We start from the raw sequence: 144179 nt of genomic DNA, 5'->3' as shown, positions 1-144179 counted from the left end.
ATTGTAAACCAATGTAGCGCACATTAGCAAACGTGAATGATTATAAAACACGAACTTTCTCAACGTATGGGATTTCGTTACAAACAACATATTCCTTAAATGACAGACCCACTTATTTTACTTCAAGTTGTTTTGGTTTCTGGTCATGCCTGTATGACAATATTCAATTTAGTGATCTACTGATACGAATGAGATATTTGTGGGAATCAGTAGAAAATACAAAACACAATGCAGTAGATTAAACCAGTCTGGTAGCAGTAACGTGGCAGTCTCCAAAGAAACATAACATTCCATTATTTATTAATAATTTTCTGCAAAGTTCTTATGAATTTTCTTTTTAAAGCGTGATCTTGGACAAATTCAAATAAATGGAAGAAAATTATCAGTGAATCATGAATATTTGAATTTGTATCACTTTTCATTTAAGGTTTGAAAGCACGTTAGAATAATTTCACAATCCCAAAATTCACCCATTACTAAAACACATTGAAAATTTTCACCTAACACGTGTTACAAAGAAAAGTACATGAAGAGCTAACACAACTGAGACAAGTAAGTTCATCAAATAAAACCACCAATGGGTAACCACCACATACAGACGTTCGCTAAAGCGGAAAAACTCTTGAACTCTTTAGATAAAATACAAATGACTGTGGGTGACTGCATAAAAGACTGTACAAATAAAATTTAAACACAACGTCCCACAAGCCTTCCACTAAAACAACAATCAGTTACATTACTCGCGAGTACCAGATTAAATAACATAAATGCTGCCTAAATATAGAAAAATTATAAACCAGGCACAAACCCACTAAACAAGAATAACTGTGAAGCTATAGCAATGTAGGTTAGCCACCAGTAAATAATCATTTTAACTCAAACGCAAAATAATCCCTGAAATATAGTGGATTGCTCCAAACAATCACAGTGTCTACACACAACGGAGCTCACCAAGCAAGTGCAACTGGCACGAATGGCTAGCATTCAATAATTTCACTTTGCCCGTGCATTTCGTAGCCATAAAAAGCAGATTACATTCCAGGGTCGTTTTCCACCACATCTGAGTGACCTGCTTCTCAGGTGCGTTAATCGCTCGAAATAATACGCAATTATAGAAATTTTTCATAGCGCCACAATCCACATGACAGTATGAAGTTACCCTTGGATGGCCGTCCTCCAGCTACTGGTGGCAAACGACATAGCGCAAGCTGATCCAGGCCGCCGTTTAGCCACCAGGGCAGAGCGCGGATGGCCCCGTGCGAGACGCGAAGCAGGCCGTTGCTAAGCAAGAGGCAAAGACGTTATACAGCGGTTTTGATTACATATCAAAACTGATCAATATGTGCGAAAAGTCATGTGAAATAATAAGTCTAAAACTGCATAAAATTGAATACACCATTCTTATCAAAGACACAAATATTTACTATAAAATGTAATGCGTTTGTAAGATACAGTTCACTTTTACAAAGGAGAAGGAAATGGTAAAAACATTTGGCAACGGACCTTCTCACAGAGTAATTCTTAAAACACTATATAGTTTAACTGTTCTCGACTGATTATGTTTGTAACATTCTCTTAATACACTGTTCAGTCATGACATTACGGCCACCTGCTTAACAGTACATTGGTCCAGCTTTAGATGGCAACATAGCAGTGATTCTGTCTGGCACAGGTTCACAAGTCCTTGGTATCTCTCCGAAAATACACTAAAGCGCCGAAGAAACTGGTATAGGCATCCGTATTCAGATACAGAGATCCACAGGTCATGTAGTTCCTGTAAATTACGATACAGTTGTGTTTCGGTGCGAAGCTGGTGGCCAATAGTTTCTCATATGTGTTCCACCTGTTTCATATCAAGTGAATTTGTTAGTCAAGACATAAAAGAGTGTTCACTATCAAGATTCTTAAAGTTCTGTATAAGCGTTGTAGCCTTGTGATACGGATAGTTATAAACCATGAAGGAATGAAGGTGGTCCATAATAATGTCACCGCCGGCCACGGTGGCCAAGCAGTTCTAGGCGCTTCAGTCCGGAACCGCGCGACCGCTACAGTCGCAGGTTCGAATCCTGCCTCGGGCATGGATGTGTGTGATGTCCTTAGGTTGGTTAGTTTTAAGTGGTTCTAAGTTCTAGGGGACTGACCGCAGATGTTACGTCCCATTGCGCTCAGAGCCATTTGAACCATTTTGAATTATGTCACCTGACCCGCAGCTGTCAGATACTGCCTTGCATTACTGCTATAGGACCCAAAGTCAAAATGAGCTCCCACGAAGAATAATACAGGCTAATTTAAAAGTAATCATCCGACTTAAAAATACCATAACTAGTATCTTATTTGAGATATGTGCGTGAACAACGTACTGTTGGAAAAAGCAAACTCTCAAGTTTACACGGTTCCCGCTAGGTAGCAGCAGTATGCGACCACTTCAGTTCTAGTAAAAATGGTGTCGGGACTATAGAAAGAGTTTTATGTTCTACTTTCTGCGCAGTGCGGTTCAGTAATAACTGTTCAGCGCGACTTTCGTACTAGGTATGGTGTGGATTCTCCAACAGCACAGAGCATTAGACGATGGCATGAAGAATTCCGGGAACGAGGTTGTTAATGTAAAGGCAAATAGCCGGGCCGTCGCCGAGTGTCTGACACAGACATCGAACGCATCCGCCATAATTTCACAATGAGTACTCCAAAATCTGTTTACCGTGCAGCCTGACATCTCAGCATGGACCCAATACCCGTCTGGCGTGCGTTGGGTAGATGTTTACACATGAAATACAAAATTCAGCTACTGCAAGCTCTTGGTGAAGCTGATAAACGACAACGTCTGGAGTTCCGTGGTTTCGTTCTTGGCAAGGTGGAGAACGACAGTTTTCTTCCACGCTTAGTGAACCGTGTTTTATTTTCAAAGAATATTCTTAATAATTTATTTTATTTACTAGCGATTCATCAAGAACACTAACACATTTAATCACAATATGTAAGAATGGAAGTAGTCGCCATGGAGTAACTGATGAAATCATAACCAAATTCCTTTCAACAAATGGGAATTTTATTCACTTTAATAGTGCCTAAAGCATTTTTTAAAAGAAGCAGATTTAAAATTATAATCAGAAAGCACCCTCTAAATATCAAAGTTACAGTTTATTCAGAGGCAGAAAGAAACAAGTTTTGACTTTATGAGCTTTCGGGCAGAGAACCTTGCCGCTCCCTTTTGACACGGCCATGGTTACGACCGCTCACAACAGCCTCTGAAAGACTACACTAGTGCAAATCTGCAACATACCAGATACCTTTGAACTAAGAGTTTTAACAATTTACACAAGCATACAAACTATGCACCCCTTGTAAGAGGGATGGAAATGGTACAAAATACTAACAGTTAAAATATTAACCTTGCCACCGAAGGTGCAACTTGATTTTAACTTCTAAGAAAGGTCTTACGTTGAAAGGGTGGCAACTTTATGTACTAAAATGATCATTTAAATAAAAGCAAATGAAATTCAATCTTATATAAAATTCTACAAGGTTGGCCAAACCATAGTTAACATGCTCTACAGTACACAGATACCGCCTGTCAAGATCATAGGCAATAATATCAAAGTTTCCAAAGATCAAAATATATTTCAGGTATTAGGCAGCTACACTCCAAGCCAATAACTTCGTTAACACACCAAAGCCGACGAACATGACAGAGGCAGCTACTAATGTACGGTAGATTGATAGGGAGATTACCGAACAACCCGAACCGCATGTTACTCTAACCTGCCCCTACTCCACAAGGAAAAAACGAACCACCCTATTTATAAACAACCATCTTCCCGCGGGTGGGCAAACGGAGAAGAATGGTGGGACGCCCCGAAAGCAAAACGGCTAGTGACCTCACCAAGAAAACAAGTAGAATTTAACAAGAGTAAATCAAACAACATATCACCAATTACTTAACTTCTAATAAACTGCGATTTCTCGAGAAGACATGGTGGAGCCCCCCAAATCGCTCTCCCGAACCGTCCGCTGCCAGCCGCTTCAACGGACCCAGGAAGGCGCTCCGATCTTCCATCTCACGACGTCGCAGCTCGCACCTGCCAGACCGATGTCGTGGGTTGACTCCTGTTGCTCTCGTAGCTATCGCGAAGTCACTCCTCTTCGCTATACGCCGCGGCCCACTGGACTCACGTGGCGACCTCACATGCGCCGACGCTCAAGACGGACAAGTCATCTTGTGTCTCAGTGCGCGACCGAACAACCGATCGATCCAACGGCCAATGACCATTGCCTGAGCAAACTCGAGCAGACTGGCGGCCTAACGCGGAGACTCAGATGCAGGAACTAAGCCCCGACCGGGCGACCACTCGCTGAGTTCTGTCACTGGAGGAGTGGAAAGACTCTCATTTTGCCGGTTTTAAAGGTTGATCCGAACGACAGACATACTAGCACTCCGAACGACAGACAGACACTAACTAGTGACCCAGACTGACTGATTGGCGAGCTCATAGCACCCCTTAAATGCACGTGAACAGGCAACCTTTCCCCTTTCCCAACAGAGGGAGACACCAAAGCTGCGATTGCCACAGCGGCTCCACCGCCAGAAGCGGAGGGCGACTGCTTCACGCTACGCGCTGCGGTGCGCTCTTCAAAACAGCAGTTTTTACCACGGTCCACTTAGTGTATGGTGACGAGGCAACATTCCATTCAAATGGAAGGATGAACCCTCATAATGTGAGAATATATGAAGCTGCACAAAAAGAATCTCTAAAATGTAGTTTGTTTTGAGCAGTTTCGTGGGAAAAGGAGTATGGTCCGTTTTTATTTGTGGAGAGACTGTTGCAGGAAGCACATATCTCGATATGCTTGAGATCTTTCTGTTTCAATTGGAGACTGCTTCGATCGACTTCGTTTAACAACAGGATGGGGCACCGCCACGCTGGCATCTGGAAGTACGGGAATTTTTAAATCAAAGGATTACTGAACGATGGATCGGTCGCACTCGATCGAATGATTCAGCCTTACTGGCCTCCAAAGTCATGTATCCATTCATCAACAGCCCAATGTCGGTGTTGACGGGCCCAGGAGGACGTAAAGCTTTGTGTCGTGCAGTCACTAACGCTACACGAGTGGGCCTTCGACTCTGAAAGCCCATATCGATGATGTTTCGTTGAATTGTTCGCACTGTGACACTTGTCGATGGCCTAGCATTGAAATCTGCAGCAATTTGCGGAAGGGTTGCACTTCTGTCAGGATAAACGATTCTCTTCAGTCGTCGTTGGTCCCGTTCTTGGAGGATCTTTTCCCGGCCGCAGCGATGTCGGATATTTAATGTTTTACCAGTTTCCTGACATTCACGGCGCACTCGTGAAATGGGCGTATGAGAGAAACGCCACTTCGTCGCCACCTCGGACATGCTGTGTCCCAACGCTCGTGCGCCGACTATAACACCACACTCAAACTCACTTAAATCTTGATAATCTGCCACTGCAGCAGCAGTAATCGATTTAACAACTGCGCCAGACTTGTTATCTTATATAGGCGTTGCCGACTGTAGCGCTGTACTCTGCCTGTGACAGGTCTCTGTTGGATTCCTTTCATGTTAATTTCTTAAATCTGTTGCCATTTACGGCATAAATTCCTCTTCTAAATTTACTGTGGTGTTTCTGACTATCTGCGAGGAGACTGAGCAGTGGAACGTGTTACTTTTACACATAAACAAGAACGAACTGTCACACTACTACACTTTAAAACTCAGTTTATATGTAATTCATGTCACACAGTCTCATACGGAACCTACATCCGCTTTCTTTTATATACTGTATATGATAAGATACTGTCATCCCCCTTCCCTTCTGTGTGGGAGGATGAATGAGCAAATGTATTTCTAGTTTCATGCTTGAGGGTAGCAGACAAGCCTGTCTGCTAGAGAACAGTAGGACCAACGTCGGAACAGGTAGCTACGCTTTCTAGAAGCAGAGAGGTTTTCCATTCTTAGTATGTTCCTGTCCGTCCCTTGTCATGTTGGTATAGGGAGCTGCCTCTCTGGTCACTTCCGTTTGTAATTGGGAAGCACGCTCGCAAGGAGCGCAGGTCAGTCTGTCCGTGGCGAGCGTCTGAAGTGGTAACATCTCCGACTAAGCGGGTGTCTGCTAAATCCGTAGGACAATGGATTTCTTAAGTTCAGCCTAACTGAAAATTTAATCACCTTTATTTCAGGTTTAGCTCTAAAATATCTAATGTTATCTTAAATTGCAACGCAGTGTAATTCGAGTGTGATGTTCAAAATGTATTCCGGTAGTTGCTTTGTCACTACTTTGTGAGTAAAGTGGAACCACGTGTTGATCAGTAACTCTAACTAAGATCATCAATCTTAAATGCGAATGTGCGTGAGATTATAACGTCTCGTCTTGACAATATTTTTCAATATAGCAACTTTTCTTTATGTTCAACCCTCGTGGGGTGTACTTTGTGAGACCAGTACCACGTGCCTATACAGTTGTTTGACCCATCAGGTTAATAGTAAGACGATAGTAACCAGTTCAAGGTTTTTCTTTTGTAAATTGCTTTTCGATCTAATTTATTTTAATTATCAAAATTATTGTGGAGTTACACTCTTTTTGCAAGCCAAGTTGACCACGTGAAGCATGTGGTGTAATAATCAAAGTAGCCCTCAGCTATTCTTTTCGGGAAGATTTCACAGATAGTTAGTATGAATTTAGCATACCAGTATGTGGTAATTACATGACGGACAGGATTGCGCTAAGAACGTAACTTCTTTGGGTGAAAATTGAATCAGTTGGTTGTGGTTAATTTCCTCTTGCATATGTTTCAACGTTCTTCGTGTGTTATTTTATGAATGCAGTGTTGTATGCAGTCTCCCAATGTTGGCTCCATATTTGATGTGTTCCGTAAGATTACAAACTCACATTTTCACAATCCTAAATAAGGCACCAGCTTAGTTATGACTCAAGTTTAATATGCTGAAAATTCAATGATCAATGTTAAAATAAATTTCCAAATATAAACATTTATTTCTTTTTATTTAAATTCTCTTTTTTATATATATATATATCACCGGGTTTCATATGACTATTAAAAGATTATAATTAATGTTAGTCTGGTTGGGAATTTGGTAAGCTAGACTGGATACCTGGTGAAACAGTTGCGCAGTAATCCAAGGTTAACTTCCCCAGACAGCTCACAGCTTTTAACCCACTTTTATGGTCTTGAATAGCAGCACCGCTTTCAGGCTAAATTAATGCAACAACATTACACCTGTTTACAAATCTCTGTATTTGAACACGCATGCCTACACCAGTTTTTTTGGCGCTTCATTGTAGTGAACTGCAATAGTCACTAGTCCACTGCTCCAATGAAAGCATAGACAAGAGAAGATGCCCTCTGAATGAGAGCTTATACCAGCAAGAGATAGACCGATACAGTTGATGTGAAGACATAACAATATATGAATAAATACCAGATATAGCAGTTAAGAAAGCTGATGCGGTTGTAATAGTTGGAGGAGCTACATATCACTTGGATAGTCACTTGGTAATCGATCTTCCTGAATGGAGGATACTGGCAAACCAACAGGAGAGGCGAGGCGTACGATAGAAGAAAGCTTACAAGTAGTTTATCCCAGAAGAAGTCGGTCTAATAGGAAAAGAAACGAGTCACGCTACAGCACTCTGCGCAGTTATTTCCTTTTTGGTCCAATGGTCAATGGTTGACGGGATGTCGATTCTGTGACTGCTTCCAGCGATAAATACACTCGATAAAGTACTGTAGTTACAGTGCCAATAGCCTATTAGTTGGTAATCATGCCTCATCGGATATTTAATCGGTACCTGTGGGTTCCCGATAGCTGCCAATTAGCCACCGACGTCGCCGACCAAGGACGCAGCAATGTCGAACGGACGGCTCCAGGCTAGCGTCCTCAAGAAGAAGGCAACAAGTTGTATCCGCGACAAAGCAATCTCCATCTTCTGTTTATATTTTCGTGATGTGATTTTCTTGCTAGTTTTGAGAGAATAAAATCGACAAGTATTATTTAGAATCACGTTGTTTTACGTAAAGTTCAGAAAAATCTTCCATAATCATCCAGCGCTACAATGGTAATACAGGTGCACCCAAAAGCAGATTATAAGTGACCAGGGATGAAAAGCTGTTCGTCGCTCAGCTGCTGTCGTATAGGCGTAATTGTAAAGCGTTTTTGTTACTGCAATTCTCACCAATCGTTGGAATTGGGTGGTATTTTGTGAGGCAGATCTGAAATCCGTATGCCAAAATAGCGACGCTGTACAAGTAAACTCCTTTAACTGAAGCAAAAAATGAAACTTTTACGATTCTCTGATCTCTTCTGCGTTAAAGTCCACATCGGCTTTATAACATCTAACTCTGATGATTGCGTAAAAAAACCTTTTATATCCAAAATCGCGTAAATATTTCTTTATTTACAACAAGCGGTTTCGACGTGTTCATTTTGAGTTGGAACATCCGTCAAGTTGTCATGTTGGTGGATAAAATATAGCATATTACACAAAAATTTGTCGAAACCGGTATTGTGAATAAAGAAATATTCATGCGATAATGGATTTAGAAAGTTTCTACCAAGTAAAACAGACCGCTCCTTCTGATTTCTCAACATGAGAAACTTCAATCTGATGACTGCGTGCGACAGGACATAATGTCTTATTTCGTCCTTGGACATTTTCAATCCTGTAACTAAGTTCTTTTAATATTGCTATTGTCGTCTTCTGATAAGCAATTCATACTGAGCACGACGCTTGACACACAAAAATGCCATGATCTCCAAACGGCTTCATACCGCTTACCAATTTCCTTTTGGTGTAACTATAGGAAAGAAACTTCACAAACACTTCCCGATAACTGCCAATTATCCACCGTCTAATTAAAGTAGCTTCTCAAAAGCTCCCATTTCGAAGATCTTTTGGACTGTTCGCAATTATTGCCGTTCTGCTTCCGCAAACGTATACAGTGACAGTGAACATTATACACAGGGATTCCTCCTACAGTATTATTTTTTCACTATCTGTTAGTCCAAGTTTTGTGTTCCTTGCACCAACAATTTGCAAAGCAGCTCTGCAAGAATTTGTTGTTTGCAATCCCTGTGATGACATGTTTGTTGACTCTGTGTTGCCTTTACGAAACTACGCTCTACATTCACTTTTTCCGAAGTGACCTATTTAATTAGAGACACCAATGTTTCTTTAACGCTTTCTTTTTGCTATCCGGAAGAAGAGAATAACTTCCATTACAAATGACAGACGAAGTTTTCCTATGAACTCTGCGTGTTGTCATGATACTATACACCGTGTTTCTACGAGGTGCATCCAACAACTAATAGAACACGTTAATTTTCTTGGCCAATTTCAGTTGAAAATGATTGGTACTTGTTGTAGGACATCACGAAATATTCCCGCTTCATCTCTGTAATTTCATTAACTTGCGGTAGGTGACGCCGCTCTACATAAGTTTTAGCCTTCGAAACGATGTTTGTAACGGAGGTCCGTTACAAGCGGAGCTGTCTCTGAGTTTCTTTTGCAGGGAAACCAGAGCGTCGCAGATATTCGTAGGAACTTGCCAGATGTCTATGGAGACCTGGCAGTGAACAAAAGCTAGGTGAGTCGCTGGGCGAGGCCTCTTTCATCATCTCAACAAGGTCGCGCCAACCTGTCATATCTTCCTCATCCAATCTACAGCCGGGATCTTGCACCTTCCGACTTCCATCTGTTTGGCCAAACTAAGGATGCCCTCCGCGGAAGCAGTACGTGGGTGATGTTGAGGGTATCGCTGCAGCAACACGTTGGCTCCGACGTCGAGCAGTAGCATGGTACCATGCGGGTACACAGGCCTTCCGAGTACGATTGAGCGGACATGATGTTGAAACATATGGTTTTCTAGCCCAAAGAGTGGAGAATAATGTGATGTATTGGAATCCTGAATAAAACCAAACTGCTTTCAGGAGAAAGTGTATTACTTATTGAAATCCCCTTGTACATAGAAGCCGTAGTTCTACATACGCCATGAGTTACGCTGCTTTTGGAGCAGTTGTGTGAACAAGACTATTTTGCCTCGTTCGAAGACTGCTAGGGTCCATCATGACGATATTTCACTATACTATTGCAAAAATGAACTAGTAGCTTAAAATTATTCCGTAGATATTATAATGGAAGAAATAGTATCAAAGCCTCCAGTCTGTAGCGATAGTCCTTGAATATATGGTTAGCCCTTGTTCGAACCTAAGAAGCAGTTATTAATGTTTAACTTACGTTAGTGGCCGTATGTCCTTCCTACCGTTGTTTGTGTCTGTATCCGCATCTTTTGAGCTTTCTATATTGATGTAGCAATAAATTCGCATTAGTGCAACAACGAAACCATCGACAGAGAGAGACTTTTCATGAGCCTCGTTTCCAAGGCACGGCATACACGATGCTGGTCATCAAAATTGCAAAACTACTCCAAGCCAAGTGACTTCGAACAAATGTGAAATCTGTAAGCGCTCATAACTATCATATGAATATGGAACCGGCAGCCCCATGAAACTCCCGCACCCGAAAGGGAGGCATATGCCGTCATTCCAAAAAGTTTGGAGACTAGATTATAAAATAGAAAGCCGACCGGAGTGGCCGTGCGGTTCTCGGCGCTACAGTCTGGAACCGCGTGACCGCTACGGTCGGAGGTTCTAATCCTGCCTCGGGCATGGATGTGTGTGATGTCCTTAGGTTAGTTAGGTTTAAGTAGATCTAAGTTCTAGGGGCCTGATGACCGCAGCAGTTAAGTCCCATAGTGCTCAGAGCCATTATAAAATAGAAAGGGAAGTTAAGATGGAGATTTTAACGCTTCAGGTGTTCTAAGTAGTCTCCCTCATTTGAGTACAACACATAGAACGTTCATACAAGCATGTGAAACAGTCAGAAAATCCTTCTTTGGGATGTTGTTCAACTGGTGTGTCCCTTAGCTTGAATGGTGGTTACATCGTCAAAGCGTTGACCCATCAAAACAGTTTCTTCATTTTGTGTTTCTGCAGTAGGTTCATATCGATAACACCAAGTCTCTTCACCTGTGATGATATTTTTCTAGAAAATAATTTTCCGCGTTTTGAGAATGTCTTGGACATTTCATTTAGAGATGTCGCTCCACTATGATTTGACCAGTGATTAATTCAGGGGATGTCCTGGGGAGCGGGGTGGGGTGGGAGGACTTTCCCATTCCGGCAAATAATATCTATTCATACATAATATTAAAAGTCAAAATAAAAGTACGAATTTAAATTATCGTCTTTGTCAGTGTAGTACAATAATAACATGGCATTGCTTTGATAGACTTCAAGTGTGCTGGAAACCGCTGTTTACGAAGTTTTGAATCAACCACGAACCTTGAAAACTCTGCACATACGGACACTTAAAAAAGGAGCCTTTCTAAATGTAAAGGCTGTCCCCTGCTATACACTACGACAATAACAATCCTCCATTATTGTAACAAATTTCAAATTCTTTTATGCAGCTAATTTAACGGTTAGTTAATCTATAGTTTACTATGGAAGAGTGATATGATTGTGCAAAGTGCTTGCGTTCTTTGTCAGTTAGTCGTATAAAAAGACGTGTCAGTGCTGAAATACAATTTAGAAAGAACAAACTTTATTTGCTTTATTTTCTAATAAAAGGTAGAGTATTGCGGAAGTCACATACGTGAGTCTATTGAATGAAATGCTAGCTCATGTGAAGGTGAATTGGTTATCGAATCTTCAGTTACTCATAATCAGTTTTCAAACAACAAATGTGCCCACACTTAAGTCGTCATCCTAAAATGTGTTGGCCCGAGATAAAGTAACAGCAAAAATGGGAGTGTAGGTACATGTGATTGCTCTTTGACCGCGGTCTGGATGGTGCTTTTGCAAACCGTGTGAAATTCATTTAAAAATAGTATCGAATCTCTACAAAAACTAGGGGTAGTGTTAATTTTTGTGCCTTTCTCTCAATTTAGAAAAACTACTGGAGGCACAAGGAAAGTGAAAAAGTAAAAAAAAATCATGCAACAACCGCTGCACTTAAAAACTGTGAGTTAAAGGGATTAAACGCTCCAATTCATGAGTACATAATAAAACAAAATAAATCGACAAGCAGTGTTTTCTTTATCTCGAAATGTGTATTTCCTTGGTTAAGAAGAAATCCTCCAAACAATGAAATATGAACTTCTAATTGGTAAGATAGTACTAAAAAGCATGAGCAGTCTTGAAAAGTTGGTTAAATTTCAGAGTGAAAGGTCCAGAAAGTAAATGTTAGAAAATAGACTTGTTCAGAAGTATTAAATTGCATTGGTGAGATTCTAGATTATCAAGATGAAACAGTTCTCCACGATAAATACTTTTACTTAATGGAAAATGAATCTGCAAGTGTTTCTAAACGAAGTGACCTGTCTTTGCTACCTCGTTATATTGTGCCGTCAGTCTGTTTCGAACTAAAGGAAAGGTTTTCATGTCTGGTTGAACTGAAGAGTACTACATATGAATCTATATTTACAGATACTGCTAATGAACTAAAGAACGGAAAGTTTCCTACGGGAAATTAGTGAAACGTTTTCCGATGATAGGATGATGGTGGCTGATGTTTTCGGGCTCTAAAGAACGTGGTGATCAGCTCCCTTGCTCTTGCGATGGTGTTGCTAATTTTAGTGGTTACGCTACTGGGGTCGTACGCCGTTACCAGAGAAAAGGGGCATAAATTGTCAGCAGAGCACATGTTTTGTCAACTGCTGCCACCAATTGTAAGAATAAAAATCTATAATAAAACATACATTACATACTGTTAAAGACATTTATAAACTTTTTCATGGTTCTCATGAACGAGAAAATATATTGCATGAATTTCAATGTTCTTTAGAACATACTGCTGGACTCGCATTCGGGAGGACGACGGTTCAATCCCATGTCCGGCCATCCTTATTTAGGTTTTCCGTGATTTCCCTAAATCGCTTCAGGCACATGCTGGGATGGTTCCTTTGACAGGGCACGGCCGACTTCCTTCCGCATCCTTCCCTAATCCGATGATCTACCACACAGCTCGTGCTATATTTCTATCCAACAAGTCCATTATGATAGCATGTGAACATATACACGTGGACGGTGTGGATTTAGCAAGTTTGGCAGTAATAATCTTGTTACAAATGGTGAGTTACATTTTCATTGTAGGTATTGTGATTTTGGACAATACACTGTATGCGATCTCAAACTTAAGCAAAGTTTTACAAAAGCAATAACTCAAATTTTCACTACTCTCTGGGCATATTTCTGGATCTCTGGCACATCTAAGACGCGTAGATTGTCTTTGCGATTGCGATAAACATATGAGGAAATGAAACACCAAATAAAGTTAAAAATACTGTAAGTGGATGCAACAGAAAAGTTCACTCTTTACGGAGGAAAAGACAGAAACTAAGAAAAGCTTAAGGAAATTTCGGAAAAGTGTGATTAATGAAATTGATCAACGGTTCAATGACAAAGCTGTGCAAATGGTAGAACTAAGCGCATATTTTGAAAGTTTTCAAAAATTTCAAGAAAATAGTAATAATGATACTGTGTTTGACGTTAGGGCTTATAAATGTTGACGCTGTTACTGCTGACTGCGTTCTCCTAAGTATGTTGCTCTTAATAACTCAGAAGATTCGTCTTCTGGTGTTGCTTCTTTTATCTTAAGGTCAGCATCGACTAGGAATCTCTAAGGACACTCGCTAAAAGTGCGCTGTGGGTTTCCGTTTCCACTTACAGTGTAGAAAGCTCATGAAGCACTATGTATTGGGGATGACAAAATTAAGAAATAGGGTGGGTCAGAATACGCTTCACGCTTGTGCGAAGGTGTCAACAGAAGGGGACGAGGACCCCACAGAAACTTCCATTGATGATGTCATCAGGAAATGTATTATGAAGAAAGCTTCGATGCATTAGTTTGCTGTAAAATTTTGCCATATTTCATTCATAGCCATGCGGGCTCAGTATCTGGCGTGATGGTATGGAGTGCCATTGGGGTACGTGACACAATCACTTTTGGTTCGTACATTGCGTAATTTAGACAGCAGCTGTTATATGTCTGAGTGTTAATGCTGGTAGCTGTGTGCTACCTTCGAGGTGACCATGACATCTTCCAACAAGAAAAAGCAAGATCGCATGTTTCTCCTACAATTGAGACCTATTTTGGTAGGTGCTCGATTGTTCCCTGACTGGCATGTTATCCAGAACTCGCACCAAATAAAAATAAATGGTCAATCCCCAGCCACTACCATACATGAACTCTGGCATCGAGATGAAGCAGCGTGGAATGACGTAATCGTACACGTAACTCACGCTCAGTTCATATCTATACTCAGCTTGACTCGAGCCACTGTTGCTGTCAAAGGCGGTAACTCTTTGTACGAAATTTGCGCACCACGTACATATCCAAGTCACGTATAAATTTGTCAATCTTCAAGTTTTGGCGGCGCAAACACTGTTCCATTAATCAAAATATCCACGGGTGTACTGCCGGTCTATAGTGTCCAACGGGCACAATATTTCGGCGATCAAACATGTCGCCATCATCAGGTGAACTGACGGACTGAGCTCCTGTGAACGTGCCGGCACGGAGATCCGTACGCTCCGGTCGCAGAAACTGTTAGTGCTGTTGAACAGGTTGCAGCTCGACTTCCGTCAGAATCAGCCGAGGAAATACGTCGTGAAACTTGTCGTGCGTTGACGAAATCCAAGCCGATGAAGTCAAATATCAGCAGCAAAGAGAGGGCGGCCATTCGTGATCTGAGGGAACGCTCTGAAATTGTTGTCTTACCGGCTGACAAAGGCAATGCTACAGTTGTTGTCTCCCATAAGGACTACACTGATAAGATGCAGAGCCTGCTAAACGACGATTCCTACCGGAAGATCAGCGTTGACCCTACAAAGAAGGTGGAGAACAAGACGAGGGTTCTTCTCAAGGACGCAGATTTACCGGAGGGTGACGCTAAGAAATTGTTACCCCAAGGTCCGGTACCGCCTAGACTATATGGACTCCCGAAGGTTCACAAAGAGGGGGTACCATTACGCCCCATTGTCAGCAACATCAGGGCACCTACATATTTGTTGGCCAAATACCTGACGGGAATATTAAGTCCTTATGTTGGTAAATGCCCTCATCACATCCGTAATTCCGTGGATTTTGTTAAACGCCTTGATAGCTTCAGGTTGGATGAGTCAGATATCATGGTGAGTTTTGACGTCGTTTCCTTGTTTACGAGGGTACCCCTGCGAGAGTCGCTAGAGTTGATTGGTCAGAGGTTTGACGAGAATACCACTGAACTTTTTAGGCATGTCTTGACTTCCACGTATTTTCCTTTTAATGGAGAATACTACGAACAAACGGAGGGAGTCGCCATGGGTAGCCCACTCTCACCGGTGGTAGCGAATTTGTACATGGAGAACTTCGAGGAGGAAGCCCTGTCGTCATCCGAATGGAAACCTACTTGCTTTTTCCGTTACGTGGACGACACGTTCGTCATTTGGCCACATGGTATGGATAAACTCCTTGACTTCCTTACACATCTAAACTCCATACACCCCAACATCAAATTCACTATGGAGACTGAAACGGAGGGTAAATTACCTTTCCTTGACGTCTTGGTCAGGAGAAGGGCTGACGGCACCCTAGGTCATGGGGTGTATCGAAAGACAACACACACTGATCTGTATTTGCACGCAGACAGCTGCCACCACCCTTCACAGAAGAATGGGGTACTTAAAACTCTAGTACATAGGGCGCGCACTATCTCTGACACAGAGAGTCTACCCCAGGAATTGGAACATCTGAGAACTGTGTTTCGGAAAAAACGGGTACTCAGAGTGGCAGATCCAACGTCCTCTCCCCCCAACCACAGCAGCACAACCTGTTGAGATGGATGAAGTCACGAGGGAGGAGGTAGGCACTGCATTTATTCCATACACAGGCGCACTCTTGGGGAAAATCGCTCGCATTCTGAAGAAACACCGGGTCGGAACTGTATTTTGTCCTCCGAATAAAGCTCGTGCACTGGTGGGGAGCGCCAAAGACGACCTCGGTTTGAGGAAGGCCGGCGTGTACCAGATTCCGTGTCAATGTGGCAAGTCGTATATTGGTCAGACGATGCGTACCGTCGAGGATCGATGCCGTGAACACCAGAGGCACTCTCGACTGATGTATCCGAGCAAGTCGCCGGTCGCTGAACATTGTTTGTCGGAAAATCATGCTATGGAGTATGACCGCACGAGGATTCTGGTACAGACGTCGAGATACTGGGACAGCGTTGTTAGAGAGGCCATCGAAATTCGCACCAAAGACGACCTCATAAACCGTGACTGTGGCTATAATCTTAGCAAGGCTTGGGAACCAGCGATTGGGTTAATCAAGAGTAAATCGAGCAGACGCATAGTTGTGACGACCACGGCGGATAGAGCCATCACACCGACGTCATCTCAGACGCCGTCGCAATGTGCTCCATCGCGCTACCGTGGCGCGGGGCGTGGACGGCGGAGGGAGCGCGCCGCGGGAGGAGGGTATTTAAATCCGCCGCCGCCGCGACCGAACCCAGTTCCCCCTGAGCAGCCATAGCGTACGGATCTCCGTGCCGGCACGTTCACAGGAGCTCAGTCCGTCTGTTCACCTGATGATGGCGACATGTTTGATCGCCTAAATATTGTGCCCGTTGGACACTATAGACCGGTAGTACTCCCGTGGATATTTTGATTATCAAATACGCCGGGAGAAACTCAAGAATCACACTGTTCCATTAAGTTTCGGGAGTGCAGCAGCAAGAATTCTCCTTCTACCTCTATAACGTTCAGCCATCTTCATAGTGAGCCGCAAGACTGCTGTTCGTCCCTTTATACTCGTGGACTGCACAATTGCGCCTGTGGCCACAGATGTAAATGCGCCAGAGACGTTGGTCGGCGGCAGAGATGTGCACAATGCGCGAGTTACATCTACGACTCCGCAGTCGATCTGTGTTGGCATGTCGATACATCATTGTGAGCTGCACTGTGACGGCATCTTTGTGAATTTATTACAGCAAGCGCCGGATTCCATGATTTTAACTCGCGCATTGTGCACATCTCTGCCGCCGGCCAACGTCTCTGGCGCATTTGCATCTGTGGCTGCATGCGCAGTTGCGCTGTAAACGAGTATAATGGGACGAAGCGAGCACTAGAGCGGCAGTCTTGCGGCTCACTCTGAAGATGGCTGAACGTTATACGGCTGAAATATTAGAAGAAGGAGAATTCTTGCAGCTGCACACCCGAAACTTAATGGAACACATATAAATTTAATCATCTGTTCTTCTATTGTACTGCGCACAGAAAGAGACATGTAAAAAGAAAGTCCCATGGGACGACAACCTCAGTGTGGATTATTTAAATGTAATTGGAAATAATAAGTGTCAAAACTATTAAATTTTGCTAGTACTTGTTGGAAATATAGGAAGGTACTAGAAGAGTGACAAAGCATTGTTGTTACTTAAGAAAGTGGGCGTGGAATGTGTGAAAATTATCGAGGCATTAGTGTTCTGAACTATGGATACAATGTACGAGCACGTCACAAACTTAACTACCAGATGTTTTCTGCACGGTCATATTGCACCATTTATAAGAGAACATTCCCAAGTGTCTACACTCGATCTTGATGAAACTTCGTGGGTGTATAGAGGGGATAAAATAATGCAGTCCATATCGTATTTTTGGTTCCTGATTACACTTTTAAGCGATAAAACGCACCCCGAAAGGTAATTTGAAATATTAGGTTTGGAGAGAATATCTCTAATATAGTTTATTTTCCAAAAATGGTATTCCAGAAACAGGCTTTATTACACATGGATGTATGTACCTAGAAAGCTTCTTTCATTAACGTTGAAACAAAAGATTTCGTTTTTTCAAAGATAATTATTGGTGATGGGAAATTTTGTAAAACGTCAAATTATTAAAAAAGTCGATTGTACTGTTCTTAAGAAGGTCATTACATATTAACTTTTGCATGAAAGACATATATATATATATATATATATATATATATATATATATATATATATATATATATATATATATAATATCGTCGAGGATATTCCCTCCAAACCTAATAGGCCAAATTAATTCCTGTGTGTTTTACCCTTTAAAAGTGAAACGAAGCACAAAAAAAAAACATACTGCATCGTTTTTCCCCCTCTAAACATTCGCCAAATATAATCAAGATTGTTGATTGACACTTAGTAATGTTCTTTGTAATTGGACTATTCCTGTAAGTATAGATAAACCGTTTCGCTCCACATTCTACTCTCCAAGTCCCGACCCGCTGCCCAGGGAGAAGAAGCATTAATGGATTGCTCTTTCCACATATACTTGGAGGTACTAACCATTACAAAAAAACATACGACCCATAATGGCCGATGTAATGTTGTTCAGTTGTAAGTAGGTTGTTTAGGTTTATATGTTGGTAACGCCACGTAGCCCTGTGTATGAAAATCATTGACTGCACTGTGTGCAGTCTGTGGCTCGTTGGACTCATTGTTGAAATATTCACTAGCGTAGTGTTGGGCAGTTGGATGTGAGCCGTTAGCAGTGGTGGATGTGGGGAGAGAGATGCCAGAGTTTTGAGCGGACGATCTGGACGTGTGTCCGTCAGAGAAAGGAAATTTGTTTAATTCGATGTCATATATATATATATATATATATATATATATATATATATATATATATATATATATATATACTTTTGAACGCTATTAAGGTAAATACATTGTTTGTTCTCTATCAAAATCTTTCCTTTTTCTGAATATGCTTATCAGTAGTTAGTGCCTTCAGTAGTTAGAATCTTTTATTTAGCTGGCAGTATTTGCGCTCGCTGTATTGCAGTAGTTCGAGTAACGAAGATGTCTGTGAGGTAAGTGATTCATTAAAGGTAGGTTACTGTTAGTCAGGGTCACTCTTTTGTAGCGATTATTGAAACTCAGATTGCGACGCGCTACAAAAATATTGTGTGTCAGTTTAGTGATGATCAGAATACGTAAAGAGAGAACTGTCTGAGTACGTTCAATGTTACTCAGCTTTCTTTGTATCAAACAACGTAGAAGTTTACTAGCACAGTCATTCAAGATTTTTCTAAGGGGACGTTTCACAGTAACTGTCCTCCGTCACGAAGAGAAATATCTGCACTTACTCCCGCTACACACTGTATATTCGAAATTAATGACAAAGAGACTAAAGACACTCTCATAAACGTTTTGAACAGAAGAACAGCATCAGTTTTGGATGGAGAAACCTGGCTTACACATTGTCTTTCCAGAGTGCCAAATTATTGCAAAACAGAGAATAAAGTCATCCCGCACACGTAGCCTTTGTCAAAAGCTTTCTCATAGTCGATGAAGTTAACAGAGTTAAGTTATAGAAAATTTTAGAAAAGAATGACATACTTCAACATCTAATAAGTGTAATTCAAAGTTTGTACCCAGACAAAAAAATAAAAGTATCGAGAAACACCTTTCTAAGACTGAGACAAGGATATCAGTTATCATCCACATAATTCGCTATATATGTAGACAGCGTCATAAAGACATGGGTTAACAATAAAGTTGTAAATTCGTTCCTGTTTTCAACTTATCAAATAAACTTGGCGGTCTCGAAACATAAACTACAGAGAGCGACATGGTCCTTGCACAAAGTAGCAAATGATTATACTATGCCTATATCTAAAGACAAAACTAAGATAATGGCATTCTATGTCAGAGAGCATTTAAGAGCAAAATCGATGATAAACCGCTTGACAAATAAATACTCTTAATTACATGGAATATTAATACAAAGATCAAGAATGCAAATCGAAAAAATTTCAATTGTTGGTAGGTATTATAAATCACACTGTCGTCAAGAAACTTAGGAAAGAGACAGTGCTAAAATTTTGTAATGTCATACCAGCAGCAATTCTGATATATGGGTCAGAGGCTTGGACTCTAACCGCCTTTAACGGAGGAGGATTGAAGCAGGAGAGATGAGACTGTAAGACGACTAACTGGTTACAAACCCATTAATTTTATAAATAATAGTGAAATTGGAAACGAACTGGGAATCAGAAGCACATTTCAGAAAATAGAGGAGTACAAAAAGAAATAGCCTTTGGCACCATAGCGTGAACACATTCAGAAGATGGTAGCTGAAGAAATGGCTAAATTAATATGCAAATACACTGACGGAGAAAGATCGAAAAACTAAAAACTAAATAATTAATGTACAGTAATGAAATTTCGGGAATACATTTCTCTAGTTTTAGTTTAGTTTTAGTTATGTCATGTTCCGTAGATCATGTTCCCGATTATTTAATCGATGTGATGTGGAACAGGTCAGATTACAACATGTATATACACATATGAATAGTGCTAATATTAATATTACCGAAATTTTTAGTTCTACAGATGCAACTACATTTAGAGGTACTACCTTTTTTGCAATTTTGTCATATGATGACATGATGGAGACCGTGGCTGTTGTTTGAAGACAAATGTTGATGGTGTTAGCACAGCAACCAGCCGCAAATTTACTTTGAGTTCCTTTATTCAAAGGAAACCGTTACCGGTATCGAATCGTTGTGATTCATCCTCAGGCTGTTTACATGCTTTCTTTATGACATTTGGTGTGTTTTTATAGATTAATTGTCCTAAAATATAAATAAAACATAACTATAAACACCTTCACACACATATGGTTGCGTTACAGATTTTCGTTGCATGTGACTTACGTGAAACGTCGGTTTCGAGTGTTTGTTTTCATAACATTCGTCCAACCGATGTAAATGCATTCCCACTGTATCCTCGTTGTTGCACAATATATATTTTACCATTTCTGCAACAGAAACTCGTCCATGGAGTAGAAGGAGTTGTCCAAAAGAAATGATTTTAAGCTAGATTTAAAATTTGATCTGCTATCTGCCAGACATTTTATGTTGTTGAGCAAATAATCAAAGGTTTTTGTTGCTGAATATCGTACTCCTTTTTGAACAACTTACAGCTTCAATAGGAAAGGTCATTTTTCCATTTAGTATTGTACGTATGAACATCACTGTTCTTCGCGAATTGAGATGGATTATTTGTAACGAATTTCATTAGCGAATATATGTACTCTGATGGTGCAGTTAAAATACCTAACTCCTTGAAAAGGTGCCTACATGACGTCTTTGGGTGAACACCACCATTCTCACTGCTCTCTTTTGTGCAATCAGTACTTTATGTCTAAGTGGTGGGTTACTCCGAAAAAATATTCCATAAGACATTATTGAGTGGAAATATGTAAAGTACGTTAGGAGACAGATCTGTTCATTACCAAGAGTAGCGATTATACGATGTGCTGAAGCTGAACTTCATTGTTTGAAAAGCTCAGTAATATGCTTCTTCCAGTTCAAATCTACCATGTTAACTGAGCCCTGTTCATATGCTATATAAATTATCGGTACGACTCTGTTTGGTGTACAGAACTGGATATAGTGAGTTTTTTAGAAATTAAGAGAGAGTCCATTTTCTAGGAACCACTTAATAATTCTTTGAAAGACATCCTTAACAATATCTTCAGCTGCTTTTTCTGGAAAGGAATTTATTACAACACTCGTGTCATCTGCAAAAGCACTAGTTCTACTTGCTGAACATTAAGTGGGAGGTCATTTACATGAATAAGGAACAGCAGGGGATCTAAAATTTATCCCTGTGGGACTGCCTTTGTGATGACTCCCCATTCACTAGAATTTACCACCCTCCCAACATTATTTGTGCTGTTTAGCACAACTTTTTGCTTTCTGTTGGTTAAGTATGACTCAAACCATCTGTGTGTATAGCCTTCAATTCTAGGTAACATTTAAGTGATTAATACTGCAAGATCACTGTTTAACATGAATGCGAGATAGGCCATTACAAAATGTGTAAGGTTGGTACGTTAATAACCGGTTTAACCATCAGAATGTCGAATACAAGCATGCACACGTGCTTGCATGGTGTTATATGATTTCTGGCTGTCAGCTTGTGTGACGAAGTTACATGCCTGTTGCACTTGGTCGGTCAGTACAGTGACGATTAATGCTGTTCGAGCACGGTCATATTGTCATCCGACGATGCCTCATATGAGCTCGACTAGAGACAGATATGGTGATCGAGCAGGCCAAGGCAACGTGTCGACACTGTGTAGAGCTTGTTGTGTTACAACAGCGGTGTGTGAGTGAGAGGTATCTTATCAGAAAATACTCCTGGGGTGCTGTTCATGAATGGCAGCTAAACAGATCGAAACAGCAGACCGACGTACAAATTTATAGGCAGGTTGCGTGGGATAACCATGAGAGTGCTCCTGCTGTCACACGAAATCGCACACCAGACCATTATTCCGGGTGTAGGCCCAGTGGGTGTGTCTAGCTCACAGACAGGTTTTCTGAAGTACGTTCTCATGCATTACATACGATCATCAAGGGCACCGAGGCAGAACCAGCTGTCATCATGAAACAAAACAGACCTCCAGCCCTCCCTCCAGTAAGCTCTCGCTTGACATCGATGACGCCGCAAGTGGCGGTGATTTTGGGGTCTGTAGAATGCGAGCTACAGGGGTTCAGGATCGGAAGTTTCCTTGAAGTAACAAATTTGTAACAGTTTGTTGTATCCTTGTGGTGCCAACTGCTGTTCAGATTGCTGCTGTAGATGCAATACGATGCGTTAGAGCCATAACGACGAACGTGATGGGCTTCCTTCTCGGCAATCCCACGTGGCCTTTCGGAGCCCGGACTTCTTGCGACCATACATTCTTGTGACCACCGTTGTCAGCAGTCATGTATTGTGGCTATAATCCTGCCAAGTCTTTCTACAGTATCACAGAATGAACATCCAGATTCTTGTAGTCCAGTTACACGAAGTCGTTCAAAAATCAGTTAAGTGTTGATAATGTTGTCTTTGTTACCTTAATGGCATTTTTGACTAATATCAACTCACCACGTCCAATGTCAAAGGTAACTAACGCTCACGACACGCTGTATTTAATGCAAATCTGACTTGCATTCTCATAGTGCCGCCACTAGCGTCACCATTGTGCGACTAGCGAGAAATTTGATTCGACATAGATGTAGAAACACGCCTACCAACTTTCGTTTACGTCGCACAGCTCCTCGGTGTTGCGATTTTTTCCCCCGTCAGTGTATACGTTACCTCCAAAGTATCACATGAATGTATTGTATAGAATGCCTAGTCAATATGTAGAATGACTAGAACTTTTTGGCAAGGTGTTTTATTAAATTTTACTTTAATATTTTCATAGGTAATGTATAAAAACCTAGGTAATTTATGAAATGCCAAATGGAAACATGCAAAGTATAAAATTACAATTGTCTCTGTTGGCAGGATTTACAGATTTTAATGAAAAGGTCTATATCAAGAACAGTTGTAGCAATACATATAGCAGACAACTCGTTATCATAGACAACAGAAAAATGGGTCTCATAAAGTGTGTCAAACAGCAAACCATGTCGTATGTGAAATTTGATTCAGCGGTTGTGTCAGTTTCTGTGTTTGCTGGACATTCTTTACGCCGTATTTCTTTTCCACAGTCTTAGGCGAATTCACATCCCTTGATTCAGTATTTCCGTTCAGTGATCTTCTATTAGAGAAACACTGTCGAAGAGTTACACCTCATTATATGAAACTCTCTATAAAATCTTTGTTTCATTACATTTACCAGATCACAAACCACAACATTTTCGGTCATTACGCGCAGCCTCCATTTTAACGAAAGTGATACTTTGCTACAACTGAACTCTAACCGAATTGAAATTATTACAGCACTGACGCCTGCTGATCTTGTAACCATCAAAGCATTTAACATATCTTTCTTTCATGCTTTGTTGTAAATGTAAACTGGCAATCAACTGAATATCTAGACATAGCAGTAAATAAGACGTATTTCATAGTGTACCTAATAATTTTTGATATTGTATATAGGATTGTTAGAAATAGTCTGAAAAGCTTGAAAGGTGTTGCAATGTAGGTGGCGCTGGCAAACAATTGATAAGAAAATGATTCGATACATTGCGCTGTTTTTCCGTATTAACTAGCGTTGTAGTTAATCGATCGGACCTTTGTGCGTGCAAATGCAAGCGTCCCGGTAGGTGAAATTACTGTCAGTTTCCTCGTACCGTAGGTGGCAGCGCAAGAGACTGCTCAGTCCTTGGCTTGGCTCGGGTTCGATACTTACTACCGCCTCAAGTCCAGTTTTTGTATCGCTGTCTCGATCTATTATAGGTAATCAAACGAAGCACAATTGGTAACGCCGTCTGAACTAGCAAGCGCAACGGCCTAATTGCCTTAGTTCAGTGATAATTAAATCTGGAACGGAGCAACGTATTGAATTTATTTCTTAACAATTATGTCTTAGTACAACCTATCATGCAATACCCCTACAAGGTTTTCCACTGTTTCTGACAAACCTGTATGTTGTCTGCACGTTGCAGGAAATGCCGGGTTTCACAGCTCACCGGTCACATATTCATCTCAAGAGAATGGGAGTACCAAGAAGAAACGGAAAAATCACTTGCCGTCTGCTTGAAGCTCGAACAGGCAATGATGCCTAAACCGAAACTGGGCACGATGACCACGACATTTTAAAAAAATATTGTCTGCTGTTCTTCCTGTTGTACAAGGCTTAAATGCGGTCAGTACGCGTCCCAACGGCGTTCAAGCACCGCCCATGGATTTTTCTTTTCATTTTTTTGGTTTTTAGCTTTATGGAACAAGTCGGCACCGAAGATTTACAAAAGTACACGTGTAGCTATGATTTCCGCTGCACCAACACCAGTGAAGGACGCTAAAGCATTTACTAAACCTAGAACACCGTGTGTCATGTCACATCACGTTTGCATTTCGTAATTCTTCAGGAAGTCGGAATTGTACATGATCCCAATTGGCCAGAAATACCTTCATCGTCATTCATCTGAAAATGGTTTCTTAATACTGGACACTCGTTCACCGATCGAATACTTTGCAACTGTTTAAACGTTGCGGCTGGTAGCATTTGAAAACATGATTCTATAGTTACAAAGGTACCGAACATATATAGAGAGTAATGTGCACTGCAACGAGCACAGACTTTAGCAGTTGTGTGTATTAAATCTTGTGGATTTACTGTTTTGATTACTGGTGTAAGTAATAGTGTTTTAAAAACCTCTAATTGAGTATCATGAAAATGATAGTTGCTAGTGATTGTTTAGCGGAGATGCAGAGTCGCAGACAGACACAACAAAAAGACTGTCAGTGAGTCAGCTTTCAGCCAACTAGGCCTTCTTCGAAATTAGGCAGCATGCACACACTCGCGCAAACACAACTCACACACGAATGACCACAACCACTGACAGCTAAAGCCGTTTGCGACTCAGCATCTTCGCTATATGTAGAGTACCAACTCTCCTTTTCGTAATATTGTTACATTACATTTTGGATTTTCCACTGTTATACAAGGTGTATCAGAAATAATCATCCGATTTGGAATTTCAGTATTTTTGAAACTAATATGAAACGTCCCCTTTGTAAAATTGTACAAGACTGTGCTTAAACTGACACACAATATTTTTAGTGCAACGCAATCTGACTTTCAAAAATCCTTACAAAAGAGTGGCCCTGACTAACATTATCCTATACGTTTCACAAATCACTTGCCTCACAAAAATCTTCGTTACTCGAACTACTGCAATACAGAGTACCACTACTGCCAGCTAAATAAAAGATTCAAACTACGGAAGGCACTAACTACTGATAGGTATAGTTAGCAAATGAAAGATTTTAATAGAGAACAAACAATGTATTTACCTTAATAGTCATAATATATATAGCAGTTCATGACATCCATTCTTACAAATTTCAAAACACCGCCATCTCTCTCCCCACATCCACCACCGCTGGAGGCTCACCTCCAACTGCGCAACGCTGTTAGCATCCAGCTGCCGCTGCCCAACACTACAATGGCAGACAACAATGCAAACCAGCCACAGACTGCACACGGCACAGCCAGTGATTTTCATACAGAGTGATACGTGGCGGCGGCGTTACCAATTAAAAAAACCCAAACAGTGTACTTACAAGCATCTTCGCTATATGGAGAGTACCAACTTTCCTTTTCGTAATATTGTTACATTACATTTTGGATTTTCCATTGTTATACAGGGTGTATCAGAAATAATCGTCCGATTTGGAATTTCAGTATTTTTGAAACTAATAAACGTATACAATGAATTTTGTTTTTGATGAACGGGAAACAAAGTTTTTTTTCATGTCTTTTCATAGACGTTCAATATTGCCACCTTGAGATGCACAGCATATGTCAGTGCGATAATCAGATGTTTCCCACACTACAACGAGAATGTCTTGAGTTGCAGTTGCTGTTACGCGATGTCTCCGTTCATTCACTGTTGTCGGTAACGGAGTCACACAAACAGTCTTCTATAAACCCGCGGAAGGAGTAAGCACATACAGTCAGAACCGATGACATTGGAGACCATTAAGGCTGAATCATTTGGACCAATGCGATCAATAGATCGTTCGGTAATCCTTTAATTTAAAAATTCCCGCATTTTCAGGCGCCAGTGTGACGGTGACCCAACCTGTTAGTAAATAAAGTCGTTCGAATCAGTCTCCAATTGCGGGAAAAGAAAGTTTTGAAGCATATCGAGATGTTGTGCTCCATGTAACATTGTTATCGGCAAAGAAAAATGGACCATACACCTTTTCCCCTGAAACTGCATTACATTATGACGGTTCACCTTTCTTTTTAAATGGAATGTTGTCATCCTCCGTCTTGCCAAGAACGAAATTACAGAACTCGACATGTTGTTGTTTGTCACTTTCACGAAGAGCTTTCAGTAGCTGAATTTTGTATGGCTTCATGTGTAAACTTCGACGCAACGGACGCCAGAAGAACATCGGGGGCACGTTGAACTGCACGGAGAACCGATTTTTGCGGACTCCTTGAGAAACGATGGCGATGTCTTCGGCGTCTTTGTCAGACACTCGGGGACGACCCAGCTATTTGCTTTACCCAAACAATCTGTTTCTCAGAATTGTTCAAATGGGTCTGAGCACTATGAGACTTAACATCTGAGGTGATCATTCCCCTACAACTTAGAACTACTTAAACCTAACTAACTTAAGGACATCACACACATCCATGTATGAGGCACGATTCGAATCTGCGACCGTAGCGGTCGCGCGGTTCCAGACTAAAGCGCCTAGAACCGCTCGGCCACATCGGCCGGCTCATGTCATCGTCTAATCATCCATGCTGTAGGAGGATGCACACCCTACCTAGTACGAAAGTCACACTGAACAGTTGTTACTGACCCGCACTGCGGGAAACGTAGAACACAAAGCACTTCGTGTAGTCATGACACTATTTTTACTAGAGCTGAAGTGGGCTCACACTGCTGCTACCTAGCGGGTTCCATGTAAAACTCGACAGTTTGCTCTTTGCAACTGTACGTTGTTCATGCACCGCACCTCAAATAATGTAATACATACAGAATGAGATTTTCACTCTGCAGCCGAGTGTGCGCTGACATGAAACTTCCTGACAGATTAAAACTGTGTGCCGGACCGAGACTCGAACTCGGGACCTTTGCCTTTCGCGGACAAGTGCTCCACCATCTGAGGTCCCGAGTTCGAGTCTCGGTCCGGCACACAGTTTTAATCTGCCAGGAAGTTTCATATCAGTGCACACTCCGCTACAGAGTGAAAATCTCATTCTGTAAACATCCCCCAGGCTGTGGTTAAGCAATGTCTCCGCAATATCCTTTCTTTCATGAGTGCTAGTTCTCAAGGTTCGCAGGACAGCTTCTGTAAAGTTTGGACGGTAGGAGGCGAGGTACTGGCGGAAATAAATCTGTGAGGACGGGTCGTGAGTCGTGCTTGGGTAGCTCAGGTGGTGCCAGCACGGTAGCTCAGCGTGTTTGGTCAGAGGGTGATGGGCCCTCTGTAATAAAAAAAAAACTGAGTTAATAGATCATCAACGAACTTAAAAGGATGTCTTACGACGTCCGCCCAGAGCAGACGAAACAAACAAGAGCGAACAAAATGAGATTAAAAAAAAAAAAAAGTGGTAGAGCACTTGCCCTCGAAAGGCAAAGGTCCCGAGTTCGAGTCTCGGTCCGGCACACAGTTTTAATTTGCCAGGAAGTTTCAACGTAATATATACTTTTCCTTAACATCGGATTATTCTTTTGATACACCCTGTATTCAAAACTGTATTTCGTGAAGAAGTCTATTCTCACTGTAAGTTTTGTCACAAGTTCTCAAAATATCTAAACTTTTGATTTTGTACGGCTCCGAGGAGGCGGGGGGGGGGGGGGGGGAGGGGGAAAAGAGTTTTATAGTTGAACTTTTTCGAGCCGGAACCTGCTGCTGTCGCAAATTTAATGGCCAGCAGTGTCTGCAGTGTGGTGTAACGTCCACAGGATCCTCCAGGAGTACACATTAGAGCCACTTTCGTCGTTTTGCAGGTTCCCTTAACTTTCTGCACTGCAGTAAGTCTAGTCCAGCCCTTGTACACAGGACAGCGTGCCTCTCCACTAGAACTGTTTGCCCCGAGCCGATTGGTCGCGGCCGCGCTGCAGTGGTCGCTCCCGCAGCAAGACGTGGGCGGGGCGTCGCTGGCCGCGTCGCCGGGGGCGGCGTAATTACAAAGCGGGATCGGGGCACAGTAGCGGCGCAGGTACCCTCCACCAGCGGTCCGGCGTCGGCAGCGCGCCGGGCTCCGGCCACGGGCGTGTAATGAGCTAATGGGCGTGTAAGAGCGCCGCCGCCCGGCTGCCCTGTAAACTGTGTAATTTGGCGGCGCGCCTTTTTGTGCTCGCTTCCTTTTGCTCCAGTCGCGGAGGCCCCCGTTTAAAACACGGCGCCTCCCCTCCCATCACGTCCCGTCCGCCTTCAAACACAGGCCATTCGTGTAGCTTTTCTCACTTCTGCCCGTAATTGCAGGATATTAGTTTTTACTGTATTCGCCGGGAGGAAATAGTTACGGTGTGAATGCTTTATTGATAATTACCCCCACGCCGGCGCCGCTGGAGAACGTTTTCTTGTGCCGGACTCGTAATTGTGGAGGGAGGAGATATATCTAAAATGCGAAACTATTAACGCTTCAGTTGAGCGCCATTCACTCTTCTTTCTTCTATTTTATTTGCGAGCGACGGAACAGCGCCTGGCCGGTGTTTCTTTCTTGTACAGAATTTTCTCTGCCGAAAGCGTTACGGTGGCTCATAAAAACGGTTTCCGGTAGTCGATCAGAAACGATTAATGCAGATTCATGAAGATATCGTTATGGCGTATCTCCTTATAACGCCACCGTGTACGTTCCGCTGGCCAGATAACTCGATTCCGGCAGCTGTTGCCCTACACATTTAGGTTTCGCTAGTAAATAGTCGTGTATAAACACAGCACCTGTTTCGTCTCGCAACACTGATGTTTATTTTCTTAGACGCTCTTCGACTCATACGTGAAAGGCATCTTTAGTCGGTTTTTTGTATTACTACTTACTTTTGTCTTTACGTATTTATCACGGACTTAAAATAGTCCACATTCAAAGTTTTCCCACAAATAAAGAGGTAGCTACAATTATATTTTGAAGGATTTGACGATTTCTTTGTTTTCTGATACCTAGATACAGGTTAATAAACCCACTTTTGATCATTAGTCTGAGACCAGGTTCCAGATCGATAATTTTGCTGAAACTGAAGAGTGAAGCTGTGATCGAAGAACTAATCGCACAGAAATGAAATAAAAATACACAAAATAAAACAATAACTGTGGCTATATGACCTCTATTCCCAAAATAATTAACTCCATAAGCATACTTACAGGCCGATCTCGTCTGTTGACTAACAGAGACTGCCGACAGTTGAAGAGAGTCATAATGTGTAATAGGCAGACATCTATCCGGACCATCACACAGGAATTCCAAACTGCATCAGTATCCACTGCAAGTACTGTGGCAGTTAGAAGAGAAGTGGGAAAATTTGGATTTCACGATCGATGAGCTGCTCATAAGCCACACATCACGCCGGCAAACGCCAAACGACGCCTCTCTTGGTGTAAGGAGCGTAAACATTGGACGGCTGAAAAGTGGGAAAACGTTGTGTGGAGGGACGAATCACAGTACACAATGTGGCGATGCGATGGCAGATTGTGGGTATGGCGAATGCCCAGTGAACGTCATCTGCCAGCGTGTGTAGTACCAACAGTAAAATTCGGAGGCTGTGGTGTTATTCGTGGAAGGGACTTGCACCCCTTGATGTTTTGCATATTCCGAGGTAGCGATGAAATGGGGATTTTCTCGTACCACCATTTCACGAGCGTACCGTGTATATTAGGTTACCGGTAGAACATCAAATCTCCGACATCGCTGCTGCCGGGCGAAGATTTCGCAAGAACGAGACCAATGAGGACTGAAGAGAATCATTCAACGTGATAGAAGAGCAACCCTTCCGCAAATAGCTGCAGATTTTAATGCTGGGCCATCAAGAAGAGTCCACGAAATATCATCGCTATGGGCTTTATGAGACGAAGGCCCACCTTTGTTCCCTTGATGACTGCCCAGCACAAAGCTTTACGCTTCACTTGGGCCCGTCAACACCGAGATTGGACTATTGATGACCAGAAACATGTTACCCGGTGGAACGAGTCTCGTTTCAAATAGTATCGAGCGGATGGACGTGTACGGGTATGGAAACGACCTCATGAATCCATGGACCCGGAAAGTCAGCAGGGAACTGTTCAAGCTGGTGGAGGCTCTGTAGCGGTGTGGTGTGTGTGTAGCTGGAGTGATATGGGATCCCTGACACCTCTAGATACGACTCTGACAGGTGACACGCACATAAGCATCCTGTCTGATCACCTGCGTCCATACATTTCCATTGTAAAATCCGACGGACTTGGACAGTTCCAGCAGGACAACGCGATAACCGACACGTCCAGAACTGCTACAGAGTGGCTCCAGGAACACTCTTCTGAGTTTAAACACTTCCGTTGACCACCAAACTCCCCAGATATGAACACTATTGAGCATGTCTGCGATGTCTTGCAACGTGCTGTTCGGAAGAGATCTCCACCCCTCTTACAGATTTATGGACAGCCCTGCAGTATTTATTGTGTCAATTCCCTCCAGCACTACTTCAGACATTAGTCGAATGCATGCCACGTCATTTTGCTCTTAAAATTGCTTATATCTGTAACTTGTACCACTGAAGGCAAGAAAATATAAACACAGTGTTTCATCCATGTTGTTGCCGTGATATTCAGTACGGAAGCAGATTTGAAGGAGCTCTCCATGCTACTCTTTCCTGTGCGAGCCTCATTGTCTCCGAATAATAATTGCAACCTACAGCCTTCTGAATCTGCCTGCTTATTCATATGTGTCTTCCTCTACGATTTTTACCCCCACACTTTACTCCAGAACAAAACCTGTGTTCCCCTGATGTCTCAGAATGTGCCACAAATTTCTAGTCCCCACGTCCACTCGGTACCACCTCATTAGTTACGTGATCTACGAATCTAGTCTCCAACATTTTTCTGTAGCGCAAAATTTCGAAATCTATTCTCTTTTGTCTAAACTGTTTATCATCCTTGTTTCACTTCCATGCACTCCAGACAAGTACTTTCAGAAAGGACTTACTGACACTTAAATCTATACTCGATGTTAACAAATTTCTCTTCCTAAGCAACGCTTTTCTTGCCATTGTCAGACTGCATTTTATATCCTCTTTACTTCGGCCATCATTAGTTATTCTACTGCGCAAATAGCAAAACTCATCTACTACTGTAAGTGTCTCTTTTCCTAATCTCATTCGCTTATTACCACCTAATATAATTCGACTACATTCCGTTATCCTTGTTTTGCTTTTGTTGATGTTCATCTTATATCCTCCTTTCCGTTCAACTGGCCTTCCAGCTCCTTAATTCCTTTGCTGTCTCTCACAGAATCACAACATCATCCGCAAACCTCAAAGTTTTCATTTCTTTCCCTTAAACTTCAATTTCTTCTCAAAAATTTTCTTTGGTTTTCTTTACTGGTTGTTAAATGCACAGATTGAATAACTTCGAGATAGGGTGCAACCCTGTCTCACGCCCTTCTCAAGCATTTTTTCTCTTTCATGCCCCTTGACTCTTACAACTCCCGTCTGGTTTCTGTAGAAGTTATAAATAGGCTGTTACTCCCTGTATTTTACCCCTATTTTCCCCTTGCTACCTAGAAAATTTCAAAGAGAGTATTCCAAACGACAATGTCAAAAGCTTCGCCTAAGCTATAAATGTCATAAATATAACTTTGCCTTTCTTTAAACTATCTTCTATGATATGTAGCAGGGTCAGCATTACCTCGTGCCTTCCTGCACTTCTCCGGAATCCAGATTGATCTTCCCCGAGGTCGGCTTCTAGCAGTTTTTCCATTCTTCTGTTAAGAATACGTGTTAGGATTTTGCATTAATCTGATCGTTCGGTAATTTTCAAACCTGTCAGCAACTGTTTTCTATGGAATTGCTATTATGACATTCTTCTTGAAGTCTGGTGGTATATCGCCTGTCTCACACATCTTGCACATCGTATGGAACAGGTATATTATCGATGGCTCCCACAAGACTATCAGTAATACTGACAAAATATCATCCCTTGGCCTTGTTTTGACTTAGATCTTCCAGGGCTCTGCCAAATTCTTTTCGCTGTATCATATCTGCCATCCCATCTTCAATTACATCCACTTCCCATTTTATAATATTGCCTTCAAGTTCACCTCCCTTGTATACTCCTTCCATCATTCAGCTTCTCCTTCTTTGCTTAGGACTGGTTTCCCAACTGAAATCTTGATAATGATACAGCTGTTTCTCTTTTCCCCAAATTTACTTATAGGAGGTATCTATCTTTCCTTTAATTAAGTATGCTTCTAAATCCTTACATTTGTTCTCTAGGCATTCCAGCTTAGCTATTTTGCACTTCCTATCGATCTCAATTTTTAAACGTTTGTATTCCCTTTCGCCTGCTTCATTTGCTGTATTTTTATATTTTCTCCTCTCATCAGTTAAATTCAATATCTCTTGTGGTACCCAAGGGTTTCTATTAGGCCTAGTCTTTTTACCTATTTCATTCTCTGCTGCCGTCCTCTACTGTATTCCTTTCTTTTGTTCTAGTGAACTGTTACCTATTGTTCCCTCTGAAACTCTCAGCATCCTCTGGTTCTTTTAACATTTTCAGGTCCCATTTCTTTAATTATCTATCTTTCCCAATTTCTTCATTTTTAAACCACACTTCATTACTAAGAAACTGTTATCAGAGTCCATATCTGGCCCTTGGAACATTTTACAATTTAAAATCTGATTTCTAAATCCCTGCCTTCCCATTGTATAATCAATCTGAAACATTCCGACTTCTCCAGGTCTCTCCCACGTGTACGTGTATGATTCTTAAACCAACTGTTAGCGATGGTTAATTATGCTCTGTGCAAAACTGTAATAAGTGGTTCCCTCTTTCATTCCTTTCCCCCACTCCATAATCAGCTGCTATTTTCCCTTCTCTTTCTTTTCCTACTATCGAATTCCAGTACCCCATCACTATTAAATTTTCGTCTCCCTTAGCTAACCGAATAATTTCGTTAATCTCGGCATCCTTAAGGACCCCTATGTCTGCTGTTGACTATTCTTATTATTATCACTTTCTTTGTCACACAGCAATTTTGAATGACGTTCAAAGATTTGTTGCGTCTCACTCAACTTTTCAACTTATAAAAATTTGTTTAATGTATTTTTGTGCTTGTGGCTCTTTTGTGGCAACAACTTCGGCATTGCTTTCTTCTGAGTCAGAAAACTGTTTTGTTATCGTCATTTTATTATTACGCCTGTGTACTAGCTTTCTCATCAGCTATGATTATGGTAGCATCTATGGTACGGTGATTAGTGTAGCTACTACATCCCATACTTGATCCCTATTTTACTCTTTCATAAAGTAACTCGTTTCGAAATATAATGACTAGAACTCCACATTGTTGTGTAGATATATGGCGTCTTTTTGCAATTCGTTATGACTTCTGCTATTCAGTACTTCTTGTTCTTAAAAAGAAACGTTACACTTAGATAAATTTATGTAGGTTAGCAAACCGTAATTAAATAATTCTGTAATGTGCTGTTTCATACATAATTTGGTTCTTAACAGACCTGTACAATGACATATTTCGTTTTTTCCTTTTCTTATTGGTAGAATTTCTTTCGCTTCGTACGCTCGCTTTTGTGTAAAACAAGTTACAAATCAGCATAAACGACACTGTTCTCATTCATCAGATTTCGTAGCTTATCGTCCCTTTGCAGCGCTGCTGTCGCAGTATATAACAAACACCATAAACAAAATGAGCCAACAGAAAATCTACGATGAAATAACGATAGTATTGTGAAAAGGATACACTGCTGCTCACAATATAGAGAAGTTGCTGAAAGGGATACATTAACGACAAAACTACTTCTGCAAATTTAAGCTTCCGATCAAAAGGCCTTCTTCTAAAGTAGAAAACATTCACATACTCTAGCAAGCACAACTAACACGCACATGTGCCTGTCTGCCACTCATCGTCTCTTCTAAATGGCAAGTTGCAAACCATCCTTTTCATGTTGTTGTGGTCTTCAGTCCAGAGACAGGTTTGATGCAGCTCTCCATGCTACTCTATCCTGTGCAAGTTTCTTCATCTCCCAGTACCTGCTGCAACCTACATCCTTCTGAATCTGTTTAATGTATTCCTCTCTTGGTCTCCCTCTACGATTTTTACCCTCCACGCTGCCCTCCAATACTAAATTGGTGATCTCTTGATGCCTCAGAATATGCCCTACCAACCGATCCCTTCTTCTAGTCAAGTTGTGCCACAAATTTCTCTTCTCTCCAATCCGATTCAATAGTTCCTCATTAGTTATGTGATCTACCCATCTAATCTTCTGCATTCTTCTGTAGCACCACATTTCGAAAGCTTCTATTCTCTTCTTGTCCAGACAATTTATCGTCCATGTTTCACCTACATACATGGCTCACCCCATACAAATACTTTCAGAAATGACTTCCTGACACTTAAATCTATACTCGATGTTAACAAATTTCTCTTTCCTTATCACTGCCAGTCTACATTTTATATCCTCTCTACTTCGGCCATCATCAGTTATTTTGCTCCCCAAATAGCAAAACTCCTTTACTACTTTAAGTGTCTCATTTCCTAATCTAATTCCCTCAGCACGCCTGATTTAATTCGAGTACATTCTATTATCCTCGTTTTCCTTTTATTGATGTTCATGTTATATCCTCCTTTCAAGTCACTATCCATTCCGTTCAAATGCTCTTCCAAGTCCTTTACTGTCTCTGACAGAATTACTATGTCATCGGCGAACATCAAAGTTTTTATTTCTTTTCCATGGATTTTAATACCTACTCCGAACTTATCTTTTGTTTCCTTTACTCCTTGCTCAATACACAGATTGAATAACATCGGGGATAGGCTACAACCCTGTCTCACTCCCTTCCCAACCACTGCTTCCCTTTAATGCACCTCGACTCTTATAACTGACATCTGGTTTCTATACAAATTGTAAATAGTCTATCGCTCGCTGCCTGTATTTTACCCCTGCCACCTTCAGAATTTGAAAGAGAGTATTCTAGTTAACGTTGTCAAAAGCTTTTTTTGTGACTACAAGTGCTAGAAATGTAGGTTTGCTTTTCCTTAATCTATTTTATGAGATAAGTCGTAGGGTCAGTATTGCACTGCGTGTTCCAGAATTTCTACGGAATCCAAACTGATCGTCCCCGAGGTCGGCTTCTACCAGTTTTTCCATTCATCTGTGAAGAATTTGTGTTTGTATTTTACAGCCGTGGCTTATTAATCTGATAGTTCGTTAATTTTCACATCTGTCAACACTTGCTTTCTTTGGGATTGGAATCATTATGTTCTTCTTGAAGTCGGGGGTATTTTGCCTGTCTCATACATCTTGCTCAATAAATGGTAGAGTTTTGTTAGGCCTAGCTCTCCCAAGACTGTAATTAGTTCTAATGGGATGTTGTCTACTCCCGGAGCCTTGTTTCGACTGAAAAGTGCTCTGTCAAACTCTTCACGCAGTATCATATCTCCTATTTCATCTCCATCTGCATTCTTTCCATTTTTATAATACTGTCCTCAAGAACATCGCCCTAGTATAGACCCTCTATATACTCCTTCCAACTTTCTGCTTTCCATTCTTTGCTTATTACTGGATTTCCATCTGAGCTCTTGATATTCATGCAGATCGTTCTCTTTTCTCCAAAGATCTCTTTAATTTTCCTGTCGGCAGTAACTATCTTACCCCTAGTGATATGCGCCTCTCCATCCTTACATTTGTCCTCCAGCCATCCCTGATTAGCACTTCCTGTCGATCTCATTATGAGACGTTTGCATTCTTTTTTGCCTGCTTCATTCACTGCATTTTTGTATCTTCTTCTTTCATAAATTAAATTCAATATTTCCTCTGTTACCCAAGGTTCTCTATTAGCCATCGTCTTTTTACCTACTTGATCTGCTGCTTTCACTTCACTTCATCTCTCAAAGCTACCCACTCTTCTTCTACTGTATTTCTTTCCCCCATTCTTGTCAATCGTTCCCTAATACTCTCCCTGAAGCTTTCTACAACCTCTGCTTCTTTCAGATTATCCAGGCCCCATCTCCTGAAATTCATACCTTTTTGCAGTTTCTTCTGTTTTAATCTACAGTTCATAACCAATAGATTGTGATCAGAGGCCACATCTGCCCCTTCAAATGTCTTACAATTTAAAACCTGGTTCCTGAATCTCTGTCTTACCATTATATATTCTGAGACCTTCCAGTATCCCTAGGCTTCTCCCATGTATACAACCCTCTTTCATGATTCTTGAACCAAAGTTTAGCTGTGATTAAGTTATGCTCTGTGCTAAATTCTACCAGGCGGCTTCCTCTTTCATTCCTTACTCCCATTCCATATCCACTTACTACGTTTCCTTCTTTTCCGTTTCCTACTGTCGAGTTACAGTCACCCATGACTATTAAATTTTCGTCTCCCTTCACTATCTGAATAATTTCTTTTATCTCATTATACATTTCATCATCTGCGGAGCTAGTTGGCATATAAAGTTGTACTACTGTGGTAGGCGTGGGCTTCGTATCTATCCTGGCCACAACATTGCGTTCACTATGCTGCATGTACCAGCTTACCCGCATTCCTATTTTTTTTTCATTATTAAACCTACTCGTGCATTACCCCTATTTGATTTTGTATTTATAACCCTGTATTCACCTGACCAAAAGTCTTGTTGCTCGTGCCACCGAACTTCACTAATTCCCACTATATCTAACATTAACTTATCCATTTCCCTTTTTAAAATTTCTAATCTACCTTCCCGATTAAGAGATCTGATATTCCTCGCTCCGACCCATTGAACGCCAGTTTTCTTTCTCCTGGTAACGACATCCTCTTGAGTAGTCCCCGCCCGGAGATCCGAATGGGGGACTATTTTACCTCCGGAATATTTTACCCAAGAGGACGCGATCATCATTTATCCATACAGTAAAGCTGCATGCCCTCGGGAAAAATTACGGCTGCAGTATCCCCTTGCTTTCAGCCGTTCGCAGTACCAGCACAGCAAGGCCGTTTTGGTTAGTGTTACAAGGTCTGATCAGTCAATCATCCAGACTGTTGCCCTTGCAACCACACGTTTGTCTGGCCTCTCAACAGATACCCCTCCGTTGCGGTTGCACCTACGGTACGGCTATCTGTATCGCTGAGGCACGAAAGCCTCCCCACCAACGGCATAATACCGTCAAAAATAAGAATTAGAGTCGCAACTGTGTATGAATTAGATTGTGGAAATACACTGTCTATTTTAACAAGACGCTTGCTGTTAAAAGTATCATAAAATGATCTGGTGGAGCGTCAGTTAAAAAACCGCAAGGACAGCTGAAAAATTCAAACATTAATTATGATTTTGTACTACAATGGCTCGTGGGACCTACGAAACCTACCCATACCATTGAACTGAGATGAACGAAAATTGAGATTTTGAAGTCAAGGACAAATAATCATACCACTACAAAAGAAGGTACTGATGAGTAATGAAGTTACTAAAAAACAAAGGTCATTATTATATCATTTCCAGGTGACTAGTTGGATAAACCTTAAGAATATTTTTAACATATCAGAATATAACTGAGAGGAAAGTCTTAGTGAATCATCATCATTATAAAATGGCGAGAGTTGATGTGAAGAACAATAACTAATGGTTGGTGATGTAACTATGCTTGCGATATAACTTTTAACCAATCATAGTTAACGTGGGCTGAACTGGAGTCGAGAATGAACTGAAGTTAACGACTGAAGGAAACTTCGTGCGTGACATCTACTCGCGTATCATAGAAATATTTTTCTGAATTTTCGTTTTTTAACTATTTTTGTGTTGTGTTTCTGACGTGTAGATGGAGAACAAGGCCAGTATTTACATGATAAGTGTTGGAATCTGTCCATTAATCACACTTAGCATGGCCTTGTGCATCAGGCCAACGGTCACCATAGGATCACTCGTATTCTGTGCCCAGTTGGCTTACACTCCTGTCCTCGTATACATGAGCTCCACGCACTACACTCGTCGGATAAACTATTTTTTTTAAAATGGAAAGTTTTACGCTACGCAGCCTTTTGTACAGCACTAATTCTAAAGGCCCATTATTTACCTTATTTTTTTAAATTTCTAACTGACACGAGATTCGATGGTGCTCTATATATTGTTTCTGTGGTGGGGAAGGAAGGAAGTCGATTCAAATGGCTCTGAGCACTATGGGACTTAACATCTGAGGTCATCAGTCCCCTATAACTTAGAACTACATAAACCTAACTAACCTAAGAACATCACACACATCCATGCCCGAGGCAGGATTCGAACCTGCGACCGTAGCAGTCGCGCGGTTCCGGACTGAAGAGCCTAGAACCGCTCGGCCACCATGGCCGGCGGAGGAAGTAGGTGCGGTGGGAGGGAGTTGGTACGAAGGTTGGGACATTCTGTTATTGATAGCGGAGATGAGATCCAGTAGCAATCCTTTTACTTTCAGCACCAAGTCGGCGAACCTATTCATACTCGAAGCGTATTCTGTGTTTTACCAAACTCAGGTATACAGCCCGTAATTGTACTATTCGAAATATTAATTTCAAAATGGTGATTTAAGAAAGTCGTATAGCATAGTATGTATACAATGCACATCACCATGCGGTGTGCGATGGAGGGCTGTTCGTGTATCGCTGTCACTTCTTGCCTTTTCTGTTTCAGTCGCGAATAATGCGTGGTAACTTCTCTTGTTCGACCCATACTTTAATATGGAGCCTGACGGTGGGATCCTTACCATGTAGGACCGACAGCGCTCGAATTTCTCTGCTTTTATCTTAATGATCTTATAGGGAGATATAAGTACATAGAAGAAAGGAATACATTATTTGACTCGTCCAGGAAAGTTCGTTCTTGGAATTTGACAGAAGACCATGCCATGATGCACGTCGCTTCTCTTATAGTGTATGCACTGGAGCTGGATGAGTTTCTTCCTTACAATTAGGTCCTTAGTAAACAAAGCCGTGACGAAACGTTGCATTTTATGCGATCTTCCTTGTATCCTATTACAACGCTACCTGGTAAAGATCCCAGAGTGAGGCTCCATAATCAAGTATCGGTCGAACAAGGACTGTGTCAGTTCCCTCCTTTGGCGGTGGACTACTAATCATACTGCGGCATCTGCCTTCCTTACACGCTTGGAGTACAGCCGAAGTTACAGTATTGTTACTTCTGGTTGCTAAGAACCCTTCAGTCACGTAACTAGGCTGATATTTCGTACCCTCATCTTTTTTCCCTTTTTTCTTCACACGTAGAAACGGAAGTATATCGAAAGGTTTTCGGAAATCAAGGACAGAGTCATAAATGTAGAAGCCGACATCTACTGTTTTATAGAATCATTGTTTGTGTAATCCACGCTGATACCTAAACAAAATAAATACGTAAAACAGGTACGAGCAAAATTAGTCAAATACGCAAAATTGAACAGCTAAACAACACAAAGCAAACTCCACAAGTCAACACACACGGTATAGCGTTTATGTTTACCGATATGAACAGTCACTTGTCACTTGTCTAATTCAGCAAAGATACCGTGCTTGCAGCTAACGAGCGGCGCCGTCAGAGGTGACACTGGAAGTCGTTACAACCGTTTACACGGCGTGTCAACTTTGCAGCGATAAAAAACACACTTAGAATTAACTTAGAAGGGTTAAACTTGATTTGTTTTAGTCAGAAAACTCCAAATAATTTTATAAAGAAAAAAACAAAAAACATTAATTTTATAATTTTCATCGTTCCGGCTCCCCGTAAGTTTTCCTGAGTATAGCCACCTCGTGGAGAGCTGGTTGGTGCCTCTCGGGACCGCAATGTACGACTTCAATGAGAGCGCCTTGGTAACCTGCTAGTTGTGTTGCTGGAGGCGTCAATACATATCGGCCCTGCTTGAGCTTCACCTGCTTGCCTAGGTGACGTTCTTTTCGAGGAACACTAATGAGAAAATTTAGAGAACCGGCATATAAAACTCACTGCAGGATGATCCTATTGCCGCCAACATACATTTCACATATACAAGAAATTAGGGCTCCTGCGGAAGCTTGTAGGTTCGTTTATATCTATCACGGGAGCATCTTTGGAAATTTCTTCGGGTGTAACACTTGTACTAAGTAATGAAACATATCGAAAAAGCAGCCGCGTGTTAACCATCATCTAATTTGATGGTAATTTATTTATGTTCGATGAAGATGTGGAAACGTGCCTACCTTTGCCATTTGTACTGCTGCACGATGTTCACTTCATGTTCATAATTACTGGTAGCACCAAAAACAACTGCACCCTCGGAGATGTTACGTATCGAATCTCTAGAGAGAAATATAGCTATGTACATAATACTGACGAATTATGTCAAAGGTGTACACCTAGAAACGGTTAAGCATATAGCCTGTGATGCAACTGATTGTATTATGATAAGGATAATATGTTGAGTTCAGAAGTTATCTGAGATCCGCATTTTAAGAATCTGACTAGATTATCTTAAACATAACTTCCACATATCATATTCAATATCTACAAGATGCGAATAAAAAACATGAAACCAGCACAAACACTACACATTACCATGCCTAATACAGTGTAAAAATCAATTGGCATTCAAAACGACTTCCAGTTCTCTCGGAATGGATAAATTTAGGTCCTGTATGGTTTTCAAGAGAACCTTAAACTACACATCCTGCAAAGTGCTGTCAGATTCAGGTAACAATGACGGAGGTGGACAATAAAAACGCACCCTTCTCTCCAAAGTAGAGTAAAAAATCTCAGTTGAGGTCTGGTGACTGTGATTGCCAGGGAAGATGCGACAATTCATCCTCGAGCTCACTAAGTCAGTCCTGGACGATGGACAGAGCGAGGGGGCGCAGTGATAAGCACATTGGACTTGCATTCGGGAGGACGACGTTTCAATCCCGCGTCCGACCATACTGATTTAGGTATTCCTTGAGTTCTCTAAATCGCTCCAGGCAAATGCTGGGATGGTTCCTTTAAAAGGGCACGGACGACTTCCTTCCCCGCCCTTCCCTAATCCAATGAGACCGATGACCTCGCCGTCTCTTCCCCCAAACTACCACCTCCATGGACGATGCGGGCTGTGTCAACAGGGACACTGTCGTCTCGGTACACAGCCTCATCTTAGGAGAACAAACACTAGACCATGGGATTGAAATGATCAGCCTAAATGGCCACATAATCGTTGGACCATGGCTCCTTGCAGCGTAAACATGGGGCCCAGGCTGCTCAGACCATCTCCGAACCCCCGCCATGTTTCCCTCTTGGGAAGTAAACACGGCCAGAATCTGGATAGAGTGTGCAACAAGACTCACCTGACCAAATGATTCTCTTTCGTAGTGTAGGTTTTATGGTTTCGGCACTACGGTTTCCTGCTATAGGTATTTTGGAATTCCCGCACGATCAGCAATCCCCCGCTTATGGAGCACCTTTCGTGTTGTTTTGGTGCAGACAGGATTCCTGAGTGCGTCATTTAGACTACTCCAGTGACTTATGAACCAGTCGTCACAATCCTGTTCAATAACCGTCTGTCACGATCACTCAAAACATACTTTAGAGAGCGTTGTGACTAACTGTGTGGTATTCATCGGCATTCCAAGTATGTGAAATAAATCTCCGATATGTCGCCTCTTGAAACCACAAACACTTCGGCACCTTGCTTTCGGAAGCACCCATACAAGCAGCAACAATTTACTTCTTCGAATTACTATATCGGACGTAACGCACTCACAGCGGCACAGAAAACGTTCTGACCTCGAATGACTGCTGCAATGTACAGAGAACATTGCATAGGTGCCGTTCGTGCCCAAGTACAACAGCGACACCTCTTGGCTTGGCTAGCATATGCCCCCATGTTTATGTCCAACCCCTGTACAGTGACACTTTTCTACTTCCAGCGTGCAGTAAGAGATTTTGTGCCTAACACACTTATCCCCAACAAAACAAACTTATGTATAACATCTCTGAAGGCAAAGCATTTTCTTCTGAACCACATAAACGGAAAGTTAGATTCCTGCTGCTTGTAAACTACACCTACGGAAAAATATCGCAACACTAGAAAATAAATAGCATTGAGAAATGAAATTTCGGGGATACATTTGTCTAGGTGACATATTTACGTGATTAAAACTGAAATATGAGAGGCTAATCTAAGGGCGAGGTGAGCCGTTGCAAATGTGAAATACTGGTAGATTAATAACCGATGCAACTGGCAGAATTTGAACGCAAGTATGTAAACGAGAATTCACTGTGTTGTACAGGTGCCGTCTGTCACTTTCTGGGATGGAGTTGCATGTATGGTGCACTTGATTGCTCAATAGAGGGAATGTTAATACTGATCGTGCATGACGTTGGAGTTGTACTCGGATGATGTCCAATATGTGCTCGACTGGAGACGGATCTGGGGATAGAGCAGGCCAAGGCAACATGTAGACACTCTGTAGAGTATGTTGTGGTACAACAGCAGTGTGTGGGGAAGCGTTATCTTGTTGGAAAAAACCACTGGAATGCTGGTCACGATTGTTAGCACATAAAACCGAATCGCCAAATTGACGTACGAATATGGGTCAGTGTGCGTAGGATAACCAAGACAGCGCTTCTGCTGTTATACGAATTCGCACCCCAGATAATAGCGCCAGTTGTAAGTCAGTGTGTCTAGCAACAGACAAGTTGTTTGCAGACCCTCAACTGGCCTCCTTCTAACCAACATACGCTCATCACTGGTAAGGAGCCAATACCAGCTTTCAGAAATCACAACAGACCTTCACCTTGCCTCCAGTGGGCTCTCGCTACACACCACTTAAGTTGCAAATGGCAGCGGTTTGGTGTTAGTGGAATGGACGCTATATGGCACCTGGCGGCCTTAAGTAAGCAGTGCACCGTAGGTCTGTAGAAGAGCGTAGCGTTCCAAAGGATTGGAAAAGGGCACAGGTCATCCCCGTTTTCAAGAAGGGACGTCGAACAGATGTGCAGAACCATAGACCTATATCTCTAACGTCGATCAGTTCAGGAATTTTGGCATACGTGTTATGTTCGAGTATGATGACTTTTCTGGAGACTAGAAATATACTCTGTAGGAACCGGCATGGGATTCGAAAAAGACGATCGTGTGAAACCCAGTCCGCGCTACTCGTCCACGAGACTCAGAGGGCCATAGACACGGGTTCCCCATTAGATGCCGTGTTTCTTGACTTCCGCAAGGCGTTCGATACAGTTCCCCACTGTCGTTTAACGAACAAAGTAAGAGCATATGGACTATCAGACCAGTTGTGTGATTGGATTGAAGAGTTCCTAGATAATAGAACGCAGCATGTCATTCTCAATGGAGAGAAATCTTCCGAAGTTAGAGTGATTACAGGTGTGCCGCAGGGGAGTGTCGTAGGACCGTTGCTATTCGCAATATACAGAAATGACCTTGTGGATGACATCGCAAGTTCACTGAGGCTTTCTGCGGATGATTTTTGTGCTATATCGAGAGATTGTAACAATGGAAAATGGTGCTGAAATGCCGGAGATCTGCAGCGAATTGACGCATGGTGCAGGGAATGGCAATTGAATCTCAATGTAGACAAGTGTAATGTGCTGCGAATACATAGAAAGAAAGATCCCTTACCATATAGCTACGATAAAGCAGGTCAGCAACTGGAAGCAGTTAATTCCATAAATTATCTGGGAGTATGCATTAGGAGTGATTTAAAATGGTATGATCATATACGGTTGATCGTCGGTAAAGCAGATGCCAGACTGAGATTCATTGGAAGAATCCTAAGGAAATGCAATCCGAAAACAAAGGAAGTAGGTTACAGTACGCTTGTTCGCCCACTGCTTGAATGCTGCTCAGCAGTGTGGGATCCGTGCCAGATAGGGTTGATAGAAGAGATAGAGAAGATCCAACGGAGAGCAGCGCGTTTCGTTACAGGATCATTTAGTAATCTTGAAAGCGTTACAGAGATGATAGATAAACTCCAGTGGAGAGACGCTCATTAGCTCGGTACGGGATTTGGTTGAAGTTTCGAGAACATACCTTCACCGAGGAGTCAAGCACTGTATTGCTCCCTCCTGCGTATATCTCGCGAAGAGACCATGAGGATAAAATCAGAGAGATTAGAGCCCACACAGAGGCATACCGACAATCCTTCTTTCCACGGACAATACGAGACTGGAATAGAAGGGAGAACTGATAGAGGTACTCAAGGTACCCTCCACCACACACCGTCAGGTGGCCTGCGGAGTATGGATGTAGATGTAGGTGTAAGTGATTTGCAACAGTTCATTGTGTCACTGTAGTGCCAACTGTTGTTGAGATTAGTGATGCAGATGCAGTACGATGTTCCAGAGCCATACGACGAACACGATGATCCTCCACTCGGCCGTCTGGAGGCCCGTTTGTCGCGGCCGTACATTCTCGTGACCATCGCTGTCATCAGTCATCATCAGTCATGTACAGTGGCTTCATTTCTGCCAAATCTTTCAGCAATATCGCAGCTCTATTACATAACTTAGTTCAAATTCAGTGAGATCTTTATAATAGCATCATTGTCGACTTAAAGGCATTCTCGACTAACTTCAACTTGGAACGTCCCTTTAGAAAAATTATGAATTACTTTGCTGGTTAACCTCTTACGTTATTTGTTTTTCAAACAGCTGAGCAAAACTCAACGTGATCAAACAGTTCTCTCTTTACTTATTCTGATCATCACTAAACTGAGACACAATATTTTAGCGCAACGCAATCTGACTTTCAATAATCCCTACAAAAGAATGGCCCTCACTAACAATAACCTTCACCTTTCATGAATCACTTACCTCACAAAAATCTTTGTTACTCGAACTAAGTTAGCAAATTAATGATTTTGATAGAGAACAAACAATGTATTTACCTTAATAGTCTTCAGAAGTCATTATATATATATATATATATATATATATATATATATATATATATATATATATATAAGTTCATAACATCCAGTCTTACAAATTTCCTTTTTTCTGACGGACACAAGTCAAGATTGTCCTCTCTCAAAACTCTGGCCTCTCTCTCGCCACATCCACCACTGCTGGCGGCTCACCTCCATCTGGCTCTGAGCACTATGGGACTCAACTGCTGTGGTCATTACTTCCTTAGAACTTAGAACTACTTAAACCTAACTAACCCTAGGACATCACACACATCCATGCCCGAGGCAGGATTCGAACCTGCGACCGTAGCAGTCGGACGGTTCTGGACTGCGCGCCTAGAACCGCGGGACCACCGCGGCCGGCTCACCTCCATCTGCTCAGCGCTACGCGCTGTTCACATCCAACATCGCAACAGTAAAATACCGAATATTCCAACAACGGCAACCAGCTTCAGACTGCACACAGCAAAGTCAGTGATTTTCATACAGAGCGCTATGTGGCGTTACGAACATAAAAACCTAAGCAGCCTACTTACAAACTCACCACGTCCATTACACAATCGTTACAGCGTGTATTTGAAGCAAAACTGATTTGCATCCTCATAGTTGTGATTCTATCACCATTTTTACGTGACCGGCGCAAAATTTGTGCAGACACCATCTTTCAGATGTAGTAACACGCCTATCAACTTTCGTCTAGTCTGACGACTGCCCCTGGGTGTTGCGATTTTGTTTTACTGTCTGTGTATGTCGTATGGTAGCATTACTACTTTTATTTTCACAGTCGAAAATTTTAAAGACAGATTGGCCAATGATACTACTAATTTCCGTACTTTTAATTCCACCTTTCATGTTTTCCCGTTGTCTGCTGAATTAGCTCTTGAGAGATACATATGAGGGATCTCATGCTTTTTTACGAGTTTACGGTGGGGAACGTACTGATATGGCAGTTAGAAGACTGAACTCGGTTTTCTTCAGTACCAAACCCGTATCCACTGATTCCAGTTACCTCCAGTTACCTAAAACAAAATGTTCACGCGAATCCGGAATGATACGATGTCCAAAAAAAGGAGACGCTACCTCTCTGAAGACCCTTCTGTCAACGGGATGTTATTGTTGTCAAAGGATAAGTGTCTTAAAGCTTACCTACAACTTCTCAGAAAGTATTTGGGCAGTAAACGTTGGCAGCAACAGTGTTTACCGCCATCTAATCCAGTGGATCACTAGTTATGGTTTTGTTCGAGAGAGATCTCATTCTGATCGTAATCAGCCTCCGGAATGATTACCCCGCCGGCTACGGGCGCTGATGAAGTGCCCACAATAACAGCAGAAATTACGGCCCAAATGAGTTTCTCGGCCGATGGTGTGGGCTCGGGTCGCGGCGTGAATAGCTGCTGGCCACAGCCTCTGGCCGTCCACAGACTGCCCCCTCTGCTCCGTCCTGCAGCTGCAGATTAGCTGATGATCCAGGGCACGAACGTGAGCACCACTGTGTTCATGATTCAGAAACCAGCCTGAACTGAATCGGCCAGCTGAACGTCCTGAGTACAGACTAAGGATCTAGCGGAAAAGGAGAGACGTGCCATTGTAAGCCCATCAGCATCCCAGATGTGACAACTCGTTTAGTGGGCCTACACTCTTGGAGATAAAGTTGTGTTCGATACTAATCAAAAGGAGTGGACGGGAAGCCCGCTGTTTTGGCTGCGAGGAGAGTGGCTGGGTGGCTGGCGGCCTCGGTGACGAGACGCCAGGAAACATTGAACACAAAGAACATGTTGCGTTCTCGGAAATGATTGTCGTGAGCTTTCGACCCCTGGAGTCGCTGTGGAACCATGACGGCTCTGGGAACTCCGAGGCTGTTTTTGGAAACCCGGAATGGAGTTGTGTTGTCGGTTGCCGTGAGTTGCTTTCAGGTGCACATAGCTGTGATTCCCAAGCCACCTTTTACCGGCAAATTCGTCTGGAAGGAGCAAAAGGGGCACTGGGGATAGCAGAGAAAGGAGTGACCAACGACAGTTCGTGGCTGATGTGGTTTATAGCCAATCACAAGAGGGCACAGACCCAAAGTGGTGTAGAGGAGTGAAAAGAATAGTGAGTCTTCGTCCGGAGTCGGAAATGGGGCGTGAGGAGTAGGAAGCAGCTCAGAGGAAAGAATAGTTCAGCAAGGTCTGGTGGAGAACCTAGACACACAGCGCTCACCGTCAAAGAAAAAGCGCCTTAGTAAATTTCTATGGTTTCAAACTTTCTGGCAGATTAAAATTGTGTACCTGACTGAGGTTTGAACTCAAGCCCTTTGCCTTCGCGGGAAAGTGCTCTACCATCTAAGGTACCCAAGCACGACTCACGGCGCGTGCTCATAGCTTCAGTTCTGCCAGTACCTCGTCTCCTACGTTCCAAACTTCATTGAAACTCTTCTTCGTACAAGAGCTTCTGCGAAGTTTGGAAGGTAGGAGAGGAGGTACTTGCAGAATTGAAGCTGTGAGGACGGGCCGTGAGTCGTGCTTGGGTAGCTTAGATGATAGAACACTTGCCCGCGATAAGTTAAGATCCCGAGTTCGAGTCTCGGTACGGCACAGAGTATTAATCTGCCAAAAAGTTTAATATCAGCGCACACTCCGCTGCAGAGCGAAAATCTCATTCTGGTTCTATGGTTTCATTTATGGATGCGAGAAAATAATTGAGATCTGTCGGATACTGGAGGACTGGTAGTTTGTGGATTTTACTAACTGTCAGCAAGGACGGAAAGTATCCAAAAGTGTAAGTGAGTCTGGTTTAAACCTCGTCATAACGTAAAGGAGGAGCGCTTATTAGATCATACAGTTACAGAGACTAGAAGAGACCTTACTTGCCTAAGTGCAAAAAGCTGGAAGTTGATCTTACAGGATTTCAATAGAAACCCTTTTCACTTTTAATTTATATTGCCCTTTAACAATTAGTGTCTCCAACTGTAAGTGTCAAATGACCTATGTGCAGTCATTCCTTTTTTCAATGTCCGCCGTAACCATGGTGAGATGATAGACTAGGCTTGTGTAGGTTCAGCTACGGTTCGACGATCCTTCTGAACGGAAGCTGGATCTTCACGACTGTCAGATGGGCTACTGATTTCTGTTCGGAATAATTCCCCTTGTCTCATAGGGTGAAATTTTTATAGAGAGGCGGTGACACAAAATAGTTTGAGGTATCAGCGATCGGAGAGTTGGTATTGAAAGCTTCAGAGAGCAGCTGAGCAACTAATTTGATTAAGTAATACACACAAGGGGCGACTATTTCAACACTCTCTCTCTCTCTCTCTCTCTCTCTCTCTCTCCCACCCCCCTCCCTACCTCCCTTCCCCCATCTCTCTCTATCTCTCTCTCTATCTCTCTCTCTCTCTCTCTCTCTCTCTCTCTCTCTCTCTCTCCCACCCCCCTCCCTCCCTCCCTCCCCCCCTCTCTCTCTATATCTCTCTCTCTCTCTCTCTCTCTTTTTAGCGTAAGCTATACAATGCGGTAATGTAGTTCGTGTTAGCTGGAAATATAAGAAGGAATAAAGATAAAGATTTAACATCCTGACTGTCGACGGTCAGTGGAGATGGGACACATCCTCAGTTTGGGAAAGCATAGGATAAGAACTCAGTTGCTTTCTCTCTGATGCAATGTTCTAAATAAATGTCCTACAGTGACAGTCTCATATAAAAAAATTTCACAGTTCGAAAAATCACAGTAGAAATACGTAGAAACGAAATTTTATGAATCGCAGTGTTGTGATACATTCAAGTATGGATACACAAGTCATAACTCTTAAAGTACGATTCTTGGTTTCCAACATCCTTTTTCACAAACCAGAGTTCCTAACTTCTATTAATTATTCATATACATATAAACACGTAATCACATTCCTCATATACGGTACCATCAGCTTACTGATCATAAACATACCTCAACAGCATAATACACATCGTCGTCGTATTGATAACATCATAACACCTCAGTCAAATCTCAAAAACGTCGTAGCTTTCTGCAATAATTTCAAAACCTAAAAAAAAATTCTCTGCTCATTTCAATAGTGTCATCTACCTCAAACGTACTTGAAAAATCATGATCCCATACCAAATACATCATTCAAAGCTCTTATAATATCACAATGGTTCCGAAAAGAATATGAACAGTTCACAAAGTACAGACAAAATACAATTACATAAGTGTGAAGTTCTCCAACTGTGTAATTACGTAAACATCTGTCATAGATGTAGTAAAATAAATGTTTGTCTGTGTCAGTTAAATGATCAGATAGCTGTGTAATTCTGTGTTAGAGAAATATGGTACCGATGTGTAAAATTGTATAAGCAAATACCATATTAGCTAGGGCTCCTTGTGCTTGCCAAACACATGGTACACAAAGTAAGCGTGTACCCCCCTGAGGATTAATGTAATTATACCCTCAGGTATTACAGATTACAGCAATGGAATGAAATGTGTCACGGAAAACCTTTGTATCTTTGTAATTCAAAAATCTTTAAAAACAAATGTTTTAAGTACAAAATTAATCTCTCAAATACGTGTACTGTAGGGCTAAACTGTGCGTCTTGTTGTAAGATATACTCTGCCATTACTTAAGCGAAAAAAATGTGCCAAGTGTCGTAATTATCGTCGTCCGTAAGCAAAATTCTGTAGAAGTCAAAGTACTTACCTCGTAATAAACAAAAGTGAAATGCTATGCATATAGATATCGTAGTTATTACGTACGTTACTGTGATCAAGAAAGTACTATACTGTCATGTATTGTTGGGTTACGAAAAAGGCTGTCTCATTGTAGCTATACCACAAAAGTTACTACAAGAACATGTTTTACTTTCCAGAAGAATTAATAAAAACTGTGTAGATATAAAACAGATACAGCACAAAAGCAACAATGTAAATTGTGTCACACATTAGTAGCGTCGTGATATAATCGTGTGGCTGTCAATAAAAATCAAGTACTAAGTCATCTTTAATCTCACAGAAAGCACTTCAAATAAAAAATGTCTTTTCAAGTAAACGAAAATGTTGCATTAAAATCTTATTAGCAGTATATGTTCTAAGTATGCAAGCCTTATAGTCGTTAAGTAATCGTGCAACTAACAAGCAAGAAGGTACACACACAGTAACACTGAGTCCTCTGTTCACTATAACAATGCATTTGTAGTTACTTGTCTAAATAAGTTCCCTGGGTTCTTGGCTGGAAAGTTAACTTTAAAACATTGTTCCATGTTAACAGTTTAGCTCTTTATTCGCACGAAGTAATGGCCGCTATCGACAGGGGATCTCAAGTTGATTCCGTATTTCTAGATTTCCGGAAAGCTTTTGACACCGTTCCTCACAAGCGACTTCTAATCAAGCTGCGGAGCTATGGGGTATCGTCTCAGTTGTGCGACTGGATTCGTGATTTCCTGTCAGGAAGGTCGCAGTTCGTAGTAATAGACGGCAAATCATCGAGTAAAACTGAAGTGATATCAGGTGTTCCCCAGGGAAGCGTCCTGGGACCTCTACTGTTCCTGATCTATATAAATGACCTGGGTGACAATCTGAGCAGTTCTCTTAGGTTGTTCGCAGATGATGCTGTAATTTACCGTCTAGTAAGGTCATCCGAAGACCAGTATCAGCTGCAAAGCGATTTAGAAAAGATTGCTGTATGGTGTGTCAGGTGGCAGTTGACGCTAAATAACGAAAAGTGTGAGATGATCCACATGAGTTCCAAAAGAAATCCGTTGGAATTCGATTACTCGATAAATAGTACAATTCTCAAGGCTGTCAATTCAACTAAGTACCTGGGTGTTAAAATTACAAACAACTTCAGTTGGAAGGACCACATAGATAATATTGTCGGGAAGGCGAGCCAAAGGTTGCGTTTCATTGGCAGGACACTTAGAAGATGCAACAAGTCCACTAAAGAGACAGCTTACACTACACTCGTTCGTCCTCTGTTAGAATATTGCTGCGCGGTGTGGGATCCTTACCAGGTGGGATTGACGGAGGACATCGAGAGGGTGCAAAGAAGGGCAGCTCGTTTTGTATTATCGCGTTATAGGGGAGAGAGTGTGGCAGATATGATACACGAGTTGGGATGGAAGTCATTACAGCATAGACGTTTTTCGTCGCGGCGAGACCTTTTTACGAAATTTCAGTCACCAACTTTCTCTTCCGAATGCGAAAATATTTTGTTGAGCCCAACCTACATAGGTAGGAATGATCATCAAAATAAAATAAGAGAAATCAGAGCTCGAACAGAAAGGTTTAGGTGTTCGTTTTTCCCGCTCGCTGTTCGGGAGTGGAATAGTAGAGAGATAGTATGATTGTGGTTCGATGAACCCTCTGCCAAGCACTTAAATGTGAATTGCAGAGTAGTCATGTAGATGTAGATGTAGATGTAGATGTAAGTGTGACAAAGAGTACTAGTAACGTTAAATCAAAAATTTTATAGCAAAGACTAAGTTAAAAAAGCAGATTATCTCTCAAGAAACGGTTTTACATGTGAAATGCGATGCAATCCTTTACCCTTTCTAGTGCGCAGAGTTTCAACTTCAAAGTAATTGTCATGTTGTTTACGCGGTAAGGAACGCTAAAATTTTTCTCAAGGTCAGCGTCTATGTTATTTTTCTCTGAGCCAGCAGGCGCACATGGCTGCCTGCGGTGCGAGTCATTGTCTGTCTCTTTGTTGGCATGCGTCGTTACTGGTATTTGGAGATCTAACTACTACAAATTCACCTTGACGAGAAGGCCCTGCCCTGTTTGAATCTCGCCAGTTCTGATGAAATACAGGTCTGTCGTTATGATTATATCGTCTGTCGTCATATCGGTAATGTCTGTAATTAATTTCTTGTCGGTCACGTGGAGGAGAACTTTTCCCTGAGTCGTAACTGCGCCGTGGACCGTTGTGTCTGAAGTTATTCTGTCTCGCTTAATAATAATTGTTTGGGTTCCCATATTGTCTGTTTCTATGGGTGTGTCTGTTTTGGTCACTATTTGTGTTCTAAGAATAGCCTTGCCGTGGCCAGTTATTATTTCTGTCATCGCGTTATTGTGACGGATGTGACCTGTAATTATTATGTTCCTGTTTTTGCATTCCGCGATTGTCAGTGCCATTTTCCAGTTCTTGTAACAGTCCCTGAAAAGCTTCAATGTCGTCTTTGCAACGTCCTGCCAAAATAATATGTCGTAAATATTCAGGCAATTTGATTAAGCAAATGCGGATGAGTTCTGAAGGGCTGTATGGGTTTGATTCTTATGTAACATGTCTTCGAAATATTTGGCAAGACTGGAAAATTCAGAGTGTTCGAAATGTTTCATCATTATGATGCCATGTTTTACTCGGTTTTGTGCAGCTTGAGAACAATAAGCTGAGAGGGACGTATGATAAAATTCTCCTTCACTGTGACAATCGTGAATCACCGATCGCATTCTTACAGCTGGTTCATTCTCTAAGTAGCGGCATATAAATTCAAACCTGTACTCCAATGACCAGTTGGGAGGAAAACAATGAGAGAATGCGTGGAGCCATGCTTGTGGATGAATGTCGTTGCCAGAATTCCTAAGTGTTTTGAATTTACGTGTAGTAATGAAGAGCTTATAGTCAAAATCATCATGTCAGCGAGTCGCATATCGGTCATTGTTACTTCTTTTCGGCGATTCCATCTCAAAATTCGGTGTATCTTGCCAATTTCTTTCATAATTTCCGAAGTGCCCTGTGTTATTATTTTGTGGCTGTTCCGTATTTCTATGTCCCTCTTCCCGTACTGGAGTGTGAGTGTCCTCTGAAATATGTAATTCTTGTATTACTTGTGCCAACTGATCTGTACTTCCCAGATTTCTCTTTTGTACTGTGTATTGATTTGATTTTGATTTTGTTTGAATTTTCTAATTTGTTCATACTGTTCTGTGTCAGTGAAGGCTACGGGTCTTGTGTCATTCAGATCATCATCTACCTTTGTAGATAAGTTAGTGAACTGATCTGAAGGTTCGGCTACTCTCTCCGATAGTGAACTGTTTTCCTCAGTGTGTTTTTCTGAACCAAGTTTAAGAGTGTCCATTTGTGTTGAAATCGTATCTACTGTGTCGTTTAAGTTTTGAGTTTTTGCAAGTTGTGTAACCGAATCGGTAGATGCAACTGAGTCAATTGTAGCTTGCAAGGTGACGTAATTTTCATGAACAATAGTTTGCAATTCTTTTATGGCTGCTTCGTGATTCTGTAATACATTTTTATGCCGCGAAAAAATAGGTTGAAAATGGTCACAAATTTGTGTTCTTACGTCATTACAGACTTTTTGACTTTTCGATTCCATTTTAAGTAACTCTCCAGTTAAACCTTCACGTGTTTGTTCAAGCGTTTGTTCCATTGAGTCTAACTTTTGAAGCTGTTGCTGTGTTTGCCTTTGATTCTGCTCCATCGTGTCTAACGTTTGCTGTGTTTGTCTCTGATTTTTGTTCATTGTGTCTAACTTTTGAAGATTTTGTTCCATTGTGTCTAACTTTTGATGCATTTGTCCCATTTATTGCATTAATTGTAATAACAATGCACTGGTGTCTGAAACATTTTCCTCAGTGATATTCGGCCGTGCATTTGAAACGGTAAAATGAAAGATTCAGATAGAGAACAAACAATGTATTTCACTTTTAATTTATATTGCCCTTTAGCAATTAGTGTCTCCATCTGTAAGTGTTAAATGACTTATGTGCAGTCATTCCTTTTTTCAATGTCCGCCGTAGGTGAGATGATAGACTAAGCTTGTGTAGGTTCAGCTACGGTTCGACGATCCTTCTGAACGGAAGCTGGATCTTCACGACTGTCAGATGGGCTACTGATTTCTGTTCAGAATAATTCCCCTTGTGTCATAGGGTGAACTTTTTATATAGAGGCGGTGACACAAAATAGTCAGAGGTATCAGCGATGCGAGATTTGATTAAGTAATACACCTAAGGGACCACTACTTCCTCTCTCTCTCTCTCTCTCTCTTCCTCCCTCCCACCCTCTCTCTCTCTCTCTCTTTCTTTTAGCGTAGGCTATACAATGCGGTAATGTAGTTCGTGTTTACTGGAAATATAAGAAGGAATAAAGATAAAGATTTAACATCCTGACTGTCGACGGTTAGTGGAGACGGGACACATCCTCAGTTTGGGAAAGCATAGGATAAGAACTCAGTTGCTTTCTCTCTGATGCAATGTTCTGACTAAATGTCCTAAAGTAGTATGAAAGTTATTTCCTACAACGATTCAATAAAAGATTGTAGTACGCACGCTTGACACTTTGACACCGCGACGCAAATGTAGTAACACACTAAGAAATAAACAATAACATTTATTAAGAGTTATAAATCAAAACTTTACTTCACACTGTGAAACGTCCTCTTAGAAAAATCAGTGAATTACTGTGCTGATAAAACCCTTAAGTTATTTGATTTTCAAACAGCTGAGCAAAACTGAACGTACTCAGACATTTCTCTCTTTACTTATTCTGATCATCACTAAACTAACACACAAAGTTTTTAGTGCAACGCAATGTTACTTTCAATAATCCCTACAAAAGAATGGCCCTGTCTAACAATAACCTATAACTTTCATGAATCACTTGCCCCGCCACTGCCTAAATTTTGATAAATAATCAGCATTGGCGGCCGAACACTTCCGGCATAAGAAGTCAGCTGCATTCTGCCAACGGCCTTGTCAAAGAGGGCGGGGGAGCGGATAGAGGTTCAGGGCACTCTCTTGTCCTAGGGGTGGGAAATTGCCCCTAAAGGCGGAAGAATCAGCAATGATCAACGACATGAGGATGCAGAAGGCAATGGAAACCACTGCATTAAAGACACGTAACGAGTATCCACAGGACATGTGGCCTGTAGTTGAAGAAGTGTCATGATGATCTGTCTATTGGCAAGAGATTCCGGAATAGTCACCCATTCGGATCTCAGGGAAGGGCTGCCAAGAGGGAGGTTACCATGAGAAAAAGATTGAATAATCAACGAAAGGATAATGTTCTACGAGTCGGAGCGTGGAATGTCAGAAGCTTGAACGTGGTACGGAAATTAGAAAATCTGAAAAGGGAAATGCAAAACCTCAATCTAGATATAGTAGGGGTCAGTGAAGTGAAGTGGAAGGAAGACAAGGATTTCTGGTCAGATGAGTATCGGGTAACATCAACAGCAGCAGAAAATGGTATAACAGGTGTAGGATTCGTTATGAATAGGAAGGTAGGGCAGAGGGTGTGTTACTGTGAACAGTTCAGTGACCGGGTTGTTCTAATCAGAATCGACAGCAGACCAACACCGACAACGATAGTTCAGGTATACATGCCGACGTCGCAAGGTGAAAATGAACAGATAGAGAAAGTGTATGAGGATATTGAAAGGGTAGTGGAGTATGCAAAGGGGGACGAAAATCTAATAGTCATGGGCGACTGGAATGCAGTTGTAGGGGAAGGAGTAGAAGAAAAAGTTACAGAAGAATATGGGCTTGGGACAAAGAATGAAAGAGGAGAAAGACTAATTGAGTTCTGTAACAAGTTTCAGCTAGTAATAGCGAATACCTTGTTCAAGAATCGCAAGAGGAGAAGGTATACTTGGAAAAGGCCGGGAGATACGGGAAGATTTCAATTAGATTACATCATGGTCAGACAGAGATTCCGAAATCAGATACTGGATTGTAGGGCGTACCCAGGAGCAGATATAGACTCAGATCACAATATAGTAGTGATGAAGAGTAGGCTGTAGTTCAAGACATTAGTCAGGAAGAATCAATACACTAAGAAGTGGGATACGGAAGTTCTAAAGAATGACGAGATACGTTTGAAGTTCTCTAACGCTATATATACAACAATAAGGAATAGCGCAGTAGGCAACACAGTTGAAGAGGAATGGACGTCTCTAAAAAGGGCCATCAGAGAAGTTGGAAAGGAAAACATAGGTACAAAGAAGGTAGCTGCGAAGAAACCATGGGTAACAGAAGAAATACTTCAGTTGATTGATGAAAGGTGGAAGTACAAACATGTTCCGGGAAAATCAGGAATACAGAAATACAAGTCGCTGAGGAATGAAATAAATAGGAAGTGCAGGGAAGCTAAGTCGAAATGGCTGCAGGAAAAATGTGAAGACATCGAAAAAGATATGATTGTCTGAAGGACAGACGCAGCATACAGGAGAGTCAGAACAACATTTGGTGACATTAAAAGCAACGGTGCATTAAGAGTGCAACGGTAATTCCACTGTTAAATGCAGAGGAGAGAGTAGATAGGCGGAAAGAATACATTGAAAGCCTCTATGAGGGTGAAGATTTGTCTGATGTGATAGAAGAAGAAACAGGAGTCGATTTAGAAGAGACAGGGGATCCAGTATTAAAATCGGAATTTAAAAGAGCGTTGGAGGACTTACGGTCAAATAAGGCAGAAGGGATAGATAACATTCCATCAGAATTTCTAAAATCATTAGGGGAAGTGGCAACAAAACGACTATTCACGTTGGTGTGTAGAATATATGAGATTGGCCACATACCATCTGACTTTCGGAAAAGCATCATCCACACAATTCCGAAGACGGCAAGAGCTGACAAGTGCGAGAATTATCACACAATCAGCTTAACAGCTCATGCATCGAAGCTGCTTACAAGAATAATATACAGAAGAATGGAAAAGAAAATTGAGAATGCGCTAGGTGACGACCAGTTTGGCTTTAGGAAAAGTAAAGGCACGAGAGAGGCAATTCTGACGTTGCGGCTAATAATGGAAGCAAGGCTGAAGAAAAATCAAGACACCTTCATAGGATTTGTTGGCCTGGAAAAAGCGTTCGACAATATAAAATGGTGCAAGCTGTTCGAGATACTGAAAAAAGTAGGGGTAAGCTATAGGGAGAGACGGGTCATATACAACATGTACAACAACCAAGAGGGAGTAATAAGAGTGGACGATCAAGAACGAAGTGCTCGTATTAAGAAGGGTGTAAGACAAGGCTGTAGCCTTTCGCCCCAACTCTTCAATCTGTACATCGAGGAAGCAATGATGGAAATAAAAGAAAGGTTCAGGAGTGGAATTAAAATACCAGGTGAAAAGATATCAATGATACGATTCGCTGATGACATTGCTATCCTGAGTGAAAGTGAGGAAGAATTAAATGATCTGCTGAACGGAATGAACAGTCTAATGAGTACAATGTATGGTTTGAAAGTAAATCGGAGAAAGACGAAGGTAATGAGAAGTAGTAGAAATGAGAACAGCGAGAAACTTAACATCAGCATTGATGGTCACGAAGTCAATGAAGTTAATGAATTTTGCTACCTAGGCAGTAAAATAACCAATGACAGACAGAGCAAGGAGGACATCAAAAGCAGACTCGCTATGGCAAAAAAGGCATTTCTGGCCAAGAGAAGTCTACTAATATCAAATACCGGCCTTAATTTGAGGAAGAAATATCTGAGGGTGTACGTCTATAGTACAGCATTGTATGGTAGTGAAACATGGACTATGGGAATACCGGAACAGAAGAGAATGGAAGCATTTGAGATGTGGTACTACAGACGAATGTTGAAAATTAGGTGGACTGATAAGGTAAGGAATGAGGAGGTCCTACGCAGAATCGGAGAGGAAAGGAATATGTGGAAAACACTGATAAGGAGAAGGGACAGGATGATAGGACATCTGCTAAGACATGAGGGAATGACTTCCATAGTACTAGAGGGAGCTGTAGAGGACAAAAACTGTAGAGGAAGTCAGAGATTGGAATACGTCAAGCAAATAATTGAGGACATAGGTTGCATGTGCTACTCTGAGATGAAGAGGTTAGCACAGGAAAGGAATTCGTGGCCGCTCTCAAAACTCCGCCATCTCTCTCCCCACATCCACCACTGCTGGCGGCTCACCTCCAACTGCGCAACGCTACGCGCTGTTAACAGCCAACTGCCCAACACCATAATAGCAAATTCCAACAATGCCGGCCAGCGTCAGACTGCAAACAGCACAGTCAGAGATTTTCATACAGAGCGCTACGTGGCGTTACCAACATAAAAAACTAAACAGCCTACTTACATAGCCCACATGCTCCCCACAAAAATTTTACAAATTGTTGTGGGCAGTGGCCAATACAGAGATGAAAAAATTTTTCATAACCACAATAACAAACAAATCAAATGCACACACTTATTGATACAATGTTGGTCAAAAGCTAAAATTTTCTCAGAGTCCATAGAGATAGTCCTGATCATTCATCACAGTAAGATTGCAATTTTTTTCTCAAAGTCTGAGCAGTAAAAGAAAATGCATATGGAAGCAGTGGATTTCCGTGCAGTCTTGAAGAAGCAGTGTTGTCCTTCCAACGGACAGAGAGTGCTGACTCTTAACACACAGATAGGTAATGGGCCACAACAGAGCAAACCCCTCAACAGAGTCAGTCGAAATTTTGAAGAATATTGGTAGGTAGGTCATCACAGAGTAGACCCATTGTAGTCCTGGTAGAGATGATGGTTTTGATGGGCCACCAGAGGTGCAGATCCACTGCAGACCTTGTAGAAATAATGGTATTCATAGGCCATCAAAGATGCAGACCCACTGTAGTCCTTGTAGAGTTGGCCAGCAGTCATCTGTTGCGACTGTGCAGGTGCAAATTCACCATCGAAGAGTCTTGCAGACAATATAGCAAGTCCATGAACCACCACTTGCGCAATCAGAAAACATTTTGGAATGTCCTTCGAACCAGCAATGCTGTTAACCACTCCCTTGCTGAATTATCAACACACGGGCAAACACTAACAGTCCATATTTTTCACATATTGTGCATATACTATGACCAACAGAAATGTGTGCAGTGAAATAAATGATTACAAGTTATTTAATTTGATGAACTGGTGTTAATTACAATATTATAACATAAGAATACAATCACAAAGGTACAGAAAAGAAGCATAATAATACAGATAACATTTGTAGTAATACAGGCTTTACAAAAGAATAGAAATAAACATGTACATCAGTGTTACAGGAATTATGACATAAGTAAATAAAATAATGAGAATAGCTTTCGAAACATTAACTTCACATGTGAGCATTAAAATAAAACAGAATAAATAATATCTACAAAGCTTTACAAAGTAAATAACGTATTATAAATGCAAATTATATTTGAGGATAACAGTATTAATCATCATAGTGAATGTAGCTGAGTATTAGAAAAATTTTACGACTTAAATCTTATTAGCTAAACACATAAGGACAGGAAAAACACAAATACACAAGGGTACACTAACACATAGCGGAATAACACAAGAGGAAAGGACAGGGTTTGTTTTACTGCAGTATTTTGCAAACAAAACTTTCTTTACTTCTTGGAGATTTCCCTTCATTCATAAATATTCTCAAAAAGTCCTATCTATACCTCTTGTCCCTAAACGCTAATGTTTTGATCATATCCTCTTTAAAAATAATTATTATTCATTGTACACTACTCATTTTGGTCCAAAACATACAACTTGTAAGTAGGCTGTTTAGGTTTTTTTTTATTGGTAACGCCACGTAGCGCTCTGATAAAAATCACTGGCTGTGCTGTGTGCAGTCAGTGGCTGGTTGGCATTGTTGTAATACTCGCCATTGTAGTGTTGGGCAGCTGGATGTTAACAGCCCGTAGCGTTGCGCAGTTGGAGGTGAGCCGCCAGCAGTGGTGGATGTGGGGAGAGAGATGGCGGAGTTTTTAAATTTGTTGGAATGGATGTCATGAACTGATATATATATTGTGACTATTAAGTGTAAATACATTGTTTGTTCTCTATTAAAATCTTTCATTTGCTAACAATACCTATCAGTAGTTAGTGCCTTCCGTAGTTTGAATCTTTTATTTAGCTGGCAGTAGTGGTGATCGCTGTATTGCAGTAGTTGGAGTAACCAAGATTTTTGTGAGGTAAGTGATTTGTGAAACGTATAGGTTAATGTTAGTCAGGGCCACTCTTTTGTAGGGATTTTTGAAACTCAGATTGCGTTGCGCTAAAAATATTGTGTGTCAGTTTAAGCACAGCACTGTACAATTTTTCTAAGGGGACGTTTCAAACTTCTCAATGCATTTCTTCCAATTCATCACAACTCATTCTCTTATATAGTCTACCCCTCTTAACTTAACTTAAATCTACTGAGGTCAGGTGCATAAACTAAGGCACGAGGCAATGCAGCAGTACAAAACAATTAACACAAACAGCAATGACAAAAAAGTGCAAATTGGCAAAGTAAGCAGCAGTATATCTAAATTAGCAAAGCAATTGCAATATTACAACTAATAGAAGACAATGTGCAGCAAACAAGAAAAAAAAACAGTAGTAAAACTGGCTTAACAGAGGAATATAAAGTGAAATTCAGTAGCACCATGCCTGGCAAACAGCAGCAGCAAATGCTGTAACTTATATCTAAACATGACAAAGCTCAAGCAGAAAAAATAGTACACTAAAGACAACAATGAAGATAAGGGAAATGTCTATTCACATCTTAATGTCTATCTAATTAAAGTGGTGCACCACTACTTATTCTACAAAAGAAATTACCAAGTACTTGAAAAGAAAATTAAGTATGCAACTACTGTTATTAGTCCCTTCTTATTGTTCTTTCCTTTCCAAGTGCTCCTTTTTCGAAGAATGTGGATTATAAAACTATTTTTTAACAGATCTGTTGACAGAAAGTTTTCACATTAGGAAATGCATTTAATTTAATTTTATAAAACCAATGCTGCAACACAGCTGGATACCAGATATCAAATGAAATAACCAACTATGTAAAGCAAAGTAAAAACATATCATTGAATAGTCATGTGCCATTTCATAAGTTAATAGAAATTCTCTCAACTCTCGTCGAAAGACACTTGTCATAATAAGGTGGAAGAATATTTCCCATCAGTTCATAAACATTTCAGTAAGTAGCACAAAGTACGCGCTCCACAATATAATCATATGTTTCCAAGTAATGAGCGTGTCGTGTTTGCGATGCTTTCTGTAAAGGAATGTCAATAGTGAAGTTAATGGCATCTTTTTATTTCCACCTAATGGCTTTTTCTCCAGACGACTGGCACAGCTGTGTGCCACAACGCATTACGTCAAGGTCACTTAACTTTCTTACCGAAATATTTACGACAGAAGTTTGCGCTACAGCGACAGTCTCACATAAAAAAATTTCACAGATCAAAAAATTACAGTAGAAATGCGTAGAAACGAAATCTTATGAATACCAGTGTTGTGATACATTAACGCATGGACACACAAGTCATAACTCTTAAAGTACGATTCTTGGTTTCCAAAATCCTTTTTCACAAACCAGAGTTCCTAACTTCTATTCATTATTCATATACATATAAACACGCAATCAAATTCCTCATATGCGGTAGCACCAGCTTATTGGTCATAAACATACCTCAACAGCATAATCCACATCGTCGTCGTAATAATAACATCATAACACCTCAGTCAAATCTCAAAAACGTCGTCGCTTTCTGCAATAATTTCAAAACCTAAGAAAAATTCTCTGCTCATTTCAATAGTGTCATCTACCTCAAACATACTTAAAAAATCGTGATCCCATACCAAATGCATCATTCAAAGCTCTCATAGTATCACAAAGGTTCAGAAAAAACATGAACAGTTTACAAAGTACAGACAAAATGCAATTACATAAGTGTGAATTTATCCACCTGTGTAATTACGTAAACATCTGTCATTGATGTAGTAAAAAAATGTTTTTCTCTGTCAGTTAAATGAAATGAAACTTTTGAAGCTTTTGTCCCATTCGTTGCATTAATTGTAATAACAATGCACTGGTGTCTGAAACATTTTCCTCAGTGCTATTCGGCAGTGCATTTGAACCGGCAATATTCGCATTTTGAAAAGCAGAAAATGTGTCTTGACTTATTCGATAAAACGGTGAGGACGCAAAACCTGAATCTACAGTATTTGCAAGATTGTGTCCTGTCATTTGTGGTTCCTGAGGCGAGCTGTTGCCGACCGATCGATCGATAATGCTTCCCTGTTCACTAATTGTTTCACTGCCTACACCATTATTTGCCGACCGCTCCATTTCCCTATGCACAATTACCAAACTACAATGTTCAACATTAGTTAATTCATTACACGATGGCGCTGACACACTGCTTTCGTCTTCACTGTCATTTCTCAGTTTACTTTGGAGCCTAGTGTTACGCTTTTCACACGCCATTATTGTCACAATATTTCACACAATAACAGAGAAAAGCACAATTTGAAGAACAAAACACATTAAATAGCACTGAAAATAATATCTGGTTAATTGCAAGCGCAGTTTCGAAATACTTGGCGCTAATCTACATGCATACCACAACTGTTTTACTGTACAACAATGAAAAACTACAACTCCAAAGGAAATTGTCTCTATAATTAAGCGCTAGCAATAAACAATAGCTACACTAATTACACAAACTACAAAAAAAATCGGAAGATTCCAGTCAGGTATCCTCGGCTAAGGGTCGACATATGAAACGTCCACTTAGAAAAATTATAAATGACTGTGCTTAAGCTGACACACAATATTTTTACCAACATAAAAACCTAAACAGTCTACTGACAACTGGAAACAGTTTGTTGCATGAGACTTCATGTCCAATTGTAATACAGTGAAATCTGAATAACTTGAGAGAGGACAACTTACCCTACCTTTTTTCGTATATGGAAAATTATTAAATGCTTTGTTACAACGTAATGCACCTTGAACGAAACTCTAGTAGTCTAACGGTCTGTGCAGATGTTCGCGGAGCCTGGTAGTGCGGTAAACTAGGGTAACCTTTCAAACTTTGCTATCTATTGGCGGTCTATGACACTGTCACTGTGAAAGATAGTAATAGCGACTTCTAAATCGAAACTGTAGTCTTCAGAAAGGAACTCACGGAACTACGCTCCACTGCATAATTGCCGAAAATGATGGCACTGTAGGAATTAGGCGATGTCAGGAGGTACTTGAATATGTGCGACCCGTCTACTTTTTGGCCTGTTCGCGCATGGATCTCCATCCATACCAGTGCTAGATGGAAGGGAAGCAGTCCACTGTTGACAGAACTGTCTCTGGCGGCTGGCAGTACAATCTGCAGAGGAACACGACGCGCTGATGGACGTGGCGGCGGAAGCAGAGTGTAGGAGTGTAGTGGCTATTAAGGAGCGCCGTCTGGAGACAACTATTTGGAACTGAGGAAGCGACTGGCGATGGCTGTGTGCGTTTTGGTGGCCTCTCGTGATACTGATGCCTACCTCTTGATGCACGTGCACAGCACTCTTCAAAGAAAACTGGCTGGCACTTTTCTTAAGTGATCTAGGAAAATCGGTGGGAACCTTGTCTTTACAGCTGCATCACCTCGCTCAGTTCGGTAGACGTGCGAAGAGCGAAGGTGTTCCTGCTGTGAGAGCATGTGGAAACTTGGAGTTATTGCAGATGGACAAGGATTACAAGACGCACATGGACGAAGGAAGTCTCATTTTCGGATAAGAAGATTTCCATGCAACATTTTTGTAGGGTGAGGGTCTTGTATCTGTGGATAATGACATTGGATTTAGTTCCCATGTTCGACCAGTGAGCACTGTAGGCTACTGTGGACTTTCTTTTTGATGGCTTGTGCGAGGGCGTCCTGGAAGGCAATGCATTCGATTTTTTAATGCGATTACTCTTAAAGACTTTTAAATAAAACAAAAGCTGTTATCTTTCTAAATCTTTATTCTTCATCTCCACGTACATGCTGCTCTCTGCCGTTAGAGCGTTCCGAATTACAGAGTGTGACATGGCGGTGTGTAAAGTAACTATGTCGGTGAGTGAGAAATAGCGCGCTTTAATTGAGTTTTGAATTCGAAGAGTTTGCTCACACTGGAGCACCCTCTCTGTCACCATGACAATGTTGGGCCACACGCCGTCGCTGCGACATCTGCCACAATCCGACGCCTTGGGTTCACTGTCATCGGCCATCCTCCATCCACTTTACATTTGTTTCCAGAACTTACAGAACGCCTTCGAGGACTTCGCTTTGATTGCGATAAAGCGGCGCCAGCAGAGATGAGGTTGACGTTCCATCAGAAATGTCAAACATTTTACAGTGAAGGTAACTTTGAAAATCAAATATGGAAGAAAACCTTTTAAGGAAAAATCCACCGCTATGCAATTGTGAACGAAGACTGCACTCACGGCAGATACTGTGGGCAGTCACTTTAAAGATAACTTAAATTATTCAGAGTATTTGGAAACACCAAAGGCTGGCAGAGGATCAAAATTTAGATGCAAGACAAGACACATAAACTACATAGCGACAAACAACATTAATTCCATCATACAGTCAGATAGACTCAAAGTTTGGTATACGAGATGGATCGCAAAATGATTCTAATAACTGGACTTCAAAAAATGAGAAATACTGATTGGAAACCAATATAATCACAAGGATATAAAATTTACAAGGAAATACCAGGAAAAAGAGTTGTGAAGCAATGTCCACAATTTGGAACAGGATTTGTGGCGAGTCCGAAAATAATTGAATCCATACTAGAATTTAAATCAGTATTTTCAGATTATCGCCACTAGCTGTAAAAGCTGCAAATAAAAATACACAGTAAGAAATGCCCATGCTACAACTACTGATAAAAATAATAAGAAAGAACACAGAGAATACGTGGATCAATTTTGGGAGCTCTTAAATCAGATGACAACAAACGTAAATAAAAAATCATACCAAAATTTTACTGGTATATTTCAGTGCCCAGTTCTGAAGGGAAAAAGCGATATACAGACGTCACTACAAAAAAGAAGAGATAAGAATGGCATGAGACGGGTGGAATTCTGCCGCAACCATGACATGATGTCTAAAATGTGAAAGTTATGGAAGGAACAGATACTGGATCAGATCAGTGTGGATTTGATAAACGATTATGATTCTATCCACAGATCTTCCATGATTAAGATACTAAGAAATTTTGGTCTCCATACTAAATTGAAAAAGTGATACACATAACACTAACAAACACCAAATCTAAAATAAATTTCACAGGAGAAATATCAGACCAATTTACTATTAAGATAGGTTTAAGACAGGGAGATGGTATGTCGGCATTACGATTCAGCGTTGCTCTGGAGTATGTGCTGAGGGAATGGTTCAAGGAACGTATTAAAAACGTAACAATAAAGATCAAGTAAACTTAAATTCCTTGGTATTCGCAGATGACTTTGCATTACTACCTAATAATACTAAAGAACCCAGAAATAAAATAACAAGCCTACAAAATACAGTACAAATAGTACAGCTCCTTATATCATTCGAAAAGACTGAGATAATGGTAACAGACCCATTAATAATCAACTACATCACAGCAAGCAACAGGAAAGTAAAAAGGGTGAAACTATTTAAAAACCTGGGAGAAGCTATAACATACAACTTAGACGGAAAACCTGATAGGTAAAAAAGAATTAACTGATAAAAGCTAAAAAATTAACATGGTCTACATGCTATGAAAAATATCGATCAGTCAAAACTAAAATAAAACATTGCACGATTGTGGTTCAAACAGAGGTGACGCACAGAAGTGAAAATCTTTTCAAAGTCATCCAGAAAAACAGAAACGACAAAACCCTAAAAGTGAAGAACATGTATAAATAAGAAATACGAAAAAGATGAACAATGCCGGATAGTCCCAAAGGAAGTGGTATACAGTTAATTAATCCCATTACAGATACCATACTGAAAAATGGTCTATTTTTTGTCACATTATGATAACAGAAACCAGATTACCAAGAAAAATTTTAGGGAAACTTAGAGACATGAAGTAATAAGTAGAATGGATAAAGGAAATCAGGGAGGATATGAAAGAGATAGGTTTAACTCTGGACGATTTTCAAAAACAAAGCAGAAAATTTATAGAAACTAAAAAGCATAAAAATTAGATTTAAACCAAAAATAGATAACGTCAAGAAATAAAAAGAGTATTTACAGACGAGGAAAGACAAAAAAGATCAGAACGAACGAAAAGATACTGAGCAATTCGGAAAGAAAATCTGCTGAAGAAACTGCCCAGAAAATGAATGATTCAATGGTCTAATGAGACAGTAAAAGCCGAAAAAGGAGAAGATACAAAAGAAATAGTCCCTCGTTGGGAAAAAAGTGTTCATCTCTAGGGTGATTATGTTGAGAAATAAATATCTAGAGATGAGAAATAAAGACATAGAATGTTTTAATAACATTCGTTTCATTGAAAAAGCTGTAAGAGTTTTCACACAAAAAATCCGAAAGCCTTATTTTTCAGCACGCCCTCGTAAATGATGATTCCAAGTTATTTTTTCATCATATGTTAGTCCTAGGTATTTTAGTGAATCGAAATACAGACGATTTGTACAACAGTACATAAAAAAATTAAAAAATAGATTAAAATAAAAGTAAGGAAACTGTGGAACGATGGCGGATACAGAGGTGCTACAATGCTGTCTCTTATGGAACTCCACAGATATTGTTAGTGTTTCAATTGGATGTTTAACTTTCGTACAATCAGTATTTCATTTATGAATCTTGTCAATCTGCTGGCTATAACTGCCTGTTATACGGTATTGCTTCTTCAGTAAGTTACATTTGTTAATCTACGAACATCGATTGCACACAAGTACAGGGTGTTACAGTGAAATGCCATTGATGGGAGGCAGAATAAACACATTTCAGAATTTAAAATTATTTTCATTCAGTTTCTCCAGTTAAGGCTAGGGTACCACCTTTGTACTGTGACAGTACTATGTGGTTTACGTAGTTGTATTTGAACTTGTAAAACTGAAAGTCGAATCACACTTCTGCCACCCTGCTTCACGTTTCCATAAATAATTTGAATGGGTTGTACACACAACACGATACACAATATTAGTATCGTTCTCTACAGCGGTCGATCTCTATCGAATTGGGTACGACTTCCGTCTCGAAAGAAATAGCTGTTGCCATCACTTTAGCACTTAAGTTGCTCGAATGATGTCGCGAGTTGTTAACCAATCAACTGAAGTAGTAATAATTTTCTCTCTAGTGTTGTACAACGTTTGATATTACCGTTGTCGACATCGCTGTCTCCCCGGGGAAAGCCACTAAAGCCCGCCGTTGAAACGAGCAGCTGTCCGTCACATTATGCAGCGCCATTAACACCTGGAAACGGAGATAATTCGACATCGTATCGAGTATCGATCTGCTCACGGACGTGCCAGCGCCGCTGCTCGAAGTGGTTAGCCGTTGCGACTGGAGTGGGCGAAACGGCGCCAGTCAGATGTCCGGATTGTGGCGGAGAAGCGTGAGGGGCATGCATAAAACTCAGTTGCTCGCAGGCTCTCCAATTACTTCATAACACAACTGAAAATAAATCCCTGGAACTCGGCAGTCGCAAGGCTTTTAGGCCCATTAAACTGACGTAATGTGGAGATAATTAGAGACGATTAAATAACACTTCCTGAGTAATTCAGTACTTTGCATAACAATCTTAGGGGCAGTAATATAAAGGACTTCCTGCTCAAAGAGAACACCGCCCTCTTCCGTCTATGTATTCGACAAGCAGGAGCAAGTTAACAGACTAATGGCGCGGAACAACAAAGGTCTTTGCTAGTATTACAGCAAGATGTGATTCACGAATCTGTCTGCATGAATTACTTTATGTATATGACGAACACCCATCGGCTAGGTTATTGGGACATACCGCACGCTTATTAAGGAAGTCTACCGAGCATGCCTTTTCCACTGTTTTTAGGCTGCAAATAACAACAGTCCACTATTTGTTAAAACAGTTCTATTATTCACGCGTTTTGGGCTTAACTGATTAACAGAATATCTCCAAAAATATCAGTTGCCTTGAATGCACAAGACAGCATATGGGTACGATATTTGCGATAAACTTACTTAAGTTCAATGAGAAAAGGAGCTATTATTTTTGGAATGGCAGTAAGCGATCAGCTAAGCACCAGTGTTGTAATACATATCACTAGACACCTCAATGTGTATTAAGTTTTTTATATAGTATGTATACTGCTTATGAATTTCAATATGTTTGCTCTCAATTCACTGAAGAGCCAAAGAAACTGGTACACCTTCCTAATATCGTGTAGGGCCTCCACAAGCTCGCAGAAGTGGCGGAACACGAAGTGGCATGGACATGAATACCGTGCTGGAGGGAGTGCTGGAGGGAGCTGCCTCCATGGATACTGCAGCGCTGTCCATAAATCCTTTAGAGTGCGAGGGGGTGTAGTTCTCTTCCGAACAACATATTGCAAGGCATCTTAGATATGCTCAAAAATGTTCATGTCTGGGGAATTTGATGGCCAGCGGAAGTGTTTAAACTCACAAGAGTGTTCCTGGAGCCACTCTGTAGCAATTCTGGACATGTGGGGTGTTGCAGTGTCCAGCGGGAAGTGTCCAAGTGCATCGGAACGCACAATGGACATGAATGGACGCAGATGATCAGACAGGACGTTTACGCACGTGTCAGCCTCCACCAGCTTGAACAGTTCTCTGATGACGTGCAGAGTCCATGGATTCATGAGATTGTTTCCATACTCGTACACGTCCATCCTCTCGATACAATTTGAAACGAGACTCGAACCGACCAGGCAACATGCTTCCAGTCATCAACAGTCCAATGTAGGTGTTGACGACCCAAGACGAGGCATAAATCTTTGTATTTTGCAATGACCAAGGGTACACAAGTGGACCTTCGGTCCGAAAGCCCATATCGATGATGCTTCATGGAATGGTTCGCACGCTAACATTTGGTGATGGCCCAGCATTAAAAGCTGCGTCTATTTGGGGAAGGGTTGCACTTCTATCACACTGAACGTTTCTCTTTTGTCGTCCTTGGTCCCTTTCTTGCAGAATCTTTTTCCGGCCGCACCGAAGTCGGAGATTTGATGTTTTACCGGATTCCAGATATTCACGATACACTCGCGAATACACTCGGAGATGCTTTTTCCTATCGTTCAAATTCACTTAAATCTTGATAACCTGCCATTGTAGCAGCAGTAAGCGATCTAATAACTGCGACAGACACATCTTTTTTACATAGGCGTTGCCGACCGCAGCGCCATATTCTGCCTGTTTACATATCTCTGTATTTGAAAACGCATGCCTGGACCAGTTTCTTTGGAGCTTCAATGTATGTTTTCTGTAAGTTGTAATTGTACCCACACCACAACTATGGTGTTTTTAGCATACATTCCGATGATGACCTTTGCCCAAATCGCGTACATAATTGCAAAGTTTTATTAAGTGGACTGTTGTTGTCACCATCCTACAAGCGATGATGAAGAGGAACTATATCCTCATACAGATGGAAGGCGGTTAATATGAGCCGGCGCACAGTGGGCCAACGTGCTTCGAATCCTGGACGGAACAGAAAAAAAAGAGGTAGGCGTTGCGGCTTTAGTCCTTTGAAATCTTGTGTACATCGGATTGGAGCATAAGTGCATAATTCTGAGGTGTCATTCCAGTCTCAGGTGGATATGATATGTTTCATGGCAGATCTCGGTGAACAATGAATACGAGAACGACACGTTTTTCTGATATTGTTTTTGTGGCCTGTATAATATATGACAACGATCCTGCTTAGCTGTCAGGATAAAATAAGAGGGTTAGCACTCCAGACTGCATGTTTATGAATTGTTTAATCGGTGTAATGACCTATTTCGTTTTAAAACCGAACAACTATAAAAATGGCTCTAAGCACTAGGGGACTTAACATCTGAGGTCATCAGTCCCATAGACTTAAAACTACTTAAACCTAACCTAAGGACATCACACACATGCCCAAGGCAGGATTCGAACCTGCGACCGTAGGAGCCGCATGGTTCCGGACTGAAGCGCCTAGAACCGCTCGACCACCGCGGCCGGCTGAAGTACAATATTTCTTCTCTGAAATCCCTCCGGGTTGCTCCACTTTTGTTAGTGGATCTCCTACTACGTTAATAGTATAGTTAAGTCAACGAGTTCAGAGGTATTTATTTGCGTGCACATATTTGCAAGATTTTAAGTGAACTGTCATTTTTCTACCCTGCGGCAGTGCCACGCGGTACAAATGACTCCCTCGGTATTGAAATCATGTCATACATTATTATAATTTCTTTTTTTTTACAAACTGGCATTTTTTTATTTTACAAGCTTAAAATTTCGCTTAGTAACATCATTATTTTCTCGAAATGATGAAAACATCTTCAAATTTTTGTGTAAATGACTCTAGAACAGAAGCATCTCTATCAAGAATTCTGTAAAAAAGTATATATGTAACGACTGGCACAGACTTCACTGGACTCACAATATTCTGCAGCAGTGCCGGATGCCTACATGAGTCCAAATAGTTTTGACACACGAGTATGTCATATTCGAAGATGCTCGGCTATCGATTGGTCGGCTATCTGAAGATGCGTAGGATCTCGGGATAACGATACAGGACATTGCTGAGAAAATTTTATAGTCAAATATTGCGAGGTTACGATGCACGTCGAATTCCATCGGCTTCTGTCATCTTCGAGCCCATCTATCTCTAGAGTCCAGAAAATTACGATGTAAGAAGGTAAGGTAATGCCGCCGGAGGTAAAAGATGTGTATTCCGAATCAACTCCCAGTGGAAAACCCGACAACGACCCTTCTGAGAGTAATAATGACACAAGCGATGAATATGACCACGATTTTCGACTGAAACTGTGAAATGTCGAATAAATCATTTCAATACTGCATGGCTGACTTCTAACTGGTTATCAGCGACCTCACAACAAGTTATATCCGAAATCTGGCTCGAATCCGCTAAATTTAAAATTTTTTATCCTACAAATTGGATCCGCCATTTTTAAGTTGGCAATTACATTATTGGGTTCGTAATCATCGACCGAAAAGTCTAAAAATTGTATTTGTTTTTCTATTATGCCCAGGTTTTGAAGTCAATTAGCTCACTGTGCAGCTGGAAGTATAGGCGACTTGGAATTTGTCGTGTCTGTCGTGTGACAGACAACGCATGCAGTTCAAATAAAACACTACGCCGCCATTTTCCATAACTTTGGTTATGTAGCTGTTAATATTGCGTCACAAATAAATTTTATTTGTTTTGGAGTATCGAGGCTGGTCAACTATGTTGTATCCAGTTTCAGTTTATGCTGTTGGGGATAGGATGTAAAATCATGATACTAGTATTAATATGTAATTATTCTGATACAGGCGCTTTGGTCCATAACCGCGCGACTGCTACGGTCGCAGGTTCGAATCCTGCCTCGGGCATGGATTTGTGTGATGTCCTTAGGTTAGTTAGGTTTAAGTAGTTCTAAGTTCTAGGGGACTGATGACCTCAGATGTTAAGTCCCATAGTGCTCAGAGCCATTTGAACCATTTTCTGATATAGATGCTATTGTAATAATGAAATCTCGCACAGTCAAGCCAATTTTTGATGCCGCCATGTTTTAACGTGCAATGTGCTGTGAACCACACCAAAGTAGGGTGGTCTGGGCCATGTAAGAATTTTTTGTTTTGTTTTTAAGGCACATGACCAAGGTTCAAGGGGAAGCCTGCCAGTGAGAGTCGATGGAAGTGGTGTGAGACACCAATGAGGTAGGCGCTTTGAAGGGTGTTTTAATATTCCTAGAACTACACCAAAGACTAGATTAAAACCAATTGCACGGAATCAACAGACAGGTATGACACCAACATAGCTTGTGGGGAATTTTTTGGAGAAAACTGGATCCACTGTGGTAGATTTGAAGGCTGTGCACATGAAATATCTGCACACATTGGGGGATTCATTGTATTGCAACAGAAATTTTTTTTTTCTTTCAAATTTGCAACTTAGACAACTATTGTTTAGGGAACTTGAATCGTGTGGAAGAATCAAAATTTATGTATCTATTTCATTTCAAGAGCTGCACGCGTTCGCTGTCTCAAAGCAAATTCGAGAAACACCAAATCGCCTAAGCTTTCCGCCGTACAGTAGGCCAACTAGAAAACTGGAGGTAATAGAAAAAGTATAGTACACCAAACAATAAGCTCTCGAGATTGTATCTAGTCGAACTAGTATACGTGGCATTCTTATAATGAAGCATCTTTTAGTGTGTGTGGTATAAAAGAAAATAATGTTTCATCGTAACAGGCTGCCCATGCTTCAGCTTTGGTAACCGTTTTGTGATTGCTCCCGATTTCATCTTAAGTTAGCCCAAAGATCGTTTGCCTTAAGAAACATGGAATTCCTCATTGTTATCCTAATTTAGCACCCTCCGATTTATACAGTGATTGTATCTAACCTGTGGTACGTTTCCTAATACTGAAATTATTGACAGAGATTCGGAGAACTTCAGTCAATCTGCTGAGCGTCAATAGAAAATAGGAACTAGTATTAATTTTCTTAGTTTTAGCCACTAATTAGGTGCACCTACACGTAAGAACTTCGTTGGGTAAAATGTTACAATCAAATAAGCTCTAAGATACGCTACGATTTCAACTGGTTCGTTCTGTTTTGTTGTTGTTGTTTTCAGTCAGAAGATGGTTTGCTGCAGTTCTTGCTACTTACTGTAAGTCTCCTCACCTTTACTTAACACGTGCAGTCTACATTCCCCTCATTACTGAAATCAAACCTTGGCCTTGCTTAACATTATTCCCCCTCCCCCTCTCCCCCTTCCCTCGGCACCTTCTCGCCATCTTCCCATCCACGTGTGTCACATCGTTACTAAATTACCTATTCTTTGATGCCTTTTAGTCAAGTTCATTTTTCCCTACTTATATTCCATACATTTTAAAATTGTTGTTCTCTCTTCTATCTAATTTTATGTACTCTTCTGTAACATCACATTTCCAAAGCTTCTTGTCCTTATTGTTTATCGTGACGTCACACTTAGATAAAAGATTAGATTCACGTTTAATACTTACAGAAATGAATTCCTAACACTTAAATTTATATTAGATGTTAGCGCACTGCTTTTTCTCCGGAAAGTTTTTCTTGCATTTTCTGTTCGCACTTATAACCACTTCATTTCTGACGTAGTCAAGGGTTGTACTGCCCGAAAAGCAGTTTTCGTCTACTACCTTTTGCGTCTCATTTCCCAGTCTAATTCTTTCAGTACCACCTGGGTCATTTCGGCTACACACCAGTACCCTTGGTTTACTTTCATTGATGTTCATCCTATAAACCCTTTTCAAGACACTATCCATTCTATTCAACTGATCCTCCAATTATTTTGCTGTCTCTGTCAGAATTTCAGTTTAGTTGGCATTTATAGCCTTACGAAGTCTATACTGTAATTCACATAGTAGGTTATTGTTTCCAAGGTGTGGCACTGTTATGTAATGTACATTACGTTCTCAAAAAGTCTAGATAATTTCAGCAGAGTTTAAACTCCATATTTACCGAACTCTCTCCTATAACTTTTTTTGTAAATGGGTTAATAACTGCATACTGTAATCTGACTGAAAGATTTCTTTTTACATTTCTAGGATTTTTCGTTGTACGTTTGTTTAGAGCACAGTAGCGCTATTCACTGATGTGGCATCTAATCTATAGTACGTTTACTTCCGTCCGTTGCAGTATGACTTTCACTAAATTCCCAATAAGTTGTTCGCAAATTTGTTTCTGTAACACAGTTTCAGTTTTATGATTAGATAGAAATGTTTATTATTCCATTCATTTCTAGTATTCCGAGTGACAAAATTGATCGATTTTCTATACTAGAGAGCCCCCACATGAACACAGCTCCACAACTATTGTAATTATTTGTTAATTACTGCTATTGATTTTGTGAGGCTGACGCCTTTCCCTGCTCCTGCTGTGCTGTGTCTGAAGGAGGCGAAGGAAAGGCAGCACTCTGTGTGGAGCCGTTGTCACCGCTGACCTGCTGCAATCGTCATGGCGACCGACGCGTGGGTTTTACGAGGTTCTTAAATACTGCCGTTTGCTGCCCGCTAATGAGTGCAGACGTTTAAGAGGCGTCCACCATGGACGTGGGCGGAGAGCGCCCAGTTTCTGTTCATTTCGGAGCGGTTTATTGCCCACGTTGTGTCGCCGTATGTCACTTTCCGCGTCGCCAAATAATGCCGCCCCTCTTTCAAGGTAATCTCCGGCTGAGTCCTCACTTCAGTCCCGTTTCCACTGTTTACGTCGTGGCCGAGAAGGCCCAGCCTCACTGCACCAAGGACACCCAAACTAATTTATACTGGGAAAAGGAGTAGACGTTCTCAATGAGTCTGGCAACGGAGTAGGAACGCCCACATTACGCCTTTGGTAAGTACGCTCGCGTTGCTTCTTGATACTTTTCCCTGACAATCTCTCACAACAGTGAAGGCTTACGCGCTTTAGTCTGTGTGTTTTATGTCAGTTCGCGTAAGTTAAGTTGCCGTTATATTAGTTTTATTGTGATTTGTGATTTGTGTCCCACACAGCCAGCGAACGAAGCCCGTACCTTGCGGTTTACCGCAGAAAAATATAGACGGGTTTACATTCTTACCAAGATTGCGATAAGCCCTCACCCTACAGCTGCGACGGTGCTGAAACCTTCTGTAGGTGGCATGCTGGGTTTATCAAATGTTGACGAAGATTTTAGGACTGTCGCAGAGGAATCATAAGAACCTAAAAACAACCTTGGGCAACGTGGAGATCAAGTTTTAAGGACAATTATGCAAGAACAAGAATAGCCTGAATCACAGCTGACAGCACATTTTCTTATAGGTGAAAGTTTGTACGAAAAACGTTGCCAACAGGTACTACGTTATGATAAAGGAGAAATTTGTCGGAGGAGGTCCAGCGACGCAGAAAGAAACTGACAACTTTGCTAGGTTGCACTAAAGAACTTGTACGGAGATTCTCTACCAAGACGTTGAGAAATAGCACGCTTCATGTATTACATCTCAGTTCACGTTTGAATAAACTGTGTATTTTATTAGTCAAGACCGGGCATATTCAATCAAGTTAGTGACAAAGATGTGAAAGGAGCTATCATTAAGTACTAAAAAAATGGTTCAAATGGCTCTGAGCACTATGGGACTTAACATCTGAAGTCATCAGTCCCCTAGAACTTAGTACTACTTAAACCTAACTAACCTAAGGACATCACACACATCCATTCTCGAGGCAGGATTCGAACCTCCGACCGTAACGGTCGCGGGGTTCCAGACTGTAAGTACTAAAACAGCTGTGTGAACACAGTAAACGTATAGTGAAATTTATCATGTGTCGATTACAGTGCCAAATAAAGCGAATGTGGTCAACCTGCGCAAAACATTCATTTATGTTGTATACGCTGAAGAGCCAAAGAAACTATTATAGGCATGTGTATTCAAATACAGCTATACAGATATATGTAAACAGGCCGAATACGGCGCTGCGGTCGGCAGCCCACATAAGACAACGAGTGTCTGGCGGTTACTGCGGTTACAATGACAGGTTATCAAGATTTAATTGAGTTCGAGCGTGGTGTAAACAATCGGCGCACAAGAAATGGGACACAGCATCTGCGAGGTAACGGTGAAGTGGGGATTTCCCGTACAACCATTTCACCAGTGTACCGTGAATATCAGGTATCCGGTAACAGATCAAATCTCCGACATCGCTGCGGCCGGGGAAAGATCATGCAAGAACGGGACCAAAGACGACGGAAGAAGATCGTTCAACGATCAGTCTTTCGCATATTGCTACAGATTTCAATTTTGGGTCATCAACGAGGGTCAGTGTGGAAACCGTTCAATGAAAAATCATCGAGATAGACTTTCGGATCCGAAGGTCCTCTCCTGCACCCTTGATGACTGCATGACACAGAGCTTTACGCCTCGCCTGGGCCCATTAACACCGACATTGGACTGCTGATGACTGGAGACATGTTGCCTGGTCGAACGAGTCTCGTTTCAAATTTTATCGAGCGGATGGACGTCTTAGGGTATGGAGATAACCTCATGAATCCACAGAACCTGCATATCAGCAGGGGACTATTCAAGCTGGTAGAGGCTCTGGAATGGGGTGGGACGTGTGCAGTTGGAATGATTTGGAACCCCTGACAAGTCTAGATTAGACTCTGGAAGGTGACATGCACGTAAGCATCCTGTCTTATCACCTGTATTCCATTCATGTCCATTGTGCATTCCGACGGACTTGCGCAATTCCAGCAGCACAATACGACACTCCAGACGTCCAGAATTGCTACAGCGTAGCTCCAGGAACACTTCTGAGTTTAAACATTTCCACTGGCCGCCAAACTCCTCAGACATGAACATTATTGAGCCCATCTGGGATACCTTCGATCGTGCTGTTCAGAAGAAAGTCCACTCTCTCGTACTCTTACACATTTATGGACAACCCTGTAGGGTTCATGGTGTCAGTTCTCTCCAGCACTAGTTCACATATTAGTCGAGTTTGTGCCATGTCGTGATGCGGCAATTCCGCGAGTTCGTGGGGACCCTGCACGATATTAGGCAGCTGTACGTGTTTCTTTGGCTTTCCAGTGTAACCTTCTTAATATACATGTCGTTAACATCTGCGTGATCCGAATCAGCCTTTAGATTGTACGCCTACAATCCTGCAAAGGTACTTTCTTGCTAAAAAAAATCTAATACTTCAGGGAGCATCCACAATACTAGACTTCCGTTCCGAAACTCACGCTCTTGTTGAGTGCTAATGTTAATTAATTGTGCACTGTAGCGATTGTTTGTTATTTCATTGAAGGAAGCTAGGTATACACCAACAGTGGGAGAAGCTTGAGAGAAGGTGACCTTCTTAGCCAAGATCTCTTGTAAACAAGTTTTATTGTCCATTACGTGCTTCGGTGAGCATACTTACCTTCTTTAGATCTGCCAATGCGTTCATACAATGTGAAATTATACAAAGATAAAATTAAGTATACAACAGCAGGTGCATTTTAATAGCAAAATAGTGTTACAACATATATCGATAAAAGTTATTGCATCTCTCTTGTGGCAGCTGTACAAGCACTCATTCAGAAACATTGTATGTGAGGGACGAGGTGAACGCTGCATCGGCAAGTCAAGGTTAAAACCTCAATACAGAGAGTAATTTGGCAGATGCTAGTGTCAGTCACCAAATCCACAGTTACTCGCCAAATTCTTGTGTCTCTTACGACACACTACGACGTGATTCACTGCAGCCAGGGCACCGCTAAACTGGTCGGTGGTGAACGGGGTGAACGAAAAATTGACAATTGTCACCCACAGGTGACGCTCCCGTATTCAACCACTCCTAGATAAGAAACGTTTACGTATTTTAATTACAGCATGAGTGCAGTTACATACCGATATAAGATTCCTAAACACTTAAAAAAAACTGTTGTCAAGTAGTTACTGATACACGAACTAAAAAGATATTCTTACTACGTTCACTTGCACGAGTGCGCCTTTGTAGAAGCTGCTTTACAACTTGGTGCTATTTCCAAAAACTGATGTACATGAATTGCTGTATGACAATATTTTGCAATTTACAAATTCTTCAAACATAATTGGAAATTTTTTAAATTATAAAAACTTTTAAAATCTTCAGAAGTAAACTTGCAATGTGGGCTCCCGCTGTGCCATGTGGACAGCAATCTACGCTGCGGAAGAGAACCAAAGTAATTATCACGTACGCGAATAATAATTACAGTGATGGCGAATAACACACTTTATTCACGAAGTAACAACAGTTACGCGATGTGACCACCCATATTAGAGTCGCGGTCTGTGGCGATATTGTGTTCCACGTATCTACTGCTTAAAAGATATAGACTGGTCACGATGATATTAATGGATAGGCTGAAGTCGATGAGTTAACACTACTTTAAACGAATATTAATCACAAAAAACTGTAGGTAGTGAAAAAATTAAAGAAAGGTGAAAGACGCATGGCACCTCCGACAAATACTCCTTCACTATATGATGTTAAGGAATTCTTCCAATGAGCTCGTTTTATCTTCATTGCCCACAGTTCCTATGACCGTTTTTTGGTACAGAAGGAAAAATAGTTTTCGAAAATGTTGAATGAGGAAGTAGTCACCCGGTGTATGTAAGGGTACCACCACACCTTATTAAGACACGTTATCCTCACAGGTCAGCAAATGACCAGAAATCAGTAGCAGTGGAAAAATTAAAATGATGTATAAATCTTGCAGCTTCTATATATCAAGTTGAAGGTAGCAATCATTGTGGGTTTAACAATTCCCGGGCCAAAATTTTACGTCGTGCTTATGCAGGTAACAAGTACAAAAAAATATCTCTTGTGTTAATCTACTGAGCAAGCTGCGAATACGACACTGTAGAGTACATGTTGGGTGACGTAAACAGTGAAATATGTAATTCAACAGTTGACAAAAGGTAACATCACTTAGTACAATGTAGGTGGATTACGATTTCAATAAACGGGCAATATGCAAATGGAGCTGACAATTACACGTAACTTATTTAAGAGATATCTGACATATGAAGTAGGAGATACTTACTGTCAAAATATCTATGGAATGGAGTAACAATAACGTGGCTCTAAGTCTACGTATGGTGACAGCAGAAGATGGCTATAGTACTGTAAATACATACGTACACCTATATAAGTTTGAAATGACACTGTCGTTGGTAAACCTGTAGAAACTCTCCATTATATGAGGTCACATTATATTTTGACAACCTGTTTTTGTCTGTGAATCCTCGGGAGATCTGTATGATAGGATATAATGGGATACATTAAAAATTTCTATGTGTTTGAGTATTGTTTGGTTGTAAAACATTTTAATACTGTGTGTCGTTTCTTATAAGGCTTCCAATCAGTGAGTTCCTCGATTCTTTTGCACTAGGACCAAGATAAAAAAAGAATGTGCCTCCATGAACATTCTGCGTAGTTGTGTAGGCATAGGTGTAAGCATCTTGAATGCTGCCTCCCAACCTGTAGAATCGAGCTAGATTAACAGGTCAGTTAATCATCTAAGATCGCTAGTACAAACTTCCAGTGAAATAACAAGTCGAATGAGATACAAGTGGACCAGAGGCTAAGGTTACAGTAGGATCAACACAACATCTTTCTCATTTATAACGCTGTCAACCAAGTGCGGTTGATACAACGACCCTCAACTGCTTATTATCGAAATATGACATGTTATGAGCAATACAGTGTGTTGGAAATACAACGAGATAAGTAGCTCAAGTGAGACATAGATTCTGCATGAACTTTAAAATATAATCAAGTTAGAAGCCGTATGATGCACTGAGTTACCTATCGGGTTGTGTTTCCGACATATTGTATAACTCGTAATATGTTGTATTTAAGCCACGATGATTGCTTCCTCCAAGATGATTTGCACAGGCTGCGACCATCGCAGTTTAGTGATATTCCCTCCCCCTTCCTCCCCCCCCCCCCCCCCCCAACTACTATGGATTTCAGGTAATTTGTTGGCCTATGTAGACAACATTACCTAATAAAGTGCTGTGGTACCCTAAGATGCGTAGACATCGGGTGACGCGTCATCCCACACTCATTATCCAACATTGCGTTTTATTCTGTGCAACAAATGATGATAGAAATTGCGGACAATGAAGATAAATACAGCTCACAAGGAGGTACCCTTAACACAACGTACCAAACGAGCATTTGTGGGGTTGTCATGAGTCTTAGGCGTTTATTTAATTTTCTCACTACATACAGTTTGTTTATGTTATTCACATTTGTTTAACATGTTGTTAAGTCATTAACTTTAGCTTATCTATTGATATCATCGTGGCAAGTCTACATAAAGTAGCCGGCATGAGCGGCCGCACGGTTCTAGGCGCTCCAGTCTGGAACCGCGCTACCGCTACGGTCACAGGTCCGAATCCTGCCTCGGGCATGGATGTGTGTGATTTCCTTAAGGTAGTTAGGTTTGAGTAGTTCTGAGTTCTAGGGGACTGATGACCTCAGAAGTTAAGTCCCGTAGAGCTCAGAGCCGTTTGAACCATCTACATAAAGTAGTAGATCCCTGGAACACAATGTAGCCATAGATCACGACTATGATATGGGCGGTCACATCATCTAACGGTTGGTACTACGTTAATTAAGTATGTGATCCGCTATCGCTGTAATTATTTTAGTATTTGCATACGTGGTAAATACTTAAGTCGTCATCCGCAGCGTAGATTGTTATCTAGCTGACACAGCAGAAGCCCACCTTGTGGCCTTACTTCTGCATATTTTTGTATTTTTAACAATTTTACAGTTATTTTTTGCAAAATGTTGTCATATAGCAAATCACTGCATTTCATTTAGTCTACAGCAGTTTCTACTACAAAGGTGCATTTGTGAAAGTGAACGTAGTAAGACTAGTTTCAGCTTCTATTTTAATTGCTGTTTTACAATAACTATAAGTAAGAAATACATGAATACCGTAGCAACACCTGTAGGGGTCAGTTGTCAATTTACCGGCCAGTAGTGCCAACCACCTGCCCGTCTAGCGATGCCCCGGCTGCAGTGAAGTACACAGTAGTGCGTGGAATGGGACACTAGCATTTGGCGAATTATTCTGTATATTGTGGTTTTAACACTGACCTGCCGATACATCTTTCGCCTCGTCCCCCACATATCTGGCAGTGTGTTAGAAACACTACTTTTTCAGCTGTTGTTTAAAAAGTGATCTTGGCTAAGAAGATCACTTGCTCTCAATTAATTTATAAGTAAGTTCTTTAAGTTTTTATGTTAGTAACGCCACCTAGCGCTCTGATTGAAAATCACTGGCTGTGCTGTGTGCAGTCTGTGGCTGGTTGGCATTGTTGGAATACTCGCTATTGTAGTGTCGGGCAGGTGGATGTAAACAGGGCATAGAGTAGTGCAGTTGGAGGTGAGCCGCCAGCAGTGGTGGATGTGGAGAGAGAGAAGCCAGAGTTTTGAGAACGGACGATCTGGACGTGTGTCCGCCAGAAAAAGGAAATTTGTAAAGATGGATGTCATGAACTGATATATATATATATATATATATATATATATATATATATATATATATATATATATGACTTTTGAACATTATTAAGGTAAATACATAGTTAGTTCTCCATCAAAATCTTTCATTTGCTAACTATGCCTTCAGAAGCTAATGCCTTCAGTAGATAGAATCTTTTATTTAGCTGGCAGTATTGCAGTAGTTCGAGGAACAAAGTTTTTTGTGAGGTAAGTGATTCATGGAAGGTATAGGTTATTGTTAGTCAGGTCCATTCTTTTGTAGGGATTATTGAAAGTCAGATTGTGTTGCGCTAAAAATGTTGTGTGTCAGTTTAGTGATGAACAGAATAAGTAAAGAGAGAAATGTCTGAGCACGTTCAGTGTTGCTGAGCTGTTTGAAAATCAAATAACGTAAGACGTTTACCATCACAGGAATTTATAATTTTTCCAAAGAGGATGTTTCAACTTGACTCTAGAACAAAAAAATGTGCCCATTTGATTCCAGTAGTCCAAGGATTTGGAGGAGTACAAGACCAAGATTCATGTAGTAGGTATCCAGAAAAATAAAATTAATTTGTTTCGTCAGAGCATTAAAGAGTTGGAAAATAAGATAAATGAGGTTATTGCATGCTTAGAACATATGGAAAATTTTGAAGTGGCATGTTATGAGCCTCTCTGAACGCCATGTAAATCAGTTAAAAGTCAGGGATTATAGACTTGCATCAGTTTCATGCGAAGCTAACATGGATAAAAGAAGAGTTGTAACATATTTAAGAATTGGACATGATGTCCAAAATGTTGAAACAATTAATTTTGGTGTTGATAAGAATCTGCAAACATCTGCATGTTAGTTACTGCAGAATATTTTGAAACTTCCCATTAGAAAAATTTATGAGTTACTGTGCTGGTAAACCTCTTACGTTATTTTATTTTCAAACAACTGAGCAAAACTGAACGTACTCAGACATTTCGCTCTTTACTTATTCTGATCATCACTAAATTGACACACAACATTTTTAGCGCAACGCAATCTGACTTTCAATAATCCCTACAAAAGAATGGCCCTGACTAACAATAACCCATACCTTTCGTGAATCACTTACCTCCCAAAAATCTTCCTTACTCGAAATGCTGCTACACAGCGAGCGCCAATACTGCCAGCTAGATAAAAGATTCTAACTACTGAAGTCACTGCTGATAGACATAGTTAGCAAATGAAAGATGTTGATAGAGAACAAACAATGTATTTACCTTAACAGTGTTCAAAAGTCATAATGTATATATCAGTTCATGACATTCAGTCTTACAAATTTCGTTTTTCTGACGGACACACGTCCAGATCGTCCGCTCTCAAAACTCTGCCATCTCTCTTCGCACATCCATCACTTCTGGCGGCTCACCTCCAACTGCACAACGCTACATGCTGTTCACATCCAACCATCCAGCTGCCCAACATTACAATAGCAAATATTCCAACAATGCAAATCAGCCACAGACTGCACACAGCACAGTCAGTGATTTTCACACAGAGCGCTACGTGGCGTTACCAACATAAAAACCTAAATAGCCTACTTACAATTTTTCTGATAATTGTAACAATATATAGATCCCTTGTAGTAAAGTTTCAGCTGTTTATGAGAAATCTAGTTACATTATTGAACTAACTGTCAGAAAAGAAGAAACAGTTGGTAATTTTTGGAAATTTAAATACAGATTTCTTTAAAAATACAGACATGAAAACATGAACTATTTATTTGGGTATTTCAATCTCGTTTCAGTGGTCAATCTCCAATTCGTGTGCAGCTAAACAGTGGGACATTGATTGATAACATTTTTATAGACAGTTCTCATGTGGAGTCAGTTAAATTGTACCCAGTTGCTAATGGAATATCTGCTCATGATGCACGATTAAGCCGGCCGCGGTGGTCTCGCGGTTCTAGGCGCGCAGTCCGGAACCGTGCGACTGCCACGGTCGCAGGTTCGAATCCTGCCTCGGGCATGGATGTGTGTGATGTCCTTAGGTTAGTTAGGTTTAAGTAGTTCTAAGTTCTAGGGGACTAATCACCACAGCAGTTGAGTCCCATAGGGCACAGAGCCATTTGAACCATTTTTTGGACGATTAATGGAAATAAACAATATGACGCCTTACAATCCTGAGGCAGGTTCATAAGAAGCAATGATCTTACTAATGAGAACAGGATACAATGCTCGAAGAGGAAGCTAAAACAGATGGAATGGAACGAGGTATACAACGAGGTAGAAAGAGACGCTAATGTCAAATTCAATATATTTCGTAGTACATTTGCGTCAATATTTCATAGTTGCTTTGCTAAAAAATTATTCTGAAGATCATTAAAAACATGTAAGCCATGGATAACTAAGTGAATTAAAATCTCGTGTAAAAGGAACATAGAAATTTGTGTAAAGGCCAAAGTAACCCAAGATACGAAATTACTTGTAGTCTGATAAAAATACTGTAGTGTTTTAAGGTAAATCATTAAAATGTCTAGAAGTATGCAAGTCTTGACAGAAATAAATGATGCCGATACTAAGATTAAAACTATGCGGGACATAGTCGATTGGGAGACAGGAGAACCAGTCAGTGTACAGTCGTGGACAAAACGAACGAGACCCCTCGCCTTTTCGTTATGCTGATCCTCACAGCTTTGAAGTCTGCTACATAGCATAACAGGCAAGGCGACGAAGTGCTACCAACATACTATGCAAGTTCGCTCAGCAGATGTCTTAGATAGCTAGCACTGGAGAAACTCGCGCTTCGAAAAAGCCACAGCATCGTCTGACACCACTTGGTGGGAAACGAAATACCTCAAGTATAAGCCAATGTTTTGTATTGGCATATCTGTGACTATGACGTGGATCTAAAGTGTGGTTATAGATAGTACGTATGCTCAGATTGCGAATCTAACACCATTAATAAAGGAAAGGGGAAATGAATTGGGCGTCCTTCCTCTTCCCTTAACATCAAATATATATTAGCTATTCTTTCTTAAACGAACTTCACAGAAAATCATTCACCAGAAGTGAATAACTTTTTAGCAACATCAGATGATATTAACAGCTTACCGGCGCGGGTTAGCCGTGCGCTCAACGGCGTCATATGGAGGACCGCCCGGCTCCTTGCGCCGTCAGTTCGAATCCTTCCTCGGACATGGATGTGTGTTAGGTTAGGTAGGTTGACGTAGTACGGCCGTATCTTTAGATTGCGTTGACATAGCTCACTTTTTTTTACACCACCAAGGGACCGTATGCCGCAGGAAGTGCGATAAATTTTCTCTTATTATGTACACCCGTACTCGAAGTAAATGGGTTTTAAGGGTTGGGTAGACAGATAGACAGTCAAGAAAGTGAGACTAGTAGAGTTCCATTTTTACCGATTTACGTGACGAAATCCTAACAACGAAAATAGCTACCACATTTACTGAAGATGAGGGCCGCAAAATAATTTGCCCTACTCTTTATTCTAAATGTTTCAGTTGCAGCCGATACATCAGCATATTAATCGCAGCTACGCTTTCGATCCAAATCACGTTTACAGGAATGCAAATAAAATCTATTTGACTATACACGTGGTAATTCAGATCCCACTATTAATGCCACCGCGTTTTAGATGTGCCAGCATTCCCATTGTTAGCTACCTTAAAGAACACTTCGGCTAGTGAACGTTTTGTGGCTGTGTCACGTCTAATGGAAAATTCGAAACATTGTAGAATACGTTTGGCAGCTACGTCGCCGTTTATTTCCTAATAACAGTTTTTTGTTATTTCGATACACATCCAGTATGATTGTCACGTAAGCTCATGTTTTTGAATCCATAAAGCTCTATGCAACAGAAACTGCAGATCATTTTGCCATTTTCATTGCAAAATTGCCGGCTTATTCATGTCTGTGGTAATAATAGGGGGCTGTTTGCATAGGCTGTCTGCTAGCGTATTGAAAGGTGTTTGTCACTGCAAGGAAGGTTTGGTTTGTTTTCGGTTCTAACGTCGATACATGCAAATAGCCTACCAGTAAAGGAATTTTAAGAAATTCTCGCGCCCCCAATACGTTTCATTGTTACCTTTATTCTGTACCAGTGCCCTGTGGATGTCGATATGAAACTCTTGTACAATTTCATATTTGTTACTGCCTACTTTTCCGCTTCTGTCAATAATTGAATTGACTTAAATGTGGCACTGAATGATTTTTAACTGAATTTCGTTATGAATCTTCACGCATTGCTAAATTTGCACACTTCCGTGGTAGGTCAGCAACGGTAATCCAGTATGACTGGTCTGAACGTTGACACAGACCATTTCGCGGCCGAATGCGCATAATATTTTCCTAATTCGTAGCGATCTGGGGTACCCTGTGTTACTAAAACAGTTACGTTATCTCGATAAGCTGAAACTCATTTTTATTAGTACTGTTCATACTAATTAGTGTTTCTTCTTTCATTTGTATCTTATACTTAGGTGTTGTGGTTAACACACTAATCAGCATTAATATAGCCTTACACATGATTGAAAACAGTCTGATAAATTTCGGATAGTTTTTCAAAAAAATGGTTCAAACGGCTCTGAGCTCTATGGGACTTAGCTCCTGAGGTCATCAGTCCCCTAGAACTTAGAACTAATTAAACCTAACTAACCTAAGGGCATCACACACATCCATGCCCGAGGCAGGATTCGAACCTGCGACCGTAGCAGTCGCACGGTTCCACACTGAACCGTCCAGAACCGCACGGCCACTCCGGCCGGCGATAGTTTTTCAATTTTATGCCTATGCATAGTATGTTGGCAGCACTTCGTCGCCTTGCTCGTTATGCTGTATAGCAGACTGTAAATCCGTGCGGATCAGCATAACCAAAAGGCGAGGGGTCTCGCCCGTTTTGTCCATGACTGTACAAGATTCCTTAATAATTGACCTAAACGACAATGTCAAGATTAATAACTGACAAGTTGTAAGCACTTTTAACAATCACTTTCTAATTGTAGCACCAAATGTAGGATTAAATGGTCAAGTTGGAGAAGCAAGAGAATGTATTAAAGATGTTATTCCACAAAACTTCAAGCATTTTGGAAGAAGCACCAACATTATTCACTGAAATTATTACAACTAACAAAATTCTAAAAAGACAAAAGCCAATGTAATGTTGATGGAATTCCAAACAGAATTATGAAAAATTATTCCAACTTAATAAGTAATGTCCTTTGCTATATATATGCAATCTATTACTGCCACAGGGAATTTTTCCAGACAGGTTAAAATACGCAGTTATTAAACGACTTAATAGGAAAGATGATAAGAATGTCTTAAACAGTTATCATCCTTTTTCCTTACTGCAGAAAGGTAATGTACTGAAGAGCAGTCACACAATTAAGTGTGAACAGTTTACTTGGCATATCACAGTTTGGATTCCAGAAGGTTCACTCAGCTGAGAATGTTGTTTATACATTCACTCATCAAGTAGCACAAGCTCTAAATAATAGTAAATCGGAAGTTAGTATTTTTCATTATTTTTCCAAGGCGTTTGATTGTGTAGACCATGATACTCTCTTAGAAAAACCAAGGTTTTGTAAAATTGATGGCTTTACACACACAGCTGATTTGAATTATACTTAAAAAACAAAATGCGAAAAGTTGTGCTGAGTAATTCAGACAGTGTCGGAAAAGTAGAAAGTTGTAGTGACGGAGGGGGGGGGGGGGGAAATCAAAAAGAAAGTCGCACAGGATTCAATCTTGGTCCACTCCTATTCTTTATATATGTGAACAACCTCCACTTAACATTCAACAAGCAAAATTGCTACTTTTTACAGATGATACTAGAGATTTTAATACATTTCATTAGAGAGAAAGTAACTGAATGGTTGGTAAATGATATTTTAAGAAGAATTGTTAAGTCGTTCTCTGAAAATGGTCTCACATTGAATTTTTAAAAAGAAAAAAAGAAACTACTTTTAGTTCTGTACAACAAACACAGTCATAACAAAAATTGATGTAGCTCATAAGCCCGAGTCAGTAAATAGTGTAGAATGTTACAAATTTTTGGTTGTACATACTGAAGTGGAAGAAGCATATTACTGAAATTCTCGAACAATGAAGTTAGGTTATTTTTACTCTTGGCACAGTTGCTAGTCTTGGAAGCAAATTTATCTGCCTCCTGACATATTCTACATATCTCCGTACTAAAACATATGGAATAATTTTCTGGGTTAATTCATGACTTAAAAAGAAATTATTGAGTGCGCATAAGTGACCTGTAAGTGTTCACCCAGCGACGTCATGTAGATATCTCTTCAAGAAGCTAAGCATTTTAAATGCGCCGTCACAATACTTATATCCACTAATGAAATTCGTCATGCCTAACCCTCCACAATTTGAGGAGAACAGTGGTGTACATAACTACGACACTAGAGGGGAAAATTACCTTTATTATCCATTGTTCAAGCTGTCAGTGGATTAGAAAAAAGTTCAACATTCAACAATATAATTTTTTGATCATTTGTCCAATAATACAAAATATCTGACTGGTAGCGTCACCCACTCGTGGTTTAAGCCTCATTAATCGCTACATATAGGTGTCCGCGACAGTAGTATGCCAACAGACGACAGGATTCAGCGATTACGCCATGCTCGTTCCTAGGGATCAGACCACAATGATCAGCACTGTGTTAGAGCCGCTGATGTCAGTGGTTCTTCCATTTGCGACGGGTATTATCGCTAGAATGATTCCCTGTTGGTTTCTGCTCTCCATGTAGACTTCCCTTACAGCGTTAGGTGTCCGCAACGCCACCAGGGGCAAACACGCGGGGGGCAAAGATCTTGATGTTTTCTCTCCTGATTTGGACTGAAATCTGCTTGTTAACGATTTAACTCTTTTTGTGTCACTACCGCTTTTGCACGTCCTACAGCCCTGAAGAAACTACTAAAAGGTTGGAATTTAAGGAGATGGGACCTGGATAAACTAAAAGAACCAGGGATTGGATAGAGTTCCAGGGAGAGCACTTGGGAACTATTAACAGGAATGGGAGAAAAAATACAGTAGAACAAGAATGGGTAGCTTTGAGGGATGAACTAGTGAAGGCAGTGGCGGATCAGGGAGGTAAAAAGACGAGGGATAGTAGAAATCCTTTGGTAACAGAAGATATATTAAATTTAATTGATGAAAGGAGAAAATATAAAAATGCAGTAAATAAAGCAAGCAAAAAGGAATACAAATGTCTCAAAAATGAGATCGACAGGAAGTGCAAAATGGCTATGCAGGGATGGCTAGAGGACAAATGTAAGGATGTAGATGCATATATCACCAGGGGTAAGATAGATACTGCCTACAGGAAAATTAAAGAGACCTTTGGAGAAAACCACTTATATGAATATCAAGAGCTCAGATGGAAACCCAGTTCTAAGTAAAGAAGGGAAAGCAGAAAGGTGGAAGGAGTATATACAGGGTGTATACAATGGGCTTGAGGACAATATAATCGAAATGGAAGAGGATGTAGATGAAGATGAAATGAGAGATACGATACTGCGTGAAGAGTTTGAAAGAGCACTGAAAGACCTAAGTCGAAACAAGGCCGCGGGAGTAGACAACATTCCATTAGAACTACTGACAGCCTTGGGAGAGCTAGCCCTGACAAAACTCTACCATCTGATGACCAAGATGTATGAGACAGGCGAAATAACCTCAGACTTCAAGAAGAATATAATAATTCCAATCCAAAAGAAAGCAGGTGTTGACAGATGTAAAAATTACCGAACTATCAGTTTAATAAGCCACAGCTGCAAAATACTAACGCGAATTCTTTAGAGACGAGTGGAAAAACTGGTAGAAGCCGACCTCGGGGAAGACGAGTTTCGATTCCGTAGAAATACATGAACACGAGAGGCAATACTGACCCTATGACTTATCTTAGAAGAGAGATTAAAGAAAAGGCACCTACGTTTCTAGCATTTGTAGACTTACAGAAAGCTTTTGACAATGTTGACTGGAATAATCTCTTTCAATTCTGAAGGTGGAAGGGGTAAAATACAGGGAGCGAAAGGCTATTTACAATTTGTACAGAAACCAGGTGGCAGTTATACGAGTGGAAGGGCATGAAAGGGAAGCAGTGGTTGGGAAGGGAGTGAGACAGGGTTGTAGCCTCTCCCCGATGTTATTCAATCTGTATATTGAGCAAGCAGTAAAGGAAACAAAAGATAAGTTCGGAGTAGGTATTAAAATCCATGAAGAAGAAATAAAAACTTTGATGTTCGCCGATGACATAGTAATTCTGTCAGAGACAGTAAAGGACTTGGAAGAGCATTTGAACGGAATTGATAGTGACTTGAAAGGAGGATATAACATGAACATCAATAAAAGGAAAACGAGGATAATAGAATGTACTCGAATTAAATCAGGCGATGCTGAGGGAATTAGATTAGGAAATGAGACACTTAAAGTAGTAAAGGAGTTTTGCTATTTGGGGAGCAAAATAACTGATTATGGTCGAAGTAGAGAGGATATAAAATGTAGACTGGCAGTGGTAAGGAAAGAGAAATTTGTTAACATCGAGTATAGATTTAAGTGTCAGGAAGTCGTTTCTGAAAGTATTTGTATGGGGTGAGCCATGTATGGAGGTGAAACATGGACGATAAATTGTCTGGACAAGAATAGAATAGAGGCTTTCGAAATGTGGTGCTACAGAAGAATGCTGAAGATTAGATGGGTAGATCACATAACTAATGAGGAGGTATTGAATAGAATTGGGGAGAAGAGGAATAAGTGGCATAACTTGACTAGAAGAAGGGATCGGTTGATAGGACACGTTCTGAGGCATCAAGAGATCACCAGTTTAGTATTTGAGGGCAGTGTGGAGGGTAAAAATCGTAGAGGGAGGCCAATAGATGAATACACTAAGCAGATTCAGAAGGATGTAAGTTGCAGTAGGTACTGGGAGATGAAGAAGCTTGCACGGGGTAGAGTAGCATGGACATCTGCATCAAACCATGTGGACTGTAGACCCCAGAAAAACAACACAATCATAATCGAACATTATATAGAGTAGTCATCGAACTCAGATATACATGAATCTTACTTTCGACTCCCATAACTTGAGCAAAATAATATCTCTTTTATCATTTTTGTTCTCGTGTGACATGCTGACGGCTGCTCCATGACAAAATCACGGTCTCCGTTAATGATCGCTCAGTTTCGTGGCGCCATCTTATTAGTTTCGGGTCAAAGGCGCTGGCTTTGTCTTCTCACTACGCCGAACCAAATCATATATTGCTCCATAATACTTTGTCCAGTCATATTAATGTGATCACCTGTCGAAGTGGTGAGTAACGACCTTAAGCAGCGCGGACCGCTGCGAGTCGTTCAAGAAGAGGTTCTAGAAGGCACCGATAAGGAAGTGGAGCCATGCAGCCTCTTGTGACGTGGCCAGCTGGTCTAATTTCGTTGGCTGAAGATCTATGGCGCTAACAGCCCGATTGAGGTGGTCCCGCTGATTCTCGACTGAGTTTAAATCCGTAGAGTTTGTTGGCCAGGGGAGTATAGCAAACCCATATTGGTGCTCTTTGCACCATACAGGTACATTGTGAGCTATGTGAGATGACGTATTGTTCTGCCGGTAGATGAGATCGTACCGAGAAAAAGAAACATGTGGGGGTAGACATGTTCCCATTGGCAGACGCGTATTTGTGTTGATCGATTGTGCCTTTCGCAATGACTAGATCACCCAGGCAATGCCATGAAAACATTTCCCAGACCACAACGCTCACACTCTTCCGACTATTGGTACGGGATGTTTCCTTTCAGATATTTCACGCTGTACACTCGAACGGCCACCTGTCCGATGTAGCATAAAAAAATACTGCTTTCTGCCGCCACTCAATGGACATCAAGTTGCGATATTGGCGTACAAATTCCATCCTTCATCGCCAACGCACAGCAGACAGTATTGGTGCACGAATAACTTCCTAGCTGAGAGGCAGTGGTCCCTAAGTAAAAGTTCTTCTTCCTGACGTTTCGCTCACTCACCTCGTAAGTTGTTGCCCGCAGTTGGCATCGAAACGTCAGGAAGAAGAGGTTTTGCTGTTTGACCAAGGTCTCTCAACCCGAAAGTTTTAACCAATGCATACTTTACAACGTTCGCTGAACCGTCGTTGGTGGGGAACTGTGGCTGATTGGTTCATTTTAGCGGTCAGTTGCGCAACAGCTGCATGTCTGTTCGCCCTTACACTTCTCCGCAGCCAACGTAAACCACTGACATCTGTGGCCCATGGTGCATCATTATTGTCTCGGCACCGATATTGGGTAACGCCATTTCACCGTACGTGGTGTACGTTAAATATGGCCGCACACGAACAGTTAACAAACTAAGCCGTTTCTAAAGTACGTGACCTTTGGCTCGAAAGCCAATACTCACTACCTTTTGAACCTCAGATAAATCGCTCCGTTTCTGCATCCCGACATTGACTGCACTGTTTAATCGCGTGTCCCCAACACGATGTACATTTCCTCGATTGGCAGGGCTACCACCTGCCATCTATGAGTGGACTGTGTGTGTCTCTCTCGAGTTTCATATTTCGACTCCTATAGCAGCTAACATCGCGTCCAGGTGACAGGCATCGTCTGCAGCTACTACTGCTGTAAACGCCACTGGCGACCACGATTCCAAAGAGAAATCTGTTCCTTGACATAGATAACAACGATCAGAGAACTAGGCTCGATGACGGAGACCAGCAACACACTCGTAAAAAATAGATACCGAAGGAGTAACGCTAATCTTACCACCTAATAGCAGATTAATTAGGGAAAAATAGGTATCTGATCTCCATTAACAGTACTACCAATCTGAAGTCTGTTTCTGCCACTAGGGCAAGGGTCGACAAGTTATTTTAGATGTGGTTCGGATACATTTCAGAATTTTTGTTGAGATCTAGAAGAGAAACGACATATTCCTTAGTAATTTTTAATTTGAATTTTCACTCTCTGACTAATATGAAATGCAATAGACAGGGTTATTTGTATTAAAAAATCCCGAAAACCGCTTATATTCTTCACTACTTTTTAATTTTATTTTTACTCACAAAAAATATGAAATACAGTAATAGGAATATTTGTATCGAGAAACCCAGGAAGAATGTATATTCAGAACTATTATTTATTTCAATTTTCACTCATAAATTATGAAGTACAATAGACAGGGCTATTTGCATGTAAAAAAACAATGGGAGAAATTGTATTTGCGGTCTTGAGCTAGTTTCTTAAAGTTAGATTCACGTGGGGAAGAGCTTATGCGAATAATGTCTTCAAAATGGGCGGAAGTTAATGTTGAGCAACACTTGTTCTTCAAAAAATTTATTTAATAAAATGAAATTCGACAAATACTTGTGGAGCCAAACATAGTAGTCAGGTATACGGCTAATTGTCTTCAATTTTCATATTTTTGTGGCACACATTTACTCTAAAATTCTTCAGCCGATGTAGCTTTATACTCTTGCAAGGAAGCCTTCCTGCAAGTCTGTAATCTCCATTTGGAGTAAAGGCTTTGAAAGGTAGAACAACTTCGCAGCCACATCCGTCCATTCAGCCGCTGGAGAAACTTCACGAGAATATTTTAAGAATCGCAATAGACTCTCAATCTCTGAAATGTCTTGGAATTTTGCTACAAATTCCTTTTTGAGGTCTGACATAAAATTTGAGAGTACTGAAACGTCGATTTCAGAATTTTTTTATGTTCTAATATTGCTGGGATGTGAAGAAATTCTCGATTTCTCATGTCTTTTTGAAAGATATCCAGCTTGCGATGGAAATAAGACACACTTTGTAACAGATTCATATTAGTTTCCCGTTTCCTTGTAGCTCGGTATTGAGCGCATTTAAATGTTTCAGAATGTCTTTCAAGAGAGCCACAGCTGGCGTACTGCGTTGGTTTGGTAGGAACTCCAAATAGTTTCTTGCTTCTTGTGACCCAAGTTTTCTCAGAAGGATGATACTTGATCTTTTATTTTTCAAAAACGTTCAATCACTTGAAATTTACTTAGCCAACGAGCATTGTTGTGGTGCACTAAGTCTGAATGCGCCGAATAACCCTCAGAAAGAAAACCTCTTTGAACTGTGTTTGCTGAAGAGTAGAACGAGACCTCATAAAGTTAGTGAACTTGATCAACCTGTCCATTACTTCTTTCAGAGCCAGCTTGCCACAAAGAGCTGCCTGGTGAAATATGCACTGATAAGATAGTAGCTCAGCATTATCATCTTTGATTCTCTTTATTAGTCGTTTTTCTTTGCCGAGCATCGCTGGGGCCCGTCAGTCTAAAGAGGCACAATTTTGTCGTAACTAATGTTCGATTTTGTCATGAAGTCGCCGAAAGTCTTGAATACGTCTTCTTTCCTTTCAACGGCAATATTGTTAGCAAATCTTTCCTGAAGTCTCCACTTTCAGTATCCAAAAAACGCAACAAAATGGACCTTTCTTCCTCATCAACTGCGTCGCATGATTCATCTAGTGCTATGGCCTAGCAAGACGTCTTCTGCAGAAGTTCGAGCAAACTACTTTTAATGGCAGCTGCCAGTATTTCAGTTCTTGTTGTATTACTTCTTATCGATAATGGAATACCTTGAATTTCGCCAACAACGTCCTTTTTCTCTTCAAAAAGTGCCACGACCACTTCCAGCATATATTATTTTAATATCTCAGAGTCTGCAAATGTTTATTAAGTGTCCAACATTCTAGCATCGCTGTTTGTCTTAGAGCGAACTTATAAGAAGCTGGGTATTCCTGGAGTTTTTCTTGACTTCACTACCCGGAGGAACACTTTTATGGAACTGCTGACGAGGTGCTTACTAGTGCCGCTTTAAATTGGCACTTTTAACCAGAGCGACAGTTCTGTTGCACAGGAGGCAAACCGGAAGAGGTACACGCCTACCAGCCAGCGTAAGACAATATTGTTCAGTACATTCGAACTTCAAAAAATTTTCATTATCAACTTTATTCTTTTTAGGATCCACATCGATGCAAAAGAAACCTTATAAGCCTCGATAGAAACGAAACGTTCCGTACGAGATCGCAACTACCGATGAAGTGGCGATAAAGTTTGTGTACTTCACGTAGGTTCGTTCTTCATAAAATTTCCTGCGCCCGACACACAAGACGTACTGACGCACCACAAAGTAACTACTTCCTTGTTGAAGTGTATGCTGCCGCTCCGCAAAGGAGGCGCTTCGTTGACAAAGATTGCCGCCGCCGAGCGGACTTTCCCTCCGAAGTCTCGTAAATTAGCTTTAAGCTATCATTCGAGCACAAAAAATGGCGTCCAAATGACTGTTCCTTCTCCCATGTAATACAAGTTTCAGTGGTTGCCAGAGTCTGAAATCGACTTCTAAAATTTCCTTGTTCATTAAATAAAATTCTCGTGTTGCATACGTATGTTCAGAGCTTTTACGCGGATCGACACAACACGCTTCACTGGCCGGCCAGCTTGCTGTCCTCCACCCCCGCTCTTCGGCTCACACGCCTGTGCTGCACAGAGTAGAAACTACGTATTCAATCTACTTATAACTAACCATTACGAATTCTCATTATTCAGCAGTTCATTTTACACTGCTAGAAAAATTATAAAGGTGGCGTTCAAACGAATTGTTATCTACAGAGAAATATTTTTTTAAACAATCTGAATACGTAATTTACGCTTTCAAAATATTTTTGGCCATCCAACTTTTGACTTTCCGCGGTCCAGACTTCGACCGTTGTCCTCTAGTTGCCGACCACCGCACGAGACTAAGTGTAATGTAAAAAGAACGGTGAAGGACATGATCCACGTACGAACAGAAAAGAGGGAACACCTTATACCTGAAAAAGAACAACAAAATATTTACAAACGCTGTCAGTCTGTCAGTCAGCGATCATAAGTGAAGCGGTAGGGAGCCTGGACACGGGATGTGTAATAAATCAAATTTATTAATGAAAGCAATCAGACAAATTAGAGGTAGTTTCAATACGTAAATTACAAATGTGCCACAGCTCAAAATTGAAAATTTGTATAAGGTCTAAGTGATCAAACTGCTGAGGTCATCGGTCCCAAGGCTTATACACTACTTAATCTAACTTAAACTAACTTACAAGGACAACACACACACCCATGCCCGAGAAAGGACTCGAACGTCCTGCGGGGAGAGCCGCGAGAACCGTGACAAGAAGCCCTAAACCCCGCGGCTACAACACGCGGTGCCATAGTTCAATAACAAAATATGGTGAGGCAGTTTAATGATAAGGTACATTGATTTTGATCTTCAAATACCAATCCTAATGACAGATTGACTTTGATCTTCAAAACATTAAAGGTAATATATTTCAATTCTTTTTACAACCAAGCTTCAAAATCAACTCCCCCAGCACATAATTACACGCATACATGAATACCTTCCACATATGATTGTACACTGAACCAGACTTGTGGTACTCATGACGCCAACAGCTCACCAAACATTTTAAAACAAGTCCATGAAATTACTTAAAAAGGTTGAAATGGCCCTGGGCACTATGGGACCTAACTTCTAAGGTCATCAGTCCCCTAGAACTTAGAACTACTTAAACCTAACTAACCTAAGGACATCACACACATCCATGCCCGAGGCAGGATTCGAACCTGCGACCCTAGTGGTAGCGCGGTTCCAGACTGTAGCGCCTAGAACCGCTCGGCCACCCCGGCCGGCGAAATTACTTAAATAAAATAGTCTGCATATTGGGGGCAATGATACTCCGAACATTTACAAGTCAAATTAGATAAATAAAACCTCTTTTAATGTATTACAGTCTAAAAGGCACACAGTAGGCTCACTATTAACGAGTACCGAAAAACTAATTTACACAAATTCTTCAGTAAAACGGGGAAACAGGTTTTACCATTTTTCTCAAAGCCAGAGATTTTATCAACTTATACTAGACTTGAAAGTAAATAACTGTGCAGCGTAAAATGAATATTATCTTAATCTAGGAGGCAACGAAACCAGCAAATCCAGTGTCACAACTAAGTAAACAACGTGGTTTGGAAACCAGAAGTTTCGAGAACAACATCGTTCGTACGCCATTCAGGTACGGAAACACGTTACAGTCGCTCTGCTACTCTCTTGGAGCAGTAATAACACACTGGATATTATTTTACCAGTAACAGATACACCACTGCGAGCCGGCAAGTAGAAAACAAGTTTACTCGTCCACTTCTTGCAGGCCAAACACCGCAGACAATCACTGTAGCATGTCACGGCCGAACCCAGACATAGCTGCATATCAGGCACCAGCACATCACTCGCCATTCACAGCCAGATATGAATGTCTTCCACTTGCTAACTGCTCCAGCTGCTTGCCCACGGCGCTCCGGGGCCGGACCTCCAACGTTCTCTTCCAGCAGCGGAGTGACTTCTCTCGCTCGCGCCAGCCGACGTCTCGTCCACTTCCTTGTTGGCCAAAGGAAGTCCTCAGCCACTATATTGCAGCTACACATCCACATAATCGTTCCACAGCCGTTCCTCTAACGGCTCATTAAGGAGGAGGAGGAGAAGAAGAAGAAGAAGAAGAGAATGAAGATGATGAAGAAGACCTTTATTAAGATTGAAGGACACATTCGCCCACTCTCATAGAAAGTACAAATGGTGCTGAAAAGTGGTCTAATGATATTGGTACGTCTAAATGGCAGATTTTCTGAACGCTTTCTGATTACATCATGTTTCTCCCACTTTAAAATTATGGCCTTTTTGAGTAATTACATAAAGGAAAGGAAGCCACAATACTTAATATGTTCTCAGAAATCCTTACACAAGTATATTCTCGTAACTTTAAAAGTTACTCTACATTTTTACGACGCGTTTTGATCAGTGCACTTTTTTGTGCAGCCTTGTAACTCTCTAAGGTTGCCTAACAGATCCGCCTCGGCGAACTGATACGATTCCAGATTGGATAGCTTGTAAAATCATGCCTTCCTTTTCAAAGTTGCCAATATAATTTTAAGTAGCTTTGTTTCTAAGTGTAAACCACTTGATATGCAATGTACGTAGACTAAGTTCTAGAAAGGAATCTTCACACATATTAGTAATAATTTATTTAACTTGCAGATGGCGTCAGGGTCGTTGGTGGCGATAACTGCGTAAACTTAACGCAGCCCTTCAGTTGAAACTTCCTGGCTGAGAGGCCGTGGTCGATGTATAAAATTTTCACCTGACGTTTCGTCTCCATCTGCGGGGAACATATTCTGAGGTCGTCCGGCTACTGCCTACATTGTATGATTAATGCAGCTCATTAACTCATGGGCTGTGGAAATGATATGGCTGAAATATAACAATTTGTATCCAGCTTTTGAAGTTTTGTTTCCAATCAATATTTAATTACCACACAGTCTCAAACACTATCACGTTTCACAGGGAATCACAAACTAGTACAAAACAAATCAGTACCGAGCGAGGTGGCGCAGTGATTGCACACTGGGCTCGGTTTTTTGAGGATAATGGTTCGAACCCGCTTTCCAGAAATCCTGATTTAGATTTTCTGCGATTTCACTTACTCGCTTCAAGCAAATTCCGGGATTGTTCCTTTGAAAGGGCACGGCCACTTCCTTCGCTATCCTTCCCTAATCCGATGGGACTGATGACGTCGCTGTTTGGCCGGCCAGAGTGGCCGAATGTTTATAGGCGCTACAGTCTGGAACCGCGCGACCGCTACGGTCGCAGGTTCGAATCCTGCTTCGGGCATGGATGTGTGTGATGTCCTTAGTTTAGTTAGGTTTAAGTAGTTCTAAGTTCTAGGGGACTGATGACCTCAGATGTTAAGTCCCATAGTGCTCAGAGCCATTTTTGAACGTCGCTGTTTGGTCCCATACCGACCCTCCCCCCCCCCCCCCTCTCTCTCCCCACAAATCAAAGAAGTAACGAAATCGTACATTGTCTCCATAACTACAGTGTCTCAAAGAGATCCACGAACTATTCGTTGTCGGAGTCGCAGTATGAGCGACGGATTTGGTGCAAAAAAGGATAAAACATATTTTGTGTACAGTTCTAGGAGCAACCAGGAAGTTCTATAAATCAAATTAATGTCTAGGTGACTTCAGTTTTGAGATTATACCATAGTTTCAATTAAATTGATGTATTTTACATGTGCAAATTCTATTTGAGATTTATGACAATCACAGGTGATGACAGAATTTTGAAGATAATGTAAATGTTTCTGATGTTATTGCCTTTATGTTAAGTTGAGAAGTTAATCAGTTATTGGAATTTGTCTTCAATAATTTTAAAGTTACTTTGTACGAAAGAAATAAGTGATAATATTCTGTATTATACCCTTTTACTGTCATTTGTTGGGAAACTAATTTTCATGGTGTAGTATCGTAGCATATGTAAGTATTGATACATATACATTACTACACGTCAAAGGAAAGTACCCTAGGCGACCACGGTGGCCGCGCGGTTCTAGGCGCTTCAGTCCGGAACCGCGCGACTGCTACGGTCGCTGGTTCGAATCCTGCCTCGGGCATGGATGTGTGTGATGTCCTTTGGTTAGTTAGGTTTAAGTAGTTCTAAGTTATAGGGGACTGATGACCTCAGATGTTAAGAGCCATAGTGCTCAGAGCCATTTGAACCTTTTTTTATGTACCGTATATGTTATAATGCGTGATTTGCGAGAATATACACGTAAACGGAAAAATATATACGTCGCAATAGTTTCGACCGAGTGTTATAAAACTTTATAAATGTCCAAAGTCAAGAATTAAGCACTTTAAAAATGAAAATAAGTTCAAACACGGCCAAAAACCAGATGGTGTAGGTTTCTGTAACTGAGAGAAATTCCATGAGGACTTGGTTTATTACAGGCTAGTATATGAGTGAAGCACTAGTGTCTTGGAAGGCTGCTCCTTGGTAATCTATATCTGGTCAGAGATCTTCCAGTATGCCGCATTACGGCGTTTGTCTCCCGCATTGCAGGATCCACGTATCATTTCTTCTTACTTCGATTCCATTTCATTAATGGTCAAGTGAATTTGGTCATAAGTTGTTTTAATTGCTTGCTTGATGCATCTTCAGCTGTCTTTAACAAAGCTACAGACATTTTATTGTTGAGCATGTGTTTTTTTCATATCGATACACTTTAAGCTAAAAGTCATATCACACTTACTGAAAAATAATAGAATGCCAAAACATTCCACAACGCTTTTTAAATGGCAACGTTAGTACAGGCCGCAAAAGAGATGGAACATTGTGGAACGTGACAGTTTGGGAAGGGGCTTTAGTGTCAGAATTTCTCAGGAAGGAAGTTTGATGACGTGGCAGGGTTATTGCTGATGGGGGAGGTGGCGTTACCTGCTAACATAAAAAATTAAAGTGTTATCACAGCGCTAATTTCTTGTATTAGTGCTTTCTTACACTTTATTTTATCATTTTCATTGTTTTCGTGAAACACTGAACATGTTCCATGATTACTTGAATATTTATTTACATGGGGTTCCTTCCGCAATACATATCATATAACTGAAAGCAGAAAATAATTTAGATTTGTCAGTATCCGGAAAATGAAAAAATTTCATTGTGTATAAACAAGAACGTAATTCGAGGAAATAATTATCATTAAATAATATTTTTGCTGCGGAAATGTCAGTTCATTTAGAGGAGGAAGCTGATGAGCAGAACTCACGTATTGAGGGTTCTGTGCAGACTTAATTATGTATACAGCCAGTTAATCCATTCCGGAGATCGAGGATTTCGACATTGATAAGGGTAAGATAACGGTACCTTTGACTACAAGACTTTCGAAAATGTTTTAATTTCAAGTTCGAAGTCGGATAATGAATGACAAAACAAAAACTTTTTTCGTGTGATATAATTACACATTAACAATTTTCTGATTTTTTCCCTTAATTTGTACTGTGAAAGCTTTCTTCTTGCCACATTTCAAGATTATACGTCAAGGGGAAGTACCTTGTAGGTTTTAATAAATGAGTTTGCGAGTGTCGAAATATGTGACGTAAGTGGCCGTATCTTTTGATTGCATTCACATAGAAGTCAAAAACTACTAATAGACTTCACTATATGATATAAATTTCAACTTGAGACATCTACCAGTTCCTGGGAAAAATGGATCTGAATAGCCGGACAGACATACAGTCAGACAACGAAGTGATTTTATAATGGGAACTCTAAAAAAACAGGTTTTTTACTTAACTTGGTAATTAGATAGGAAACAAGACACAATGAGTAAAGTTAAAAGGCACCCAATATGGCATTGTGAATAATGTTCAGTATGTCTGTAGCTCGTGGTCTCCTGGGGTCGGCACGGTAGCTCAGCGTGTTCGGTCAGAGGGATAGTTGCCCTCTGTAATAAAACAAAACTGTGTTAATGGGTCAACGACAAACTGAAACGGATGTCTTGCAACGTCCGCTCCGAGCAAATGCAACGAACTACAATGAACAAAATGAGATTTAAAAAAAAGAAAAGAAAAATAAAACGTTTTAGAATTTTCGCTTTCTGAGCACGGGGTCACGCGTTCGATTCCTGGCGGGGTCAGAGATTTTTCACCTGCCCCGAGATGAGTAGGTGTTGTTGTGTTGTCTTCCTCATCATCATTCATCCCCAATGCGGTCGGAGGAAGGCAACGGCAAACCACCTCCATTAGGACCTTGCCTAATACGGCGGTGCTGGTCTCCCACATCGTTCCCCTACGCTCTGTCAGGAAGCGTGGGACTTCATTTCGATTGGTATGTACACATTTCCTCTAACACATAAATGGTAGTTTAATGTGCTAGGACGACACTTCTTTCAATGTTTAAGTCCTTAGTTGTCTGCCGTTCAAAACTTGTCAAGTACAGTCGTTACGAATTTCGGTTTAGCTTTTAATAAATTTCATAATTTTCGACTTTCATATAAGTGACAGTCACGTAATCTCACTCCAGTACTCGGTTAAACGAAGTGGCGTTGTGACGAAGATAGTGAACACGCAAGAGTTGACAGTGACATCGCCTTCCTTTACGTTCTGCTGACGTACAGGGTGAATCGAACTTTACTACCGTTTCAATTTTTATTAATCGCTTTTGGACATCATCCATACAGCCAGTCTTTGAATGATTATCGTATTTAAGTGCATAACAGTCGAAATACTAAATGAAACACGTGATACTAGTTCCTTCAAAACAAAAATTAACAATTACTTTCATTTCACCTGGCATTATATCCATGAAATAAGTTATTCCTAATTATCGTTAGTTAGAAATACATTGATGAAAAACATGTTTCTACAACTGACATCTGACACAAGAGCATGATCTTTCAGATGATCGCCACATTTGCAACACTAGGGAAACATAGCAAGGAAATCGTGTCTGAAGAAAAGAAATTTGCTTGCATCGAATGTTGATATGTTAGCAAGCGTTCTGTGAAAACATTTGTATGGAGTGTAGCCGCGTATGGAAGTGATACATGGACGGCACACAGTTTGGAGAAGAAAGAAACACAAGCTTTTGAAATGAGGTGTTACTTTATTAGGACTCATTCTGAGACAACAGGGGATTGCCAGTTTAGTACTGAAGGGAAGTGTGAGGCCAAAAATCGTAGAGGGAAGCGAAGAGATAAGTACAGAAGCAGATTCAGAAGGACGTATGTTGCAGTAGTTACTCAAAATAGAAGAGCTTTGCTGAGGATAGAGTGGCCTGGATAGCTGCATCAGACCAGTCTTCCGACTGAAGACCACAACAACAACAACAACAACAAGAGCGGAACAGCAAACACAATGCCAGACAACTACCATTAGCTGTTCCTTCGAGCCAGCGGCGTGCTAAAGTTACCGCGCCGCACGGATTTCAAGTGCTCCAGTACTACAGTCATGTACCTACGATTAAATAAAAGCTTATTATATAACTTATTTTTTTCAAACTAATAAATTTCATCACTACCATTCGTGGCTACGATGTACAGTGTTTCTGAAAATTTTTGAATTAATAGCTATATTGGTAACGATGAAAAGTGGTTTGAAGTTTAAAAGGCTAGTCAGGAAGAATCAGTGAGCAAAGTAGTCGGTTATGGAAGTACTAAGGAATGAAGAGATACTCTGGACGTTCTCTGAGATTATAGATGTTGCGATAGTGAATAACTTGAGTTGAAGACGAATGGACGTTTCTAAATCACAGAAACTAGATCAAAAACATCAGCGCAAGGAAAGTAACTACAAAGAAACAGTGGGTAACAGAAGAAGTATTCCATCTTACTGACGAAAGAAGGAAGCATAAATATGCTCAGGTAAATTCAGGAATAAAGAAATACAAAAAATGGTTCAAATGGCTCTGAGCAGTATGGGACTCAACTGCTGTGGTTATCAGTCCCCTAGAACTTAGAACTACTTAAACCTAACTAACCTAAGGGCATCACACACATCCATGCCCGAGGCAGGATTCGAACCTGCGACCGTAGTAGTCGCACGGTTCCGGACTGCGCGCCTAGAACCGCGAGACCACCACGGCCGGCAAAAGAAATACAAGTCATTTAGGAGTGAAATAAATAGGAAGAGGAAGTGCAGGGAAGCTAAGGCTAAATGGCTACACGAAAAATGTGAGGAAATTGAAAAAGAAATAAATGTTGGAAGGACTGACTCAGGATGCAGAAATGTCAAAACAACCCTCTATGAAAATAAAAGCAAGAGCTGTAACATTAAGTGTGTAACTGGAATCCCACTGTTAAGCGCAGAGGAGAGATCGGGTAGGTGGAAAGAGCACTCTGAAGGTCTCTATGAGGGGGAGGACAAGTCTGGTACGTGGTACGAGAGACAGGAGTTGACAGGCAAGAGATAGACGACCCAGTATTAGAGTCATGATTTATGAGCTTTGGACGACTTGAGATCAAATCGTGTAGACTGTATGGATAACGATCCATCGGAATTTCTATGAGCATTGGGGGCAATACAGTGACTATTCACGGTGGTGTGTAGATGGTACGTGACTGGCGATATACCATCAAACTTTATGAGAAACTTATCCACACAGTTATGAAGATTTGTAAGAGCCGACAAGCGCGAGAATTATCGCACAATTAGCTGAACAGCTAATGCGTCCAAATTGCTGACAACAATAACATACAGAAGAACGGAAAAGAAAACCTGGGATCTACCACACGACGATCGATTTGGCTTTAGGAAAGATAAAGGCACCGGAGAGGCAGTTCTGACATAGCCATTGTTGATAGAAGCCAGCCTGAAGAAAAATCGAGACGTTCATACGATTTGTTGATCTGGAAAAAGCGTTCAGCAACGTCAAGAGTTGCTTGTCCTGGTATGCAAAAGGATAGACAGGATGAAGTGTAGTACTCGAACGGCCACCTGATGGCACTTAATGCGTACCAGACGCCTGTACAGAGGAAGATCTGCTGACACGAGTTCTGGCCCCTCACTAGATATTGAAGAGGTACCGGGTGGTATGGGGACTGTGTACTGCAGCATGTTTCGTATGTACAATGTCTGTAACAAAGTTGGTGGTCGCCACATCGAGCTACTGTTGTCATGCGTTAATACTGTTCTGTACGTACGGTATACTGGGCACTTGCTGTGGTCGAGCGGTTCTAGACTCTTCAGTCCGGAATCGCACTGCTGCTACTGTCGCAAGGTTCAAATCCTGCCTCGGGCATGGATGTGTGTGATGTCCTTAGGTTAGCTAGGTTTAAGTAGTTCTACGTTCTAGGGGACTGATGACCTCAAATATTAAGTCCCATAGTGCATGGAGCCATTTGAATTTGAAGAGAGATTGGAACACATCCAGTAAATAACTGAGGACGTAGTTTGGAAGAGCAACTCTGAAATGAAAAGGATGACACAGAAGACGAATTCGTGGCGGGCTGTATCAAACCAGTCTGATGACTGATGACAAAAAGAAGAAAAGCTATTTTAAAATGAATATTTCCTTTCCTCGATTAGACATTGCTGCAGTCTTTTTCCTGTAATCAATGAATTTAACTACTACTTCTTCTTCTTCATGCGTTTCGGCCTCTGTAGGACCACGGGTAGCCCCTTTGTGGACTGTATTTTCCTCTTCTTCTCCCAGAACCTCTTCATTCTTTCTCTTCTTCTGTCGCGCTCTTCTTCCGTGATCTTCATTTTCCGTTTCTCCTGTTGGCTCCACTGGTGTCACTCTAATCTTTTCCTGTATTCTTCTCTGTCATTGTACTCTGCCATATTGGTCAGTATATATTCGTTCCTCCAATTTTCTTTTCCTTCGACCTTGATCCCCAATTTCAACCAGTCCTGCCGAAGTTCAACAACCCACTTGGTTCCTGTCTTTCTCTTTGTCATCCTGTTGTTTCTTACACTCTCTTTGTCATTCTGTCCATATTCATCCTAACTACATGTCCAGCAAACCTTGACCTTTTGAGTCTGATTTCCACGGATATTGTTCTCATGTTCCGGTACAGTTCTTCCCTAGGTCTTCGCATCCACCTCTCTCCACCTCTTTTGGGACCTAGTATTGTTCTCAGCATTTTTCTCTATTCTCTCTCTACTTGTTCTGCCCTATTTCTTCCTATTGTCATCGTCTCAGCAGCATATAATACTGCATTCTTTACCGTTGCCTTATAGTGGAGTATCTTTGCCTCTGTGGATATATTCTTTTTATTGTATATGTCTCTCGTCATCCAGAAGGCTGACCTCATCTTCTTTATCCTCTCTGTTATTCCCTCCTAATTCCCGTTCCTGTTATAAATTCTCCCAGATATTTAAATATGTCCACAATTTGCACAGTGCCTTCCGGTGCTTCCCAGTCTGCAGTGGTATAACTATCATTATTTATTAAGTTTATATTTTTAAACCCTCCCCCCATGAACCATGGACCTTGCCGTTGGTGGGGAGGCTCGCGTGCCTCAGCGATACAGATAGCCGTACCGTAGGTGCAACCACAACGGAGGGGTATCTGTTGAGAGGCCAGAGAAATGTGTGGTTCCTGAAGAGGGGCAGCAGCCTTTTCAGTAGTTGCAGGGGCAACAGTCTGGATGATTGACTGATCTGGCCTTGTAACAATAACCAAAACGGCCTTGCTGTGCTGGTACTGCGAACGGCTGAAAACAAGGGGAAACTACGGCCGTAATTTACCCGAGGGCATGCAGCTTTACTGTATGATTAAATGTTGATGGCGTTCTTTTGGGTAAAATATTCCGGAGGTAAAATAGTCCCCCATTCGGATCTCCGGGCGGGGACTACTCAAGAGGATGTCGTTATCAGGAGAAAGAAAACTGGCGTTCTACGGATCGGAGAGTGGAATGTCAGATCCCTTAATCGGGCAGGTAGGTTAGAAAATTTAAAAAGGGAAATGGATAGGTTAAAGTTAGATATAGTGGGAATAAGTGAAGCTCGGTGGCAGGAGGAACAAGACTTCTGGTCAGGTGACTACAGGGTTATAAACACAAAATCAAATAGGGGTAATGCACGAGTAGGTTTAATAATGAATAGGAAAATAGGAATGCGGGTAAGCTACTACAAACAGCATACTGAACGCATTATTGTGGCCAAGATAGATACGAAGCCCACACCTACTACAGTAGCAGAAGTTTATATGCCAACTAGCTCTGCAGATGACGAAGAAATTGAAGAAATGTATGATCAAATAAAAGAAATTATTCAGATAGTGAAGGGAGATGAAAATTTAATAGTTATGGGTGACTGGAATTCGGTAGTAGGAAAAGGGAGAGAAGGAAACGTAGTAGGTGAATATGGACTGGGGCAAAGAAATGAAAGAGGAAGCCGCCTGGTAGAATTTTGCACAGAGCACAACTTAATCATAGCTTACACTTTGTTCAAGAATCATAAAAGAAGGGTGTATACATGGAAGAAGCCAGGAGATACTAAAAGGTATAAGATAGATTATATAATGGTAAGACAAAGATTTAGGAACCAGGTTTTAAATTTTAAGACGTTTCCAGGGGCAGATGTGGACTCTGACCACAATCTATTGGTTATGACCTGTGGATTAAAACTGGAGAAACTGCAAAAAGGTGGGAATTTAAGAAGATGGGACATGGATAAACTAAAAGAACCAGAGGTTGTACAGAGTTTCAGGGAGAGCGTAAGGGAGCAATTGACAGGAATGGGGGAAAGAAATACAGTAGAAGAAGAATGGGAAGCTTTGAGGGATGAAGTAGTGAAGGCAGCAGAGGATCAAGTAGGTAAAAAGACGAGGGCTAGTAGAAATCCTTGGGTAACAGAAGAAATATTGAATGTAATTGATGAAAGGAGAAAATATAAAAATGCAGTAAATGAAGCAGGCAAAAAGTAATGCAAACGTCTCAAAAATGAGATCGACAGGAAGTGCAAAATGGCTAAGCAGGGATGGCTAGAGGACAAATGTGGGGATGTAGAGGCTTATCTCATTAGGGGTAAGATAGATACTGCCTACAGGAAAATTAAAGAGACCTTTGGAGAAAAGAGAACCACTTGTATGAACATCAAGAGCTCAGATGGAAACCCAGTTCTAAGCAAAGAAGAGAAAGCAGAAAGGTGGAAGGAGTATATAGAGGGTCTATACAAGGACGATGTACTTGAGGACAGTATTATGGAAATGGGAGAGGATGTAGACGAAGACGAAATGGGAGATACGATACTGCGTGTAGAGTTTGACAGAGCACTGAAAGACCTGAGTCGAAACAAGGCCCCCGGAGTAGACAACATTCCATTGGAACTACTGACGGCCTTGGGAGAGCCAGTCCTGACAAAACTCTACCATCTGGTGAGCAAGATGTATGAGACAGGCGAAACACCCTCAGACTTCAAGAAGAATATAATAATTCCAATCCCAAAGAAAGCAGGTGTTGACAGATGTGAAAATTACCGAACTATCAGTTTAATAAGTCACAGCTGCAAAATACTAACACGAATTCTTTACAGACGAATGGAAAAACTAGTAGAAGCCGACCTCGGGGAAGATCAGTTTGGATTCCGTAGAAATGTTGGAACACGTGAGGCAATACTGACCCTACGACTTATCTTAGAAGCTAGATTAAGGAAGAGCAAACCTACGCTTCTAGCATTTGTAGACTTAGAGAAAGCTTTTGACATTGTTAACTGGAATACTATCTTTCAAATTCTGAAGGTGGCAGGGATAAATACAGGGAGCAAAAGGCTACTTACAATTTGTACAGAAACCAGATGGCAGTTATAAGAGTCGAGGGACATGAAAGGGAAGCAGTAGTTGGGAAGGGAGTGAGACAGGGTTGTAGTCTCTCTCCGATGTTATTCAATCTGTATATTTAGCAAGAAGTAAAGGAAACAAAAGAAAAATTTGGAGTAGGTATTGTAATCCATGGAGAAGAAATAAAAACTTTGACATCGTAATTCTGTCAGAGACAGCAAAGGACTTGGAAGAGAAGTTGAACGGAATGGACAGTGTCATGAAAGGAGGGTATAAGATGAACATCAACAAAAGCAAAACGAGGATAATGGAATGTAGTCGAATTAAGTCGGATGATGCTGAGGGAATTAGATTAGGGAATGAGACACTTAAAGTACTAAAGGAGTTTTGCTATTTGGGGAGCAAAATAATTGATGATGGTCGAAGTAGAGAGGATATAAAATGTAGACTGGCAATGGCAAGGAAAGCGTTTCTGAAGAAGAGAAATTTGTTAACATCGAGTATAGATTTAAGTGTTAGGAAGTCATTTCTGAAAGTATTTGTATGGAGTGTAGCCTTGTAAGGAAGTGAAACATGGACGATAAATAGTTTGGACAAGAAGAGAATCGAAGCTTTCGAAATGTGGTGCTACAGAAGAATGCTGAAGATTAGATGGGCAGATCACATAACTAATGAGGAAGTATTGAATAGGATTGGGGAGAAGAGAAGTTTGTGGCACAACTTGACCAGAAGAAGGGATCGATTGGTAGGACATGTTCTGAGGCATCAAGGGATCACCAATTTAGTATTGGAGGGCAGCGTAGAGGGTAAAAATCGTAGAGGGAGACCAAGACATGACTATACCAAGCAGATTCAGAAGGATGTAGGTTGCAGTAGGTACTGGGAGATGAAGAAGCTTGCACGGGATAGAGTAGCATGGACATCTGCATCAAACCATGTGGATTGTAGACCCCAAGAACAACAACACAATCATAATCGAACATTATATAGAGTAGTCATCGAACTCAGATATACATGAATCTTACTTTCTACTCCCATAACTTGAGCAAAATAATATCTCTTTTATCATTTTTGTTCTCGTGTGACATGCTGACGGCTGCTCCATGACAAAATCACGGTCTCCGTTAATGATCGCTCAGTTTCGTGGCGCCATCTTATTAGTTTCGGGTCAAAGGCGCTGGCTTTGTCTTCTCACTACGCTGAACCAAATCATATATTGCTCCATAATACTTTGTCCAGTCATATTAATGTGATCACCTGTCGAAGTGGTGAGTAACGACCTTAAGCAGCGCGGACCGCTGCGAGTCGTCCAAGAAGAGGTTCTAGAAGGAACCGATAAGGAAGTGGAGCCATGCAGCCTCTTGTGACGTGGCCAGCTGGTCTAATTTCGTTGGCTGAAGATCTATGGCGCGAACAGCCTGATTGAGGTGGTCCCGCTGATTCTAGACTGAGTTTAAATCCGTAGAGTTTGTTGGCCAGGGGAGTATAGCAAACCCATATTGGTGCTCTTTGCACCATACAGGTACATTGTGAGCTATGTGAGATGACGTATTGTTCTGCCGGTAGATGAGATCGTACCGAGAAAAAGAAACATGTGGGGGTAGACATGTTCCCATTGGCAGACGCGTATTTGTGTTGATCGATTATGCCTTTCGCAATGACTAGATCACCCAGGCAATGCCATGAAAACATTTCCCAGACCACAACGCTCCCTCCTCCTACCCTCACACTCTTCCGACTATTGGTACGGGATGTTTCCTTTCAGATATTTCACGCTGTACACTCGAACGGCCACCTGTCCGATGTAGCATAAAAAAATACTGCTTTCTGCCGCCACTCAATGGACATGAAGTTGCGATATTGGCGTACAAATTCCATCCTTCATCGCCAACGCACAGCAGACAGTATGGGTGCACGAATAACTTCCTAGCTGAGAGGCAGTGGTCGCTAAGTAAAAGTTCTTCTTCCTGACGTTTCGCTCACTCACCTCGTAAGTTGTTGCCCGCAGTTGGCATCGAAACGTCAGGAAGAAGAGGTTTTGCTGTTTGACCAAGGTCTCTCAGCCCGAAAGTTTTAACTAATGCATATTTTCCAACGTTCGCTGAACCGTCGTTGGTGGGGAACTGTGGCTAATTGGTTCATTTTAGCGGTCAGTTGCGCAACAGCTGCATGTCTGTTCGCCCTTACACTTCTCCGCAGCCAACGTAAACCACTGACATCTGCGGCCCATGGTGCATCATTATTGTCTCGGCACCGAGGGTAACGCCATTTCACCGTACGTGGTATACGTTAAATATGGCCGCACACGAACAGTTAACAAACTTAGCCGTTTCTTAAGTACGTGACCTTTGGCTCGAAAGCCAATACTCACTACCTTTTGAACCTCAGATAAATAGCTCCGTTTCTGCATCCCGACATTGACTGCACTGTTTAATCGCGTGTCCCCAACACGATGTACATTTCCTCGATTGGCAGGGCTACCACCTGCCATCTATGAGTGGACTGTGCGTGTCTCTCTCGAGTTTCATATTTCGACTCCATTAGCAGCTAACATCGCGTCCAGGTGACAGGCATCGTCTGCAGCTACTACTGCTGTAAACGCCACTGGCGACCACGATTCCAAAGAGAAATCTGTTCCTTGACATAGATAACAACTATCAGAGAACTAGGCTCGATGACGGAGACCAGCAACACACTCGTAAAAAAGAGATACCGAATGAGTAACGCTAATCTTACCACCTAATAGCAGATTAATTAGGGAAAAATAGGTATCTGATCTCCATTAACAGTACTACCAATCTGAAGTCTGTTTCTGCCACTAGGGCAAGGGTCGACAAGTTATTTTAGATGTGGTTCGGATACATTTCAGAATTTTTGTTGAGATCTAGAAGAGAAACGACATATTCCTTAGTAATTTTTAATTTGAATTTTCACTCTCTGACTAATATGAAATGCAATAGACAGGGTTATTTGTATTAGATGTGGTTCGGATACATTTCAGAATTTTTGTTGAGATCTAGAAGAGAAACGACATATTCCTTAGTAATTTTTAATTTGAATTTTCACTCTCTGACTAATATGAAATGCAATAGACAGGGTTATTTGTATTAAAAAATCCCGAAAACCGCATATATTCTTCACTACTTTTTAATTTTATTTTTACTCACAAAAAATATGAAATACAGTAATAGGAATATTTGTATCGAGAAACCCAGGAAGAATGTATATTCAGAACTATTATTTATTTCAATTTTCACTCACAAATTATGAAGTACAATAGACAGGGCTATTTGCATTTAAAAAAAACAATGGGAGAAATTGTATTTGCGGTCTTGAGCTAGTTTCTTAAAGTTAGATTCACGTGGGGAAGAGCTTATGCGAATAATGTCTTCAAAGTGGGCGGAAGTTAATGTTGAGCAACACTTGTTCTTCAAAAAATTTATTTAATAAAATGAAATTCGACAAATACTTGTGGAGCCAAACATAGTAGTCAGGTATACGGCTAATTGTCTTCAATTTTCATATTTTTGTGGCACACATTTACTCTAAAATTCTTCAGCCGATGTAGCTTTATACTCTTGCAAGAAAGCCTTCCTGCAAGTCTGTAATCTCCATTTGGAGTAAAGGCTTTGAAAGGTAGAACAACTTCGCAGCCACATCCATCCATTCTGCCGCTGGAGAAACTTCACGAGAATAGTTTAAGAATCGCAATAGACTCTCAATCTCTGAAAAGTCTTGGAATTTTGCTACAAATTCCTTTTTGAGATCTGACATAAAATTTGAGAGTACTGAAACGTCAATTTCAGAATTATTTTTATGTTCTAATATTGCTAGGATGTGAAGAAAGTCTCGATTTCTCATGTCTTTTTGAAAGATATCCAGCTTGCGATGGAAATAAGACACACATTGTAACAGATTCATATTAGTTTCCCGTTTCCTCGTAGCTCGGTATTGAGCGCATTTAAATGTTTCAGAATGTCTTTCAAGAGAGCCACAGCTGGCGTACTGCGTTGGTTTGGTAGGAACTCCAAATGGTTTCTTGCTTCTTGTGACCCAAGTTTTCTCAGAAGGATGATACTTGATCTTTTATTTTTCAAAAACGTTCAATCACTTGAAATTTACTTAGCCAACGAGCATTGTTGTGGTGCACTAAGTCTGAATGCGCCGAATAACCCTCAGAAAGAAAACCTCTTGTTTGCTGAAGAGTAGAACGAGACCTCATAAAGTTAGTGAACTTGATCAACCTGTCCATTACTTCTTTCAGAGCCAGCTTGCCACAAAGAGCTGCCTGGTGAAATATGCACTGATAAGATAGTAGCTCAGCATTATCATCTTTGATTCTCTTTATTAGTCGTTTTTCTTTGCCGAGCATCGCTGGGGCCCGTCAGTCTAAAGAGGCACAATTTTGTCGTAACTAATGTTCGATTTTGTCATGAAGTCGCCGAAAGTCTTGAATACGTCTTCTTTCCTTTCAACGGCAATATTGTTAGCAAATCTTTCCTGAAGTCTCCACTTTCAGTATCCAAAAAACGCAACAAAATGGACCTTTCTTCCTCATCAACTGCGTCGCATGATTCATCTAGTGCTATGGCCTAGCAAGACGTCTTCTGCAGAAGTTCGAGCAAACTACTTTTAATGGCAGCTGCCAGTATTTCAGTTCTTGTTGTATTACTTCTTATCGATAATGGAATACCTTGAATTTCGCCAGCAACGTCCTTTTTCTCTTCAAAAAGTGCCACGGCCACTTCCAGCACATATTTTTTTAATATCTCAGAGTCTGCAAATGTTTATTAAGTGTCCAACATTCTAGCATCGCTGTTTGTCTTAGAGCGAACTTATAAGAAGCTGGGTATTCCTGGAGTTTTTCTTGACTTCACTACCCAGAGGAACACTTTTATGGAACTGCTGACGAGGTGCTTACTAGTGCCGCTTTAAATTGGCACTTTTAACCAGAGCGACAGTTCTGTTGCACAGGAGGCAATCCGGAAGAGGTACACGCCTACCAGCCAGCGTAAGACAATATTGTTCAGTACATTCGAACTTCAAAAAATTTTCAGTATCAACTTTATTCTTTTTAGGATCCACATCGATGCAAAAGAAACCTTATAAGCCTCGATAGAAACGAAACGTTCCGTACGAGATCGCAACTACCGATGAAGTGGCGATAAAATTTGTGTACTTCACGTAGGTTCGTTCTTCATAAAATTTCCTGCGCCCGACACACAAGACGTACTGACGCACCACAAAGTAACTACTTCCTTGTTGAAGTGTGTGCTGCCGCTCCGCAAAGGAGGCGCTTCGTTGACAAAGATTGCCGCCGCCGAGCGGACTTTCCCTCCGAAGTCTCGTAAATTAGCTTTAAGCTATCATTCGAGCACAAAAAATGGCGTCCAAATGACTGTTCCTTCTCCCATGTAATACAAGTTTCAGTGGTTGCCAGAGTCTGAAATCGACTTCTAAAATTTCCTTGTTCATTAAATAAAATTCTCGTGTTGCATACGTATGTTCAGAGCTTTTACGCGGATCGACACAACACGCTTCACTGGCCGGCCAGCTTGCTGCCCTCCACCCCCGCTCTTCGGCTGACACGCCTGTGCTGCACAGAGTAGAAACTACGTATTCAATCTACTTATAACTAACCATTACGAATTCTCATTATTCAGCAGTTCATTTTACACTGCTAGAAAAATTATAAAGGTGGCGTTCAAACGAATTGTTATCTACAGAGAAATATTTTTTTAAACAATCTGAATACGTAATTTACGCTTTCAAAATATTTTTGGCCATCCAACTTTTGACTTTCCGCGGTCCAGACTTCGACCGTTGTCCTCTAGTTGCCGACCACCGCACGAGACTAAGTGTAATGTAAAAAGAACGGTGAAGGACATGATCCACGTACGAACAGAAAAGAGGGAACACCTTATACCTGAAAAAGAACAACAAAATATTTACAAACGCTGTCAGTCTGTCAGTCAGCGATCATAAGTGAAGCGGTAGGGAGCCTGGACACGGGATGTGTAATAAATCAAATTTATTAATGAAAGCAATCAGACAAATTAGAGGTAGTTTCAATAAGTAAATTACAAATGTGCCACAGCTCAAAATTGAAAATTTGTATAAGGTCTTAAGTGATCAAACTGCTGAGGTCATCGGTCCGAAGGCTTATACACTACTTAATCTAACTTAAACTAACTTACAAGGACAACACACACACCCATGCCCGAGAAAGGACTCGAACGTCCTGCGGGGAGAGCCGCGAGAACCGTGACAAGAAGCCCTAAACCCCGCGGCTACAACACGCGGTGCCATAGTTCAATAACAAAATATGGTGAGGCAGTTTAATGATAAGGTAAATTGATTTTGATCTTCAAATACCAATCCTAATGACAGATTGACTTTGATCTTCAAAACATTAAAGGTAATATATTTCAATTCTTTTTACAACCAAGCTTCAAAATCAACTCCCCAAGCACATAATTACACGCATACATGAATACCTTCCACATATGATTGTACACTGAACCAGACTTGTGGTACTCATGACGTCAACAGCTCACCAAACATTTTAAAACAAGTCCATGAAATTACTTAAAATGGTTCAAATGGCTCTGGGCACTATGGGACCTAACTTCTAAGGTCATCAGTCCCCTAGAACTTAGAACTACTTAAACCTAACTAACCTAAGGACATCACACACATCCATGCCCGAGGCAGGATTCGAACCTGCGACCCTAGTGGTAGCGCGGTTCCAGACTGTAGCGCCTAGAACCGCTCGGCCACCCCGGCCGGCGAAATTACTTAAATAAAATAGTCTGCATATTGGGGGCAATGATACTCCGAACATTTACAAGTCAAATTAGATAAATAAAACCTCTTTTAATGTATTACAGTCTAAAAGGCACACAGTAGGCTCACTATTAACGAGTACCGAAACACTAATTTACACAAATTCTTCAGTAAAACGGGGAAACAGGTTTTACCATTTTTCTCAAAGCCAGAGATTTTATCAACTTATACTAGACTTGAAAGTAAATAACTGTGCAGCGTAAAATGAATATTATCTTAATCTAGGAGGCAACGAAACCAGCAAATCCAGTGTCACAACTAAGTAAACAACGTGGTTTGGAAACCAGAAGTTTCGAGAACAACATCGTTCGTACGCCATTCAGGTACGGAAACACGTTACAGTCGCTCTGCTACTCTCTTGGAGCAGTAATAACACACTGGATATTCTTTTACCAGTAACAGATACACCACTGCGAGCCGGCAAGTAGAAAACAAGTTTATCGTCCACTTCTTGCAGGCCAATTCCACTGGCAAACACCGCAGACAATCACTGTAGCATGTCACGGCCGAACCCAGACATACGAGGGTCAGTCAAAAAGTAATGCCTCCTATTTTTTTTTCTACGTTTAATTGTCAGGAAATTTAAATGCAATTACATAGGTTGAAACCCACAACATTGAGGATCATTTTGTCATTTTTCAATGTAATCTCCGCCCATCTCTACAGTTTTGGTCCATCTTTGAACAAGGGCATGTATCCCAGCACGGTAAAAATCACAGCTCTGCTTCCTAAGCCATTGACGCACGGATGTTTTGACGGCCTCCTCATCTTCAAAATGAATCCCACGATGAGCTTCTTTTAGTGGCCCGAACAGATGGAAGTCTGATGGTGCCAGGTCAGGGCTGTATGGGAGATGAGGCAAAACTTCCCATCCAATTTTGACAATCTCGTCAGAGGTGTGACGACTGGTGTGTGGTCTTGCATTGTCATGCAAAAGAAGAACATCTGCCATTGATTTTGTTGGGCGAACTCGCTGAAGACGTGCTTTAAGTTTTTTGAGGGTTGTGACGTATTGAACAGAATTTATTGTGCATCCCTGCTCCAAAAAATCAACCAGAATCACACCCTCTGTATCCCAGAAAACTGTTGCCATAACTTTCCCTGCCGATCGCACAGTTTTGAATTTTTTCTTCCTCGGCGAGCTTGTGTGACGCCACTCCATTGACTGCCTCTTTGATTCGGGTTCAAAAAAATGCACCCATGTTTCGTCCCCGGTCACAATTTTTTTCAGAAACTCATCTCCCTCCAAACGGAAGCGCTGCAAGTGTTGGGAGGCTATTGTTTTCCTTGCCTCTTTATTCTGATCGGTTAACGTTCTTGGAACCCACCGTGCACAAACTTTTGAGTACCCCAATTGTTTAATAATCGTGATCACACTGCCTTTACTAAGAGAAATAATGCGACACACTTCATCTGCAGTCACCCGACGGTCACCACGAATGATGTCATCAACTTGCTGAATGTTGTGTGGAGTCACTGCACTCACCGGCCTGCCGCTCCGCTTTTCGTCAGTCAACGGTGTTTGCCCTTCAGCTTCCTTACAACGACGAACCCATCGTCTAACAGTGCTGACATCCACTGCCACAACACCATACACCTTCTTCAGTCTTTCATGAATGCGTATGGGCGTTTCACCTTCTGCATTCAAGAATTCAATCACACAACGCTGTCTCAAACGAACATCGATGTCGGCCATCTTACAAACTTTTGCTGTGCTGCCACCTGTTGACACAGAAAGTTACTACTGCAGTGTATTGCAGAAGAAGGTTTGAGGAATGGCGCCAAATTCAAATTTTTCACTTAACTTAATTTTTTTAAGTAGAAAAAAAATGGGAGGCATTACTTTTTGACCGACCCTCGTAGCTGCATATCCGGCACCAGCACATCACTCGCCATTCACAGCCAGATATGAAAGTCTTCCACTTGCTAACTGCTCCAGCTGCTTGCCCACGGCGCTCCGGGGCCGGACCTCCAACGTTCTCTTCCAGCAGCGGAGTGACTTCTCTCGCTCGCGCCAGCCGACGTCTCGTCCACTTCCTTGTTGGCCAAAGGAAGTCCTCAGCCACTATATTGCAGCTACACATCCACAGAGTCGTTCCACAGCCGTTCCTCTAACGGCTCATTAAGGAGGAGGAGGAGAAGAAGAAGAAGAAGAAGAAGAAGAAGAGAATGAAGATGATGAAGAAGACCTTTATTAAGATTGAAGGACACATTCGCCCACTCTCATAGAAAGTACAAATGGTGCTGAAAAGTGGTCGAATGTTATTGGTACGTCTAAATGGCAGATTTTCTGAACGCTTTCTGATTACATCATGTTTCTCCCACTTTAAAATTATGGCCTTTTTGAGTAATTACATAAAATAAAGGAAGCCACAATACTTAATATGTTCTCAGAAATCCTTACACAAGTATATTCTCGTAACTTTAAAAGTTACTCTACATTTTTACGACGCGTTTTGATCAGTGCACTTTTTTGTGCAGCCTTGTAACTCTCTAAGGTTGCCTAACAGATCCGCCTCGGCGAACTGATACGATTCCAGATTGGATAGCTTGTAAAATCATGCCTTCCTTTTCAAAGTTGCCAATATAATTTTAAGTAGCTTTGTTTCTAAGTGTAAACCACTTGATATGCAATGTACGTAGACTAAGTTCTAGAAAGGAATCTTCACACATATTAGTAATAATTTATTTAACTTGCAGATGGCGTCAGGGTCGCTGGTGACGATAACTGCGTAAACTTAACGCAGCCCTTCAGTTGAAACTTCCTGGCTGAGAGGCCGTGGTCGATGTATAAAATTTTCACCTGACGTTTCGTCTCCATCTGCGGGGAACATATTCTGAGGTCGTCCGGCTACTGCCTACATTGTATGATTAATGCAGCTCATTAACTCATGGGCTGTGGAAATGATATGGCTGAAATATAACAATTTGTATCCAGCTTTTGAAGTTTTGTTTCCAATCAATATTTAATTACCACACAGTCTCAAACACTATCACGTTTCACAGGGAATCACAAACTAGTACAAAACAAATCTGTACCGAGCGAGGTGGCGCAGTGATTGCACACTGGGCTCGGTTTTTTGAGGATAATGGTTCGAACCCGCTTCCAGAAATCCTGGTTTAGATTTTCTGTGATTTCCCTTACTCGCTTCAAGCAAATTCCGGGATTGTTCCTTTGAAAGGGCACGGCCACTTCCTTCGCTATCCTTCCCTAATCCGATGGGACTGATGACGTCGCTGTTTGGCCGGCCAGAGTGACCGAATGTTTATAGGCACTACAGTCTGAAACCGCGCGACCGCTACGGTCGCAGGTTCGAATCCTGCTTCGGGCATGGATGTGTGTGATGTCCTTAGTTTAGTTAGGTTTAAGTAGTTCTAAGTTCTAGGGGACTGATGACCTCAGATGTTAAGTCCCATAGTGCTCAGAGCCATTTTTGAACGTCGCTGTTTGGTCCCATACCGAACCTCCCCCCCCCCCCCCCCCCCTCTCTCTCTCTCCCCACAAATCAAACAAGTAACGAAATCGTACATTGTCTCCATAACTACAGTGTCTCAAAGACTTCCACGAACTATTCGTCGTCGGAGTCGCAGTATGAGTGACGGATTTGGTGCAAAAAAGGATAAAACATATTTTGTGTACAGTTCTAGGAGCAACCAGGAAGTTCTATAAATCAAATTAATGTCTAGGTGACTTCAGTTTTGAGATTATACCACAGTTTCAATTAAATTGATGTATTTTACATGTGCAAATTCTATTTGAGATTTATGACAATCACAGGTGGACAGAATTTTGAAGATAATGTAAATGTTTCTGATGTTATTGCCTTTATGTTAAGTTGACAAGTTAATCAGTTATTGGAATTTGTCTTCAATAATTTTAAAGTTACTTTGTACGAAAGGAATAAGTGATAATATTTTGTATTATACCCTTTTACTGTCATTTGTTGGGAAACTAATTTTCATGGTATAGTATCGTAGCATATGTAAGTATTGATACATATACATTACTACACGTCAAAGGGAAGTACCCTAGGCGACCACGGTGGCCGCGCGGTTCTAGGCGCTTCAGTCCGGAACCGCGCGACTGCTACGGTCGCTGGTTCGAATCCTGCCTCGGGCATGGATGTGTGTGATGTCCTTTGGTTAGTTAGGTTTAAGTAGTTCTAAGTTATAGGGGACTGATGACCTCAGATGTTAAGAGCCATAGTGCTCAGAGCCATTTGAACCTTTTTTTATGTACCGTATATGTTATAATGCGTGATTTGCGAGAATATACACGTAAACGGAAAAATATATACGTCGCAATAGTTTCGACCGAGTGTTATAAAACTTTATAAATGTCCAAAGTCAAGAATTAAGTACTTTAAAAATGAAAATAAGTTCAAACACGGCCAAAAACCAGATGGTGTAGGTTTCTGTAACTGAGAGAAATTCCATGAGGACTTGGTTTGTTACAGGCTAGTATATGAGTGAAGCACTAGTGTCTTGGAAGGCTGCTCCTTGGTAATCTATATCTGGTCAGAGATCTTCCAGTATGCCGCATTACGGCGTTTGTCTCCCGCATTGCAGGATCCACGTATCATTTCTTCTTACTTCGATTCCATTTCATTAATGGTCAAGTGAATTTGGTCATAAGTTGTTTTACTTGCTTGCTTGATGCATCTTCAGCTGTCTTTAACAAAGCTACAGACATTTTATTGTTGAGCATGTGTTTTTTTTCATATCGATACACTTTAAGCTAAAAGTCATATCACACTTACTGAAAAATAATAGAATGCCAAAACATTCCACAACGCTTTTTAAATGGCAACGTTAGTACAGGCCGCAAAAGAGATGGAACATTGTGGAACGTGACAGTTTGGGAAGGGGCTTTAGTGTCAGAATTTCTCAGGAAGGAAGTTTGATGACGTGGCAGGGTTATTGCTGATGGGGGAGGTGGCGTTACCTGCTAACATAAAAAATTAAAGTGTTATCACAGCGCTAATTTCTTGTATTAGTGCTTTCTTACACTTTATTTTATCATTTTCATTGTTTTCGTGAAACACTGAACATGTTCCATGATTACTTGAATATTTATTTACATGGGGTTCCTTCCGCAATACATATCATATAACTGAAAGCAGAAAATAATTTAGATTTGTCAGTATCCGGAAAATGAAAAAATTTCATTGTGTATAAACAAGAACGTAATTCGAGGAAATAATTCTCATTAAATAACATTTTTGCTGCGGAAATGTCAGTTCATTTAGAGGAGGAAGCTGATGAGCAGAACTCACGTATTGAGGGTTCTGTGCAGACTTAATTATGTATACAGCCAGTTAATCCATTCCGGAGATCGAGGATTTCGACATTGATAAGGGTAAGATAACAGTACCTTTGACTACAAGACTTTCGAAAATGTTTTAATTTCAAGTTCGAAGTCGGATAATGAATGACAAAACAAAAACTTTTTTCGTGTGATATAATTACACATTAACAATTTTCTGATTTTTTCCCTTAATTTGTACTGTGAAAGCTTTCTTCTTGCCACATTTCAAGATTATACGTCAAGGGGAAGTATCTTGTAGGTTTTAATAAATGAGTTTGCGAGTGTCGAAATATGTGACGTAAGTGGCCGTATCTTTTGATTGCATTCACATAGAAGTCAAAAACTACTAATAGACTTCACTATATGATATAAATTTCAACTTGAGACATCTACCAGTTCCTGGGAAAAATGGATCTGAATAGCCGGACAGACAGACAGTCAGACAACGAAGTGATTTTATAATGGGAACTCTAAAAAAACAGGTTTTTTACTTAACTTGGTAATTAGATAGGAAACAAGACATAATGAGTAAAGTTAAAAGGCACCCTATATGGCATTGTGAATAATGTTCAGTATGTCTGTAGCTCGTCGTCTCCTGGGGTCGGCACGGTAGCTCAGCGTGTTCGGTCAGAGGGATAGTTGCCCTCTGTAATAAAACAAAACTGTGTTAATGGGTCAACGACAAACTGAAACGGATGTCTTGCAACGTCCGCTCCGAGCAAATGCAACGAACTACAATGAAGAAAATGAGATTAAAAAAAAAGAAAAGAAAAATAAAACGTTTTAGAATTTTCGCTTTCTGAGCACGGGGTCACGCGTTCGATTCCCGGCGGGGTCAGAGATTTTTCACCTGCCCCGAGATGAGTAGGTGTTGTTGTGTTGTCTTCCTCATCATCATTCATCCCCAATGCGGTCGGAGGAAGGCAACGGCAAACCACCTCCATTAGGACCTTGCCTAATACGGCGGTGCTGGTCTCCCACATCGTTCCCCTACGCTCTGTCAGGAAGCGTGGGACTTCATTTCGATTGGTATGTACACTTTTCCTCTAACACATAAATGGTAGTTTAATGTGCTAGGACGACACTTCTTTTAATGTTTAAGTCCTTAGTTGTCTGCCGTTCAAAACTTGTCAAGTACAGTCGTTACGAATTTCGGTTTAGCTTTTAATAAATTTCATAATTTCCTACTTTCATATAAGTGACAGTCACGTAAACTCACTCCAGTACTCGGATAAACGAAGTGGCGTTGTGACGAAGATAGTGAACACGCAAGAGTTGACAGTGACATCGCCTTCCTTTACGTTCTGCTGACGTACAGGGTGAATCGAACTTTACTACCGTTTCCATTTTTATTGATCGCTTTTGGACATCATCCATACAGCCAGTCTTTGAATGATTATCGTATTTAAGTGCATAACAGTCGAAATACTGAAATGAAACACGTGATACTAGTTCCTTCAAAACAAAAATTAACAATTACTTTCATTTCACCTGGCATTATATCCATGAACTAAGTTATTCCTAATTATCGTTAGTTAGAAATACATTGATGAAAAACATGTTTCTACAACTGACATCTGACACAAGAGCATGATCTTTCAGATGATCGCCACATTTGCAACACTAGGGAAACATAGCAAGGAAATCGTGTCTGAAGAAAAGAAATTTGCTTGCATCGAATGTTGATATGTTAGCAAGCGTTCTGTGAAAACATTTGTATGGAGTGTAGCCGCGTATGGAAGTGATACATGGACGGCACACAGTTTGGAGAAGAAAGAAACACAAGCTTTTGAAATGAGGTGTTACTTTATTAGGACTTATTCTGAGACAACAGGGGATTGCCAGTTTAGTACTGAAGGGAAGTGTGAGGCCAAAAAGCGTAGAGGGAAGCGAAGAGATAAGTACAGAAGCAGATTCAGAAGGACGTATGTTGCAGTAGTTACTCAAAATAGAAGAGCTTTGCTGAGGATAGAGTGGCCTGGATAGCTGCATCAGACCAGTCTTCCGACTGAAGACCACAACAACAACAAGAGCGGAACAGCAAACACAATGCCAGACAACTACCAGTAGCTGTTCCTCCGAGCCAGCGGCGTGCTAAAGTTACCGCGCCGCACGGATTTCAAGTGCTCCAGTACTACAGTCATGTACCTACGATTAAATAAAAGCTTATTATATAACTTATTGTTTTCGAACTAATAAATTTCATCACTACCATTCGTGGCTACGATGTACAGTGTTTCTGAAAATTTTTGAATTAATAGCTATATTGGTAACGATGAAAAGTGGTTTGAAGTTTAAAAGGCTAGTCAGGAAGAATCAGAGAGCAAAGTAGTCGGTTATGGAAGTACTAAGGAATGAAGAGATACTCTGGACGTTCTCTGAGATTATAGATGTTGCGATAGTGAATAACTTGAGTTGAAGACGAATGGACGTTTCTAAATCACAGAAACTAGATCAAAAACATCAGCGCAAGGAAAGTAACTATAAAGAAACAGTGGGTAACAGAAGAAGTATTCCATCTTACTGACGAAAGAAGGAAGCATAAACATGCTCAGGTAAATTCAGGAATAAAGAAATACAAAAAATGGTTCAAATGGCTCTGAGCAGTATGGGACTCAACTGCTGTGGTTATCAGTCCCCTAGAACTTAGAACTACTTAAACCTAACTAACCTAAGGGCATCACACACATCCATGCCCGAGGCAGGATTCGAACCTGCGACCGTAGCAGTCGCACGGTTCCGGACTGCGCGCCTAGAACCGCGACACCACCACGGCCGGCAAAAGAAATACAAGTCATTTAGGAGTGAAATAAATAGGAAGAGGAAGTGCAGGGAAGCTAAGGCTAAATGGCTACACGAAAAATGTGAGGAAATTGAAAAAGAAATAAATGTTGGAAGGACTGACTCAGGATGCAGAAATGTCAAAACAACCCTCTATGAAAATAAAAGCAAGAGCTGTAACATTAAGTGTGTAACTGGAATCCCACTGTTAAGCGCAGAGGAGAGATCGGGTAGGTGGAAAGAGCACTCTGAAGGTCTCTATGAGGGGGAGGACAAGTCTGGTACGTGGTACGAGAGACAGGAGTTGACAGGCAAGAGATAGACGACCCAGTATTAGAGTCATGATTTATGAGCTTTGGACGACTTGAGATCAAATCGTGTAGACTGTATAGATAACAATCCATCGGAATTTCTATGAGCATTGGGGGCAATACAGTGACTATTCACGGTGGTGTGTAGATGGTACGTGACTGGCGATATACCATCAAACTTTATGAGAAACTTATCCACACAGTTATGAAGATTTGTAAGAGCCGACAAGCGCGAGAATTATCGCACAATTAGCTGAACAGCTAATGCGTCCAAATTGCTGACAACAATAACATACAGAAGAACGGAAAAGAAAACCTGGGATCTACCACACGACGATCGATTTGGCTTTAGGAAAGATAAAGGCACCGGAGAGGCAGTTCTGACATAGCCATTGTTGATAGAAGCCAGCCTGAAGAAAAATCGAGACGTTCATACGATTTGTTGATCTGGAAAAAGCGTTCAGCAACGTCAAGAGTTGCTTGTCCTGGTATGCAAAAGGATAGACAGGATGAAGTGTAGTACTCGAACGGCCACCTGATGGCACTTAATGCGTACCAGACGCCTGTACAGAGGAAGATCTGCTGACTCGAGTTCTGGCCCCTCACTAGATATTGAAGAGGTACCGGGTGGTATGGGGACTGTGTACTGCAGCATGTTTCGTATGTACAATGTCTGTAACAAAGTTGGTGGTCGCCACATCGAGCTACTGTTGTCATGCGTTAATACTGTTCTGTACGTACGGTATACTGGGCACTTGCTGTGGCCGAGCGGTTCTAGACTCTTCAGTCCGGAATCGCACTGCTGCTACTGTCGCAAGGTTCAAATCCTGCCTCGGGAATGGATGTGTGTGATGTCCTTAGGTTAGCTAGGTTTAAGTAGTTCTACGTTCTAGGGGACTGATGACCTCAAATATTAAGTCCCATAGTGCATGGAGCCATTTGAATTTGAAGAGAGATTGGAACACATCCAGTAAATAACTGAGGACGTAGTTTGGAAGAGCAACTCTGAAATGAAAAGGATGACACAGAAGACGAATTCGTGGCGGGCTGTATCAAACCAGTCTGATGACTGATGACAAAAAGAAGAAAAGCTATTTTAAAATGAATATTTCCTTTCCTCGATGAGACATTGCTGCAGTCTTTTTCCTGTAATCAATGAATTTAACTACTACTTCTTCTTCTTCATGCGTTTCGGCCTCTGTAGGACCACGGGTAGCCCCTTTGTGGACTGTATTTTCCTCTTCTTCTCCCAGAACCTCTTCATTCTTTCTCTTCTTCTGTCGCGCTCTTCTTCCGTGATCTTCATTTTCCGTTTCTCCTGTTGGCTCCACTGGTGTCACTCTAATCTTTTCCTGTATTCTTCTCTGTCATTGTACTCTGCCATATTGGTCAGTATATATTCGTTCCTCCAATTTTCTTTTCCTTCGACCTTGATCCCCAATTTCAACCAGTCCTGCCGAAGTTCAACAACCCACTTGGTTCCTGTCTTTCTCTTTGTCATCCTGTTGTTTCTTACACTCTCTTTGTCATTCTGTCCATATTCATCCTAACTACATGTCCAGCAAACCTTGACCTTTTGAGTCTGATTTCCACGGATATTGTTCTCATGTTCCGGTACAGTTCTTCCCTAGGTCTTCGCATCCACCTCTCTCCACCTCTTTTGGGACCTAGTATTGTTCTCAGCATTTTTCTCTATTCTCTCTCTACTTGTTCTGCCCTATTTCTTCCTATTGTCATCGTCTCAGCAGCATATAATACTGCATTCTTTACCGTTGCCTTATAGTGGCGTATCTTTGCCTCTGTGGATATATTCTTTTTATTGTATATGTCTCTCGTCATCCAGAAGGCTGACCTCATCTTCTTTATCCTCTCTGTTATTCCCTCCTAATTCCCGTTCCTGTTATAAATTCTCCCAGATATTTAAATATGTCCACAATTTGCACAGTGCCTTCCGGTGCTTCCCAGTCTGCAGTGGTATAACTATCATTATTTATTAAGTTTATATTTTTAAACCCTCCCCCCATGAACCATGGACCTTGCCGTTGGTGGGGAGGCTCGCGTGCCTCAGCGATACAGATAGCCGTACCGTAGGTGCAACCACAACGGAGGGGTATCTGTTGAGAGGCCAGAGAAATGTGTGGTTCCTGAAGAGGGGCAGCAGCCTTTTCAGTAGTTGCAGGGGCAACAGTCTGGATGATTGACTGATCTGGCCTTGTAACAATAACCAAAACGGCCTTGCTGTGCTGGTACTGCGAACGGCTGAAAACAAGGGGAAACTACGGCCGTAATTTACCCGAGGGCATGCAGCTTTACTGTATGATTAAATGATGATGGCGTTCTTTTGGGTAAAATATTCCGGAGGTAAAATAGTCCCCCATTCGGATCTCCGGGCGGGGACTACTCAAGAGGATGTCGTTATCAGGAGAAAGAAAACTGGCGTTCTACGGATCGGAGAGTGGAATGTCAGATCCCTTAATCGGGCAGGTAGGTTAGAAAATTTAAAAAGGGAAATGGATAGGTTAAAGTTAGATATAGTGGGAATAAGTGAAGCTCGGTGGCAGGAGGAACAAGACTTCTGGTCAGGTGACTACAGGGTTATAAACACAAAATCAAATAGGGGTAATGCACGAGTAGGTTTAATAATGAATAGGAAAATAGGAATGCGGGTAAGCTACTACAAACAGCATACTGAACGCATTATTGTGGCCAAGATAGATACGAAGCCCATACCTACTACAGTAGCAGAAGTTTATATGCCAACTAGCTCTGCAGATGACGAAGAAATTGAAGAAATGTATCTACATCTACATCTACATCTACATGACTACTCTGCAATTCACATTTAAGTGCTTGGCAGAGGGTTCATCGAACCACAATCATACTATCTCTCTACTATTCCACTCCCGAACAGCGAGCGGGAAAAACGAACACATAAACCTTTCTGTTCGAGCTCTGATTTCTCTTATTTTATTTTGATGATCATTCCTACCTATGTAGGTTGGGCTCAACAAAATATTTTCGCATTCGGAAGAGAAAGTTGGTGACTGAAATTTCGTAAAAAGCTCTCGCCGCGACGAAAAACGTCTATGCTGTAATGACTTCCATCCCAACTCGTGTATCATATCTGCCACACTCTCTCCTCTATAACGCGATAATACAAAACGAGCTGCCCTTCTTTGCACCCTCTCGATGTCCTCCGTCAATCCCACCTGGTAAGGATCCCACACCGCGCAGCAATATTCTAACAGAGGACGAACGAGTGTAGTGTAAGCTGTCTCTTTAGTGGACTTGTTGCATCTTCTAAGTGTCCTGCCAATGAAACGCAACCTTTGGCTCGCCTTCCCGACAATATTATCTATGTGGTCCTTCCAACTGAAGTTGTTCGTAATTTTAACACCCACATACTTAGTTGATTTGACAGCCTTGAGAATTGTATTATTTACCGAGTAATCGAATTCCAACGGATTTCTTTTGGAACTCATGTGGATCATCTCACACTTTTCGTTATTTAGCGTCAACTGCGACCTGACACACCATACAGCAATCTTTTCTAAATCGCTTTGCAGCTGATACTGGTCTTCGGATGACCTTACTAGACGGTAAATTACAGCATCATCTGCGAACAACCTAAGAGAACTGCTCAGATTGTCACCCAGGTCATTTATATAGATCAGGAACAGTAGAGGTCCCAGGACGCTTCCCTGGGGAACACCTGATATCACTTCAGTTTTACTCGATGATTTGCCGTCTATTACTACGAACTGCGACCTTCCTGACAGGAAATCACGAATCCAGTCGCACAACTGAGACGATACCCCATAGCTCCGCAGCTTGATTAGAAGTCGCTTGTGAGGAACGGTGTCAAAAGCTTTCCGGAAATCTAGAAATACGGAATCAACTTGAGATCCCCTGTCGATAGCGGCCATTACTTCGTGCGAATAAAGAGCTAGCTGCGTTGCACAAGAGCGATGTTTTCTGAAGCCATGCTGATTACGTGTCAATAGATCGTTCTCTTCGAGGTGATTCATAATGTTTGAATACAGTATATGCTCCAAAACCCTACTGCAAACCGACGTCAATGATATAGGTCTGTAGTTAAATGGATTACTCCTACTACCCTTCTTGAACACTGGTGCGACCTGCGCAATTTTCCAATCTGTAGGTACAGATCTATCGGTGAGCGAGCGGTTGTATATGAGTGCTAAGTAGGGAGCTATAGTATCAGCGTAATCTGAAAGGAACCTAATCGGTATACAATCTGGACCTGAAGACTTGCCCGTATAAAGCGATTTGAGTTGCTTCGCAACCCCTAAGGTATCTACTTCTAAGAAACTCATGCTAGCAGATGTTCGTGTTTCAAATTCTGGAATATTCCATTCGTCTTCCCTGGTGAAGGAATTTCGGAAAACTGCGTTCAATAACTCCGCTTTAGCGGTACAGTCGTCGATAACAGTACCATCGGCACTGCGCAGCGAAGGTGTTGACTGTGTCTTGCCGCTTGTGTACTTTACATACGACCAGAATTTCTTCGGATTTTCTACCAAATTTCGAGACAATGTTTCGTTGTGGAACCTATTAAAGGCATCTCGCATCGAAGTACGTGCCAAATTTCGCGCGTCTGTAAATTTTAGCCCATCTTCAGGATTTCGCGTTCTTCTGAACTTCGCATGCTTTTTCCGTTGCCTCTGCAACAGCGTTCGGACCTTTTTTGTGTACCACGGGGGATCCGTTCCATCTCTTACCAATTTATGAGGTATGAATATCTCAATTGATGTTGCTACTATATCTTTGAATTTGAGCCACATCTCGTCTACATTCGCATAGTCAGTTCGGAAGGAATGGAAATTGTCTTTTAGGAAGGCTTCTAGTGGCACTTTATCCGCTTTTTTAAATAAAATTATTTTGCGTTTGTTTCTGATGGATTTGGAAGAAATGGTATTGAGCCTAGCTACAATGACCTTGTGATCACTAATCCCTGTATCAGTCATGATGCTCTCTATCAGCTCTGGATTGTTTGTGGCCAAGAGGTCAAGTGTGTTTTCGAAACCATTTACAATTCGCGTGGGTTCGTGGACTAACTGATCTAAATAATTTTCGGAGAATGCATTTAGGACAATCTCGGAAGACGTTTTCTGCCTACCACCGGTTTTGAACAAGTATTTTTGCCAACATACCGAGGGTAGGTTGAAGTCCCCACCAACTATAACCGTATGAGTGGGGTATTTATTTGTTACGAGACTCAAATTTTCTCTGAACTGTTCCGCAACTGTATCATCGGAGTCTGGGGGTCGGTAGAAGGAGCCAATTATTAACTTAATTCGGCTGTTAAGTATAACCTCCACCCACACCAATTCGCACGGAGTATCTACTTCGACTTCACTACAAGATAAACCACTACTGACAGACACCAACACTCCACCACCAATTCTGCCTAATCTATCTTTCCTGAACACCGTCTGAGACTTGGTAAAAATTTCTGCAGAACTTATTTCAGGCTTTAGCCAGCTTTCTGTACCTATAACGATATCAGCTTCTGTGCTTTCTATTAGCGCTTGAAGCTCAGGGACTTTTCCAGCGCAACTACAACAGTTTACAACTATAATTCCGACTGTTCCTTGATCCAAGCACGTCCTGTAATTGCCAAGCACCCTTTGACATTGCAGCCCATCCCGCACTTTCCCGAGGCCTTCTAACCTAAAAAGCCGCCCAGTCCATGCCACACAGCCTCCGCTACCCGTGTAGCCGCCAGCTGAGTGTAGTGAACTCCTGACCTATTCAGCGGAACCCGAAACCCCACCACCCTATGGCGCAAGTCAAGGAATCTGCAGCCAATACGGTCGCAAAACCGTCTGAGCCTCTGATTCAGACCCTCCACCCGGCTCTGCACCAAAGGTCCGCAGTCGGTTCTGTCAACGATGCTGCAGATGGTGAGCTCTGCCTTCATCTCGTAAGCAAGACCGGCAGCCTTCACCAAATCAGATAGCCGCTGGAATCCAGAGAGAATTTCCTCAGATCCAAAGCGACACACGTCATTAGTGCCGACATGTGCCACCACCTGCAGCTGGCTGCACCCTGTGCTCTTCATGGCATCCGGAAGGACCCTTTCCACATCAGGAATGACTCCTCCCGGAATGCACACGGAGTGCACACTGGATTTCTTCCCCTCCTTAGCCGCCATATCCCTAAGAAGCCCCATTACGCGCCTAACATTGGAGCTCCCAACTACCAGTAAGCCCACCCTCTGCGATTGCCCGGACCTTGAAGGCTGAGAATGATCCTCTGAAACAGGGCAGGCGGCTGCATCTGGCTCAGCCAGAGACAGTGCCTGAAACCGGTTTGTCAGACGCACCGGGGAGGCTTTCTGATCAGACTCCGGGGACGCCTTTCGCTGCCTGCCACGCCTTGGAACGACCTCCCAATCAACCACAGGCGAGGGCTGAGCCCCACTGCGGGTAGCAACCGGGGCAACCACAGCGGCAGACCGATCTGGGGACAGACGGGATGAGGTTGACATCCCCGTGATACCCGAGTCCGGCTCCCCACAGTGGTGCCCATTGGCAACAGCCTCAAGCTGCGCGACCGAAGTCAGCGCCGATTGCAGCTGTGAGCGAAGGGATGCCAAGTCAGCCCTCATCCGAACACAGCAATCGCAGTCCCTGTCCATTCTAATTGATGTTTAACAACAGTTACTGAAACACGAGTCGGTGCCTAGATAACGCAAGCGGAACACACAAAGAATGTATCAACTAACCTGTACAAATGTCTAACGACTGCGCTACAATCTGCTGAATTTACGATTACAGTAACTAAAACTCGAAATTGCACCTCCTATACGAAACTCACATGCAATGTAAATAAGAATCTACGAAGTAAACACTAAAGCGCGATGCTACAACTGTCAAATACTATAATACGCGCGAAATATATGAATTAAACAATGCAAGTACCCAAAAACACGCAAAGAAATTAATTAAACTATCTAACAAATAAGTAAGCTAGGGTTATACGACTTGCTGCAGCGGCTGCTTATCCAATGGCGGCAGGGAACAGACTGACTGACCAACCGACACTGATCAAATAAAAGAAATTATTCAGATAGTGAAGGGAGATGAAAATTTAATAGTTATGGGTGACTGGAATTCGGTAGTAGGAAAAGGGAGAGAAGGAAACGTAGTAGGTGAATATGGACTGGGGCAAAGAAATGAAAGAGGAAGCCGCCTGGTAGAATTTTGCACAGAGCACAACTTAATCATAGCTTACACTTTGTTCAAGAATCATAAAAGAAGGGTGTATACATGGAAGAAGCCAGGAGATACTAAAAGGTATAAGATAGATTATATAATGGTAAGACAAAGATTTAGGAACCAGGTTTTAAATTTTAAGACGTTTCCAGGGGCAGATGTGGACTCTGACCACAATCTATTGGTTATGACCTGTGGATTAAAACTGGAGAAACTGCAAAAAGGTGGGAATTTAAGAAGATGGGACATGGATAAACTAAAAGAACCAGAGGTTGTACAGAGTTTCAGGGAGAGCGTAAGGGACCAATTGACAGGAATGGGGGAAAGAAATACAGTAGAAGAAGTATGGGAAGCTTTGAGGGATGAAGTAGTGAAGGCAGCAGAGGATCAAGTAGGTAAAAAGACGAGGGCTAGTAGAAATCCTTGGGTAACAGAAGAAATATTGAATGTAATTGATGAAAGGAGAAAATATAAAAATGCAGTAAATGAGCAGGCAAAAAGGAATGCAAACGTCTCAAAAATGAGATCTACAGGAAGTGCAAAATGGCTAAGCAGGGATGGCTAGAGGACAAATGTGGGGATGTATAGGCTTATCTCATTAGGGGTAAGATAGATACTGCCTACAGGAAAATTAAAGAGACCTTTGGAGAAAAGAGAACCTCTTGTATGAACATCAAGAGCTCTGATGGAAACCCAGTTCTAAGCAAAGAAGAGAAAGCAGAAAGGTGGAAGGAGTATATAGAGGGTGTATACAAGGACGATGTACTTGAGGACAGTATTATGGAAATGGGAGAGGATGTAGACGAAGACGAAATGGGAGATACGATACTGCGTGTAGAGTTTGACAGAGCACTGAAAGACCTGAGTCGAAACAAGGCCCCCGGAGTAGACAACATTCCATTGGAACTACTGACGGCCTTGGGAGAGCCAGTCCTGACAAAACTCTACCATCTGGTGAGCAAGATGTATGAGACAGGCGAAATACCCTCAGACTTCAAGATGAATATAATAATTCCAATCCCAAAGAAAGCAGGTGTTGACAGATGTGAAAATTACCGAACTATCAGTTTAATAAGTCACAGCTGCAAAACACTAACACGAATTCTTTACAGACGAATGGAAAAACTAGTAGAAGCCGACCTCGGGGAAGATCAGTTTGGATTCCGTAGAAATGTTGGAACACGTGAGGCAATACTGACCCTACGACTTATCTTAGAAGCTAGATTAAGGAAGAGCAAACCTACGCTTCTAGCATTTGTAGACTTAGAGAAAGCTTTTGACATTGTTAACTGGAATACTCTCTTTCAAATTCTGAAGGTGGCAGGGATAAATACAGGGAGCAAAAGGCTACTTACAATTTGTACAGAAACCAGATGGCAGTTATAAGAGTCGAGGGACATGAAAGGGAAGCAGTAGTTGGGAAGGGACTGAGACAGGGTTGTAGTCTCTCTCCGATGTTATTCAATCTGTATATTTAGCAAGAAGTAAAGGAAACAAAAGAAAAATTTGGAGTAGGTATTGTAATCCATGGAGAAGAAATAAAAACTTTGACATCGTAATTCTGTCAGAGACAGCAAAGGACTTGGAAGAGAAGTTGAACGGAATGGACAGAGTCATGAAAGGAGGGTATAAGATGAACATCAACAAAAGCAAAACGAGTATAATGGAATGTAGTCGAATTAAGTCGGATGATGCTGAGGGAATTAGATTAGGGAATGAGACACTTAAAGTACTAAAGGAGTTTTGCTATTTGGGGAGCAAAATAATTGATGATGGTCGAAGTAGAGAGGATATAAAATGTAGACTGGCAATGGCAAGGAAAGCGTTTCTGAAGAAGAGAAATTTGTTAACATCGAGTATAGATTTAAGTGTCAGGAAGTCATTTCTGAAAGTATTTGTATGGAGTGTAGCCTTGTAAGGAAGTGAAACATGGACGATAAATAGTTTGGACAAGAAGAGAATCGAAGCTTTCGAAATGTGGTGCTACAGAAGAATGCTGAAGATTAGATGGGCAGATCACATAACTAATGAGGAAGTATTGAATAGGATTGGGGAGAAGAGAAGTTTGTGGCACAACTTGACCAGTAGAAGGGATCGATTGGTAGGACATGTTCTGAGGCATCAAGGGATCACCAATTTAGTATTGGAGGGCAGCGTAGAGGGTAAAAATCGTAGAGGGAGACCAAGACATGACTATACCAAGCAGATTCAGAAGGATGTTTGTTGCAGTGGGTTCTGGGAGATGAAGAAGCTTGCACAGGATAGAGCAGCATGGAGAGCTGCATCAAACCAGTCTCAGGACTGGAGACCACAACAACAACAACATATTTTTAAACAACGTCCTGATACCTCTCCTAGAACAGTATAGTCAGTTTTGTAGAGATAAAGCAGAAAGAGTTTGTTACGCAGCAGGCACTCTTAGTGCAATGCAAATGGATGTTCAGACGAATTCCAGCCCTGCCCTACATCCACAGGCTCTTCATGCGGTTAGGCCAGGGATGGTAGCGGCAACGGCCGCCTCAGAAGCGACTCGTGTTCTGTGTAACACGCGAACGAGCGTGTGTGGCGGCGCGCCGCCGGCGGTCCGCAGATGAAAAGGAGCCGCAGACACCTCCTTAACACTTTTAGCTCCTTTTCCTCGTTATTGCCTACCGGTGCGCGGTGGTCGCTGCTGCCGTGCGTGCTCGCCGCACGTAAATCATCGCCTCAGCAATAACGCATCCGCCGCCAGCGAGCGTGAACCACGGGGCGACCCCTGGAGACTTGAACGCCTGCATGAGAGAGGAACCTGTCTGCGGTCCCACCAAACACTGCTGACAGCTTAGATTAATTATCTCCGTCGGTGGGCTCCACGTACGCTTCTACATGCGTGTGTCTGAATTCCAACAGCAAGCTATTACTGGTGCAACAAGCGGCTGAACAAAACGGTTGCTTAGTCAGCTATTTCAGCAGCATATTAAGTCACTCGCACATGAAAACAGTTCTGCTTGGAAGCAGTCCATAAGTTTACTTCATAAGCAAAATATCTAAAACTCCATTAAGTGTACAATACGGCAAATGGGTACTGCAAATATTTCTTGTGTCTTTACTTCTTTCTTTTTCCTGCGACTCGAATATTTTTGTTGTTGGCATGCACCGGACTTGTATCATGTCCTATTACATCGTATCATAAGAATTAAAGAAACTCCTTTCACACTAACGCTTATTTATGTGGTCGCTTGTTTATGTGGTTGTTGGTTTATAAGTATATCGCCCATATGCTCTTTTAAATTTTAAATGTCTACAATGTGTTTCATATAATGAGGCCGTCTAACTCCTTTCATGGTGATCCAGCCATCGGCTGGTATTAGTAGATCACGGAATTTCAATTATTTCCTTCTGTCATCATCGCCACCACCATCATCATTACCACAATCATAATCTTCACCAGTGTTATTATCACCATCATCATCATAATCATGAACTCAGAACGATTCTATACTATACCTGTTCTACGAGTGAGTGCTGAAAAGTAATGCCTCCGAATTTTTGTGCGAAAACTCTTACTAGTTTTTCGATAAAACAGAAGTTTTTAACATTTTATATATTTATTACTTCCGTCTACATATTTAGTTGACAATATAATGACGCTGGCAACGAACACATTTTTCCCAACGAGAGATCTGTTTGTTGATAACGTCACAGTAGAGTACTCAAATTTGTTGACATAATCACAAGCTGACCTCTGCTTGCACGGCTTCAAGCAACACTGAAGTAAAGTTATTGAAGGTGTTCTTTAAGATTGGGAAAAGAAAATTGGATGGGGCCAAGTTGGGATTGTATGGAGGATGACCGATAACAGTGAACCCAAGACCCCAAGATGTCGAATTATTGCATATCTCACATCGCTCGTGTGTGGTCTGGCATTCTCATGTTGAAGGAGAAGGTGCGCCAAACTTTTCGGATTCTAAACTCCACTACCGCAAGCTGTTTCTCACGCACCGACATAGTTACGTTACTCACCGCCATTTTGCACGATATTATTCGAAGCCCTCTAGTGGCAGAGGGTTGCAGATATGTCGACATGAAGAATAAAGATGAAGGATGTTAATAACGTTTCTATAATTTAGAAAGCTTAAGAGATTTCTCAGAAAAAAATCGGAAGTCTTACTTTTCAGCATGCCCTCGTGATTACGGTAACGTACCCCGTCAACCTGGGTAAATATCAAATTAAGAGCTACATACGCACTCACCCGCATCATTTTAACAGTTTGCTTGTTATACATGATCCAACAAATGAAAAGGCTTCAGACGGACTAATTTCAGACAAGCACTACGTATCATAATAATTATGCACCGACAGAAACAATAACATGACACACTATTTCAGTTAACTTATATTAAATATGCGTTGCAGAACTAAAAAAAAGAAATTATTTCCTGAGAAGAACTGTAAATGTATGAAGTATCTCTTAGGCCAATCTTACAGCAGCGGCTTAAAATTTCTGGATATTTTAATACAAAGAATTACGCAATCTGTGACCGAATGGTAACGATGAATGTTAGTTTTACTTTATTCCTTATATTTTATTCTTTATCCTGTTAGCAACGTTCTAGTCATAACATAATGGTTCACAGTTGAGAGCCTACAATTGATTCGGACAGAGCCGCCCCAAAGAATTAGCCACCAATGCCACACATATTACGAAAGATGAGCTTAAAGCAGTTTGACGCAGTCAATGAACGGATCAAAGTCATCTAGACTGTCTCTCCACAGAAAGGAGTTTTAAGATTTCTAGCTTGTTTATGGTGTTCAATAAAAGTAATGTAACCTCTATTTTCATTCGATGTGTCACATTTCACACGTGTATACTGGATGTTTTTCATACAGTGGTTTTCAATAGTTGATATGTTACGCCACACAGTTTCTGAGTACGAGCACAGTGATCTTTGATTGCTGGTAGCATTCTCGTTGCAGTAATCATTCTAAGCACAAATAGTGAGTCTGGTGTTGGCTATGTTAGTGATCTAATGGAAATGGATTGCAGAGCATAGAGATAAAGATACAAAGAAGAATGAATTGTGAATTATGATTTTGTAAATTTTACTGGCCATGTGAAGATTTTTTGATGTAAAGTGATGCTGCAATGCTTTAGTTTCAGAGTAACCTCTCTTTTTTGGTTTGGGTTAGTTGTTTTATTTGTTTAGACGAGAGACAGTTAAGTTTTCTATTCACTTGGCTTGCATTCAAAAGTTATAGATCTTACCGCTCCTTTATCATTTTCATAAATTAAACTTGGCAGTGTAAAATTTGTTAGGAAAGATTAATTTCTCTAATGACGATTGCAATAGAGAATGAGTTTCAGTTTCTGCAATACAAATTTTAAAGGTCAATTTTCCATTGGTAATTTAGCACCATTCATCACTAAAGAATTTTATTTTCTGATTATGTGTGTCGCCACACTGCACGGACTGGAAAGAAAGCTGCACAAAGTAAAAGCAAAGTATGATCGATTTAGAATAGTTGCAGTTCCTTGCACTGCATTTGCGCAAGGCTTTCTCCTACCTACTTAGCTTGTATGCTACTGCTGCTTACTTTATGTTCATCACTTCGAGAAGTACTAAGTTACCCTTGCCACTAGTATTCGCTAAACTTGATGAAACTGTAGAAACGTACTGCTTAGTTTAAAGTTTAGAATACGGATGTAAGTAAATCCAAACATGCCCTTATTTGGAAAAGCTATGCACAAAGTTTTGACCGGTGCATCAAATTTAAGAACACAATCTGACTACACATAGTATTAGGGAAAGTTACCTGAGCAGTTCACAATTACTTTCAAGTGCAACGGTTACTAGCAGGCATAGGAAAAAAGAAAATTAAGGGACTACGTGAAATTCTATCTACTGCCTCAGCAGACATTTAGTGTCGGAGCAGTGTGCCGTGTACCCAGCCGCGGTGCACATAGGGATGTCTACCCCAACCTTCTTTAATATCACTCAAATATAATGCATCGTTCATATTTACACTTTTTGCCGAATGGACCACGGTCACACTGCATCTGCGTCCAAAACCTATGTTTTTGGCAGAAAATCACGCAAATAATTCGATGAATAATATTCATAATGATCATGCTAGTTTTGATGTGAAATGTAGTAATGTTGTACGCTACCATCAATTGCTGGGACAAATGTTACAACTGGCATCGTGTATTGGCTGCAGATTACAAGTTGCTCTAAAGAATGTGAATAATAAATAAATGAGCAGGGATATTGAAGTGGAGAGTATTTCGATATAACTGCATAGAATTAAATTCAAAACGCTAGTAAATCATAATAACAGTGAAGAAACAACACGTGGCATACAAAGCTCAGCCACGCTGACTTCCCGCGCTGTTTAAGGCACCATGTGCGGGATTGCGCGGCCTCTCCCGCCGGATGTTCGATTCCTCCCATGGGTATGGGTGTGTTTGTTGTTCTTAGCATGAGTTAGTTTAAGTAGTATGTAAGCCTAGGGACCGATGACCTTAGCAGTTTGATCCGTTAGGAATTCACACACATTTGAAAATTTTGAACAAAGTTCCGATTTGCGGTAACAGCACATAAACAGAATTCAGTATCAGTCGCTAAGAATTCAGAAAATCCCATTGATATAAAAAGTGACCAAACTGACTGTACTACCATCTAGAGTAATGGATTTCAAATGGGTTCTGTGTCACGTCTCGTAACGGGCTACCCTCACAAAGAAACATTGACACGGTAATCACTCGTAGAATAGTCCAACGCGCTGAAATCAGAAATTTCGCATCCTGGATCGAGGGTACTGAACCGTGAAATACATGGACGTCGTGAATGATTAACGAAATCATACTCCAAATACGCATTTCCTACAAGTAGCCAAATTACAAGGTCGTGCTGAAAAGAAATGCTTCCGAATCTTTTCTTCTGTTCGCAATATCAGTTAAGGTGTTACATACGCTATGTGATCAAAAGTATCCGGACTCCCCCAAAATCATACTATTTTCCTGTTACGTGCATTCTGCTGCCATCTACTGTCAGGTACTCCATATCAGCGATCTTAGTAGTCACTAGACATTGTGAGAGAGCAGAACTCACGGACTTCGAACATGGCCAGGTGATTGAGTGTCGTACGTCTGTACGCGAGATTTACACACTCCTAAACATCCTTAGTTCCATTGTTTCCGATGTGACAGTGAAGTGGAAACGTGAAGAGATATGTACAACACCAAACATACTGGCCGACCTCGTCTCTTAACTAATAGAGACTGCCGACAGTTGAAGAGAGTCGTAATGTGTAATAGGCAGACATCTGTCCATACCATCACACAGGAATACCAAACTGTATCAGGATGCACTTCAAGTACTGTGACAGCTAGGCGAGAGGTGAGAAAACTTGGATTTCGTGGCCGAGCGGCTGCTCATGAGCCACAAATCACACCGGTAAATGCCAAACAACGCCTGGCTTGGTGTAAGGAGCGTACACACTGGACGATTGAAAAGTGGAAAAACGTTGTATGGACTGATGAATCACGGTACACAATGTGGCGATCCGATGGCATAGTATGGATATGGCCAATGCCAGGTGAACGTCATCTCCCAGTGTGTGTAGTGCCAACAGTAAAATTCGGAGGCGGTGGTGTTATGGCGTGGTCGTGTTTTTTATGGAGGGGGCCTGCACCCCTTGTTTTGCGTGGCACTATTACAGCACAGTCCTACATTGATGTTTTAAGCACGTTCTTGCTTCCCACTGTTGCAGAGCGATTCGGGGATGGCGAATGCATCTATCAACACGATTGAGCACCTGTTCATAGTGCACGACCTGTGGCGGAGTGGTTACGCGACAATAATTTCGTTGTAATGGACTGGCCTGCACAGAGTCCTGACCTGAATCCTATAGAATACCTTTGGGATGTCTTGGAACGCTGACTTCGTACCAGGCCTCACCGATCGACATCGATACCTCTTCTCAGTGCAGCACTCCGTGAAGAATGGGCTTCCATTCACCAAGAAACCTTCCAGCAGCTGTTTGAACGTATGCCTACGAGAGTGGAAGCAGTCATTAAGGCTAAGGGTGAGCCATCACCATATTGAATTGTATTACCGATGGAGGACCCCACGAACTTGTAAGTCATTTTCAGCCAAGTGACCTGATGATTTAGATCACATAGTGTACCATGCATACTACTCGGTTGACGTTTCCGCTTTGCTGACGCAAGGTGCAACCCTCTGCCGCTAGAGGGCTCCGAATTGTAGCGCGTAACAGGGCGATGTGCAACTTAGCTATGCCGGTACATGCGAAACAGTTTGCTGTAATCGAGCTTCTACTCCCAGAAAACGTGCCTCCAATTGAAATCCATAGAAGAATCAAATATGTGTACAGTGACTCCTTTTTCGACGTGTAATGTGCGACATCGTGTTGTTCATGCACATTACGAAGGAAATGGTTGTGCTAACCTCACTGTGTGTGACAGGATCACCAACGTTAATTTCAACACCATCCCATCAGCAGGCGAAGTCATCCTCACAGTGTTCTGGGATGTTCGAGCTATGGTGCATTTGGAATTCGTGCCTAAAGGCACAATTAAAATCTGCAAGGTACTCCAGGACTCTCAGAAAACTGAAAGAACGAATTCGAACAGTTCGTCAAACATGGAGCATCCTCTCCTTCAGCATGACAATGCCAGACGACACACGAGCGCTGCGACATCTCCAACAATCCGACGTCTTTGGTCCACTGTCATCGATCGTCCTCCGTTCTCCAAACAGTCCCTACACGGTCCAATTCAATTTTTATCTCTTTCCAAAACTTAAAGGACACCTTCCAGGACTTCACTTTGATACTGATGAAGCAGTGAAAGCAGAGATGACGTTGTGAGTGCGCTAACAAAATCAAACATTCAACAGTGACGATATTGATAAACTGGTCTCTCGATGTGACAAGTATACTCGTCCTCAGGGTGGCTACGTAGAGAAATAAATACGTAGGTACGATGAATAAAGATGTAGAATATCGATAAAGAGCATTTTATCTATAAAGCCTTAAGAGTTTTCACATAAATAATTCTGTGTATTACTTTTCAGCATTGGTCTTATTTGGTACCAGTTTAACATACAGCATACTGAGCTATGTGCATGGGTATTCAAGCCAAACACATCTTCTCCACACCATGGAGCACACAAAAGAACTTACTACAGTACTCAAAATCAAGTCTCAGCTTTCCTTGTCAATAGGCAAAGCTCTCCAGAAAGTGCAAAGCATGCTGCCTGCCGACCTCACGGGCTAACCACCAAGGATAACAAGTTGTTTGCAGTTGATATTTTGTACAGTATCGCATCTCTGCGATAATTAGTACGCGAAAAGACTGAAATGTATAATATCAAACCTGAGTTCTGAAAGTTGCAATTTAGCAGCGAACTTTCAACAGCCACAAGGCACCCAGGTAATATCTCTATAAACGATAGGGTCACACAAAGAACTGCAAGAATCTGAAAGTCTGAAGAACAGTATATGGTTAAGAGATGCGGCATTTCAATGCAAGCATCCTTTGCAAGTCATGTGAAAATGAATCTTCGCAATGTGCACCATTGGTCAGTTAAAAACCTAACCTGGAAGAAAGCATGTGGTGCGGAAAATTCAAGACTTATTAATGCTGCTCTAATTAGCCTGTTGTATCTATAGTTACTTACGAACAAGCTGCCACAGTTATTGGAAGATATCCCCCTGGATATAAGGCAACCACGAGTTACCAACATGAGGTACGTATCGCCCATTCCTCAAGGATAATTAAAGACGTTAACAGAACATTTGAAGATCGCTGGATCGGACTTTCAGCCGAGAAAAATTTGCCTACACGCTCATCAGATTGAATAGCTCTGGTATTTTATCTGTGAGGAAAATGAAAAAACTTCTCCTAAAGACGGGACAGAAGTCTGCGCTACTGTTATACTTACTTTACTGAGTGGGCGATTCCAGAAATCAGCAGTTGATTTTTGTCAGATGCCAAAAACTTCTATTGTACCAATCTTCTTCCGACAGATCTTTCATTTCGATCATTTTGCATAGTGTTCGTTTACAAGTTGCTTTCGACCTCCCCTGGCTCGTACTCTCTCGTGGAGACCAGATGAACAAACACTGTGGCCACTGTTGTTCTCCCATCTCTCGGATGTATCCACACCATCTCAGTACTCGAGCGTCAGTCATATCTCTGACCGGTTCCGCCGTAACAATCCCCATTCCTACATATTCATTTCTCAGTCGATCCAGGTGCATCGCCCTCATGCTCCCCCATAACTCGTCTATTTGAACAATCTCAATTTTCCCCTTGTGTCTCCTGTTAAGTTTCCAACATCCTCTGAGCCATACGTCAGGATGCTTTCAACCACAACACGTAGCACTGCTTTCTTCATTCGTCTCGATATAAGTAGACTCCAAATAAACCATTTAATGACCTAATATCTGCCCTCGATTGGCTTATCCTGTGGAATATGTCTACTTGTAACTCCCCAGTCGTATCGATTAGTGAACCCAAATACTTGAAAATTTCCACATTTCTTACCTGGGGGCCGGCCGCGGTGGTCTAGCGGTTCTAGGCGCTTAGTCCGGAGCCGCGCAACTGCTACGGTCGCAGGTTCGAGTCCTGCCTCGGGCATGGATGTGTGTGATGTCCTTAGGTTAGTTAGGTTTAAGTAGTTCTAAGTTCTAGGAGACTGGTGACCATAGATATTAAGTCCCATAGTGCTCAGAGCCATTTGAACCATTTGAACCATCTTACCTAGGGAAACTCAAAATCCAAATCCTCACTTTGCTCATTCCAAAGATATTCTGTTTTATCAATATTGTATGTTAGTCCCCATTCCTTGTAAACATCCATTAACTTTCTCATACCTGGCATCGTTCTTATTTATAGCCATAAGCACTTGATCGGGTTGGGCTGTGTTTGGGGGAAGAGACGAAACAGCGAGGTCATCGGTCTCATCAGATTAGGGGAGGCTGGAGAAGGAAGTCGGCCGTGCCCTTTCAAAGAAACCATCCAGGTATTTGCTGAAGCGATTTAGGGACAAAACAGAAAACCTAAATCAGGACGGCCGGACGCGAGATTGAACCGGCGTCCTCCCGAATGCGAGTATAGTGCGCTAAACACTGTGCCACCTCGCTCGGTGTACTTGATCGTCGGTAAACAATAATGAATGTAAACATTGATGCTAAACTGCCAGATCCAAACTTCTTGTCTAGTAACCAAGAACAACTTCTAAACGCAGATTATAGAAGGTTGGTAACATAGATCATCCTTGTATAAATTCTTTAATTCCTTTAAAACTTTCCGATGCCTTACCACCAAACTTCATCACAGCCTCCAATGGGTGGTACATTCTTTACATGATTTCATCAACTCTATTAATGCACCATACGCTTCAACATTTTCCAGTGCTACACATAGTAACTTCCTTGGCACTGTATCGAAGACCTTTTCTAAATCAAAAAAGATAGAAAGTTGATTTTGATTATTTGCGGTCATTTTCGGACACATCTGGTATACACAAAAGATGTTATCAACACAGCTTTTCCCAGTAGCGAAACCTGACTATTCCTGAGATACAACGAATGAGGAACCTTTCCCAATCTGAAATGTAAAAATAATATTTCAACATCTAAACATTCATGGTGGTATCTGTTTGTACTATATCGTGTCTCCCTACCACTTTCGCGCAACGACGCTCTCAGCGTGTTTTTTAGGGAATTGACTAGTTTGAACCTGGGACCTGTTGCTGGTAAGGAGACGCCAGACCACACATGACATGTAGAATTCAGAAGAGTTCAGTGAGACTAGCGATGATATAACCAAATACTAAATGATCTCAGCGTCAGATCCACTGCAGTCCCTGTAAAAGAATCTTAATACTAACTAAATTTAGTGAAAGGGTTCAAGGCTTTCCTATTTTTAGTTAACTGGTAAAATAACGTCGAAAAAGCAGTTAAGTTTACCATTGGAAACTTTATTCTACTCACAAAACATCATTTATAAATTGCACTATTGATAAAAGGAAATGTTTTAATACAGGATGGTAAAAACCAACTGCGTTCAACAAAAATGTGAACGAATATTCCCTGAATGGGTTTCCAAGTTCTACAATCGATAGAAGGATGACCTATGCCATATCACATATATAATCTAGGTTTAATTTAAGTTTCACAAAAGAGAAAACTATCAAAATGGTCTACAGTGACCCTCAATTATCTTTAATTACTTATTTAACTTGTCGTAAATTACAGTGGCTGATGTGGCTTCTCAATAACTATATAAAAGAAAAATCATCGCGTTTCAGATCTTTTCTTCAAGTGGCAAATGTGAACACCATGAGTTTTAATTAACGATCGACACTAGTATTACGCAAAAAGGGGGTGTAACAGATGAGTCTTCTGCAGTTCTGAGTGAAGCCTTATGCGCTCAAAAATGCGGCATCGCGTGCGTTCATTTCCTTGTCGGTGTTTAGGCAGCGTCAGGGCGACAGCGGCCGGCGCACCAGCCATCCAGCTCGCCGTCTCGGAACTAACTCTCCTCTAATTTCTCCTTACTACAATTTACCGAAGTTAGTTTAAAAAAACTATCTGGCTATGTTTTCATCTGACCAATCAGGGTGTCAATGTTAACCTTAAGCTCCGCCTACAAAAATTCTGTCTATCCAATGAGAAACGTTATAGTTTTCGTGGTGGGGCAATGTTTTTAAAGTTTGCAACGCTAAAAAGTCTCACGCTAAAACCTGCAGCTAGTGTGGTCCTTTTAGCGTTATCATGAGATCTATACTGTTCTTCTGGAGGGCTCTATCTTTTAACATGGGCTGGAGGATTGTCCTAATCTAACAGATACGCGAAAAAGTCTCACGCTAAAACTTGTGGGTGGTAGTGGCCCTTTTTGTGTTATCGTAAGATCTATACTGCTTTTCTGGAGGGCTCTAGCTTTTAACATGGGCTGGGGGTTGTCCTTGACGTACCTGAGAAGCGAAACAGTCTCACACTAAAACGTGCGGGTGGTGAGCCCTAGTGGTTAGCTGGAGACGTGGGTGTCCGTCCCTTATCGTAGGGCCTTCTAGCTTAACACGGTTCTGCTCTCGGCTTCTGTCCTCGTTTCTCCCCTCGGAACTGCGTCTGCCTCACGGTGGGAAGGTACAACATGCATTTAGGCATTCTTGTGTTAGTCTGTGGTATTCCATTTGCTCACTCGTTACTCGTATTACTTTGGTTGATTTAATGTCACGATTTATTCCGAGCTATGTGACATACTACTGGATTTGCTTATCATGTCAGGGTTTTCATGGAAGGTGTTGGATTTGCCTGACACCTCACGAACAACCATTTGTTTTGTATCTTTTTATCTAGGCTACCATTTTCGACTCCTCGGTAGAGTCATCGTCATCCCCTGTAACATGAACAACAAAAAGTATTCACTCTTTCTTGTGTGTAACGGGGTACTAATATTTGTGCCTGGTTTCCGTAGAGGCCTACACGAGCACTGTGTGCTCTTCATAAATGTAAGAACAATACTGGTTCCCTGTTGTAGAGATGTAATACTGCATACTATTTGTTGTTTATGCTACAGGGCCTGAAAATTACTGTAATAAGGACTCGAAAGTGGTAGACTAGATAAAAAGTTATAAAAAATAGCAGCTGTTAATCTCTTTTCAATTTTTCCAATCTGTTGTTTTGTATACTACTGAAAAAATACTCGCGAAGCCATTACAGTTATTCCCCTGTAAACAGTAAGATCCCTCTTGCTCCCTTTCTTAAATATGAAGGTAATAAATTATATCTTCCATTCCTGGGGTACTTCATCTCAATGAACCACTTTACTAAAAATAGTTACTAGTGCTACTATTAATTTAAGTTTTCCGTGCTTGAGTAATTCCATTGCTGTACCATCTGCGCAGAATCGGGGAGGAAAGGAACATGTGGAAAACACTGACAGGGAGAAGGAGTGGATGCTAGGACATCTGTTGAAATATCAGGGAATTTCCATGGTACCAGAGGGAACTATAGAGGGCAAGAGCTGTAGAGGAAGACGGAGGATGGAATACGTCCAGCAAATGATTGAGGACTTAGATTGCAAGTTCCACT

Source organism: Schistocerca gregaria, chromosome 2 (genome assembly GCF_023897955.1).
Source record: "Schistocerca gregaria isolate iqSchGreg1 chromosome 2, iqSchGreg1.2, whole genome shotgun sequence".
Classification (NCBI taxonomy): domain Eukaryota; kingdom Metazoa; phylum Arthropoda; class Insecta; order Orthoptera; family Acrididae; genus Schistocerca; species Schistocerca gregaria.
Note: the sequence above shows the minus strand (reverse complement) of the source record.